Source organism: Panthera onca, chromosome C1 (assembly GCF_046562875.1).
Source record: "Panthera onca isolate mPanOnc1 chromosome C1, mPanOnc1 haplotype 2, whole genome shotgun sequence".
Lineage (NCBI taxonomy): Eukaryota > Metazoa > Chordata > Mammalia > Carnivora > Felidae > Panthera > Panthera onca.
This window is the reverse complement of record NC_138346.1, coordinates 119422932-119567110: the sequence shown is the minus strand read 5'-3', so window position 1 is coordinate 119567110 and position 144179 is coordinate 119422932. Positions and strand designations below refer to the sequence as shown.

General features: G+C 44.7%; 3 protein-coding genes across 4 annotated transcripts; 2 read left to right on the top strand and 1 right to left on the bottom strand.

The window, feature by feature from the left end:
* Window positions 1–15988: 15988 nt before the first annotated feature.
* HAO2 (hydroxyacid oxidase 2) lies at window positions 15989–43133 on the top strand. Its single transcript, XM_060621539.3, has 8 exons — window positions 15989–16084; window positions 25214–25352; window positions 27074–27225; window positions 29143–29426; window positions 31344–31553; window positions 35949–36107; window positions 36476–36545; window positions 41948–43133. Exons 2-8 carry the CDS (start codon window positions 25222–25224, stop codon window positions 42001–42003), a joined length of 1062 nt encoding a protein of 353 aa, XP_060477522.1. The 5' UTR covers window positions 15989–16084; window positions 25214–25221; the 3' UTR covers window positions 42004–43133.
* Window positions 43134–68538: 25405 nt separating this feature from the next.
* On the top strand, window positions 68539–76526 carry LOC132671126 (3 beta-hydroxysteroid dehydrogenase/Delta 5-->4-isomerase). The gene is made up of 4 exons (XM_060621578.2): window positions 68539–68794; window positions 68921–69140; window positions 72991–73155; window positions 75345–76526. Exons 2-4 carry the CDS (start codon window positions 68996–68998, stop codon window positions 76154–76156), a joined length of 1122 nt encoding a protein of 373 aa, XP_060477561.1. The 5' UTR covers window positions 68539–68794; window positions 68921–68995; the 3' UTR covers window positions 76157–76526.
* Window positions 76527–89460: 12934 nt separating this feature from the next.
* On the bottom strand, window positions 89461–119651 carry ZNF697 (zinc finger protein 697). Of its 2 annotated transcripts, none has more exons than XM_060621593.3 (3): window positions 118871–119651; window positions 95582–95862; window positions 89461–94200 (listed from the first exon to the last, which is right to left on the bottom strand). In XM_060621593.3, the coding sequence occupies exons 2-3, from the start codon at window positions 95823–95825 to the stop codon at window positions 92780–92782; spliced, it is 1665 nt and encodes a 554-aa protein (XP_060477576.2). In that variant the 5' UTR covers window positions 95826–95862; window positions 118871–119651; the 3' UTR covers window positions 89461–92779. The 2 variants fall into 2 exon arrangements, with proteins under 2 accessions (XP_060477576.2, XP_060477574.3); XM_060621591.3 differs by lacking the exon at window positions 118871–119651 and adding an exon at window positions 118472–118817.
* Window positions 119652–144179: the final 24528 nt, after the last annotated feature.

Here is a 144179-nt window from a genome sequence, read left to right as displayed (position 1 = left end):
AGAGGTGGAGACACGGTTTTGCAAGAAACTCCACCCCAGGAATGGCAACCCTCAGTTGGGAGGGATCTCATAACACAGAGTTCATCTCTGAGGAGTGTTTTGTGTCCCACGTGAGGCACCCCAACCCATGGGAGCCACACCGGAGAGATAAGCCACAAAGTGTCTGGCCATGAAAACCAGTGGAGCTTACTTTCAGGAGTATAGGAAACAGGAAATCTGCTCTTAAAGGGCTCATTCACCCCAGAAGCCCAGTGCAAAAGAAAGAGTTTGAAAGGCAACTACACCATATGCAAAGGACACTCATTTGCTCATCTGAAAGCATCTGCAAGACAGACAGTAACCTACTGGGACTTTCTCCAAGGACTTAGGCACTGATGGGTGCCAAATTTGCATTCACCTCTGCCTTTTTGATGCTGGCGCTGGTAGGTACCATTTTCATTCTCCTCACATCCACCCAGCCTGCCAGCTCCAGTGGTAATGCCCAGCCCCCCATGTATCACAGCCACTGCTGGTCCCACCGCAGGGACCAGCTGAGATCCCCTCCCCCATGCTGCCACAACCAGCAAGCACACGCAGCCCACCATAAGTCTGGTGGCCAGGGGGATTGCATTTCTGTGCCGCAGGGGTCTGAAACAATCAGAGAGACAATTTTTGGCAGGCTACCGTGCCCTAAGCACTGCACAAACAGCAGACTGAAATACACCCTCATTCTTCATGTGAAAAAGGCCTATTCCTTGTCTTAGTGCTCAGCCTGAGGGGCAGTTTCAGGTTTGCCTTCAGACTACAGAGGTGCTCCCAGGGAATGTAGCTAGAAAGACACCATATTAGCACCCTCCCCTGGCCTCACAACAGCTCGCCGATACTTCCCAAAAGGAGCTTAGACATATGTGTAAAGCCATGATTTTTGCAACTGTCACCCAGGGGACACCTTCAGATATCCTGGTTTGGAGGTCAGCACAGTGTTTAATTGCCAGCCCACAGGGCATACTTTAAAAGCTTCTGCCTGAGGATCTGGTTTATGATTAACCTGAAACTAGGCACTGTCTGTGATCCTTCCCTTTGGAACACTGATGGATCTTGGCACATCTTCAATAACTGCGACCTTTCAAGGACAAACCAGGTGACTTAGATAATCACAAAAGTTCAAGAAACAAACAAAAGCTAGGAAATGGTTGAATGGTAAGTTTCATCTCCTACACAAGGCCACTCTTTCAAGACTAGAAGAGATAGTTGTTTTGCCTGATATGTGGAAACATAAAGTCAAGCAAAATGAGTAAACAGAAAAATATGTTCCAAGTTAAAACAAGACAAAACCTCAGAAAAAAGACAGAAAATAAGAAACAGAAATAAGTAATCTACCTGATAGAGATCAAAGTAATGGTCATAACGATGCTCACTGAACTCGGGGAAAGAAAGAATGAACATAGAACATCAACAAAGAAATAGAAAACATTAAACAAGTACCAAACAGAAATCACAGAACTGAAAACTGTGCTACAGCAGATTGTTGTTGGATGAAGTAGAAGAATGGATAAGTGACCTGGAAAACAGGGCAGTGGAAATCAGCCAAAACAGGACAGCAAAAATAAAAAAGAATTTTAAAAAGTAAAGATACTTAAGGGACCTGTGGGACAATGTCAAGCAGTATAACATCTGCATTATAAGGGTCCCAAAAGAGAAGAAAGAAAAGGGGTAAGAAACTTATTTGAAGAAATAATGGCTAAGAACTTCCCTAACTTGGGCAAGAAAACAGACATTTTACTCTAGGAAGCACATAAAGTTCCAAATAAGATGAATCCAAAAGATCTACACCAAGACACATTATAATTAAAATGTCAAAAGTTAAAGAGAGGATATTAAAAGCCCCCCCCCCCCACACACACAAGACTACCAGTTCATTTTTCAGCAGAAACGTTGCAGGCCAGAAGGTATTGGCTTGATATATTCAAAGGACTGAAAGGAAAAAACTTCCAACTAAGAATATTCTACCTGGTAAGGTCATTCAGAATGATCTCACAGTTTGTGGGATCGAGCCCCATGTTGGGCTCTGGGCTGACAACACAGAGCCTGTTTAGGATTCTTTCCTTCTCTTTCTGCCCCTCCCCCCACTCTCTCTCAAAATAAATAAATAAGCTTTTTAAAAAAACTATTGTATAAGAGTTTTCCAAACAAGAAAAACTAAAGTTATTCATCACTACTACTAAACCAGCTTTAGAAATGTTAAAAGGACTTGTTTAAGCTTAAAATAAAAGGTACTAACTAATAACAAGAAAACATATGAAAGTAAAAATCTCACTGGTAAAGGTGAATATATAATAAAGGTAGTGGATTAACCACTACAAAGTGACTAAGAAGATTAAAAACAAAAGTGATAAAATTAACTATATTTAAAAGATAAACAAAATAAAACAATGTAAAATATGACATCAAAAATAAAACAAGTGGTGAGGAGAGTAAAAAAAAAATTGGAATGCATTCAAACTTAAGGTGCTATCAACTTAAAATGGATACATATATAATATTATATAATGTTATATGTGAACCTCATGGTAACCACAAAACAAAAACCCATAGTAGATACACAAAAGACAATGAGAATGAAATATAAACATAACACTAAAGGAAATCACCAAACCACAAGGGAAGAGAGCAAAAGAAGGGAACAGAGAGGAACTACAATAACAACCAGAAAACAAACAAATGACAAGAAGTATATACCTATCAAAAATTACTTTAAAATGTAAATGAACTAAATTCTCCAACCAAAAGACATAAAAGTGGCTAAATGGATAAAAACAAACAAACAGGGGTGCCTGCGTGGCTCGGTTGGTCGGTTGGGCATCTAACTTCAGCTCAGGTCATGATCTTGCTCGTGGGTTTGAGCCCTGTGTCAGGTTCTATGCTGATGGCTTGGAGACTGGAGCCTGCTTCAGATTCTATGTCTCCCTCTCTCTCTGCTCCTCCCCTCCTCACGCTCTGTCTCTCTCTCTCAAAATAAATAAACATTAAAAAAACTTTTTAAAAAACAAACAAACAAAACAAAAAACAAGACTGATCTATATGTTGACTGCAAGAGACTCACTTCAGACCCAAGGACACACACAGACTGAAAGTAAAGGGATGAAAAAAGATACTCCATGCAAATGGAAGTGAAAAGAAAGCTACAATTATATCAAACAAAATAAACTTCAAAATAAAGACTGTAAGAATAAATTAAGGACATTATATAATGATAAAACTGTCAATCCAAAAAGTGTATATAACACTTGTAAATATTTATGTACCCAACGTAAAGCACCTAAATATATAAAGTGAATATTAACAGACCTAAAGGAAGAAACTGAGAGCAATACAGTAATAGTAGGGGACCTTAATACCCTCCTTTCATCAATAGATGGATCATACAGAGAGAAAATCAATAATGAAACATCAGCCATCTGACACATTATACCAGATGGACCTGATAGATATATACAGAAAATCTAATCCCAAAGCAGCAGACTACACATTCTTTTCAAGCTCACATAGAACATTCTCCAGGATAGATCACGTTGGTCATAAAACACAACTCAATAAATTCAAGAAGATTAAAATCATATCAAGCATCAATTACAGAAAGAAAAACTGGAAAAAATGACAAATATGTGAAGATTAAACAACATGCTATTGAACAACCATTAGGTCAACCAAAAAAATCAAAGGAGAATTTTTTAAAATATTTATTTTATTTTTGACTGAGAGACAGAGACAGAGTGCGAGCAGGGAGGGGCAGAGAGAGGGAGACACAGAATCTGAAACAGGCTCCAAGCTTTGAGCTATTAGCACAGAGACTCATGCGGGGCTCAAACCCATGAACCACAAGATCATGATCTGATCATGATCGTGATCATCTGATCACGCTCAACTGACTAAGCCACCCAGGTACCCCTCAAAGGAGATATTTTTAAAACACTCAGAGACAAATGAAAATGGAAATTTAGCAGTACAAAGTTTATCAGATACAGCAAAAGCAGTTTTAAGAGGGAAGTTTATAGCAACGTGAGTCCACCTCAAGAAACAGGAAAAATCTCAAATAAACAATCTAACTCTACACCTAAAGGAACTAAAAAGAGAAGAAAAAATGAAGCCCAAAATTAATAGGAGAAAGAAAATAATAAAGATCAGAGTAGAGATAAATGAAATAGAGACTAAAAGAAAGTCAACGAAACTAAGAGCTGGTTCTCTGAAAAGATAAAGCTTTTCTCTGGAAAGCAAAATTGACCAACTTTTAGCTACACTCACTAAGCAAAAAAGAGAGAGGATTCAAATAAAGAAAATCAGAAATGAAAGAGGATAAGTTACAATACCAAAGAAATACAAAGGCTACTACAAACAATTATATACCAACAAATTGGACAACTAGAAGAAATGGATACATTCCTAAAAACATACAATCGCCAAGACTGAATCAGAAAGAAATAGAACATTTGAATAGACTGATTACTAGTAAGGAGATTGAAACAGTAATCAAAAACATCCCAAAAAACCAAAGTCAAGGACCAGATGGCTTCACCGGTGAATTCTAACAAACATTCAAAGAAGATTTAATATCTATCTTTCTCAAGCTCTTCCAAAAATTTAAAGAGGAGGGAATGCTTCCAAAACTCAGTTTACAAGGCCAGCATTACCCTGATATCAAAACCAGACAAGGAGAGAAAAAAAAAAAAAATTACTGGCCAATATCCCTGATGAATATAGATTGAAAAATCCTCAACAACAACAAAATACCCCCCACAACATTAAAAAGATATGCCATTATCAAGTGACATTTATTCCAGAAAGGTAAGGATGGTTCAACGCCCACAAACTGAGCAACATGATACACCACATTAACAAAATGAAGGATAAAAATCAAATGGTCATCTCAATAGATGCAGAAAATGCATTTGACAAAACTCAACATCCATTCATGATAAAAACTCTCAACAAAGTGCATATAAAGGGAAATGTTCCTTAATATAATAAAGGCCATATATGAGAAACCCACAACTAACATCATACTCAATGGTGAAAAGCTGAAAGCTTTTCCTCTAAGATCAGGAACAGGACAAGAATGCCCACTCTCACCATTTTTTATTTAACATTTATATTTAAACATATTTAAATATTTAAACATAAATATTTATTTAGTATTGAAGTCCTATCCATAGCAATTAGGCAAGAAAAATAATAAAAGTCATCTGAATCAGAAAAGAAGAAGTAAAACTGTCACTATTTGCAGATGACATGATACTATACATAGAAAATCTTAAAGACTCCATCAAAAAATGATTAGAACTAATCAATGAATTCAGTAAAGTTGCAGGATACAAAATCAATATACAGAAATTCGTTGCATTTCTATACACTAATAATGAACTATCAGAAAGAGAAATTAAGAAAATAATCCAATTTACAATTCCATCAAAAAGAATAAAATACCTTGGAACAAATTTAACCAAAGAGGTAAAAGACCTGTCCGTTGAAAACTATAAAGCATTGATGAAATTGAAGAAGACATAAATAAGTGGAAAGAGCTCCCATGTTCATGGATTAAAAGAATTAACATTATTAAAATGTCTGTCCTACCCAAAGCAATCTACAGATTCAATGCAACTCCAATCAATATCCCAATGGCATTTTTCAAAAAATTAGAAGAAATAACTCTAAAATTTCTATGGAACAACAGAAGACCCCAAATAGCCAAATCAATATTAAGAAAGAACAAAGCTAGAAGTATTATGCTCCCAAATTTCCAACATACTATGAAGCTATAGTAAGCAAAGCACTGGCACTGGCATAGAAACAGACACATAGATCATGGGAACAGAATAGTGATCCCAGAAACAAACTCACACAAATACTGTAAATTAATTTACCGAGCCAAGTACTTGCAATGGGGAAAGAACAATCTCTTCAGTAAATGATGTTGAGAAAACTGGACAGCTACATGCAAAAGAATTAAACCAAACCACTACCTATACACCATGCACAAAAATTAACTCAAAATGGATTAAAGAGTTGAAGGTAAGACCTCAAACTATAAAAATTGTAGAAGAAAACATAAGTAGTAAGCTCCTTGTCATTGGTCTGAGCAATTTTTTTTTTTTTTTGGATTTGACCCCAAAGACAAAGGAAACAAAAGCAAAAAAATTTTAAATTAGACTATATAAAATTTAAAAGCTTCTGCACAGTGAAGGAAAATATCAACAAAACAAAAGGCAGCCTACTGAAAGAAGATATTTGCAAATTATATATCCAATTAGGGGATAATATCCAAAATATATAAATAACTCATATAGCTCAATAACAAAAACAAACAACCTGATTTTAAAATGGGCAGAGGATCTGAAGAGACATGTTTCCAAAGAAGACATACAGATGGCCCACAGGCACATGAAAAGATGTTCAACATCACTAATTATCAGGGAAATGTCAATTGAAACCACAATGAGATATTGCCTCAATTTGTTAAAAGGACTATCATCAAAAAGACAAGAAATAAGTGTTGGAGGGGATGTGGACAAAAGGGAACCCTTAGATACCTTTGGTGGGAATGTAAATTGGTACAGCCACCGTGGAAAACAGTACAGAGATTCCTCAAAAAATTAGGAATAGGAATACCATATGATCTAATTATCTCACCTCTGGGTATTTATCTGAAGAATATGAAAACATTAATTCAAAAAATATATGCACCCCCATGTTCATTGCTGAATTATTTACAATAGCCAAGATATGGAAACAACCTAAGTGTCCCTCAATGGATGAATGGATAAAGAAGTTATGATATATATACAATGGAATACTACTCAGCCATAAAAAAGAAAGAAATCTTGCCATTTGCAACACTATAGATGGACCTTGAGAATTTTATGCTAAGCAAAATAAGTCAGAAAGACAAATACTGTATGATTTCACTTACATGTGGAATCTAAAAAACAAAACAAATGAACAAACAAAACAAAACAAAGATAAACTCACAGAGAATAGATTGGTGGCTGCCAGAGGGGAAGGGGATTGAGGGGGAGTGAAATTGGTGAAGGGGCTCAATTATATAGTGACGGATGGTAACTACATTTACGGTGATCACTTGGTAGTGTATACATGTATCCAATCATATTTTTGAACACCTGAAACTTATGTTATATACCAACTTTATTTCAATAAAAGTAATTTAAATATAAAACAAAACCTAGGGGGAAAACTATTTGATATCTAAAAGTTACTCAATGGGGTTATAAAAAACGTCTATAAACATTGTATGTCAATTACACCTCGATAAACAAAAGAAAAAAAACCCAATGTCTATAAGATCTTAATTTCATATTCTTCTCCAATCATGTGACTATTTGTTTATTATTATAAGCAAGAATGTGCAAATGTTTAGAATGTGTTTAATTCCACTGAATGTGAACACTAGACACAAAATACTAAGATCTTGGTATAAAACTGAGGTCTGCTTCTTCCTAGTTGCATGCTCTTGAGTAAGCTTCTTATCTTTTCCGAGCCTCAGTTTCCTCAGCTGTGAAACCCATAACACCCACTACAGAATGTTGTTCTGGAGATCCAATGGCACAATCCATGTGACTTTTGAATGAGGTGCTTCTTCTCTGACCTCACTGATGGATTCCCTCCCACAGTACCCTGTATATTACTTGGAATCGGTATGGTCCGACTGCCTTGCTTACTCTCCTAATAAGAATTATTAAAATAACTGTAATTAAAAGGAACTTACATGGGATATGTATTAAACCAGTAGATTTCAATGGTCTTTGAAAATTCCTCTTGCTGCCCAGTTCTGCATGCCTTGAGTCTCACTCAGGTGCTGAAGGAGTGAACACGCATGCAGCAGCTTCCACTGATGTCTGTCCCAGCTGCCCCCACAGCACCCACCTTCCCACCAGAAGGAGGGCTTCCTTCTTTTTCCTTTCCTGGACTGCCTGCCCCCAGCTCTTTTTGCTGTATGTTTGCCCCTCCACTTATCCCTGAAATCCATCATCCTTACGGAGAGGAGGGGCCTTGATAACCTCAGTTGTCTTTCTTTGGTCACTTCCTTTTGTTCCTTCTCTGGCACTTACATCCTGACTTCTCTCTTTCTGGTGGGGAGGGACTCCTTTCAATCTCTGTGTCTTAGGAAACTCCTGGCCCCAACCAGTTGGCTCATCATATTCTTTACGGCAGATTCTCCTCCCCTCGTTGTCAGCCTATCCATTCCCAATGACATTGTGGCTTCTAGTTCCAGGTCCAACTTCAACCACCTCTCTGAGGGTTGGGTTCTCACTTACATATATTTAAATTACATGCAAATCACACATATGTGAGTTACGTATGTATTGTATAAAATACATACACATAGGCATCTACACATCCAGTATAGCATTTGACACTGTGGAGTCCTGTGATTTTTGCCTTTATCTCATATCTACATGCTCAATACAGTAGCCACCAGTCACAGATGGCTATTTAAATTTCAATTAGTTAATATTGAGTAAAACGTAAAATTCAGTTCTCAGTCACACGAGCTACCCTTCAGGTGCCCACTCGCCACCTGTGGCTGGTGGCTCCTATAGGAGCATCACTAAAGTTCTCTCAGACAGCACTCCTCCATATCATTTGTCCGTGTCCTTCTGGGTCTCCGGGTCATATTATCATCACATCCTTAGGAACCCAGAGGGAGGTATTCTTACTTCTAGAAAGTATTCATCCTTTTTTGATTCCATTCAGCAAAACCCAAGGCCAAGATGGGTCTCAGAACAGACAGAGAGCCTCACCCCAACTTCTGGTTGGGGTCAGGATGCAAAGGACTGCTTTCTAGCCATTAGAAGGAACTGCAGGATCACCGTTTCCCCTTGCCGAGCTCCAGCCCTGGCTTGTGCGTGGCGCTCTTGATACTCTGAGTGAATGGCAGTGACGACATGTTTAATGAAAGGTAAATATTTATGGTCAGTCTCCAGCAGATGTACTCTGTGGGTGGGTGAGGGAGCAGGTGGGTCAGCAAGGCCATCGGCATAGACGCTGGGATCCTGTTGGTGGTTACCCTCTGGATCCCACTTGATGTGTTGCTGTGTGCCTAAGCTTGACCCTGTTGTTCCGGAACCGGAGCAGGTAGGGAACGGGGCAATTGAGATGCTATGAGCAGCCAGCCAGCCAGAGCAACTTTCCTTGTGCTGTTTTGGAAACTCCCAGAGCCTTACGGCACAGCCATCCAGTCTCCTGGGGTGCTGCTGGCATCTAGTGGAAGACCAGGAAGTGGCCGGCATGCAGAAATACTTGGGGCTCACGCAGGGTCCCAACCAGACCTCACCCTGTGCTGTGGGGCTCACATCCGACACCCCTACTCTAACCAGAGCAGTTACCAGAAGCCATAGGCATGGAAAGATATCGCTCTATTTCACCCAGACAATACCCACAGCATTGGTTCTCAACACTGTCAGAACCAATGCCCCCTTTTTGTAATATAGATTTGGTTTTTGCCCCCTTTTCCCATCCCATAATTAACTCCACAGGTAATATACCTACCTGTGCACATTATTATAAAAATCAATATGATGTCCTGACTTTAACGTAATGATTAAAACACGGTAGCATGTGACCTGTAAAACTGTGTTTCGATATGTGTGTATCCATAGGCAAACAAACTAGAACACATCATTGGGTCACATGCGTGCACCTACGTTAAATGATTGTGAATTTAAGAGAAGTAAAAATATCAGAAGCCATTCTCTACGAGAAGGGCAGGAAAATACAAGAGCAAAAATACAGGTGCACACTGGAATAAAACCTTGTATTCAGATAAATAACAGCAGACCAACCTGGTTATTTGCGTGTAATAAGATAAGAGGAAATAACTTTCATGGAAGACAAAAGGAGACGGTAAAATCCCTGCTGGGATCAGTGAAGAATGAAAGTGGGACAGTGTCAGGAGGGGAGACACAAGTGAAGACTGAGAATTCAGCAGAAGCCACCGAAGAACCTAAGAACCGAAGAACTCGGGAAGAACCAGAAGGAAACGGAAAGGTGCTGAGAACCCACGGAAGCTGAGAGGGGAGGGATGAGAACTCCCCACTCACGGAGATGGGAGCCAAGAGCAAGTTTATCTGCTATTTGAGTTGGAAAGAGGGTGGTGGCATGTGACTCGGGTTACATCACACCCCAGGCACTGTGGCTGTCACCTTGCGAGCCTTCTCAGAAGGACATCGTGCCTAATTGGACAGTGAGTTGTCAGCTGAGTGGCTGTGCCGTTTGAGAAAGCTGCCTTTTGGTTGAGGGCGCCCGTAGGCGGCTGAATAGGTGCTTTCCATACATCACCTGATTCTTGTAACTACTTTGCCAGGTAGTCACTTGTTGTCTTCACTTTACAGAGATTAAAACCCAAATTTGGGAAGTTAAATAAGGAACACAGTCAAGGTTTGGTAGGACGTGGCCAAGTCAGGGTTTGAATGCAGCTGTATCTTATTTGAACCTCACACCTGTCCTAGCAGGAAGGTGGGTAGAAATAGGAATCACCGTTCCCACTTTGGTTTTGGGGGACCTGATGCCAGAAGTGACATGACGTGCTAAATTCCATGCAGCTGGCGTGCGATGCGTCCCTATCCTGACTGCAGAGTCTGTACCTTCCATTTACCTATTGCCTTGTGATCTTTACCCAACATCTTGTTTTAGGGATGTCAGAAATCAGCCGCAAATTAAAGCGACCCTCCTGGCAGGATATGAGCACGGTAAATTATCCACTGTTTCATAACAGACTAGAAATGTAAATGTCATTTAGGGCATTTCGTTAAGATCCGTGCTCAGTATGGGAACAATTAGCTAACGGACTGCAAATAAATTTCTCTGATTACCCAGGAATGGGATAGTGACTTGTTGCAAAGCCACTCTTGAATCTGAGGGTGATCTGGCTTGAACACCTGTCATCAAATTGCTTGTTGGGTTTGATCCTGCATGGTGGGCTAAGCTGTATTGTCTTCCTCCTTTATTGCCCCTTGGATACCCTTCCTAATTTTGCATGCTGCTTCTAAGGTCCAAGAGAGTGGCAAATCCTTTTCCCAACAAGTATGAAGCATCTCTTGGGGACAGAACACTCTGAAATCTGTTTGTAAGAACCAATGTTATGGTTCTTTGAACGGTTCCAAGTGGTAACTGTGCACTAGCAGAACAAAGCCTATATGAAGCCGAAGAACTAAAAATTTCATACTGTGGGGTTGGGAATGTGAAATGGTATAACCACTTGGAAGAAGTTTCTGTAACAAAGTTAAAAATACGCCTACTCTGTGACTCAGCAACTTTACTTTTGGGCATCTATGGAAGAGAAATAAAAACATGTCACAAAAAGAATTGTATGGGGGGGTGAGGGGGCACCTGGGTGGCTCAGTCGGTTGAGCGTCTGACTTTGGCTCAGGTCATGATCTCACAGCTCGTGAGTTCGAGCCCCGTGTCGGGCTCTGTGCTGACAGCTCAGAGCCTGGAGCCTGCTTTGGATTCTTGTCTCCCTTTCTCTCTGCCCGCCCCCCCCCCCCCTCAGTCTCTCTCTGTCTCAAAAATAAACATTAAAAAAATTTAAAAAAGAATGGTATAGATATGTCCATAGCACTTCCATTCATAATAAACCCCCAAACTGGTCACAAACCAAATGCCCACCTACAGGGTCATGGACAACACATGTGCGGTATGCTAATATAACAGAACAACACTAAGCAACAACACAAAAATAAACTACTCATACAAGCAACAACAGAGGCGAATCTCCAAAGCATTTTGTTGAGTGAAAGAAGCTAAACATACATAAATAATCGTTTCAGTGATTCCAATAAATTAAAGTTCTAGAACAGGCAAAACTCTCAACCAAAGTGATAGAAATCAGAGCACAGCTCACTGCTGTGGCTGGGAGGGCATTGACTGGGAAGAAATAGGACATCTTCTGTGGTGACAAAAATATCCAACATCTTGATTGTGTCAGTGGTTTCACCAGTTTTGTCAAAACGCACCCAACTGCACGCTTCAAATGAGTTTGTCTTATTATGTGCAAATTATATTAGAATGTTTAAAAACGAAACCTAAGACTCTTTCGGCAACTGGGAGACCATAGCTGTGTCTACCTCTGCTCCTGCTTTCTCTGGCACTTTTCTCATGCCTCAGGCTTTAAGGGACCAAGAATCACAGTCAATCCTTAGTGGAAATCGTTGGGGTGGGGAACTGGGGCATTGGGGTACAACTACAGCTTAATGTTTAAAACGATAACCAACCCATGATTCTACGAAGCAGATCCAGCTTGTGGACCAAAGAGGTTCAAAGCCCAACAAATGTTTGCTGTCACCCCCCCAGCAGAACAGCCAGGTGGCACATTCACGGAGCCTGAATTCCCCTACTTCACAGAAGGAGCCATGAGCACGCACAGAACACTTTCAGGGAAAGAGCACTTGCAAATTCAGTGTGGCAGGGTGGAAGGAGAAGGGCAGTCTCAGGCAGCCGCTTTCCAGAGGCACCAAAGACTCCTCTTAGCCACAGTGGCGTGGCAGGCCTAATGCGGCTCATTCAGCGTCACCGTGGTGGGCTCCAGTGGGAGTCAGTGGTGTGGTGGTATGTGAGCGAGGGGCTAGGGGGCCGATCAGAACCTTAGGACTTAATAAAGCGACCTCCCAGGAAACTGATTGCATCAACAAAACCTGGTGCTCTCACTTGGAATTTGGCCCCTGGATCTACTGAGGTTATTGCAAGTTCAGGAATGTGAACATCAGTCAGCAGTCCAGGAGCCAAAGATATCCTGACCTTTGCATTAAACTGGCCACACTCCTCCAGTTGGACCCGTGGTAGAGAGGAGGAAGAGGAGGGCGAAGCGGGTAGGAATGGGCACGAATGATGCTGACTGCATTCTTTGCCTGCATCTTTGAGAATTCAGGTTGTAATATCTGTTCCCCAATCCTACAACACATAATCATCATGTGCCTACCGTGTGCCAGGCTCTGTGCTGGGCATTGGGATTCAAGAATGAATACAACATGGTTTCTGGCCTCAAGGGACTCAAAATCCTGCAAATGCCACCACTATAGTGGGCCAACTGGAGTGCAGTGTGATGAATTTCACACACACGCACACACACACACGCACATGCACGCAGCCAGCTCTGCCTGGAAGCACTGGGGAATGCTTCATGGATAGGTAGGCACATCAATTCAGTCTTTGCTTTTTAATGTTCATTTACTTTTGAGAGAGAGAATGAGAGCGGGAGAGGGGCAGGGAGAGAGAGGGAGACAGAGGATCCAAAGCAGGCTCCAGGCTCTGCGCTGACAGCAGCGAGCCCGATGCAGGGCTGGAACTCACAAACCATGAGATCTTGACCTGAGCTGAAGTCGGAGGCTTAACTGACTGAGCCACCCAGGCGCCCCCACCGATTCAGTCTTAAGGACAAATGGGAGTAATGGGAATATTCCAGGAAGAAGGAATAGCAGAGGCGTGTAAACAATGTGTTTTCGTGCAAGTAGAGGCAAACGTTAGCCAGTGAGGCATGAACGTTTTCCTGGTACCGCGGCCAGTCTCTAAGAGTCCCTCACTAGTGGGGCCACTGGTCCCCAATCCCACCGGGCTCTGGTTCAGTAGGTCTGAGGCCTCAGCTGACTACCCCTGCCCCCATTTATGTAGGAACAAGACCCCTGGGCTCAACTTCAGGCCCAAGGACTGGGGTTGGGAGCAGAAAATAGATTTGAATGTATGTTAACAGGCCAGATGAGGGGTGCCCGGGTGGCTCAGTCAGTTAAGCATCTGGCTCTCGATTTCAGCTCAGGTCAGGATCTCACAGCCCCACATCGGGCTCTGGGCTGACAGCACGAAGCCTGCTTGGGATTCTCTCTCTCTCTGCTCCCCTCCCCCCCACTCTCTTTCTCTCTCTCAAAATAAGTAAAAAATGTAAAAAATAAAATAAAATAAAAAATAAAGGGCCAGCTGAAACTCCTGTTTATTCAGATCACTCACTTCCTTGGTCACCCCAGCCAGAACCTCTCTCTTTCTCCTCCGGTCTCTTCTCGGCTGCTGTCTTTGGATTAATTAATAGCCAAATATTTACCAGTGTGAACTCTGAGCCCAGATTGCCTAGCTTTGGATCCTGGTGCTGCTGCTTGTTAGCTATGTGATCTTGGACAACTTATTTTACCTCTATGTGCCTCAGTTTTCTCATCCATAAAATGGGGATAAAGTTGATCCCTACCTCGTGAGTTAATACCTTAGAACACTGTCAGGCATATAGCCAATACTCTGCAAATGTTTTATTACTATTATTGACAATAATACTAACTACCATTTATTGGGCACTTACTAGTACTAAGCACAGTGCCAGGCCCTTTGCACACCGTATCACAGGTCAGCTATGAGGCCCTCTGGTGGTCTCAGCAGGAGGATGTCACAGTACAAGGTGACCGTAGGGAGGATATTGTTGCTTTCTCAATAGAAGAAACTTCCCAGCTCCAACCATCCCTCCCCTGCCACTTAACTCATATGTAAGTTATGGTTGGTCCTTGATCAACATAAACCTTCCCAAGGATGCAAACCCTCTTCAAGATGCCAATGGCTCTCCCATCAGTGCTCTGCTGGTAGAATCCTGCATGATCTCACATGTGGCCCTCGAGCCCTCCACTGAGATTGATGCTCTTAGGCTAAAGCAGTGAAAGCTGGCATGACCGTGTGTCCCTTTGGAAAAGAGGAGGCTCCTTAGCTCAGTGATCAAATTCAAAATGTCCCCCAAACCCTGTTTTAGGTTCAAACTTGAAAATCTACTTTCAACTAGACTCAAACTACAAATCTAGTTATGAGACCTATATGTTGTATCTATTAACAGACCCTGAAAAGCATTAACCCACTTACTTCTTAGTAAAGTGTGGGAGATGTTACGAGGAAACTGACACACAGAGAAATGAAGGAAGGGATCACCGATTTGAGATTGGGTATTATTCTCTGGTGTCTGTGTTCTGACCACTACACTAGTGTCTCCTGGAAGTTAGGGACGTGATTCAAGATTGGAAAACCGCAATGGAAAGTCCGGCTCAGGAGACAATCAGCAGGCCAGGTGTTGGAAGAGCTGACTGTGGGCACAGCCTAGAGGCTGACTGTGGGGGAGTAAAAATTGCTATGGAATTTCCAGATCCCAGGGTATGGGCTCTTTGAAAAGCATTTCTGAGGTAACACTGCCATCTGGTGGTAAGACAATTGATAGCAATTCCTCTCCAAGCAAATCTAGTGTGGAAGAGCCTGTGGGCAAGGTATAGCAAATCAGCAGGGAAGTTATTTTTTTTGCTCTAAAAGAGGTCTAAAAAACCCTAGAAGACAGACAAATCCCACTGCCCTGGTCCTCAGAATTGCCTGCAATTTCCACATGTCACTGAACGGTGGCTGCAGGCTAGAGTCAAATCCCAACTCTGCTCACTATGGATAACAGGGCAAGTTAAATAGCCTCATTTTCTCTTCTGAAAAAATGGGGAAAATAACATCTTTCCGTATGACTGTGGTGAGGATCAAGTGAAATAATGCAGGCGACACGTCAAGCACATTGTAAGCACTGAAATGTTCATTGTTGTTACGGTACTAAGGAGATGTGACAAGGAGATGGGGACTGGCCCAAAGGGAAGGACCTGGGCAATTATTAATTGGACTTAATTACTGACCTTCAGTAAACCTCCCCAACCAAGCCTTTCCTTTACAACACAGAGGCTTTTGTAATTCTCCACCTGAAATCACCCGCTCCCTTTTCTGAACCATCTTTGATGAATTGGGAACATACATGGCTTGGGAGCAAATAGGCAACTATTTTATTTTGCAGTCTAATTTTGTAATGAAATCACTTAAATTGGAAGAGACCTTGCAAAGCCCCCAGAGTTCATTTCAAAATTAACCTTGGTCTGGCCTAGTTGCTCATTTACTTCCAAGCTGGAAGATTAACTTGTAGCCTTGAACCTCTTCTGAACTCATAGAGTTATAGGTAGTGACCTACTGCTCCCTACCACATCCAGCAGCAAGCCAGGCTCCCATCAGCTTCCTCTGGACACCACTTTTCCCAAGGACTGGAAGACGCTAATCTCAGGTTTGTTACTGGGTGTCTTCTGTGTGCTTGCAACAGGAGATGGAGACGAAGTCGCAGGAGATCTAGGAGAGAGGTCAGAGACTATGTGAGCATCACAGGTGCTGACTGTGAGTTTCCAAGGTGAATGATCCAGCAAAAAGGGGCTGTGTAGGGACAGGTAAGTAGGGGGACTCCAGGCAACTATCAAAGGAAGGCTTTGCTTCAAAGACACTACAGAGAAGGATATGTTTAGCAAAGTTAAATCTTAACTCAATGGAATATTTATGGGTGTCCTTAAGAGGGAAAAGTCTCAGCCTTTGGGCATGTCCTTTATAACTTGACCATTGCTTCCTGACCACCAGCAGAGGAAACCAGTGACATGGCTATCACTTCTAAAAGGCAAAGAAGTTAACTTCTCAAACAACTGGACCAGGGTAGTTTCTTTGAAAAATAAGCTTGCATGGAACTAGATACCAATTCCCTCCAATGCAGAGCCTTCTGGGAGTGTGATTGGGTCAGACGGAATCTATAGACCAATCTGGAGGGAACTGCCCAAGAACAGTGATTAAGTCAGCATGGTATTGGTAGAAAGATGGACCAATGGATCAGTGGAACAAATTAGAGAGTCTAGAAATAGAATCAGAGGAGAAATAGCTTTTTGTGATCTTCTACATCCAAACAGGAAGCAAAACTCCCAAAACTTGACTCTTAATCACTAGGTTACTCTGCATTTTATAAGATCCTTTTAGTCATACAAGGTCTCTATTAAGATAGTCATATCCTCATTTTATGGATAGCCAAGAATTGGAGCTTGTCTAAACTAAATGGTAGTAGAACATCATCTGTGAGACGTTGAGAAACATTATTGAGAAAAAAACAGGAATATTCCTAAATCCCCGGATAGTACCCTTCCCCCAGAAAAGGACTCCTGTTACCCTCTATGCCCTAGCAACTAACCGAGAATGAGCTATTGAAGTCTGTCTCCTTCAACTGTAAGCTTCTTGAGAGCAGAGATTGACATCATGTAAGTTTTTCAGTCTCTATTGTTCAGCACAACACCTGGATATATTAGTTAGGCTTGTTGTGCTGTCATAGAGAATAAACCCTGAAATCTTAGTGGGTTAGCACATAAATATTTATGTCTTGCTCATATAAAATCAACTGATCTACTCCTGTCCAAATGGTGCTTCAGAGACCCAAGCTGCCTTTATTTTATAGCTATGTCTTCTGGGGAACAGGGCCTCCACATTGTTGTAGCAGAAGAAGAGAAAGATGAAGGGGCACACATCGGTTCTTAAATTCCTGGCCCAAGATTTGACACATGTCACTTCCGCCCCAACCCACTGGCCAGAATTAGTCATATAGCCCTGTCTATTTTTTAGCAACTGGGAAGGAAATGTCAGAGAACATATGATGAGTAGTAAACATCTCTGCCTTCCTGGCTGACAGTGTGTACTCAGTGAATCTTGTTGGATGAACTGATAAGTAAACATGACACAGGGTTTCAATGATGCTGTCACAGAACTGAAGCAACTTTCACCTCCAGAGCCTCAGACGAGAATGCACATGTCGTCAACATGGAGAGTAATGCACTTGGATCTACCATTTATTGATGACTACTCTACATAAGGCACTTGTGACGGCACAAGAACTTGACACGGACTGTGGTGTTTAGTCCTCATGTGGGCCCTATGGGATAGGCCTTAATATTCTTCTTTCACAAACAACTTTGTCATGGAACCATGGTGAGCAAGTAGCAGAGCTGAGGCTTGAGCCCCCGTGGGCCAAGTTTCAAAGCTTATGAGAGTCTATCTTCTCGACTCCATGGACTCCTTCCGCTATGAATGCCTTTCGGAACATCATGAGCAACTGAAAGCAATGGCCTTCAGAAATCCAGTCCAGAGTCATTGCCCTAGTGAGAGTGCTAGGAGGAAGGCAAAGAGAGACAGGGCCATTCCATAGCTGGTTTTCCCCATTTCCAATGGCCTTGTCCTTTCTCATCTCTCTCCTGCTACCTCCTCCCAGGGACTACCACCATCAGACAGAAATGTGCCTCCAACACCTCAAGTCCATGGTGAAAAGAGTAGAGGTCAAAGCTCATTGTAATCATTTGTGTAGTTTCTGAGATCTGTCTGTTTTGCACCCTCCATCCTGTTTGAGCAAATGAAGAGGTGAGAGCAGTGATCTCCATCCGGGACACGTTTCCCGATAGCCTAGATTGTGTGGGAACTGTGGCCAAGCCCACTTTATGCAGCTCTCCCAACCCTGCAAGACAGAGACCTGAATGTCTCCTAAGGCACCACTAACACTCTACAGCAGCTCCACTATAGCCACGGCAAGTCAAAAGGATTCCTGGTCAGACTTTGTTCTTTTCATTGTGTGAGCATAGGTAATTCACCTGGATCCTCTGGGTTTTAATTTTTTCATCTATAAAATGGAATTGTTGTACATCTACTCTCTGATCATGATCTCACTGGGTTATTGTGAGCATCCAATGGAATAGTATATGTAAGAATAGTAAGTGCGTTTAGATTGCTAAGACTGCTTAACTGCTTAACTCGTTATTGTTTATGACCAGCTAAATAATGAAATTTTCTTTTCTTTTCTTTTCTTTTGCAATTTTCTTACTTGAATTGCATCTTGTTGAGGGGAGGGAGCAAAGCTACATATGCCCATGGCATTTAAATGCCAACTCTCTCACTCTATAAACCACACTTGGCTGTAAACATTTGCTTCTCTTCATGATGTTTAAGCTCCAGGCTATGGAAGTCAGAACATTACCACATGAGTGATGTTGGGTAAAGTATTAACTAAGTAATCTCTCTGAGCTTCTGGTCTCTCATCAGTGAAACGGGAATAACATTTGTGTTTGGGAATTATCGTAAGGGGTGAAATACTAACGCACATAAAACAATCTATATAGTGCATGACATCATGAAGCACGTGATAAACGGTTGCAATTTGATCGACATTTTATTATCAAGGAGCCATCATGCTGTCTCCAAGGGTCTTTGTGTAATCAAATGATCCCACTGCTTAACAGAATTAGAAAATCCCCAACCTTTCAAAACACCTTATGAGCACTTGGATCAATGTCTCCCCGTGTGCTCTCAACAGTCTCCAACACCCCATAGAAAGCACACAACTTACAACATGGCTGTGCTCCAAAACTCTACTTGGAAGTCATTTGTTTGGGACTCAACACATATTTTCCCACAGAAAGAATGCTATTAAAATAGTGGTTGGATTCCCAGGTCACTGGAAATACCCACTTGATTTGCAAAGTAGCAGAAAATGGGCATATTTGCAATGCAAATGAGTATAAAGCAATGCTGTTGCATTGCTAGTCATTGGCCAAAACCGAAAACTAACAATATTATGTAATAGATAGTTTCTTTTATTTTTCATAAATGATGGCAATAAGGAAAGCAGGCTTACTTAGAGAAAGAAGAGGGTGTTTTCAAAGGTTATGAAGGCTCTTTATTTGGTCTAATGTGACTTCAAAAATTTTAAACTTTTTAAAAAATTTTTTAAATCTTTATTTTTTGAAAGAGAAAGAGACAGAGATTGAGTGAGGGAGGGGCAGAGAGAGAGGGAGACACAGAATCCAAAGTAGGCTCCGGGCTCTAAGCTGTCAGCACAGAGCCTGACGTGGGGCTTGAACTCACGAACCACGAGATCATGACCTGAGCCAAAGTTCGATGCTTAACTGACTAAGCCATCCAGGTGCCCCAAACTGTTTTGTTCGTGATCCAAGGGACTATGTAGCACTAATCTTATCAACCATGATGGAGTTATTTTTGGTTTGCAAACAGAAAAGGCAAGGAAATGGGAAAGATCAGGGAAAGGGAAGAAGTGAGAAAGATTCCCTGGGGAAAAAAAAAATCAGCCAGTGGTCTGGATACACTGAGCAAGGAGGAAGAGGTATACATATGGAGTAAGATAGATATTACTAAGTAGCTATGATAGCTATTTAGAAGAACAGCTTCTAAAAAGAGAGGTGTCAAGGCTGAGAGGCAAGAGGGAAGGAAGGCTGTGAGTACCCAGCTACTTGGTGTTAGGAAACAGCCTAATGATGGGCTCATTCCATCCTGTACTTCACTGCTATGAAGTACATGGTGAACTAGAATGTTAACAGCCACATCTAAACCAGGTCTTTGCATGTAAGGGCCAGGGAAGCACAGGATGTGAAAACCCCAAGGACCTCAGCCCAACCTTTAATTTCTGGTGCCTTCAAAGCTGGTAGAGATTAAACGGGAACATATGAAAACCTACAGCTTTCAAATGAGGAACTGAGGCCCAGGGAGAGGAAGTAACTTGCTGGCAATCATATCACTAGTAAGTGTCAGTAACCTCCCCAAAGCAGGCCGCCTCTCAGTCTGCTGCAGCCACTAGTTCCCTGACCTGGCCACTAGTCTGATTTGTGCTACACCTCGAACTTCAGCTCTTTCGGGCCGCTGTGGGCTAACCAAGCCGGGGCAGAAGGAGTACAGGAGGAACTGGAACGATCCAGGGTAGATCAATCTCTGGAAGGCTTAGGTCTAGGCTGAGAAGCTAGTTCTCAAATAAGAAGTGAATTCCAGGTACCACTACCAGACTATCCGGAAGGGACTGCAAGGGCACTGAGCGCGGATAGGAGACCTAGGTTGTTTTTCAATTCTGCTCTGGTATGAGCTTGCTCACATTTCTTCCTCCCTCTGAAGTCCCTCTCCACTCTGATTGTCTTCTAATCCTCACCAGGCAGGATCTGTGGTCCTTGTGGCCTGGGGAGGTGGGCCAGTGAGTCGCTAATGTCACAATAGCTCAGACCCCTTCCAGGTCATGGTGGCCATTTTTTGTTTTGCTCTGTTCCGTTTTTTGCAATAATCATCTCTCCTCTTCAGCCCACCACCCCGCAACCACTCCTATTAGCTTGTTTTCCTTTTCAGTGATTAAACTTCTCCTGGCCTGTAGTCGTGCTCCACCATGGGGAGTAGGATGTTTGGGCCACCGTGGCCTGGAAGGGGTCCTGCGTCCTCACTCATACTGTGTGAGGGCTCAGGAGAAAGGCCAGAACTGATCCCAGGCTGACAGAAACAACTAGGCTGGCCCCGTGTCCCCTCACTCCTACGCAGATGTAAGTCTTGGTTCCTTAGGCCACTCCAGGGTTAGGGACACTCTGATATCTGACCAGATATTTCTAGAATTCCAACTCCTATACCCTGACCTTTCTGCCCCATTTGGAGGACTCCCTGGGGACTCATGTGCCTCAGTTACTGGCATTGTCCTCACTGTGGCCCCAGCCCTGCGCTCCCCTCCCAGGGCTGCCGTTGCTATGGTGATGGCTGTAGGCTTTGCAGCCACTCTCCTTGAGGCTGTCACTTCATATACAGTGATTAAAGCACTTTCAGCCAACCTTGACTGGTATAATCTCTCAGGCAAGGTGCCCAAAGTGTAGCCTTGATGCTATCTCTACCATTCCAATGAAAAACTTGGCTTAAGTTCTGGCTTGGGGACCAAGCCAGAGGGTCTTGAAGGACACCACCTTTCAGCATCAAGCACTTGCACCTGGAGCTGGGCCCTCAGAGGCAGACTTGGCTTCCCTTATATCTCAATGACCTGCCCTGTGAGTTCCGCCCTGAGATCTCTTAAAGAACACCTAGGGGTTTCTCACACAAATAGAAGCTCCGATATCCCAGATTCCTCAAGTGACATCAACATGTATTATGAATCATTTAAAATCTTCAAAGAAAGACAACTTGTTTATCTAGCCTAATTGCATTAGATCAAATGGCAAATTATCTGCCTTGAAACGCCTACTGGTTATAGTCTATGTCATTCTTTCTTCCCCCATCAGGGAAAGCTGTTTGAACTTCGAGTCATTAGCAACGGGTACCACTGAATGTCCTTGCTTTTATATTTGCGCTTTCTTATCACTCATATGCTAGTTGTACTTCGCCATTTTCTACCAAGAGACAAAAAGCCTGAAGAAATTACATGAACTACAAGGAGCTAAGGTTCTTGGTCAGTGCACCAAAGACTTTTACCCTCTTTATGCTTCCTCTGCTTTCTCTTCCTCTTGGGCAGTTGGGATAGGGGAGAAAAGAAGAAAAGATAATGCAGCAGAGATCAAATAAAATGGGAATACAAGAAAACCATTAGATAACCTGGATCCTCGCTTGAATTCCTGGTGGCTTTAAGTCTGGTATTGATCAAACGGAGATACATAAAAACATGGAGTGCTAAGTCTTTCTTCCAAATTTGGGGAAAGTTTTGAACAATGAAGTTGTCCTTCTGTTCAACTACAGGCCTTATATTGGACCTCTAATAAAAATAATGGGCTCAGTACTTTACTAAGCTGTAAAAAATTTCACCCTACAAAATTATTGTAAATTCAATAAAACAAGTAATTTATGTGAACCAACTATTTTGCCCGGCACCATGAAAGCAAAAAAGGAGAATGTCTATCCTTAGGGGCTACCGGAAGGCACGACTCCGACCCTTCCCTTGTCATAATTTACTGCCTAATCTTTCAGAACTTATTCCATATCCAAGGCCTCATTCTCTTCAAATGCAAAATGAAGACACTAATACCTTCTCTGTCTACTTCACAAGGAAGTAGAAAGAAAATAGTAGAAAAAGAAACAGCAAACAGAAATGTGATAACAAAGTGTTTGGTATCTATAAAGATGCTGCCTTATTTCTTTCTTTCCAAGCAGCTTCCAGATGCTTTCATCCCCACTATTCCAGGCAAGTAATTCTGAGTGAGTCTAAGCCACTTCTCTTGGATTAGACTCAAGTGTTGTTGGGGTTTTATGCTAGAAAGCTGCAGAAGAGCATTTCTGTGAGTGTGTAATATATAGAATATGGAGAATTTGTTGAGACATCAGGAGTAGAAACCTGGTGGAGAATTCTCATCCAACAAGGCAGAGAAAGGACAGACAGGGGAATGTTAAATTCAAGTAATGAACATTCATGAACAGCAACTCACTGTCACATACTATCCTAATGCCTGGGGATTCAAAGCATGTTGGTGGGGGGAGGGGGTCCCAATCCAGTGATTCGCTAGGAAGACTCATAGGACATAACATGTAGCTGAAGCTATGATTAATTACAGAGAAGGAATGAGAAGCAAAACTAGCAAAGGGAAAAGGCTCATGGGGCAAAATCTAGAGGGAAACAGGTGTAAGCTTGCAAGAGTCTGCTCTCAGTGGCATTACACAGGATGCACTTAATTCCTCCAGCCGTGAGTTGTGACAACATGCGTGAAGCATTGACCACCAGGGAGGCTCATTTTAGAGACTCATTGCCCAAGGCTTTTTGTTGGGGGCTGGTCATATTGACATTCTCTGCCAAACTCATGCCAAAACTCTAAACTCTCAGAGAGAAAGCAGATGTTCAGCATAAACCATGTTGTTTGTACAGTTTAGACACAGTGAGCCATGCCATTCTTATCAGGGAGTACTGGGAACCTTCTTGAAATCCAAGTTCCCAGACTCTAACCAAGGTCTAACTTTGCAAGCAGGCTTTTCGAGGGATAGCATTCTGGAGCCTGTTATGTTAACTCTTTTGTGCACAGAGAGGTTTAAATCAGTGATCACAATACAGATGGATAAATACAATGATTAATTCATTTGGCCAAAGTCACTGAGACTTTGAAGGGTCAGACAGGGATGAGATAAATTAGATGTGGTTCCTGTGCTTTGTCAAACTCAACTCAGCACCTCAACAACACCCTGCCCACCCACTGACAAAGTGTATTGCTTATAAAAAGCTCTATGGCTGTGCTCCAAATTCCTGCTGCTATCCTCCCCATCCGGAACCCACTGCACATCCCAGGGGCTTTGTTTCTGCCTGCCATAACTTCTTTCTGCTTAGCCCCTTGGGTAGATGTTTGGGGCTACTTCTCTGTTTGACTTGACTAGATTCTGGTGTGGCCCTGGATGCCTTCCAGCCAGTTCTGTCCCATCCCTGCCCCCACCAAGATCTCCAACACTCCATATTTCATCTGGCCTCCTTGGCCCCTTGTCCACTAGAGGAACCACTCCATTCATGTTTGAAGCCCTAGCTCCTGGGGGCAATCCCTATCCCTCAGTCAATGATTTAAAAGTCATTCCATTTCTACTCACAGACTTTTTTGGTTAATTTTTACCCCACTGCCAGCTGCCAAGGAGATGCCCAGGACTATGAAGTACAGATTTCTCAGCCTTTCCTACTGGAATCCTCTTATGAAGGAGCCCCACATGCTGTCTCTGACCGCAACCAGGGCCTTTAGCATCTCTGCAGCTAGACTTACCCCTGTCCTTGCCCCTACTAGAGGGATTTATCCTCAAACTCTACCTTCTTTCCTCTTTTAGGGGAGTGAGGGGTTTATCAGAAGCACCGGGTTCCAGGTCTGCTGCAGATTGGGGGTCACATAGGTTGAGTGCAGGTCACATAGTTGTTTTCTTGGTCTCAAAGCGAACATGTTCGGTGACCCAGCCAAGGAGTCAAAAACAGTCAGCTTTCTCCCTGATGTCAAGCAGAGCCCCAAGCAATTAGTTCACCCAGAGATGCCTGGGAACTCCCAGGTGATAGTTATCAGTTCAGCCCCAATTTCCCCAGCCTGATGGATCTCCTCCCCCAAAGGCACAGAGGTAGGAAAGAGCCCTTGGGCAAGTTCAGGAAATGTTCATAGTGACTCAACTGACAAGGAAAAGCCACATAGAGATGAAGTTGGTGAGAGTTAGGAGCTGGTCCAAGAAAGCTGTGAACGGCATCATAGGGGCACTTGATCAGACTCGTGTTTCAGAAAGATCCCAGAAGCTGGAGGGAGACAAGATAGACAGTGAATCTGGAGGCTAGGAGACAAAGATAAGAAGCTTTTGTAATAATCTTACAAGAAATGGCAAGGCCTCAACTGGACCTGAGGTGGCGGATGTAGAGACGAGGGGACAGACGTGAGGGATATTTAGAAAGCCAGACAATCAGCAGCTGGGAATGGGGGTGGTAGAATGGAAGCAGTGGGGTCGGCAACTTTGGCAGTTACCCTCATTGAAAGAAGGAATCCAAGGGAGTTAATGTTGAATCCAAATAGCACCAGGCCATACAGAGCCCCCCACATTCACCCTGTCCTCTATTTCTGACATATTCTGACTGGGTCTTTGTTTGGTTTTGGATTTTCTTCTGAAGGTCCAGAAATGCCTTTGGCATGTTTGACAGACTTTCAGGCTTTTGCCCGGGAGCGTCTGCCCAAGTCAACTTGGGATTTTATTGAAGGCGGAGCAGATGACAGCTTCACGCGGGATGACAACATCGCAGCCTTTAAAAGGTCTGGTCTTCTGTATCCTTTCTATTTTTAAGTTCATGTGCACCAGTTGAGAGGTCCTTGGAACATAGTAGCCCTGCTTTTTGCCTGCAGAGGACACAAAGTACTCAAGATATATTCATTTTGGGCTTTGCCAGAGGCTAATTTTTTTTTTTTTTTTTTTTTTTTTTTTTTTTTGGTGGGGAGTGGGCAGGTGGTTGGGAAGAGAATGGATGGAGAAAAAACTTATCTTAGTGGCTCTGCAGAACTAGCGTGAGTCACCCTCCCTCTATCCCAGCAACTCTGCCACCTGACAAGATAGGACAAGAGTCCAGGGTCCCCAGTTACCTGGGCCCGGAGGAGAAGCTGGCTGGGTAAGCCTAAATCTCCTGAGTTCCTAAACTTCTGGCTGGAAGGAGAGACTGTACATCGAGAAATATGTCCATGGGACATATGGACACCCAGAGAGTCTTAGGGGTGGAAGGAGGTTGATTTCAAGGGAAAAGAACTGGGCTGGAACAGCAGCAGGCAGAACACGGGGCAGCAACGAGCCCACAGGCCACATTGGGCCCACCACCTAATTTTGGATGGTCCACAAGCTAAGAATTTTTGTTTCCCATCTTTAAATGGTTGAAAAAAATTGAAAGAAGAATGATAATTTGTGACATGTAAAAATTATATGAAATTCAAATTTCGGGGTTTATAAAGTTTTATTAGCACCAACCATTTAAATTACATTTGTCATCGACGTATTGGCTACAGCTGCTTTTGCATCACAACAGCAGAGCTGAATAACTGTGACAGATGCATGGTCCACAAAACCCAAAATACTTACTATCTGGCCCTTTACAGAAAAAGTTTGCTGACCCCTGTAGTAGAGAGGTAAGGAGGAAACTGAAAAATGGGATACAAGGTGAACGCAATGTTCTGTATTTTCATACTTGTTTAGTACTACCTTTAGGCCCCTTCCTTGCTTTATCTCATTTTGCTTCTGTGAGACAATGATGAAATTTGGATTACTACTTCATTTCACGAAGTAACACAAGTTTGTACAACCAGTATTTCTAGCAAACCTTTCTACATTTGTGTATGATATTTTGTGAAAAACAAGCATTTTTGGACCCTGAGGCTAAGTATCTACTGGACTTAAAAGTGTGTTTTATATATTTATGATTTATGAATTTCCCCGCCTTCTTCTAAAGAAGTAGTCAAGTCAAATCTTCAAATGAATTAGCCTCTAGCAAAAAACAAAAACAAACAAAACAAAACAAAACCTCCGCCATGATCATGCTCTGGGATTTGTCCTCCTTCGGTGACCTTTTCTTACTTTATAGAGGCTTGTTTGTAACCCATGAGGGAAGATCCTCGAACTCCTTCCTGCTTATTCTTTTCCTTTCTAATTCTTGCTAGGTATGGTAAATCAACCAAAGCATCCAAGTGTGAGAGTCTGCTCAGACAGACAAAACTCAAAGGCACAGACCTGTGCCAGAGCAAGGTCAGAGGCAATATGAACCATAGGTGCACTGGGGGTTTAGAGAAAGTGGGGTTAAGGTGGGCCAGGGTGTTGGGAAAGGCTTTCTGAAGGAAAGTTGGTCTATGTGGCCTAATGAGCCCACTGACCCCCCACCCCCAGAGGTTTCTTGGGTCCCAGTCTGGTGTATTCCTGCATGGGAATCTGGAGGCCCGGCACCAGGCAGCACCTGCACATAACACCACCAACAGAAAACTCTTTGTGCTAAGCACAGAATCCGCCTCCGTCCCCGGTACCTGAAAAATGTGGTAAACGTGGACACCCGGACCACAATCCAAGGGGAGGAAATCACTGCCCCCATTTGCATCTCACCCACGGGTTTCCACTGCCTCGTCTGGCCGGATGGAGAAATGAGCACAGCCAGAGGTATGAACCAACCACACCTTGAGGCTCCCTTCCCTGGGGGCCCCAAAGCACGCAAGTGTCCTTCAGGGCAGTAGCAGGATTTCTCTTAGAAGGAGTTCAGGGACAGCAATCTGGCCACAATTAAGGAGTGTGTGGGAAAAAGGATGCTTAACGCTATGTTTGTATAACATTTCACCTAAGAGTGAGAAAACATCCATTTCCATAATAATGGGTGGTTAGAGAGGGGGCTAAGGATAAATGGATGTGGAAATCGAGCAAGCCATCCTTCAAAGGAGGGGTCCAGGCCACCGTAGTCTGTGGGGAAAGGGGTTCTCAGTGTGACTTCAAAGACAGGGCTCTCTCTGGCCTCTCGTGGGTCAGGGCTGGAGCTGAATGGTCTCTGGATTTAGGATGAGGAGGGATTCATGGCATGATGTCCTAACAAAGGCCCTGACAGGTGTTCCTGCCCCAATGTTGTGCTTCCCTTCTCATTGACTGATTTCATCATCTTATATGACAAAAAGGCTTTTATTGGGTGTGTCTTCTTCTTAGGAGCCCCTTATTCTCTTCTCTCATCCCTCTCTGCCAAAGAGAGAGAGAAAGAGAGAGAAGAGAAGGAAGAAGGGAGGTGAGAGGCTAAAAATAGTCTTATGACTCCCTTTATAATCTTTACTATAGGCCAAATCTAGGAAATAATTTATTTGCAGGTTGCCCAGGGCCTCTCTGGGATCTTTTCCTTTGACTCTGTGATAGAGGAAGTAATGAATCCAAGGATTCTAGAGTCGCAAATGACATCTGTCTGGTTAGGAACCCAGTCTGGCCAGGCTGAAATACGAATGTCCCACAGGACAATGACTACTTTCCCAAATGTTCATGCTTGAACGTGTGGTGTTGTTTTTAGAGTGGGGCAAAAGAATGGGATATCTCCTGTTGACATTAAGGATTGAAAATATCAAACCTTTTTTATAAAGTTATTTATTTATTTATTTACTCACTCATCTATTTTGAAGGGAAGAGAGGGACAGAGTGAAGGAAAGAGAATCCCAAGCAGGCTTCGAGTCGTTAGCACAAAGTCCAATGTGGGGCTCGAACTCACCAACCGTGAGATCGTGACCTGAGCTGAAATCAAGAGTTGGCCGCTGAACCGACTTGAGCCACCCAGGTGCCCCAAAATATTAAATCTTGATTAGGCCAGATTCTCTGCCCATGGGCTGCTGAATGGTAGTGACATTAACCTGCTGGAGAATCCTACTGAAAACAATGATTAAAGTAGGAAATGAGAAATATGTCGCAGTGTCAACATCACTGTCACCACCACCCTCGCCAACCTCGTTATCACTAACATATGTACAGCACATCACTTAGTAATTTTAAGAATGCTTCCATATCTAGTATCTTGTTTAATATCCCAACAACTCTGTAGGAGAGGTAGTAGTAGCCCCCCCTCCCCCATTTTACAGACAAAGAAAATGAGACCCAAGGCCACACAACTAAGAAGGGGAGGAGTCGGCATTTTTCTAACTCAGATAGCATGCTTTTCCCAGGACAAAGCTCAGCCTTCTCCACTGGAATTACATTTCCTCACCCTTGGTTCCCTTCTGTTTCCTTAACAAGTTCACAAGCAGCCCATTCTCCCATCTGAAAGCTGTAGCAGGTCCAACATGGTTCTGGGGACTAAGTGACACCTCCAGCTGGAAATAACAACCATGGACAACAGGGTTTGGAAGACGGGTTATACAGCAGGGGACCCAGACAGGATTGGGCCTCCTAGCTTGATCTAAGGCCCCCTCTCCCTCCTGCCCTAGCGGGAAGCAGAATGAAGTCAAGCTTTACCTTCACTGTCAGGACAAGCTGGTCAGAGCGGCACAGACTCGGAGGGCTTCTGAGCCCCTTCCAGAATCCTGCCCTCCCACCTGAGCTGTACTGTTTGCTTTGCAGCGGCCCAAGCAGCCGGGGTCTGCTACATCACCAGCACATTTGCCACCTGTGCCCTGGAGGACATTGCTGCTACTGCCCCCAGGGGCCTCCGGTGGTTCCAACTCTACGTGCATCCAGACCGGCAGCTCAGCAAACAGCTGGTCCAGAGGGTGGAATCCCTGGGTTTCAGAGCTCTGGTCATCACTGTGGATGTGCCCAAACTGGGCAACAGGCGACATGACATCCGAAACCAACTGGACTTAAAGCTGAACTTACTGCTCAAAGACCTTCACTCACCTAAGGAGGTAGGAAAGATACCAGATCCGACGGGCAGGCATTACAGGAGGCAGATTTCCTCTTCTCCTTCCTCCCTTCTCTCTTTCCACGAAAGTTCATGGAATGCCTGCTCTTGCCAGACGCTGCAGATGCCACGTTTCCTGCTGTCCAAGGCTTCCAGGCGAACAGAACGTAACACACAATGTCCTCACTGCTGGCGCTATCCACTTGTCACCAGAAAGAAGTGTTCAGGCCAGGGCTGGGCGCTAAGAAATAGGAAAGCATTGGAAAGGATTTCTTCATGGCATAGGAGAGTAAATTAAATAAGTTCTTCCTACATTTTCTACTTTATGGGACACTTAGAAAATGACAACTTGGGGGACGCCTGGGTGGCTCAGTTAGTTGAGTGTCTGATTTTGGCTCAGGTCATGATCTCAGGGTCCATGAGTTGGAGCCCCGCATAGGACTCTGTGCCGACAGCTCAGAGCCTGGAGCCTGGGGCCTGCTTCGGATTCTGTCTCTCTCTCTCTCTCTCTCTCTCTCTCTCTCTGTCCCTCTCCCTCTCACACTCCGTCTCTCTCTCTCAAAAATAAATAAACATTAACAATTAAAAAAAAGAAAATGATAATTTTGGATGACACATTTAAGTTAACTAACCCCCTGAAGAGGCTGCTCATAGACAGGGTGACTGGCCCATGGAGTGTAGTCAGCCCAGGCCCCACCCTGCTGCCTTAAGAACTGAGGGTCAGAATCTCTCTACACCTGGAACTCATTCCTGGAGCTGCAAAAGCACACTTGTTTGGAATCTCTGAAATAGGTGACTACAAAGGCCACTTCCCCATTAAAACCCTACAGTCAGGGGGACCTGGGTGGCTCAGTCAATTAAGCATCCGATTTTTGGTTTCAACTCAGATTGTGACCTCATGGTTCATGGGTTCAAGCCCCACATTTGGCTGTGTACTGATAGTGTGGAGCCTGCTTGGGATTCTCTCTCTCTCTCTCTCTCTCTCTCTCTCTCTCTCTCTCTTTCTCAAGAATAAATAAATAAACATTTTTTAAAAAATCCTAGTCAGATGCAACGGAGTGCCCCAGAAACAGAAAATCATGGGAACATTGGAATGCCTTGGCTGCATCAGCAATAATGATACCGGCCTTTTCAGCTAGTGAATGGCTGTGATACACAGCCAAGTGAGTTAACAGTTCTACTCATTCACCACAAATTAGCCTTGGATTTTCTGGAATCCTTATATCAGATCCCAGAGACACATTGGGATTGATGGGTATGTTATTCACATGGTAAGCCAAGGTTAAATATGAGGTAGTATCTGACTTAGGATTATTGAAGTATTTCTTAGCGCTTATAACCTTGTGCCTATCTCAAACATAACATGCTACACAGGCCTAGACGTGCCTTTGGTTATCCACCTCATGACTATATTCTAAGTTCCTTTAAAGTAGGGATTATGTCTTATTTGCCTTTGTATCTGCAGATCCCGGCATAGTTATTGAGCAGGGACACAATTAAGGGTTAATGAATAAGCAGTTGAAATAGCAGTTCTTTTGCACAAAGTTTGTTAGGAAAAGGAGCCGGAAGTGTTGTTGATTCTGTGGCTCCTCTTTTAAGGCTCATGAAAGGTGGCTATCCAACTGTCTCATTTTGGAATGGATCAAATAGTCTTAAAGGAGCTCAGGTCTAAGTTCTCTTTTCTTGGGGCGCTTGGGTGGCTCAGTCGGTTGAGCGTCCGACTTCGGCTCAGGTCATGATCTCACGGTCTGTGAGTTCGAGCCCCGCGTCAGGCTCTGTGCTGACAGCTCAGAGCCTGGAGCCTGCTTAGGATTCTGTGTCTCCCTCTTTCTGCCCCTCCCCCATGCTCGCTCGCTCTCTCTCCCTCTCTCTCTCAAAAAAAAAATTAAAAAAACCCAAAGCTCTCATTTCTTCCCCACAGAGAACGTCAATGCCTTATTTCCAGATGTCCCCCATTGACTCATCCATCTGCTGGAATGACCTCTCCTGGCTTCAGAGCATAACTCGATTGCCCATTATCCTTAAAGGGATCTTGACAAAAGAGGACGCAGAGTTAGCCGTGAAGCACAACATCCATGGCATCATTGTTTCCAACCATGGTGGAAGGCAGCTAGATGACGTTCTTGCTTCTGTAAGTAGGGTAACTTCAGAGGCGTGTGTGTGTGTGTGTGTGTGTGTGTGTGCATGCGTGCCCACAGGAAGGTACCCTGTGGAGTTTGGCCTACGCTCTCGTCTCCCTTACTAGGTATCCGCATATACCTGTGAATTGCAAGGACTTTTCATCATTAACAGCCTACTGTGTACCAGGTTCTTTTTCCAAACTTCACATACGACATCTCTAAATCTCACAATGGTCCTACAAGAATAGGATCATTATCACTCTTTTACAGATGGGGATCCTGCAGCTTAGGGATGTTGAGTAACTTATCCAAGATCACACAGTTAATTAGTGGTTAACTGTCAATAGGAGAGACGTTCCAAAGGCGCTGAGGTTTCCTACCTTCTGGAAGAAGTGTTCAGTCAAAGACCGCCTGTGTGCATGGAGTATAAGGACATATTTTCTCATGTCACACATCCTGGGAAGGAACACTGCCTCACTTAAACTAATAAATAACCATCTTTCACAGTAAAACTAAAAAGTGCCATACGAACCCTCTTCTAAAAATCTGTGACAGTCTGTAATTCCCCCCCTTTCTTTTGAATGTACGCCCATTACGGAGGAAAAGGAGGCAGGCAGAGAAAGAATCTTTAAATGGGAATGAATTGTTGATTTACTTTCATGGACATATATCACTTATATTTTTCAAGAGATTCTTCTATTCCTACTTGATTTATTTTAAGAAAGGGAAGTGGGTTTTTTTTCTCTCTTTCAGGCCTTTTTATTATGTAAATAAAACATGTTCACTGCAGCTAAATTATAAAATATACATATGCAAAAAGAAAAAGATAAAAATCACCCCTAATTTCATCACTCTCATTAGCAACAATATTTTGGTAATGGTTTTCATCTACTTCTTAAGGCAAAGATGACATCTTGGGTTTAAAAAGCTACATACGGTTTTGTAATTTTTCTCTTTTCACTTACCGATGTGTTAAGAGCATCACTTCAGTTCAATATATATGTTTCTCTCAGTTTTAATGGTATAGAGTAGGAATGGGCAATTTATACAACCAACAGCCTATGGTCGAACATCCGACGACTTCCAAGCTTTCACTATTTTAAACAACAGCATCAAACACTGTCCTTAAATCTTTAGCACTCTCTCAGTCTTGAAGATGAATTCCGGGAGATGTAGAAGGTTCATTAGCCAATCCGTACGTTTCAAGGCTTGTGAAGCTTGGAGGTTTCAGGTGCCAATCACTTGCCCCTTCTTCCTTTCCAAGGGAGAACCCTCCAGGTTCTCATTGAGAGAGAACAGACACAGAATGGCAAGCCCACATGGAGAGCAAGGGGCACCGTGTGCCGTGCCTCTCCGTAAGAGCTGATTGAAGGGAATAGTCGGGCCTCCTACTTCTCATCCCAAATCTTGACCTATGACCCTTGGAGAAAGTAGATCTGCAGAGCACATGCTAGCTCTCTCACCCAATTCCTGTAAGAATGCCCACAGGTTTCCTGCCACACATCCAGGAACCGGCAGAACAGGCTGCAAAAGATTATAGCAGGTCCTGGGCAGTCACAATCGTGTCTATAGATAGGAACAGAAAGCAAGAAAGAGCCCATCACCAGCAAGCAGCAAATAGAGTCGAACGTTCACCCTTGAAATAACTCTAATAAAACACGATGCAGTAGGCTCTCTCTCATGAATCATTTAAGCCACTCTTGCTTCCTTGGGGAGGACTGAGTAATACGTGGTGCAAGAGGCTACACTTCTCACTGCACCTTTCACTGCACTTCCTCAAGAGAGAATGCCTGTTCGTAAAGGCAGGAGCCAGAGAGAGAATTTCTCCTTCCCCATCATGCTGATCCACATGTCCTTCTCCCAAGACATCTGACTGAACAACCAAAACCAAGGTCATCGGGGGCCAGTGCCGAGATTAGTGTGAAGCTAGTGAAGTACCCACTTCTGGCTCAAAATTTGAGAGGGTGCCAGAAAAGCTTAGTAAGATAAATAATAGTTTAATGCACTATTTAAAAAATTTAAATTAATGCCCAATAATCCATGGTGAATAAAATATCAACATTTTTGTTAATGTTTATTTTTGACAGAGAGAGATAGAGACAGAGACAGAGAGTGAGCAGGGGAGGGGCAAGAGAGAGAGGGAGACACAGAATCTGAAGCAGGCTCCAGGCTCCGAGCTGTCAGCACAGAGCCCGACATGGGGCTCGAATCCATGCACCATGAGACCATGACCTGAGCCCAAGTCGGACGCTCAACCGACTGAGCCACCCAGGTGTCCCTAAAATATCAACATTTTAAATAAAGATAGGATCTGTCTTTGTATTTGCATAACCTACCTCCACTCATCTCACCGCTGGCCTGGCCCCAGATCCAGTAAATTTTATTTATAAAAACAAGCACACACGCGCACACACACACACACACCCGCTGCCCTTCAGCTCACAGGTCAAAGTTTGCCATTTGATTTTTTAAATATTGCATTCAAATGTTATTTATCTGAGTGTTTGGGCACACTTAAGTTTTGTGCCTGAGGCCAGTGCCTCACTGTGAGGGGTATGACTCTTTGAAGTTCCCATTTCTAGAAGGTTCCATATCTAACACTCCTTGTATTTCTTCCTGAGACCTGGGAAAAGGGTAAGCTAGCTGTAGCCAGAAGGCTGTAATGAATGTCCTATCATGACCTATTGAAAGTAACTCTAAAGCAATACTGTATCCGAGGCTCAAATTCACTCCTTTGTTCTCAAATTCTTTCAGCTCCATTGTCCAATACGGCTCATTGGAAGAGTTTGCACAGATACATTTATCTCTTTTTCACAACATCATAGGAATATTCCAAACAATACCACACTGGGGCTATAAAAATACCCCTTATTTGGACATGCATTCTTGCCAGTTAGCACATGTAAGTCTAAAATGTATTCAGTTCAGGGCATCTGGGTGGCTCAGTCGGTTAAGCGTCCAACTTTGGCTCAGGTCATGATCTCACAGTCCGTGAGTTCGAGCCCCACGTCGGGCTCTGTGCTGACAGCTCGGAGCCTGGAACCTGCTTCGGATTCTGTGTCTCCCTCTCTCTCTCTGCCCCTCCCCTGCTCATGCTCTGTCTCTCTCTGTCTCAAAAATAAATAAAAACATTAAATAAATTTTTTTAAAAATAAAATGTATTCAGTTCTTCTCCACTTGTAAACTAGAGTACAAAGTCCTTTCCTCCCTGATTTCATATTCTGTTCAGTCTAGGCCAAAGGATCGCATAGAGGTAGAATTCCCACTGATTCCTTTGGCAGCAGAAGTCCCCCGGGCGTCCACTTTCTCCTCCTCTCCAGTTGTCCCTTCAAGAGGCACAGAACAGGAGCCCAGAGGCAGTTCCAGAACGCTGTCCTCAAGGACCCTCCTCCCAGACTCTCCCATCACCCCTCCTCTTAGACGTAGAGGCGCTGAGGGGTGCAGCCCGGTCTGGGGCACCATGGGTCGGTGAGGCCGGGGACTGAGGAGGCAAGGTGGGAGACAAAGTCTGGGGAGAAGCCAGGCCAAGTGATAAGCTGCTTTAGTTTTGCCTTTCCGTACTTCTACAGTACTGCTACTTTTCCATCCCCACCCCCCATGTCTCCGATAACCCACACGGGAGCCAGGAACAAGTTGTTCATGTGTGGTGTGCAGGGAACAAGGCATAGCCCAGTTACACAAGACAGCCTGGGGTCCAGACACTTGGGCCAAGGCTGGTCACATTCTCTTTGCCCACGACACCCACTGGCTTAGTGATGGAGAACACTCCTGCCTGTGCCACCCTAGAAACAGAGAAGGTAGAAGAAAATCAAAAGTCAAAACGTCCTTTAGAAACAAGAACAGGAAAGGGACGCCTGGGTGGCTCAGGCGTTTAAACGTCTGACTTCAACTCAGGTCATGATCTCACGGTTCATGGGTTTGAGCTCTGCGATGGGCTCGCTGCTGTTGGTACAGAGCCTGCTTTGGATCTTCTGTCCCTCTCTCTCTCTGCCCCTCCTCTGCCTCACACATACTCTCTCTCTCAAAATAAATAAACATTAAAAAAAAAAAAAGAATATTAAACTGAACGCCATAAATGGAAATGTCTCCTTTAGGATGTGAAGAGGAACCAAGAGTTTCTTCCAAGCTACAGACAGCTGAACGAGTCAGAGAGGAGCTGTGCTCTGTCAGGGCAGAAAATGGCAAGAAGGAGAGCCTGTAGGAAGTCCCCGGGGCTTGGGGACACAGCTGCACTGCTCTGGGAGGGGAGGGGAAGCACAGCTGGGGCATGGGAAGGGAAGACACTGGTAGACCTCACCCACACTTGGACTTCCTGTTCCTAAGCCACGGTGAGGGGCCATCTCTGTCCCATGACCCCCAAGAGTGAAAATGGAACTCCCTCCAGCCCTGCATGTCTCTTTTTTCAGATTGATGCCTTGGCAGAAGTGGTGGCTGCTGTGAAAGGGAAAATGGAAGTGTACCTGGATGGTGGGATCCGAACTGGCAACGATGTGCTCAAGGCTCTGGCCCTTGGGGCTAAGTGTGTGTTTCTGGGGAGACCAATCCTGTGGGGTCTTGCCTACAAGGTGAGAGTGGCAAAGTGAGACCCAGCCAGAAGATACTGGGCTTCTTGTTTGTTTCCACACTTTCCTGTGGTTTGCCCTCCAAGCTTAGCCGTTTCTCAAGGTGCCACAGATTTCTGAGGGCCCGTCCCCCCTTGCCTGGATCCCCATGCCTCCTCTGCCACAGGGTACACATTCTCAGGCGCTCTCACCCCATCTTTTCCTCTTTGCTGCCCCGTATTCCCAGCATAGTTCCAATTCCGCAGACATCCCTGTTCTGCAACCCCCCCAGCTGTGAGCACACCCAGACCTGATACTCAGCCCATGGTCAGAATGTTCCTTCACGCTTCTTTTTGTGTCCCCCCCCCCCCCGCCCTCATTCTTGGGAGCAGGGTGAAGATGGTGTTAAGGAAGTTTTGAACATTATAAAAAACGAGTTCCACACTTCCATGGCCCTCACAGGTAAGTTTTTACAATTATTTTTGTTGTTGTTATTGTTGTTTACTTATTTATTTTCAATTTATGCCCAAATTAGTTAGCATATAGTGCTACCATAATGATGTCAGGAGTAGATTCCAGTGATTCATCCCCTGTGTAAAACACCCAGTGCTCACCCCCACAAGTGTCCTCCCTAATGCCCCTTACCCATTTACCCCATCCTCCCACCCACATCCCCTCCAACAACCCTCAGTTTGTTCTCTGTATTTAAGAGTCTCTTCTGCTTTGTCCCCCTCCCTGTTTTTATATTATTTTTGCTTCTCTTCTTTATGTTCATCTGTTTTGTATCTTAAATTTCACATATGAGTGAAGTCATATGATATTTGTCTTTCTCTGACTGACTTATTTCACTTAGCATAATACCCTCTAGCTTCATCCACGTTGTTGCAAACAGCAATCATTCTTTTTGATTGCCGAGTAATGCTCCATTGTGTGTGTGTGTGTGTGTATATATATATATATATATATATATACCACATCTTCTTTATCCGTTCATCCGTCAATGGACATTTGGGTTCTTTCCATACTTTGGCTATTGCTGATAGTGCTGCTATAAACATTGGGGTGCATGTGTCCCTTTGAAACAGCATACCCATATCCTTTGGGTAAATACCTTGTAGTGCAATTTCTGGGTCGTAGGGTAGTTCTATTTTTAGCTTTTTGAGGAACCTCCATACTGTTTTCCAGAGTGGCTGCACCAGTTTGCATTCCCACCAGCAGTGCAAAAGAGATCCTCTTTCTCTGCATCCTCGCCAACATCTGCTGTTGCCTGAGTTGTTCATGTTAGCCATTCTGACAGGTGTGAGGTGGTATCTCATTATGGTTTTGATTTGTATTTCTCTGATGGTGAGTGATGTTGACTCTGTTTTTATGTGTCTGTTAGCCATCTGGATGTCTTCTTTGAAGAAGTGTCTATTTGTGTCTTTTGCCCATTTCTTCACTGGATTATTCGTTTTTTGGGTGTTGAGTTGATAAGTTCTTTATAGATTTTGGATACCAACCCTTTATCTGATATGCCTTTTGCAAATATCTTCTCCCATTCCGTTGGTTGCCTTTTAGTTTTGCTGATGGTTTCCTTCGCTGTGCAGAAGCTTTTTATTTTGATGAGGTCCCAATAGTTCATTTTTGCTTTTGTTTTTCTTGCCTCTGGAGACATGTTGAGTAAGAAGTTGCTGCGGCCAAGGTCAAAGAGGTTTTTGCTTTCTTTCTCCTCTAGGAGTTTGATGGCTTCCTGTCTTACGTTTTGGTCCTTCATTCATTGTGAGTTTATTTTTGTGTATGGTGTAAGAAAGTGGTCCAAGTTCATTTTTCCACATGTCGCTGTCCGGTTTTCCCAGGACCACTTGCTGAAGAGACTGTCTTTATTCCATCAGATATTCTTTCCTACTTTGTCAAAGATCAGTTGGCCATAGGTTTGTGGGTCTATTTCTGTGTTCTCTAGTCTGTTCCATGATCTAAGTGTCTGTTTTTGTGCCCAAACTTTTACAATTCTTTTCCTGATTTGGAGCGGAAGGCATGAGGGCTACGGAACAGGCACCTTCTGGCTTAGCTTTCCCTGGCCCGGTGGCCACCCAAAAGAGAGAGAAAGGAAGAGATGTTCCAAAGATGGAGCACAAATGCAGAACGTGATACCTTTGCTACAAAAGCAGATGCAATTTCGGGTTATGGGAAAGAGGGTCCCATTATACTCTGGCCTGTTCAGGTCACATCAGGCTTGTTGGATGTGTTTCTGTGAATCATCTTTTAAGTAATATTCATGGACTGTGAGGAGTTGAGAAATTATGTCCAGGAGGAGGCATGGAGGAACTGGGGAGATAGATACAACAGGAGGAGAGGAGGGAGGAGAGGGAGAAGTGTCATCCTGTGTGACCACAGCTGGACAAACGTGAACGTCTCGAAGTTACATGCGGGTGGATTTCACTCAAAAACGAAGTTATTGTAAAGCAGCGCTCATAGAAATGTACAAGTTTTTAGCAGAGCCTGGGATCCCAGTGACCTATAAAATAGTAGTTTTTAAACTAAGATGATGACTGCTGTCTTGAGAAAGATTTGGTTTGGAGTTTTTAGTTTATTTCTTTCTAGTTGGCACAAGATGGCAAGGTGGGTATTGCAGGTAGTTAGTGCTGGGGCACTAGAGGTGCTAAATGTCCTAAAATGCCTGGAACAGTCTCACAGAAGAGAACCACCTACCCAGTGCCAACGGCCAATGGCTCTGTCTTTGATTACCTGTGTCTGCTAAGGAAACAATCAATCAAGAGCTCTGATATGAAATCAAGACCATTTTCTTTCATTAACTTGTTACCATAAGTGTTACGGAGCATCTGTTGTGTGCCAGGCACAAGGCAAGGCATCCAGGCTCTTCTCAAGTCTGGTTTTGGTCTGATATTTAGACAAGTGTCTTGCCCTCGAGCAAGACAAGTTGTATTAGTAGTGCCCATTGGGGCTGCAGACTCAACCTTTTGGGCTTGAATGATACAAATTAGAAAACTTAGATCAGCATTAACGCCAGCACCAGCCTCCTTTCCGCTGAGCAGATTAATTCAAGAAAAAAAATTCAGCTTTGAACCAGAACCATACTATTCAAAGCCTATGAAGATAAGTCAGTATATGACACGGGGTCCCCAAGATCCCTCCTCATGGGCATGAGCCCATGAGGCACGAGTGTGAATAGATATCATATTGGTGTGTTTTGCCCCTGGGACGGAAGGGGGTGAAAGATGGGAAGACCCATGAGCTTCTACAGATTCTGGGAGGTTGAAATGACTTCCACTGCTCCCCCCAATTTTTTTTCCATCCTTGCCAATGATGCCTGATCTTCTTTTAACAGAAAGAAGCCTGTTGGGGGGGATTCACAATAACAAACCTCTTCTATTCTGCCCAAAGTTTACACTTCACAATCACTGGGCTAGAAATGGTGGCTGGAAAATCTTCTGAAATGGAGTGGAGAGCACCCTTTTTTAAAGGGGGCAAAGAAAGACACCAAACTGTGAGCACGTTTATGGCAGACAGTTTATACTCCCCTCCTTCTAACTGTTCCGCAATGAGAATGTATGGTTTTAAGTGTAGATACAGAAAAATTAGTAATCGCAACCAAATGTGGCACAGGGAAGAAGGAAGAAGAGAAAGAATAAGAAACTGAGGCAGAAGGGCTTCCATTGGCATCCTCTGCATAAGAGTCCCTCCCCCAGAGAAGACCCCCAGACTAGTCCCCGGGGTGAAGGGATCTTGGGCAGGGATTTTGGTAGAACTCACTAAAATGCAAAATCACAGCGTAAACCCCCTTAGATTCTGTCACCCCCTAGCCCTTCCACACACAATGTGCGTTAAGACACCTGACACAAAACCAGCACTCAGGAGGGATCAGTTAATATGATTTCTCTCTCCCAATTCCCCTGGAGATGTGCGATATTTTCCCTTATGACCCTGTAACATACAGTCTTGGAAGGAGAACCCTATTTACTGATAGCAAAATAAGTTTAAGAGTCATGCTTTTTTGGGGTACCTGGGTGGCTCAGTCAGCTAGGCGTCCAACTTCGGCTCAGGCCATGATCTCGCATTTCGTGAGTTTGAGTCCCGCCTGGGGCTCTGTGCTGACAGCTCAGAGCCTGGAGGCTTTTTCAGATTCTGTGTCTCCCTCTCTCTCTCTGCCACTCTCCCCCTTGCTCTCACTCTCTCTCTCTCTCAAAAATAAATAACTATAAAAAAATTTTTTTAGGTCATGTTTTTCTCACCGTGAGACCAATTGCTGAAATTATCTTACAGAAAGGTTAGAACCAGGACCGGTCTTGGAAAATGTCCACATATAAATCACACCAACACGAGGCTGCACAGACCTCACTAAGGCCTCGTCCTTCACAAGGGGACGAGGCTGAATTAAAAAGTCTATGAACCTTCTTGAGGTTTATTGTTTGTCATTACCCACTCCAGGTTAAAGTAGCCAGAAACATTTTAGTGTAAATAGCCTCCTAATTTGCAGTAATGAAAAAGCAGGAAAAAGTTATAAATATGCATTCTCTCCCCACCTTTCATGGAGTCTCTGCCAAGTGCAGGGCGGTGCCCTTGGTACTGCATGAGACCCAGAACCCAATCTGAGGAGAGTTGAATAAGTACAGAAGCATTACCAAAGCTTGTGTGTCCAACTGTCTCAAAATGCAATCACAGCATAACTCTGAGGCAACTATTGAGACATTTTTACATCGTTTGCATATGATTTTTATTACAATACGTACCGGCGATTCTGTTTTGGCATCTCTGTGCTCCTTGAGTAGGTCTGCCTGCTGTGGACACCCACTATCCTCTGCTCTGGGGAAACCCAAAGCTCTTAAGACCACTGTCCATCCTCAGGAGAGCCGCCTCTGGCACCGAGGTCCTGCTTCTGCCGTATGAGTTCAGTTTGTGGCTTATTTATGTATCCCATGCCTGACACTTCTGTCCACTACAATCAACCCAGGCGTGAAACCCAACTTTTTCCTATGTTTCCTTTTTTAGGGGGGAAAAAGGCCTTTCATGGGTGATATTTTGGTGAGTGATACATTATGCTAAAGCTGTGTTTTGAGAGGTGAGGGTACACACATCGCCCATGTGGAAACAACTTAAATTAATCACTGCACATCCCGGCCTTCAAGTCCTTCCGCCTCATCATCACCAGAGATTTCCCTTCTACTCAAGGCCACGACTCCCCGGTCTGTACCAACACGTTACCCTCTCTTCCTCCCCGCTCCTCGTGCTTCTTGTCTGATGTCACTGTCTTCACTCACTTCCTGTGTCTAATCTCATCTACAGTTCTAATTTTGCATTTTAATGAAGCTCCTCCACTAAAGAAGTACGTTTCATCTTGCAGAGCTTTCCCTTGGAAGGCAACTGCTGTATGAAATAGTCATCCCATCTCTTATTTCTGACTCATACTTTTCCCTGACAGATACTTCCTATATCCATGAGCCTTATCGGCACTCAGATAAAGGTCAAGTGTATCTACGGCCCATATGAATTGATTTTTTAAATACTAAAATGGTGTTTACATATTTTTACTGTGGCATTTTGACATGGCTGTGTTGAAAGAGGACACGGGCACAGGCTCACAAAATAATTCTCAAGGCAATCAGAATAACATTACTCATCCAGTATCTTCATCTACCTTTTTTTTTAAATTTTTTCTTTTTATTTTACAGAGGGAGAGAGAGCATGAGCAGGGGAGAGAGCAAGAATCTTAAGCAGATTCCATGCTCAGTGTGGAGCCCCACACGGGGCTCAATCCCACAACCCTGGGATCACTACCTGAGTCGAAACCAAGAGTTGGATGCTCACCCGACTGAGCCACCCAGGTGCCCCATAGAGAAATAAGCTTTTTAACTGCTTTGTTCTTTTAGGTTGCCAGTCAGTTGCAGAGATCAATCAGGACATGATCCAGTTCTCCAGGCTGTAAAGGAAGAAGGCCAATGAGCAGACTGCTGAGGTTGCCCACAGAGAGAAGACAAACTCACAGCATGGTGTGCAATGCCTTCCTGCCTTGCCCCTATCCTACCCAGAGGCTCATCCCCTGCACCTTCAACCACTCCACCCCTTGTACTTCAGGCCCCAGACCCCTCCTCTTCCTCAAAGGTGACACGCTCTCCTTTACCTCACTGTTTGTTATATGCTCTTGCCTGAACTCCTCCTCTGAAAGAAAAAAACCTTAAAAACATGGGCCAATAATGACTGAAATGGCTAGCAGATTTCTTTTTTTTTTGAGTATCCTATATAACTCCATGAACCAACTATGTAAATTGACACTCTGTACAGAAGAGCTATATGTATAAAATGTTCTCCCACAAAAATCCTACTCCTGTGTGTAGATAATAGGGAAATCATACAGGTAAAAACCTAGGCTTTGGAGCCACACAGGCCTGGATTTAACAGTCAGGACTGGTACTGACCAGCTCTGCAATGGGAAAGTTTTTTCAATCTCTCTACCTAGCCGGCGAGGTCAAGTGAAAGAAATGAGATAACGTATGTCAACCTTACAGTGCAATGCTTAGCACCCAGTAGAAGTTTAGGAAATGGTAGCTTTTATTGTTTGGCAAATTTCTATTCATCTTTCAAAACCTTGCACAAATGTCACCTATCCTTACTATGGGCTACTTTCTAGGTATTTCTTCCTATTGTACTTCGCACATTCTGCTATTACAACACCTATTATAATACGATATGTTTGTTTAGTTAGTTAGTTAGTTGCATGTCTTTTTCCACAAGTAGATTGTACATGGCTCCAGGCAAGAAGCTGTACACTTGATACTGGGTTTGGCATTTGGCAGAATCTTGATGAATACCTGTAAGATAGATGGATGGATGGATGGATATGTGGGTAGACAGATGGATGGGTGGACAGACTAAAGATAAATGGATGAAAGGAGAGATGAAAAAAATGAATAGATACCCTCTCAGTGTAACCCCTACACCAGTAGTCAGCTAAAATAGCCTCCTAAAGCAGGGGCACCTCACTAAGATCTGACATTGTAGACTTCAAGAAAGTTAGGGATGGAAATCAACGTTGTAAATAAATAGCCCCCAGACTCATTTCTCTGTGGTCTCGCTCCTTTTTTACATTCTGTTCTCTATCCAACAACCAAAGAGATTGTTTTTCAAGTACAAGCAAATCCTCTGTCTCACTTGTTCAAAGCTTTTCTGTGGCTTCCCATTTCATTTAGTGGAAATGCAAACTGATCCCCAGCTCTTCCTTGGGCACTGCATGTCTGGTTCTTGCAGACCCTTCCAGCACTCTACCCTTTGCTCACCATGCCCCAGCCATACTGTCTCCCTCTTATTCCTTAAACAAGCAAAACTCTTCCCTGCCTCTGGACTTTCACACTTACTCTTCCCTCTGCATAAAATATCCTTCCCCATCCTCTTCCCATGGCTGTATCTTTCTTGACATTTAGATCTCAGCTTAAATATCACCCCTCCCCCATGAGGTGAGACTTCCATGACTATCCTATCTAGAGCAAGCTCCATTTGACCCATGCCACCCTGGCTTCCCCTTCTCAGCACTCACTGCAATCTGCCATTAACTTATTCTTTGTTTGTGTGTTTACTGTTCATCTGTAGCAGCACAGGGACTTGGATCCATCTTGCTCACCACGACATTCCCAGAGCCCCAACCACACCCAAGGCCATAGCAGGCTTTGAGTATATATTTTTTTAAAATAATTCATTCAGAAAGGAGAAGCTGGATCAAACTGCATTGTCACATCTGGAGAACGATGGCACTCCCCAAGGAATACAGTGTGTTAGGACAGAACCAAGCTGAATGGGTCACTACCTAATCCGGAAGACATGGAAAGTTTCCCTTCATTTCTGGGCTGGACACATTTCTGCAGGAACTCATGCCATAGTACAGTCCCACTTTTGCCCAACTTCTCCCACATACCCAAGGGCCCAGTCAAGGGAGCATTAGATGGCAGGAAACACACTGAAAGAGAGAGTGGTCCCATAGCAACCTCCCTGATCATAACTCCTAATGCTATAGCTGTTGCTTAACCCAGATATATGAGACATGTGCCACCTACATATTTAGAAAGGAAATAAACTATGTGTTAATAGACAGTCCTGCACTGGGCTGTATTCAGAATCCAGAGTCAAGGGACATGAACACCCAGACTCCCATATCACCAACCCCTTTGATTCTTCTCAGAATAAAAGATCTTGAAGGCAGATCAATATAATATGCTAAGTATTCAAAATAATCTGCTAGTTATTTCAGTTATTGAAATTACTAGCAGATGTTTTGCACACCATCTATATCTCTATGAAGTAACTATGAAATTTTGCACTCTCGACAGAAGAGCTATCCCTAGAAAAGATTCCCTCAACAAAAACTGTACTGTCTGTCAAACAGGGCAAGACAGGCCAACCAGATGAAAGAAGGAAAGTAAAGCAAGTGTGGGGTGCCTGAGTGGCTCAGTCAATTAAGCTTCTGACTTCGGCTCAGGTCATGATCTGGTGGTTCGTGGGTTCGAGCCCCACATCGGGACCACTGCTGCCAGCGCAGAAACCGCTTTGGATCCTCTGTCTCCCTCTCTCTCTGTCCCTCTCCCACATGCACTATCTCTCTCTCTCAAAAATAAATAAAAACTTAAAAAAAAAAAAGAAACTAAAGCAAATGTAGTTAGAATACTTAGAAGAATACTAGGTACGCTACAGAATTGTGGTCTTTGAAAAGAGGCTTGAGCGGCTGATTTGAATGTCATTAATGGAAAGAAAAAGGGTAATTGACCATGATCCTTGTGTTAGACCCTAACTTTTTATTCAGTTAAAATTTTGAACTGGCCCCTGCGCTGGCGTGCTGATGGTCAGTTTGAGGCCAAAGAGCAGTCTTAATTTGCAGCAAGGATGGGGTGCTTGTGCTGAAAGTTTAGGGACACTCTAAGGAAGTGGCACATCTGGGGGCAACTGCCTGGCAGTCAGTTTCACTATGGGACAGGAAGCCAAGATTACCCTCAACGCACGGATCAGAGTAGCACCGTGTGCCTTGAAAAAGATGGAAGTTTCACAATATCAAACAGGGATATAGGTCAGGGGTGATCCTGGTGTAGCCCAACTCATTTACTGCTACCAGCAGTCTCGGGAAACTCTTTTACTTTAGTTCACAGAGCCAAGGCCAGAGACATGAGAGAACAGAGGAGCAAAAAAAGCCTAAAATATTTGTGTTCATGACCTACGATACTACAGGATCTTCCAACCCATAAAATAATGTCTTTCTGGGCAGTGCACTGACCTCCAGGAGAAGTAGCATAAAGAGAGTTTTGACACAAGAGATTTGAGGACTCTGGAAACAAATTTTAAAAGACCATAGAAGTCCTTTGCCAGTAAATGAGAGAGATCTTTACTTCAGTCATATTATATAATCCTACTGGACAGATGTAGGCTTTTTCAATAAAGTACCAAAGGGCTAAACCACCTGAAGAGATTAAAGTCTGAGAAAGATTCTATTACTCAAGGGTTCCCAAGAACATGGACTCTATGGTGGGCAGGCTGTAGGCAGACTCATGAGAGAAGTATATAACCCATGTTATACATGGTTATAACCCACTTCATGTAGCATGTGATCTCACCCAGATAGATTTTGCTCCTTTCTGGCCTATTCCTCAGCCCTCACACCCCTGTCACCCATTAGGACTCAGCATCAGATACAGTGGCACTTGGTGCTGATGACCAGATCATCTCTTTAACCCTGTAATCACCTGCTGGGGGCTTGGCTGTGTCATTCCAGATTGGTTTGGGAGAAGAGCGAAACAAATCACAATGGCATATGGCACTCAGGCAATTTGGTCTGCAGAAAAGGGAGGTAGCTTCCTTTTCAAGAGAATCTAGTACAAGTTCTCCCTGTATATCCATCTTGGTGATAACTGCACAGACACGTGTGTGCTATTTTTTAGGTTGCTTTTCCTTCTGGATTCAGAGAGCTAGATCCAAGATTCCAAGGGCAATGAGCAAGATAGTAGAAAGACAGTACCAAAAGGCTGTTCTCATTGCCTCAGAAGCGTGGACAGAGGAATGTCTATAGTCATCTGAAGAGATGCATATTCAGTCTCACAAGGGGCTCCTTGACCCCCAAAAATGTCTTACATCAAAACGGATGGGTAAGGAAGGCAAATAAACCTTCTCCAATGGAAAGCTTTGAACAATTGAACAGAATACTGGGTATCTAAGAGATAAGCACTGTGTCCTGATAAAGAGAATCAGCTTCAGGGTCATCCCAGGGCCAGGTTGCTTAGACTCAGACTCTGGCTCCACTGTCCGCAAGATGTTTGGTAAGACTCAAAATGCCTTTGTCTTTACCTATTAAATAATACTAATCTTCTTGGATTCTCACTGTGAAAATAAATGATATGGGGGACTTCTGATTCTCAGTCCAGGGTGTAAGGAGCTTGGAAGTCACCACTCCATTTTAGCCAAGTAAAAAGCTGAATGAACTGAAAAATCAACAATTCCCCTAGATAACTTAGAAGAGTGAGGTCATAGGGAAAACCACTGTCCCCAAAGTGGAGACACAGGCAAATACAGAGAAGCACAACTTATTTGAGCAGAAACCTCCATGAAAACCAGTACTGGGGGCGGAAAACCTGAACTGTAATTGATGAAATGCTGGAGGCTCTGTGGGCAATTCCAAGAGTTAAAAAAGGTCCCTTCCCTCATACTTTTGTTCTACCTGTAGGAACGCTACCAGATTCTCACAGTAACAACCGAGAAAAATCCCCTAGAGCTTCTAGCAGGTGGAGGGAAAAAGCAACCATTTTGCAATATGCCAGAACATTATGTTCTCAACAAGCCTACCCTCACGAGAAACCATTTTCCCACATCCTAACCTACCAGGGTTTATCAGAACTTAACTAACCTGGAAGGTGAGAAATACCCAACTCTATCCTCCTCTAGCCACCCTGCCCCACATTAAGGGGAAGGTAGGAGACTGAACAACACTAGTAAAAGTCACAGTCCAGGGGCACAAGCCCACCAAAAGATTGAGACCAGTCACAGAACTATAGAACACTCCCCCACGCATACACATGCCTTACCACCACATCACTATAGGCCTATTTACCAGAGCTCCTTTTACCTATTACATCCATCATTACATCATATCTGGCTTTAATCAAAAAAAATTTCTGAGGCCCCAGGGTGGCTCAGTTGGTTAAGTGTCCAACTTCAGCTCAGGTCATGATCTCACAGTTTGTGAGTTTGAGCCCTGCATCGGGCTCTGTGCTGATAGCTCAGAGTCTATAGCCTGCTTTGGATTATGTATCTCCCTCTCTCTCTACCCCTCCCCCAGCTCACGCTCTGTCTGTCTCTGTCTCTCAAAAATTAAAAAAATTTTTGAACAAAAAAATTTCAAGGTATACTGAAGGCAAAAGATACTATCTGAAGAGACAGAACCAGACTCAGATATGGCAGGGATGTTGGAACTATCAGACCAGGAATTTAAAATAACTATGGTTAATATGCTAGGGACTCTAATGGCAAAGTGGACAATATGCAAGAACAGATGGGTTATATAAGCAGAGAAATGAAAATTCTAAGAAAGAACCAAAAAGAAATGCTAGAGCTCAGAGACACTAACCAATGTGGAGAGTATCTTTGATGGGCTCATTAATAGACTAGACATGGCTGAGGACAAAATCTCTGTGCTTGAAGATATGTCAACAGTAACTTCCAAAACCAAGAAAACAAAGAGAAATAAATGTTGAAAAAAGAACCCAGAGCAGAATATCCAAAAACTGTGAGACAGCTGTAAAGGGTGTACTGTATGAGTAATGGGACTACCAGAAAAAAGAAGAAAGAGAAAAAGGAAGAAAGAAATATTTGAAGCCATGCTAAGGATTTCTTCCCAATTAATGTCAGACACCAAACCACAGATCCAAGAAGCTCAGAGAACAACAAGCAGGCACACTATCTTCCGGTTTCTGAAAATCAAAGATTAAAAGGAAAAATCTTGAAAGAAGCCAGGGTGGGGGCACATAATAGTAGCTCTAGAGGAACAAAGATAAGAATTCCATCCAACTTGTCCTCAAAAACCATACAAACAAACAAACAAAAAACCATACAAACAAAAAGAGGGTGGAGTAAAATATTTAAAATGTTGAGAGAAAAAATAAAGCACTGACATAGAATTCTATGCCCTGCGAAATTATCTTTTCTAAGTAAAAAAGAAATAAAGGCTTTCTCAGACAAACAAAAATTGAGGAATTTGTTACCAGGAACCTCACCCTGGAAAAAATGTTTTAAAAGGAGCGCTTGGGTAGCTCAGTCAGTTAAGCATTTGGATCTTGGTTTCCGCTCAGGTCACGATCTCACAATTCGTGAGTTTGAGCTCCATGTCAGGCTCTGCGCTGATAGCACTGAGCCTGCTTGAGATTCTGTCTCTCCTTCTTTCTCTGCCCCTTCCCCGCTTGTGCTCTCTCTCTCTCTCAAAATAAATAAATGAACTTTAAAAAATGTTTTTAAAAACGTTCCTCAGGGGTGCCTGCCTGGCTCAGTTGGTAGACTTCATCTCAAGGCCATGAGTTCGAGCCCCATGTTGAGTATAGAGATTACTTTTTTAAAAAGTTCTTCAGAGAGAAGGAAAATAATATAGGTCAGAAGCTCAGACCTACACAAAGGAAGAAAGAGCATTAGAGAAGGAATAAGTGAATGTAAAATAAAAACTTTCATTTTTCTTATTCTTTTTTTTTTATTTTTTTTTAACGTTTATTTATTTTTGAGACAGAGAGAGACAGAGCATGAACGGGGGAGGGGCAGAAAGAGAGGGAGACACAGAATGGGAAGCAGGCTCCAGGCTCTGAGCCATCAGCCCAGAGCCCAACACGGGGCTCGAACTCACAGACCGCGAGATCCTGATCCGAGCTGAAGTTGGACGCTTAACCGACTGAGCCACCCAGGCGCCCCTCATTTTTCTTATTCTTAATAAATCTAATAGATAGGAGTTTACTCAAAATAACAATAGTAACAATGTGTCCCATTGTTTTAATATATATGCTTGTGTACAAGTGAAATGAATGACAGAAATGGCAAAAAAAGACAGGAGGGAGGAATTGGAAATATTTTGTTATCGTGAAGTACTCACACTACCCATGAAATGGTATAGGGTTATTTGAAAGTAGAGTTGGATTAGTTGTAAGTTAATGTATATTACAAACATTAGAGCAACCACTAAAACAAGAAATATAATTGATATGCTGAGGAAATGGAATAATATGGATGCTCAGTTAAAACCACAAAAGGCAGGAGAAGAGTGGAAGACAAAAATAAGAACAAAGAACAGAGGCAATAAATACGGTATGTGTGTACATGTAAACATGCACCCACACACATACACACATAGCTATTTTTATACTGGACTGTTGAGTAGGAATGGAATGGCAATTTGCCTAGGGCAACAGGATGATTACAACTAAGTTTTTTGTGTTAAACAGATATTACATAGTCACTTGAAATGACACAGACCACCATGGGCTCCTTACTATTTAGCAGATTTTCTGTTAGAGGACTGTACATTTGCGGGGAACTAAAGGCAATTGGACGGAGCTTGAAATTTTGAGAAATTTGTTTATCAAGTGTCGGGGTAAAGAAGCCTTTTCTGAGTTTCAAAAAACAATTTTCTCCCTGGCTCATTATTATTTCAAAGAGCGCTTAATTTAAAAATCTGTTTTTTAAAGTAAAAGCCTTGGCTATTCAAACACACAAAAATAAGTACTCTGAGAGCAACATTTGGCCTACTTTTTGGACTTCAAGAAGAAGCCACAATCCCATCTCCACCTGTTATTAGTACTAAATGGACTTTGTATTCAAAGGTTGCCATATGAGTAGTAACCATATGCATGGACATCACGAACTGGGCATAAAAGTTGCCTAACGAAAGACTACTACTCTCTTCAACAAGTTCTGTTTACAGATAGACCAAGGTCAGCACACTTCTCTCCAGAGGACCAGATGGTAAATATTTTAGGCTTTGTGGGCCATACAGTCTTGTATCTACTTAACCCTGCTGCTGTAGCCTGGAAGCAACCATAGACATAGCTCGTGAACAAATGGGCGTGGCTGTGTTCCAATAAAACGTTACTCAAAAGACAGATGATGGGCTGGACTTAGCTTGCAGGTTACAGTCTGCAACCCAATTTAGACCAGTAACGAATGGTATAAAATATTAAGCATACTCGGCAATCAAAAAGAATGAAATCTTGCCATTTGCACCTACACAGATGGAACGAGAGGGTATTATGCTAAGTGAAATTAGCCAGTCAGAGAAAGACAAATATCATGTGACTTCACTCACATGAGGAAATTAAGATACAAAACAGATGAACACAAAGGAAGGGAAGCAAAAATAATATAAAAACAGGGAGGGGGACAAAACAGAAGAGACTCTTAAATACAGAGAACAGAGGGTTGCTGGAAGGGTTGTGGGAGGGGGAATGGGGTAAATGGGTAAGGGTCATTAGGGAGAACACTTGTGGGGATGAGCACTGGGTGTTATACACAGGGGATGAATCGCTGGAATCTACTCCTGACTTCATTATAGTAGCACTATATGCTAACTAATTTGGGTGTAAATTGAAAAGTAATTAATTAATTAATTAATTAATTAAAATATTAAGCATAATCCACAAAACGTCTGTTTTCATGCTCTTTCTCCTCTTTCCTGTCTGGTGTCCCGCTAATACGAGATAATCCCTGCCACTCTGTCTTTATTATCATTATTTGGAGGACTATCACCCTGGACTTTGTGTTGGGCTGTGGGTGCTGCATTTTAAAAGGTTAATGCGTTCTTTCAAGGACACGGGGCATTTCATGGAACTGTTCGCGGGAAGTTCTGACCGACTGGTCGTCTGTAATAGTCCTGACAAGTGGGAGAGAGTGCTGCAGATCGGGCAGGTGTCTGCCCTTTCCCTCAAACATGTGGCCTGCTGGCCATCAGGGATCATCACACCACCCACCATGTGCCAGCTCCAGGGGGAAAAGTGTGCGTATTATGACATGTCACAAGCTGTTTTTCTCCTGCCTCTTATGAAATCAGTTGAGCGCAGCATGGAATATGGGGTGTGAGTTTGAACCAGAAGGTTCAATGGGCTTTCAGGGGTATCATGACCCAGACAGTGGTGTTAGGACCATGATCTGTGTGCCTGGGATGTGGTCTGGAAAGAGGACGATGTGATCTTTCCTTTTATCTCTCCTGAGCCCATGATCTTCTCTCCACCTCCATACCGTGACTTTAATGCAGGTTACCATCCTATCTTTTAGACTTTCAAAATTCTTTCTCTGGATTTTCCAATCAAATCACATCTAATCTGATCTGTTCTCTGTATAGCATCCAGAGTGACCTTTTAAAAATGCAATTCTCCTCATGCCACTGCATGACTTAAATTCCCTTTGGGGCTTCACTCTGCTCTTAGGGAAAAGCCAAAATCATTATGACGAAATTCTCTCAAGTTTGTGCATGCTCTGGCCCCAGCTCACTTCTGCGATCTCATCTAACTCCACTGTCTCCATGCTCTGGCATTTCAGCCACACTTGCATGGTTTAGCTCCTTAGACGAATTCTCCATACTGGCTCCCACCTAGGACCCCGTCATTTCTTTCACCTGCTATTGTACTATTGATCTTCTGTCTATAGTTTTGCTTCCTTAATTCTTTTTTTTTTTAACCTGTGGACCCCCTTCACCCATTTCTCCCACGCCTCCCCCCACCTCTGGTACTCACTAATCTGTTCTCTGTATCTATGAGCTTGGCTGTTTTGTTTTTGTTATTTAGATTCCACGTATTAGAGGATTTGAAGTAGTTGTCTCCCTCAATCTGACTTATTTCATTTAGATAATGCCTTTGAGGTCCATCCACGGTATTACAAATGGCAAGATTCCCTTCTTTTTTTTTTTTTTTAATGTTTATTTATTTTTTGAGAGAGACAGAGTGTGAGTAGGGGAGGGGCAGAGAGAGAGGGAGACACAGAATTGGAAGCAGGCTCCAGGCTCTGAGCTGTCAGCACAAAGCCTGATGTGGGGCTTGAACCCACAAGTTGTGAGATCATGACCTGAGCTGAAGTCAGATGCTTAACTGACTGAGCCACCCAGGCACCCCAGATTCCCTTCTTTTTTGTGGCTGAACAATGTGTGTGTGTGTGTATGTGTGTGTATCACGATGTCTTCATCCATTCATCCACCAGTGGATTCTTAAGATTGTTTCCATATATTGGCTCTGTGAACATGGGACACACATATCTTTTTAAAGTTAGCGTTTTCATTTTCTTTGGATAAATACTCAGAAGTGGAATTGCTGGATCATGTGGTAGTTCTACTTTTAATTTTTTGAGGGGGGTCTCATACTGTTTTCCATAATGGTTGCACCAACATTACGGTCTTACCAACTGCACCGTTTTCTCCACATTCTTGCCAACACATGTTATTTCTTGTAATATGGTAGACATTAATCCAACTATTATCAACACTCCCCTTAAGCAAAAGTGGTCTAAACAAACCAATTAAAAAAGAGAGATTCTGAGTGAATCAAAAAAGGAGACCCAACGAAATGTTATCTGCTAGAAATCTACAATATTAAAAGGAGGATCCTGAACTCACTTCCTCCCACGGACACACCAAAGCAACAACTACACGTATTGCAACTCACTCTGAAAACGATCTGAAGACTGGCAGAACAGATCTCCCATAACTGAAGTCATAAAGAGAAGGCCACATTGAGAAGGGTGAAAGAGGCACAGTCAGAAACCGAAGCCCTGGTGCGGTGACCCACGGTGGGAGGGGCATCACAAGCAGCAGGAACAAGGGTATCAAGTCCCACAGTGGGCACCCCAGCTCTGGGGGCCTGCACTGGGAAGATGAGTCCCCATAGAGCCTGGCTTTGAAAATCAGTAAGGCTTGAACTCCCGGAGAGCAGTTGGGCTTTAGGAAACTGAGTCTTCACCCTTAAAAAGCCAGTACACTTTATCACTCAGCCCAAGACCCAGCACAGAAGCTGCGGTTTGAAAGGTGCTAGCTTGTACACAAAGGGCTATACATACTGACCCATTTTAGGGCATGTGCCAGAGGGTCAAGGACCCGCAGGAGATCTCTCTAGGAACCAAAGTGCTGGGAGGTGCCATTTTCCTTGCCCTCCCTCGCCCAGATACCTAGATACCTAGATATGTGTGGGAGGCAGTTTTGACACTCCCCATCTACTTGCCAGTGCTGCTTGCCCCACCCCAGTGCTCCTTTGTGGACTCACCTCACCCAGACCATCAACCGTTGCAGGTGCCCCTCCAGAGCAGCTCCCATTCTGTCACACCAGGTCAGGTTTAGTCGGGACCAGCATCCCCAGCCCTGAAGTGACTACTGCCCCACCACACCCAGTAGTCAGCTCTGGCCAGGACAGGCACCCCTCCAAAGCAACTCCTGCTCCAAAGGGGGATTGGCTAACTCCACACCTGCATACCAGGGGCAGTCATTACAGACAGCTAGGCTGAGGGCCAGCCCACCCACCAGTGTACCTACAAGGGTCACAGCTCAGCCATAACAGGTGGGCACATGCAGCCCACACAGAGGACAGCTGGTTCTGGTGATGAGGAGTATGGCACTATGGCACTACAGGGCACCTTCTACATACAACTGTGACTTTCAAGATCAGAAGACATAGCTGATCTACCAAAGACATACACACAAACACAGAGAATCAGACAAAAATGAGAAGACAGATATGTTCCAAGTAATACATTCCAAAAGAACAGAACAAAACCACAGAAAAAGATAAATGAAACAGAGGTAAGCAATCTGCCTGAGAAGGAGTCCGAAGTAATGGTCATAAAGATGTTCACTGAACTTGAGAGAAGAATGGATACAGTCTGTGAGAACATCAACAAAAAGATAGAGAATATGAGAAAGCAGCAGTCAGAGCTGAAGAATACAATAATTGAAATTAAAAATACACTAGAGGGAATCGACAACAAATTAGAGGATGCAGAAGAATAGATCAGTGGTCTGGAAGACAGGGTAATAGAAAGCAACCAAGCTGAACAGCAAAATAAAAAAAATTAAAAAAAAGAGGACAGGCTAAAGGATTTCTGTGACAACATCAAGCATTATAAAGTTTCCAGAGAAGAAGACAGAGATAAACAGGCAGAAAATTTATTTGAAGAAATAATAGCGGAAAACTTCCCTAACCTGGAGAAAGAAACAAACTAGGAAGGACAAGGAAGCACAGAAGCAAGATGAGCCCAAAGAGGTCCACACCAAAACACATAATAATTAAAATGTCAAACCTAGAAATAAAGAGAGAATCTTAAAAGCAGCAAGAAAAAGGAAACAGTTATGTACAAGAGAAACCTCATGTGACTATCAGCTGATTTGTTAGCAGCAGCTTTGCAAGCCAGAAGACAGGGGCATTATATATTTGAAATGCTGCAAGGAAAAAAAGCCTACAACCAAGAATACCCTACCTGGCAAGGTTATCATTCAGAATTAAGAGAGATAAAGAGTTTCGAAGACAAAAGTTAAAGAAGCTTATCACCACTAAAGCAGCCTTACAAGAAGTATGAAAGGAACTTCTTGCGGTGCCTGAGTGGCTCAGTCGGTTAAGCATCTGACTCTTGACTTCTTCAGCTCAGGTCATGATCTCACAGTTTGTGAGTTCGAGCCCCACATCAGGCTCTGCACTGACAGGGTGGAGCCTGCCTGGGATACTCTCCCTCTCCCTCTCTCTCTGCCCCTTTCCCACTACCCCTCCACTCAAAATAAACACATAAACTTTAAAAAAAATAAAAAATAAAGGGACTTCTTTAAGTGGAAAATGATGAAGTTTTAGGGTGATGGGGGGGGGCAGTTCATGGGGTCTGGAGCTGACACCCAAGAAATAATTCTTAAAGACATCCTTGGTGCAAAAAAAGGTGATTTTATTAAAGCACAGGGACAGGATCCGTGGGCAGGAAGAGCCAGGGAGTCTGGGGAGATAAAGCCAAGAGGGAGTTTCCAAAGAGACTTTCAAGTGCCAAAGACTTACTGGAGGCCTAGCTATTGTCAAGCTAATGTCTTTCCCTCTAGCAAAGCATTAACATTAAAACAGTAGGGAGTTCCTGGACTTTAAGCTATTGATGGGATTGCCTTTTTCTTGTAAACTGGTAGAGATTTTTCTTTTTGTCCTTTCTTGTTTTGGGGCTGTCAGGAGTGTCCAAGGAATATCATATACGTCCCAGCTGGGGGCAGGGCATGGTGTGAATACTAGCTTGTGCTTTGCCCCTCAGCCTGCCTCCAGCTCCTTCATCAGAAAAGAAAAGGCCATAACTAGAAGTAAGAAAATTATGAAAGGGAACAATTTAACTAATAAAAGCAAACATATAGAAAAGGTAATAGATCAATCACTGATATAGCGAGTATGAAGGTTAAAACATGAAAGTAGTAAAAATTATATCTATAAAAATTAGGTAAGAAACACACAAAATAATAATCTGTAAAATATGGCATCATATATATAAAAGAGAGAGTGGGGGGTAAAAATGTAATGCTTTTAGAATGTATTTGAGAACTTAAACAAACATCAATGTAAAATAAATTGCTATATTCATAGATGTCATATGTTAACCTCATGGTAACCACAAACCAAAAACCTATAATAGATATACAAAAAATAAAGAGAAAGGAATGCCAGCATAACACTAAAGAAAGCTATCAAACCACAAAGGAAGAGAGCAAGAGAAAAATAAACAGAAGAACCACAAAAACAATCATAAAACAATGAACAAAAAGGCAGTACATACCTATCAATGATTACTTTAAATGTAAATGCCCCAGTCCAAAGACATAGGGTGACCAAATGAATAAAAAAACAAGACCCATCTATATGCTACCTACAGGAGATTCACTTCAGATATAAAGACACATACAGACTAAAAGTGAAGAGATGGAAAAAGATATTCCACGCAAATGGAAGCAAAACAAAACAAAACCCTAGGGTAGCAATACTTAGACAAAATAATGGTGTGTGTGTGTGTTGTTGTTTTTGTTTGCTTGTTTTTGAGTGAGATAGTGAGAATTCATGTGACAGCACGTGCAGAAGAGGGGCAGAGGAAGAGGGAGGGAGAATTTTAAGCAGGCTCCACATCCAGCACAGAGTGCATTGCAGGGCCCAAGGTAGGGTCCAATGTGGGGCCCAGCATGGGGCCCAGAGTGGGCCCTGATCTCATGACCATGAGATCATGACCATGAGATCATGACCTGGGCTGAAATCAGGGGTCAGATGCTTAACCAGTAGAGCCACCCAGGCGCCCCAAACAAAATTGAGTTTAAAACAGATGCTAACAAGAGGAAAGAGGGCAGCACATAACAATAAAGCGATCAATCTACCAAGAGGATATAACAATCAGAAATATTTATGCATCCAACGTAGGAGCGTCTAAATATATAAAGTATATTAACAGATATTCTACAAAATGAGAAATTGACAGTAATATAATAATAACAGGGGACTCTAACACCCCATTTACATCAATGGATAGATGATTCAGACAAAAAATCAAAAAGGAAACAGTTTTCCAATCAGAAAGTCAATAAGGAGGGGCGCCTGGGTGGCTCAATCTGTTAACTGCCCCACCTCGGCCTAGGCCATGATCTCCTGGTTTGTGAGTTCACAGCCCGCATTGGGCTCTGTGCTGACAGCTCAGAGCCTGGAGCATACTTTGGATTCTGTCTCCCTCTCTCTCTGACCCTCCCCTACTCACACTCTATCTCTCTCTCTCTTTCTCTTTCTCTCTCTCTCTCAAAAATAAAAATAAATATTTTTGGGGCGCCTGGGTGGCTCCGTCGGTTAAGTGGCCGACTTCGGCTCAGGTCATGATCTCGCGGTCTGTGAGTTCGAGCCCCGCGTCGGGCTCTGTGCTAACAGCTCAGAGCCCAGAGCCTGTTTCAGATTCTGTGTCTCCCTCTCTCTGACCCTCCCCCGTTTATGCTCTGTCTCTCTCTGTCTCAAAAATAAATAAACGTTAAAAAAAAATTTAAAAATATATATATTTTTTTAAAAATTAAAAAAAAAAAGAAAGTCAATAAGGAAATAGTGGCTTTGAACAATGCATTAGACCAGATGGACTTAACAGATATATATAGAAAACTCCATCCAAAAATAGCAGAATATTCATTCTTTTCAACTGCACATAGAACATTGTCCAGGATAAATAGATCACATGACAGGCCACAAAACAAATCTCAATAAATTTTAAAAGACTGAAATCATGTCAAGCATCTTTTCCAATCACAATGGTATAAAACTAGATATCAACTATAAGAAAAAACTGACAGAAATTCAACGAGGCCAAACATGTTACTAAACAACCAATGAGTCAATAAAAAAATCAAAAAGCAAACTTCAAAATACCTTCAGACAAATGAAAATAGAAACACAACGTTCCAAAATCTTTGGGGCACAGTGGTCCTAAAGAGGGAAGTTTACAATGACACAGGACTAACTCATGAAACAAGAAAAATCTCAAATAATCTAACTTACAGGAAATAGAAAAAGAAGAGCAAAAAAGTCCAAAGTTAGTAGAAAGAAGGAAATAATACATATAAGAACAGAAATAAATCAAATAGAAACTAAAAAAAAAAAGAGAGAGATAGAAAAGATCAATGAAACTAGCAGCTAGTTTTTTGAAAATGTAAGCAAAACTGATAAAACTTCACCTTGACTCATCGAGAAAAAAAGAGAGAACCCAGATAAATAAAATCAGGAATGAAAGAGAAGTCACAACCAACACCACAATAACACAAAGAATTATAAGAAAGTACTATGAAAAATTATATGCCAACAAATTGGACTACTTAGAAAAAATACAAATTCCTAAAAACATACAATCTTCCAAAACTGAATCATGAAATAATAGAAAATCTAAAAAAACCTTATCACTAACAACAAAATTGAATCGGTAAACAAAAAATTCAACAAACCAAAGTCCAGAACCAGATGGCTTCAGACGTTTGGTAAACTCTACCAAACATTTAAAGACCAGTTAATACCTGACCTTCTCAAACTTTTCCAAAAAATGGATGATGAAGAAATGCTTCCAAATTCATGCTATAAGGTCAGCATTACCCCGATGCCAAAACCAAAAACACTACAAAAACGAAAATTAGAGACCAATATCCCTGATGAGACTAGAGCAAAAAAATCTTCAACAAAATGTTAGCAAACTGAATTCGAAAATACATTAAGGGGCGCCTGGGTGGCTCAGCTGGTTAAGCCACCCGACTTCAGCTCCGGTCATGATCTCATGGTTCATGGGTTCGTGCCCCATGTCGGGCTCTGTGCTGACAGCTCAGAGCCTGGAGCCTGCTTCGGATTCTGTGTCTCCCTCTCTCTCTGCTCCTCCCCCACTCATGCTCTGTCTCTCCCTCAAAAATAAATAAACATTAAAAAAAATTAAAAAAATACATTAAAAGAATCATCCACCATGATCAGAGGGGATTTATTATAGGGGTGGAAGTGTGGCTCAATATACACAAATCAATCAATGTGATACATCACATTAATAAAATAAAAGATAAAATTATATGAATATCTCAATAGATGCAGAAAAAGCATTTAAAATTATTCAACATCCATTTATGATAAAAACAACAAAGTGGGTATAGAAGGAACATACTTTAACATAATAAAGGCCATATAGATCAACCCACAGCTAACATCACACTCAATGTTGAAAAGCTTTCAGTTTTTTCTCTAAGATAAGGAATAAGACAAGGATGCCCATTCTCAACCACTCTCATCCAACGTAGTACTGGAAGTCCCAGTCACAGAAATCAGACAAGAAAAGAAAAAAGGTCAACCAAAGCACTAAGGAAGAATATATATATATATGTGTGTGTATATATATATATGTATATATATATATATGTGTGTGTGTATATATATATGTATATATATATATGTGTGTGTGTGTATATATATGTATATATATATATGTGTGTGTGTATATATATGTATATATATATATGTGTGTGTATATATATATATATATATATATATATATATATATATATATATATTTAAGCCCTGGGGCACCTGGATGGCTCAGTTGGTTGAGTGTCGAAATTTGGCTCATGTCATGATCTTGGGGTTTGTGAGTTCAAGCCCCACATCAGGCTCACTGTTGTCAGCCTGTCAGCACAGAGCCCACTTCAGATCTTCTGTCCCCCTCTCTTGCCCCTCCCCTGCTTGCAATCTCTCCAAAATAAATATTCAAAAAACCCTAAAGACTCTACTGAGAAAACCTGTTATAACTAATAAATGAATTCAGTAAAGTTGCAGGATACAAAATCAATACACAGAAATCTTTTGCATTTCTATACACTAATAACAAAATAGCAGAAAGGGAAATTAAGAAAACAATCTTATTTACAATATCGTCAAATAGAATAAAATACCTAAGAATAAATTTAACCAAAGCAATGAAAGACTTGTACTCTGAAAACTATAAGATAATGGTGAAAGAAACTGAAGATGCACAAGTAAATGGCAAGATTTACCATACTAATGGATTGGAAGAATTAATGTTGTCTAAATGTCCATACTACCCAAAGCAATCTATAAATTCAATGCAATCCCTATCAAAATACCAATAATATGTTTCACAGAACTAAGACAAAAAAATCCTAAAATTTGTATGGAACCACAAAAGACCCCAAAGAACCAAAGTAATCTTGAGAAAGAAAAACAAAGCTGGGTGTTTCACAGGCCAGAGTTCAAACCATACTACAAAGCTATAGTAATCAAAACATTATGGTACTGGCATAAAAATAGACACAGACCAATGGAACTCTTGAGAACCCAGAAATAAACTCATGTTTCTATGGCCAATTAATCTATGACAAAGAAGACAAGAATATACAATGGGACAGAGACAGTCTATTCAATAAATGGTCCTGAGAAAACTGTACAGCTACATGCAAAAGAATGGAACTGGACCATTTTCTCACACCACACACAAAAATAAACTCAAAACAAAGTGAAGACTTAAATATAAGACCTGAACCCATAAAACTCCTAAGAGAAAACATAGATAGTAAACTCATGGACATCAGCCTTAGCAATATTTTTCTGAATATGTCCCCCAGGCAAGGGAAACAAAAGCAAAATAAACAAATGGGACTACATCAAGCTAAAAAAATCTTTTGCACAGTGAAGGAAACCATCGACAAAACAAAAAAGCAACCTACAGAATGGGAGAAAATATTTGCAAATGATATATCTAATATTGGGTTAATATCCAAAATGTATAAAGAACTCATATAGCCCAATACCAAAAAAGCCAATGTTCTGATTTTAAAAATGGACAGGAGACTTGAATAGACAGTTTTCCAAAGAAGATATACAGATCGTCAACAGACAAGTGAAAAAATGTTCAACATCACTAATGATCAGGGCAATGCAAATTAAAACTACAATGAGATATCATCTCACACCAGTCAGAATGGCTAGTAACAAAAATACAAGAAATAGTAAGTGTTGGCAAGGATGTGGAGAAAAAGGGACAGTCGTACACTATTTGTGGGAATATAATTTGGTGCATCCACTAGGGAAAACAGTATGGAGTTTCCTCAAAAAATTAAAAATTAAAGTATGTTACACAATAATTTCACTAGTGAGTATTTACCCAAAGAAAATAAAAACACTACTTTGAAAAAATATATGTACCCCTATGTTTACTGAAGCATTTACAATGGTCTAGATATGGAAGCAACCTGAGTGTCCATTGATAGGTGAATGCATAAAGAAGATGTGGTATATATACACAATGGAATGTTACTCAGCCATAAAAAAGAATGAATCTTGCCAGTCACAACATGGAAACCTAGAGGTTATTATGCTAAGTGAAATAAGTCAGACTGAGAAAGACAAATATTGTATGATTTCACTTATATGTGTAATCTAAAAAACAAAAGAAACAGACAAACAAAATCAGAAATGACTTATAAATACAGAGAACAAACTGGTGGTTGCCAGAGGGAAAGGGGTGGGGGGAAGGGCAAAATAGGTGAAGGAGATTAAATGGTACAAACTTCCAGTTATAAAATAAATAAGTCACAGGATGAAAAGTACAGCATAAGGAATATAGTCAATAATATAATAATAATTGTATATGGTAGCAGATGGTAATTACACTTACTGTGGTGTGGTGTGGTGATCATTGCATGTATAGAATTGTCAAATCACTATGTTGTACACTTAAAACTAATATAACACTGTATGTCAACTATACTTCAATTAAAAAAACACAATCTGTCAAAGTCACACAAGACAAAATAGACAATCTGAATAGGCCTATGTCTATTGAAGAAATTGAATCAGTAATTAATAACCTTCCAAAACAGAAAGCACCGGGTCCAGATGGGTTCACTGGTGAATTCTACCAAACATTTAAGGAAGAAATTATATGAATTCTCTACAATCTCTTCCAGAAGATAGACATGAAAGGAATATGTCCTAAGTCATTCTGAGACCTGCATTACTCTAATACCAGAACCAGACAAAGACATCACAAGAAAAGGAAACTACAGCTCAATATCTCTCAAAACATAGATGCAAAAATCCTCAATAAAATATTAGCAAACCAACAATCATATTCAAATTCAAAAATACTCAATAAAATATTAGCAAATCAAATTCAACATTCAAATTCAAATCAAATTCAACAATGTATAAAAATAATTATACACCACAACCAAATGGGATTTATCTCAAGTGTGCAAAGCTGGTTCAATATTCAAAAATCATTTAATGTAATCTGTCACATTTACAGGCTAAAGAAGAAAAATCCAATGATAATGTAAATACATGCAGAAAAAGCATGTGACAAAGTCTAATACCCATTCATAATAAAAACTCTCAGCAAATGAGAAATAGAGGGGAACTTCCTCAACTTGATAAAGAACATCTACAAAGAACCTACAGCTACCATCATACTTAATGGTGAGCAATTCAAAGCTGTCTCGCTAAGATCAGGAACAAGGCAAGAATGCCCCCTTTCACCATCCCTTTTCAACATGATACTGAAAGTCCTAAGTAAAAAGACATGAAAAAGAAATAAAATGTGTACAGAGTAGGAGGGAATAAATAAAATTGTCTTTGTTTCCAAATGACATTTGTCTAAGTAGAAAATCCAAAAAAAGACACACACAAAAAAGTCTCCTTAGAACTAATAAGCAATTATAACAGGACTACTGGATATAAGGTTAACAACAAGTCAATCACCTTCCTCTATATCAGTAATGAGCAAGTGGAATTTGGAAGTAAAAACACGATACCATTCACATTACCACCCAAGAAAAGTAAATAGTTAGGTATAAATCTAACAAAATGGGTACCAGATATAAGGAAAACTACAAAATTCTCAGTAAAGAAATCAGAGAAACTAAATAAATGGAAAGATGTTTCATGTTATACATAAGAAGACCCAATATGTTAAGACGTCAATTCTTTCCAACTTGATTTATAGATTCAATACAATTCCAATAAAAATCCCAGTAAGTTATTTTGTGGATATTGATAAACTGATTCTAAAGTTTATATGGATAGTCAAAAGACCCAGAATAGCCAACACAACACTAAAGGAGAAGAAAAAAGTTGTAGTATTGTCACTATCCAACTCCAAGACTTACTATAAGTCTACAGTAATCAAGACAGTGTATATAGGTGAAAGAATAAATAAATAGATTATCATGGAACAGAATAAAGAGCCCAGAAATAAATCCACATAAATATAGTCAACTGATCTTTGACAAAAGAGCAAAGATTGTCTCTTAAACAAATAGTGACAGAACAACTTGACAACCACATGAAAAAAAAAAAAAGAATCTAGACACTGACTTTATACCTTTCACAGAAATGTTAACTCAAAACGGATCATAGACCTAAATGTAAACTACAAAAAACTAAAAAACTCTTGGAACATAACACAGGAGACAACCCAGGTGACTTTGGGTATGGCAATGGCTTTTTAGATACAACACCAAAGGCACAATCCATGAAAGAAATAATTGATAATGTGGACTTCATTAAAATTAAAAACTTCTTCTCTGAGAAAGAAATTGTCGAGAGAATAAGAAGACAAAATCCATATCTGATAAGGAATGTTATCCAAAATTTATAAAGAACTCTTTTCTATACATATCATGTTTATTTATTTTAGTTTTGAGAGAGAGAGAGAGTATGAGCAGGGAAGGGGCAGAGAAAGACGGAGAAAGAATAAGTAGGCTCCATGCTGTCAGCACAGAGCCCAGTGTGGAGTTCAAACTCACGTACCCTCACGTACCATGAGATCATGACCCGAGATGAAATCAAGAGTCAGATGTTTAACCAACTGAGTCACTCAAGCATCCCACAAAGAACCGTTAAAAGTCAATAAGAACATGAATAACCTGGGTGCACCTGGGTGGCTCAGCTGGTTAGGAAACTGACTTTGGCTCAGGTCATGATCTCATAGTTTGTGAGTTCGAGCCCCACGTCAGGCTCTGTGCTGACAGCTCAGAGCCTGGACCCTGCTTCAGATTCTGTGTCTCCCCCTCTCTCTGTCCCCTCCTCTGCTCACACTCTGTGCCTCTCTGTCTCTCAATAATAAATAAACGTTAAAAAATTTTTAAAACTTAAAAAAAAAGAACATGAATAACCTGATTTTAAAATGAGCAAAAGACCTGAACAGACACTTCACCAAAGAAGACATAGAGATAGCAAATAAGCATATGAAATGATATTCCACATCATATGTCATTAGGGAGCTACAAATTAGAACAACAGGACACTACTTCATACTAATTACATTGGCAGAAAATCCCAACCACTGACAACCCCAAATGTTGATGAGGATGTAGAGCAACAGGAATGCTCACCGTTAGTGGTAGGAATGCAAAATGACACAACCGATTTGGAAGGGAGTTTGGCAGTTTCTTATAAAACCAAACATCCTCATACCATGAAACCCAGCAGTTGTGCTCCTTGGTTTGTACCCAAATAAGTAGAAAACTTACACACACACACACACACACACACACACACACAACCGCATGTGAATATCTGTAGGAGCTTTATTCATAATCAACAAAATTTGGGAGCAACCAAGATGTTCTTTAGTAGGTGAATGGATAAAATGAGGTACATCCACACAACGGAATGTTGTTCAGAGCTAAAGAGAAATGGCTCACCAAGCCATGAATAGACATGGAGAAATCTTAAATGCATGTTACTAAGTGAAAAGCCAATCCAAAAGTGTGCCCATATAATTCCAACATGGCATTCTGAGAAAGGCAAAACTATAAACACAGTAGTAAAAAGGTCAGCGGTTGCCAAGCATTAGGGGAGAGGCAGGGATGGCTTAGGTGCAGCATAGAGAACTTTCAGTGAAACTGTTTCACTGAACTTTCAGAGAACTTTCAGAGAACTTTCAGTGAAACTGTTCTGAGAACTTTCAGTGAAACTGTTTCACTTTCAGTGAAACTGTTCTATATGATATTGGAATAGTAGAAGCATGTCACTATGCATTTGTCATAAGCCATGGAATGGACACGACCAAGAGTGAACTCTAATGTGAGTTATGGGCTTTAAGTGTTAACACAAGATGCAGCTTCACTGATTGTAACAAAGTTGCCACGCTGGTGCAGGATGTTGATAACGGACCAGGTATGCGTGCACGTGTACATGGGAATTCTTTGTGCTTTCTGCTCCCTTTTGCCATGATCTCAAACATGTCCTAAAAACAAAGTTTATTTTGGAAATTAAATGAGATAATACAGGTAGGTTCCACGTCTAGGGAGTTTGGAGGTCACAACTCCATGCTGACAACAGATGAAAAAGCTGAGCAGACTGAAAAATCAAGAACTCTTCTTGGATCTGCAAGAGAGGGGAGCATACAAGGCAAATCGTTACCTCTGACACTGGAGAAACAGACCGGTAAATCCAGGGAGTCACATTAATATGGGAAGCTTTCTAGTACATTTATTTCTGTGGTCACTGCTCTCTTCTATTTCCTTTCACCTGTTAGTCCATAAGGTTTTCAAAAGCATTGAGACATTTCAGAGTCCCTGATTGTTCATGTATGCTTTCATTCATTCATTCATTCATTCATTCATTCAGCAAACATTAATTAAGCTCCTATTGTGTGTTGGATATTGTGCTATTTCTTATGGGAACATAAAGATATATAAGGCATAGATACTTCATTCAGTTCAAACACTCAACAATTTTTGAACATCTACTATGTGCCATATACTGTGCTAGGTGTTAAGGATTCAGCAATGAAGGGAACAGGCCATTTTCAAAACAGTGTAACCACCACCACAATATGTTTTGTAGTCATTCTCTTAACTACTTTTGGACTCAATGCACTCCAATTGGATTTTCAGTACAACACACTCCAGGAGGACTTTCAACACAACTTAATAGAAATTGCTGTTACCAAGTTAATTATGAACTCTATGTTGCCAAAACCAAAGGTCAATTCTTTTTGTCATTGCATTTGATACCTTTGAAATATCCAGCATAACCGACCGCACTTCCCCTCTTGAAATACTTTCTACACTTGACTTTCATAGTGGCATACTCTTCGAATTTGCTTCCTGCTTCACACCCCTCCTGTTCAGTCTCCTTAGCTGGCCCCTCCTCTTCTGTTCAACCTCTAAGTGTTGTTACGTCTGTCCCAGGAGTCAGTTCTGTGGCTTTTCCTTTTATCCATGAATATACTCTTCTCTATATTTCATCTAATCCTGTGACTTCAAATACTATTGTATGCTTCCATTTCCCAAATTTACCTCTGTAGATGGCATAAGGAGTATAACTGTCCTAAAGTGATCCAGGAGTGGTGTATAATAGCCCAAAAAAGTGGGAGAACTCCAATTATCCATCAACTGGTTTATCAATAAACAAAATGTGGTATATGCATACAATGGAATAGTATTCAGCACCTAAAAAGAATGAAATACTGATACATGCTACGACAGAGATGAATCTCAAAAGTATATTATGCTAAGTAAAATAAGCCAGATGCAAAAGACCATATATTGCATGACTCCATTCATAGGATGTCCTGAAAAGGCAAATTTATAGAATCAGAAAGTCAATTCGAGGTTCCTAGAGCTGAAGAGTAGGAATGAGGAGTGGTTGCTAAAGGACACAATAGGTATTCTGGGGGTGATAGAATGGTTCCAAAACAGGACTGGGGTGATGGTTACACAAGCCCATAATTTTATTTAAAATAGTTGAATTATACACTTAAAACAAGTGGATTTTATGGCTTGTAAATTATATTTCAATAAAGCTGTTTGGAAATAAAAGAAATGTGATATTGTGGGCCCCATCTGCCTTCCCCTTTATTTATTTCTTATTTTCTATAGAATTTATATTGGTTCCACTCAGAGACTCTAAAGTCTCATCCTATTGGCTCTTTGGCTGAAAGCAATTTCCAGAAGATACTAGCTGACTCTGCCAGCCTCCAACCCTCCCAACAGCTGGGGGAATGAATTCCCCGGGTCCTGAAGGAGATGGGGATGTGTATGGTTCACTTAGAACATCACTCTGCTAGGCAAAGAGGTATGATGCACCTTGGTGGCCTCAAGTAGGGCTCCACAGGTCTCGGCAACACCAAGGGCGTTTAGCTAGTGCCGACAGCTTCAGAGACCAAGCTGCTACAACTCGGTGACTACAGTCAACCTTCCCTAGGCAAATGTGTTTGCAGCACGAGGATTCAGGTCTCAAGTAAGAAGAGGAGAATGTCCACAACACAAGGAAAAAGAGAGACTCAGAGGAGGGTGTCAAACCCAATCATTGTAGGGCATTTCTCCCAATATCTTTTTTTTAAATGTTTTTTTATTTATTTTTGAGACAGAGAGACACAGAGCACATGCGGCGGAGGGACAGAGAGAGAGGGAGACATAGAATCGGAAGTGGGCTCCAGGCTCTGAGCTGTCAGCACAGAGCCCAGTTTGGGGCTCGAACCCACGAACTGTGAGATCGTGACCTGAGCCGAAGTTGTTGCTGAGGTTGGACGCTTAACCGACTGAGCCACCCAGGCACCCCACATTTCTCCCAACAACTTAAGAAAACATTCTCTTCAAGTGCATGTGCTGTTTTTACCAGGACCATATGCTGGACTTCAAAACAAGTTTCCATAAATATCTAAGAGTGAAAATCATACCACAATAGTATTAAATTAGATGTCGATAAAAACAAGATATTTAGAAAATACCCAATTTTAGAAATTAAACAACATACTTCAGAACAACTCATGTGTTAAAGAGGAAATCATAGATAAATTAGAAAATATTTTTACCTGAATGATGATAGAAATCCAATACATCAAAATTGTTGTATGTGGCTGGCACAGTAAGTACTTACAGAGAAATTTATTCTTTAAGTGACAACAGTCACACACAAAAAAGGGATAAAGTCAATAATCTAGCTTTGACCTTAAGAACCTTGAAAATCAAGAGTAAATTGAACCCAAGGCAAACAAAAGGGAGCAAATAAATAAAAGAAACAGATGAAATAGAAAAGAGACAAGCAATAGAGAAATACAACAGTAAATTTTTATGAAATCCACACAGAAAATTTAATTTCACATGGATTCTATATTTAAGCATATATCCAGAACCATAAAGACTTTAGGAGAAAAAATAGGAGAGCATCTATCGTAACTAAAAATCAGAAAGTCATTGCTTCTGGGGTAGATTGCAGGCAGGGTGGAAGGTGGGAATTGACTAGAAAGGGGCAAGAAAGAACTTTTCGAGGGTGAAGGAAATGTTCTGGAGGTTGTCTTGGGTAATGGTGACAGTGGTGTGTACATAATTGTCAAGCTTCATTGAACTAACCCTTAAGATCTGGACATTTTCATTCATGTAAATTACACCTCAATTTTTTAAAGTAGAGAAGAGGCAATGTCTTGAGGAGCTTTTGGTGGTGGTACTGGGGCATCTCTGGGGCGCAGGCTTCAAAAGTATCCATAGTATCTTGAGTTCAGGACCCTGCTAAGAGTGGTTTTGCAACCAAAATGTAGGCTGACCGCAAACGACCATAAGATCCACAGCGACCAGAGCTACGGATCCCTATTCTCATTACCCGGATCATAGAACTAGACAGCTATCACTAGATAGCTTCCCTTCAATGGTGATCTTCCCCCATAAACCCAGAGCTCTCCAAGGGGAAATTGAAATTGAGGTTCTGGATATGTGGGGTTGGAAATTCCCATACAACTCAGTGTCTGGAGCTGCCACCAAATGCAAATGTCTACACTTTACAAGACAGTAACATTTCAAATGGCACTCTGAGAGAGGAGATAATGGACTATAGTAGATTTTCTCCCCAGATGTATTTGCTGCACAAGGCAAAAATTGCCATTGTGCTGGCAGATTTCTTCTCTTCATTTAAATCCACAGATTGTGCATCCCAGACAGCTGGCATGGACCACCAGATGTCTTGTTACAGGGAGGACCCAGCCTTTATCACACCGTGGCCCTGAAGCCTGCTTCCTGTGCCTTGGAAGTATGAGAGCTATGTTAAAGGTCAGCACTTTTTAAGGAGGAGGGACCCTGCAGGAGGCATGAGCAATGGGTATGTGGTAAGAGTTCAAGGTGAACAGGCTGAGCCAGAAACAAGAGTGCATAAAACTCCAATCCTGCCTTTGGGACATAAGGGGACCAGAACCCAGGCTCTTTCAACTGGCTTCCAACCATCTAACAGGTTAGAGCTTTCTCATTTTCTTTCAACTATTCCCGGGCATGGGCGTTTTGCAGAAATAAAGTGGAGGAAACAAATTTTTTTTTGTAAACCTGTAACTACTTGATCTCTCTTTCTGGCCTTCTCCAGGATCACGCTGTAATCCAATCTGCTCCCCAGTGTTTCTGATTCCTGGAGAGTGCTTCTTGATACCCCGGTTTGACCATGGCTGGGTGGATCTGCCTTGTGACAGGGGCAGGAGGGTTTCTGGGTCAGAGAATCGTGCGTTTGCTGGTGGAGGAGAAGGACCTACAGGAGATCCGGGCACTGGACAAAGTCTTCAGCCCAGAATTGCGGGAGGAATTTTCTAGTAAGTGAACTTGGGTTCATGGGTGGGTAGCTCCATCTTAACCCCTGGGTACGTGTGGGGAGAGGGTGGTTGTCTAGCAAATCAAGGAAAGTGGTAGCTAAATCAAGGCTAATCCCAGGTCCAAAGTCATCGGAAAGGAAAACAGAAGTGGTGTAGTGTAAGAGATACAAGGCTATCAGGAGACTGGGTCTGACTCTGATCCAGAACTAGAGAGGAATGACCATAGGTCAGCCACTTTGGCCTCGAGGTCTCTTTTCTTCTCATTTATAAAATCATGTATCAGTTCTCTCCCTTGTCAACAACTCTTTAATGTTCTGAAGATTTCAGACTTTGCAGCATCTGCAAAGGGCAAACGAGCACCATTAACCCAGAGACTCCAGCAGTGGGTCCCCGTGCCTCTTGATTGTCCTGGTCCTTCTGTGGCTTCATTTAGCATTGCCAGTGAAGGTGAAATAAAAGGAAGTGAAGGTGAAGCTGAGTGTGTGTGTGTGTGTGTGTGAGAGAGAGAGAGAGAGAGAGACAGACAGACAGACAGACAGAGACACAGAGAGACAGGGAGGAAGAGAGGTAGGGAGGACACACAGCGTGCAATGAGGGAGCCAGAGACAGAGTGCGGATTCCTCTTGTGGATTCCCTGAACATCTCTTTTTACCTTTTGTCTCCACTCATCACCACGAGAAAAGTGGCTGCAGCATTTGCTGGACAACCTCACTGCTCTGCTCTTTTCCCAGATTGCTGACCCTGGAGCAAATGCAAAAGCTAGATTTATAAGACCTATTTCACCCCTCCAGATCCTCAAAACAACCCTGAGAGGAAAGTAGGAAAGGGGTCTCACCCCACAGGACAATGAGGAAATCGAGGTAAAGGTAAAGCGACTTACCGAGGCCCTCTGATTAATGGAAGGCAGGGCTCAGAGTAGAGCCTCATTGCAGAGGCCCCTGTTCCCCCTCCCTGCCCTCCCAGACAGTGCCCGTCACTCTCCTTGTCTTTCCTGTGCTCTGAATGTCTCAGATGTCCTATTTCCTCTACCCTCTGCCGCAACGGTGTCTCTGGTGAACACACAGGAACATACATGATCAACATCGACTGGGTGTAACCCTTATGTCTCAGCAATACTTACGGTCCGACAGCTGATGCCCCAAACAGGCGACGTTTAACCTAGAGAAGCAGTCTCCCAGGGTGACAAGTCACGTGGTGTCAGAGACGGGCCGGGGCCTCTGTCAAGATCACAGGGGAGAAACCTTACAGTGGTTTTCCCGTGCCAGGCCCTGTGCTCGGTGTGCTACATGCGCCAACTAGTTTGCTCCTCGTGACATCCCTGTGGGATAGGTAATATCGTCCTCCTCTTTTTAGAGATGAGAAGGCAGGGCTGCCTGGGTGGCTCTGTCAGTTGAGCTTCCGACTCTGGTTTTAACTCAGGTCATGATCCCACAGTTTCATGGGTTTGAGCCTCCGCCTTGGACTCTGTGCTGCCAGCACAGAGCCTGCTTGGGACCGTCTCTCTCTCCCTCTCTCTCTGCTTCTCCCCCACTTGCGCTGTCTCTGTCTCTCTCAGAAGAAATAAATAAGCTTAAAAAAAAAAAAAAAAAAAAAGATGGGAAAGCAGGCACAGAAAGGCATCTTTGTCCTGTCAAGGCTGCTATAACAATACACCATAGGCCGGGTGGCTTAAACCCAATTTATTTCTCACAGTTCCGGGGACTAGAAGTCCAAGAGCAAAGCAGGGTCATGTTCTGGTGGGAGCTCTCTTCCTGGCTCATAGCCTGTGCCATCTTGCCGTGTTATCACATCGTACTAAGGGGGAGGGATCTCTCTCTGGGATCTTTTATCAGAATACTGATCCCATTCATAAGGGTTAAACCCCCATGACCTGATCGCCTTCCGAAGGCCCTATCTCCTAACACCATCGCGGTGGCATTAGGATCTCAACACTTGAATGTGGGGGGACACAAACATTCAGCCCATACACAGCCAAGGCTAAGGTGTTCAGGGTCCCACAGCTGAAAAATGGCAAAGCTGAAACTGAACCCAGAAGGTCTAGCTTCAGCGGCTGTGCTTTTAACCACTAGTTTGTCTAGTAGCTTCTCTTAGGTCTCCCTACAGCGCAGCCCGCACCGCATAAGCAACTGTCTATTCAGTCTAGCAAAATACTTCTCAAGTTCACAGAGCCTCGGAGAGGGCGCGAGCTGTGCCGCTCCCACCAACACAGTCGCAGCGCCCTCTGCTGGTGTCTCTGCGCCCCTCCAAGCTAATAGGGTAAGAGCCCTTTCTTCTGGCTTTGGGCTTCTCCCCCCTCAACTTTTCAATTCCTCGGAGCCAGCCTGTGGAAGTCAGCAGCAAAGAAGAGGCAGAGGAAAGGAGGGGGAAAGGCAGAAGTGGAGACACAAAATTCCCACTGATCGCCAGCAGCTTTTCCTCTGCTTTCTTCCTCTTCGGGGAGTCTTGGAGTTGCCTGAAAAGGGAAGGGGCGGGAGGGGGTGTCGCAGAGCAAATTTGGCAGAGGCTTAAGCAGAGCAGATGGTTCCTCCAAGTTGTAACCCAGGAAGGAAATTTCTCAGCCCTGAGTTTTTCACTCTGAATTTCTCTCTCTCACTGTTTTCTGGTCTCCATTGCCAATTTCAGTTAAGTTGCCTTATCCTTTAAATACACACATACACACATATGTATATACGTAGACTTATCCTTAATCTGCCTCAGGAAAAAAAAAAGTGCTAATCTTGCATTTGGGTGACAGGGGGAAGAGAGCAAAGCTTGAAGGCAGCGGGCAGGCTTGAGTCTTCACTAGAAGTGTGACTTAGACCTGCCCCTTAACCTGCCTCAGCCTCAGTTTCCTTGCCTGTATAGTGGAAATCAGAGTATCTTTGTCATGAGATAGCTGTGAAGGAAAAAACCAGACAACTGTACAAGTTGTGTACAAAGGAGAAAGCACAAAGTAAATGTGGGCAATTTACCCAAACTGTATGCAGTGCCATGTTTATGCCATGGGTTTATCCATTGCCCTTGGCTAGATGGTCAGAATGCCAGTTCCTCGGCAGCTGAGTCATTTGCAGCAACGATACCTGCTTTAGATGATATCTGACAAAGCGTTCCCTGTCAATGGCTCCACTATCCTTCTGGTCACCCAAGCAGGAAATACTCAGGCTAACATTGACTCTAACAAAACCTCTTCCTCTTAGCCTACCTCCAGTAAGAACCAGGACCTGTCTGGGTAAGGTCTGGAAAGTCAACCCTGACTATCTCTCCCTGACCCTGCTCCCTCTGTGGGAGCCCTGGTTCCAGTCCATCTCATCTGAAGTTTGGTGCAGACACTCTGATTCATCTCTCGAATGCCCTGCTCTCTTTTAGATGTACCACACCAATCCATATTATATACCGCAGCCGGGGTTACCTTCCTACACCACCACTCTGTTGGCTTCTTTCTCTTCTTGTTCCAAACCCGTACATGATTCCTTATTCCCTACAGAATTAAATTCCAATTCTTTCCTCATAAGAGGAGGAGTGGATATAAATCCATTCTTCATAATCACCCTACTCTCCTTAATGAATTTTATGAATTTCCCATGAATCACTTTAATAATTTTTGTCCCAGGTGCAGTTGATCCCTCACTGCTCAAATTCCTTTTTTTTTTTTTGAAATAAAATGGGGTGGAAACAGATGTTTGCTCTATCCCAATAAATGTTACACATCCTGATTTCTGTGCCTTTGTTTACTTGTTCCTTCTGTGGATTTTCCCCCTATCCCCACCCTCCCCTCAATGTACTTGTCCTTGGGACTTGGGTAAATGCCACCTGTATCAGGAAACTTCCAGATCCCAAAAGACTTCCAATGACCTGACTCATGTTCACCCAGAGCTCCAGAGCAAGATCAAGCTGACCATTCTGGAAGGAGACATTCTGGATGAACAGTGCTTGAAGAAGGCCTGCCAGGACACCTCAGTCATCATCCACACCGCCTCTATCATTGACGTCATGGATGTTGTTCACCGAGAAACCATCATGAATGTCAATCTGAAGGGTACAGTACCCCAGGGAGGATATGGGATGATGTGGGCAAGTGAGGCTCAGGAAACAGAACAGGAGGGGAGGGGAAGCCCCCATCCCTGAGCACCTGCTGAGCCCGTGCCAACTGCTTTTTCTTATCACCACTGAGAGATGCAATGCTGTTATCCCCAGTTTTTAGATGAGGAAACCAGGGCTGAGAAGGGCTAAGTAACTTGTCAAGTCCCCCTGAGTAGGAGAGCTAGAATTTACACCCACACCTGTGTGTCTCCAAAGGCCACACAAGCTCTTCTTACTGTAGCTCTACTCAAACATCGACTCCATTCCGACCTTAAACTCTTGCTATCCAACCACCTCCTACCTCCCCTGGGCTAGAATCAGACCTTACAAGTGCCTCCCTGGTCATCATTTCAGCCCTTCTGTGTGCCTCTAAGTTGGCGGTCACCCAGTGAGGCCGAGACCAAAGAGCTCTGTGATATAAAGGGCCCCCATGTCCATCATGAGTGATGGGCCGTAGCTCTGGGCCAGTTTCCTTCAGGCAGGACTCCTGTGCAGGATCGCCAAGCATAATGAGAATACCTAGCACCTTCCTGCTTACCTCAGAGAAGGATTCCTCTCAAGAGACCTAGCAAAGCAAGTTCACAGCAGTCTGACAGGACAGAATTACCCAGCACTGGCCTTCCCGTGATATTTCTTAATGGTACCAGCCTTCCCTTATCCATAATAGTACTTCTTCAGCTCACTGCTGGGTCTCCTATTAAAGGGTAGTTTCTAGCCAGGTGCGCTAAGTACACCCTTCTTAGATCCTCATCCCTTAAATGCCTGGCTGGTGGCTCTTTCTGATTTATGGCTTTCCAATCTACTTTAGATCCAGACACATTTGTTTAAGGGATTAGTGTAAATCCCTTATTAGCCTGGCACGTGATATTATCCTTCCGATCCCTCGATGCAGTTTCTCTAGGACCAGAGCACTCCAATCCCCAATCCTATCTGGCTTCTATGCCCTGCTCTACAAAGTTAGTCATTAGTCTACTCAGAGGCTCCTTTTCTAAAGTAACTCATGGCTTTAGGATCTCCAGCCTAAAGAAGCACAATCTCAAAAAAGACCCTTTCTCATTTCTACTTAGCCACACCCTCACCAACTCCCACGCTGCAAGGAGGGTGGTATATTACCCGACTTTTCCTTTTTTAGCCCCTCTCTCCTAACTCCTGCTCTCCAGGGCTCACAACAAGAGGGGATTTGGAATCACTGACAAGTGTTAGCAGTATCAGTGAATTAAAACCAATGTCACTCCCAGGTTTAGAAAATACTTCATAGGAATGGTCATTTCCCCCTTTGCAGATAAATTAGCCTGTAATTCTCTCAGCCTCTAGATTTGATTTTTTTTTTTAAATAAGGCTGTCTCTCTAGAAAATTAAATTGCACAAAGACCTTAAAGGGTATTTTTTAATAGAAAGAAAGAAAGAAAGAAAGAAAGAAAGAAAGAAAGAAAGAAAAAGAAAAACAATGCTTTGCCGGGGAAATTCCTTCCTTATGGGAATGATGCCTGTGTCACCTCCCCCAGCCAGAGGGATTCTGCAAGATCCTCCTGGTATAGGTATTAACCAGCAGAGGGCACACTCCTCTTTCCCGTTCTCCACCAGGCTGCCCAGAGAGAGCCGGTGCGGCTCAGGAATGCTAAGGAAAAGGAAGGTTTATCACGTCTGCTTTTCAGACCTGGGTCAAAGCAGTCACAGCCAGAATTGGGAGTGGTCTTTGTAAGGATCACTCAGTCAGGATTGGGTAAAATTCTAGTCCATATTCTGAGACTATGGCCTCCTAATAACGTTATACTTAAAATAACCTGTTTTTAATGAAGTGGGAGGGATAAGTGATCATTTTTGTAATGTCTTTACTCAACAAAACATAAAATGGCAACCCTCTGTCCTTTTCCAAAATTAAAAGTACACACACAGGTCCAGGAAATCCAAAAGCCTAGAAATTCTTGCTCTCCAGAACCCAAATGTCGGTTTGTTTTCATTTTTGCAGTTTTGCATTGTATCTATGGCTATAGCATAGTCAGATCTTAGCCAGAGACACAGAGGAGTACACTCCTGATCTACAGTAACTACCTCACTTGTGGGTTAGGGGGTGGACATGGTCCGTGGGCATGGCTGGCCCTGTGGGTTATTTGTTGACACTGACTGCATGTTCCCCATGGGCAGGTACCCAGCTCCTTTTGGAAGCCTGTGTCCAGGCTAGTGTGCCAATCTTCATCTATACCAGCACCATAGAGGTGGCTGGGCCCAACTCCTACAGGGAGATCATCCAGAACGGCCACGAAGACGAACATCTCGAATCCACATGGACCGCTTCGTATCCATACAGCAAAAAACTTGCGGAGAAAGCTGTGCTGGCTGCTAATGGGCGAGCTCTTAAAAATGGTGGCACCTTGCACACTTGTGCCTTAAGGCCCATGTATATCTATGGGGAAGGAAGCATATTCCTTTATAACCAAATATACCAGGCCCTGAGGAACAATGGGATCATCAAACAGAGCAGCAAATTCTCCATAGTCAACCCTGTCTATGTAGGCAACGTGGCCTGGGCTCACATTCTGGCCTCGAGGACCCTACAGGACCCCAAGAAGGCCCCCAGAGTTGGAGGACAGTTCTATTATATCTCAGATGACACACCTCACCAAAGCTATGATAACCTCAATTACAGTTTGAGCAAAGAATGGGGCTTCTCCCTTGACTCCAGAATGAGCCTTCCTCTATTTCTGGAGTACTGGCTTGCCTTCCTGCTGGAAATAGTGAGCTTCCTACTCAGTCCAATTTACAAATACCACCCCCCCTTTACCCGCCACACGGTGACATTGTTAAATAGCGTGTTCACCTTCTCCTATAAGAAAGCTCAGCGGGACCTGGGGTATGAGCCACTCTTCAGCTGGGAGGAAGCAAAGCAAAAGACCATGGAGTGGATTGGTTCCATAGTGAAAGAGCACAAGAAGTCCCTAAAAACAAAGACTCACTGATCTGGGGGTGCCAAGGACGTAGAGGGAGGTCTTTCAGGCTCTCCCACTCTGGCTTCCCACAGAAAGAAACAAGGGCACAAGCCTGGGTCCTACTGCCTCCCATTTCCAAGATGGCCACCTTCCTTTACAAGATGGTAACCCTTCCCCATCCCTGGCTGAACCAGCAGCTCTCTGTCCTACCCACACTACAGAGGACAGACGAAAGCCTCCGATGCCGATTCTGAGCTATTCGGGCCTGTTTCACTAAATAGTTTTGCCTATCGGTTCCGTTTCCTTTTGTTATGTGTGAAACATTTCTTAACTTTTAAAAATTCCGATTCCTACACACAGCTCAATGAAAAGAGTAATAAATGCTTTAATGCCTAATCTGGAGGACGCTGTGGTTGACATGGACACACACCTTCCTCCTTTCCCTTCCATGTCCAGGTATCACTACGTCCTTTTTAGGAAGGTAGCATGGAACGGAGGTGGGCAGAAGTGTTTGGAAGCGGGGGGGAATCAAGATCGACTGAGTACCAGTATATATCACTGCATTAATCCCTCTCCAGAAAACTAGGAGGTAGGGATTAGTACTTCTTTTTATTGACAAGGAAACCCGATCATCATGACCACCAACTGCTAAGTGACCAGGCCATTTAACCCAGACAGACTGACTTGACAGCCCCTGTCCACCGACTCATGAAGCCTGAACTGCCTAAAATTTGCAGCCGAACGGGGATGGCGCAGAGGGGTTTGTCAGCGGGTGCAACAGAGCCCTGGAGTGTGCTTCTTGGGAGAGCCTGGCTCCTCTGGGCCACCTCCTTCTCACCCAGCTCTGTGCAGGAGACTCCTTAGGACCCAGAAGAACCCTTGAGGGGCATCTGGCAGAGTTCGAATACCCTTGCCAGGTGGCCTGGGCTGGGAAAGGAGGAGCTGAGATGTGGCCAGTCTCTACTGCCAATGCCAGTTTCCTTAGCCCCCAGGACGTACGTGGGCCACCCTGGCAATTCAAAGCCGCTATCTAACCTTTCAGATCATGCAATGAAACCATACCATGGGTTCTCGGGAAAGTAAAGGGAACAGATATGAACACCCCTAAAACTTCATCTCCTACCTAGCCCAAGAGGTAGAGGTCGACCGCCCCACACCTCCAGAATGAACTCCTTTCTCCCTCTCCCTGGCTTTTCCTTACACTGCCTGCTGTGACGGAAGCTTATCCCTCTACGTCCATAAGTCTCTCTCCTTTCCCTCCACCTGCCCCAGCCTGTGCATCCCTTATCCTCAGGAGAGGAGGCCAATCAAGGCAGGTTTGGGGACTTGAATGACAACACAGTCATGAACTAAACAGAGGACCAATAGTCAAAAGAAACACCGTCAGGACTGGCGAGGACCACATGACCTGGGGCAGCTGAGGAGGTGGCCGTGGGGCTTGGAGTGTGGGTGGTGACAGCTGCCTCTCTCCAGACCAGGCTGTTGCCTGTCTTTATGAACCAGAGCCACGGCAAGAGTCGCACCCAACATCCAGTGGCTCTTTTCTTACCTAGAGAATGTACAGATTATGATTTCAGTTGAATTTGATTACCACAAGGGAGATAGCTTATGCTTTCATTCTAAGGAGAAAGGGGAAAAAAACATTCTGGCTGGGGTACAGGTTTCTATCACCTTCAAAGTCCCAAGGGCCAGAAGATCAACACAGGGCTGAGGCACGCGGAGATGCAGTGGGTTTAGGTGAGAAATGGAACACTCCATCCTGCCTTCCTGCACTGCCCAGAACACAAGGGACAGCACCTGTCCAAGCTCTTATAAGGTGCACACACCTTTATATGAGTGTCCCCAAGCGAAGGAAAGAAAGAAGGTTGGTGGGATCTGGGACAAGTGTTCCCCAGGTGAGTTTTTAGCCTAGTGAAATCCCACATCTATGAACCCACCAGGGCAATTCTCACAAGGAAGGGAAGGGGCATTGTGGCTAAAGGGCAAGGGGGGGGGGGCGCAAGGTAAGCAGAGGCAGAGGAGAGGGGCTCTGACCCATTGGTGGTCCCAGCTGAGTACACATAAACGCCTCAAATGTTTGGACCCGTGAAGTTGGCCATTCTTATACTGGGCACAGAACTGAGGGCTCCCGGCCTTTAAACCTAATGCACAAACTTTAGGTCTCTCCCCTTCCCCACCCCTCCTCTCCCTTCCCTCTCCACTCCCTCCTCCCCTCTTCCCTTTCCTGCCACCCCTGCCCCCCACCTGGGTGCAGCACAGAGTAGGGTGAACAGTGAAGGAAGGTGCAGGTGCATGCACAACCACCAGGTTAAGCGCTGAGTGTATGTGAGTCCAGGGACCAGAGCTCATCTCAAGTTATTGGGAAAGCCCCCCTCCCCACAGCAGGGGGGGGCCTCAGCTAGGCCTCGAAGGCTAGATGGGACTTGGGTAGGAGAGTGAGGTGGTCCAGGCAGGGCAGGAGCCTGAGCAGTGGTGCTAAGGAAGGACAGTGAAGTGTGGAGGTGGGGTGGGGAGGAGGGTGAAGGGGAGTGAGGAGGCTGGCCTGCCAGGTGGAGAAGGGTTTTTCCCAGGGAGATTAGATGGCTTAGGGCGTCAGATGTGACAGTGAACTTGATAAGGCTGGCCTCAGGGTAGAGGTGGAGTGAGCAGGTGGGTGAATGGCCTGGTGGAAGGCCAGCAGACATGTGGCAGGGGGACTGAAGAGGTGAGAGGGGGTGAGCTGGACAGGAAGGCCACCTCAACCAGCTGCTTTAGAAACGTAGACATTCTCGGGGCACCTGGGTGGCTCAGTCAGTTGAGCATCCAACTTCGGCTCAGGTGACGATCTTGCGTTGCGTGGGTTCGAGCCCCACGTCGGCACAGAGCCTGGAGCCTGCTTCGGATTCTGTGTCTCCCTCTCTCTCTGCCCCTCCCCTGCTCATGCTCTCCCTGTCTCTCTCTCAAAAATAAAAAAGCATTAAAAAAAATTTTAGAAACGTAGACATTCTGTGTTTCACCCCAAGTACAAAGTTCTCAATTACTTTATTAACAAGCAGACTAAGAACAATAACAAAAACTGACCTCACAGTTTCTCCTCTCATTAGTATAAGTCAAATATCCAAGGAAGATCTGGAGACTGGGGCGAGGGCAGGGCAGCTCTGGATTAGGACAGGGCTCCACATCCCTCACATGCTAACTGCTCCAGGCAGGCCGGCCCACCCAGAAATGGACAAAGCTATTAGAGGGGGTCTTCGAAAAGACATGCCTGCCGGGGCGCCTGGGGGGCTCAGTCGGTTAAGTGTCTGACTCTTGATTTCAGCTCTGGTCATGATCTCACGGTTCGTGGGGTAGAGCCCCACGTCGGGCTCCGTGCTGACAGCGTGGAGCCTGCTTGAGATTCTCTCTCTCCCTCTGTCTCTGCCCCTCCCTCTACGCTCTCACTCTTGCTCTCTCTCAAAATAAATTTTGAGGTCCCCTGGATGGCTCAGTCGGTTGAGCCTCCAGCTCTTGGTTTCCGGTTCAGGTCGTGATCTCACAGTTCATGGGATCTGGTCCCGCGTCGGGCTCTGCTCTGATAGCACAGAGCCTGCCCGAGATTTTGTCTCTCCCTCTCTCTCTGCCCCTCCCCTGCCCTTGGAATGTGGGCTCTTCTCGCCTTCCCTGCTTCCAGAGGCTGCTCCAAGGACACGGCCTTGAGATAATGATGTGGTGTTGAGAACACCTGCACAGTATACATGACTGAACCCAGCGAAGGCCTCTTTATCTGTTCCTCTGAGGGTAGGAACCAGATCCAGATTACACCCGGGAAGCTCCTGTGAGGATTGTGAGGCAAGTCTGTATCACATGTCATGTGAATATCTGTGCTTTTTTCCCCCAAAGATATTTCAGCGCGTTCAGTTACAAGGTGCTGGCCCAGAACCTCTTGGGGGTCTATGTAATTATGATATTGCTTTATTACCTTATTAAAATCTAAAAGAAATCTGAATTTCAACACACATCCAGCCCCTAGGATTTTGGACAAAAGATTGTGGACTGCTAGACAGAAGAATCAGGTGCCAGGAATTGCTTTACACATTTTATATAATAACCCTCAAACAACACTCAAAAGCAGGCGCTCTTGCTACCCTAATTTGACACAGGAGGAAATGGAAGCAGAGAGGTACGCAATTTGCTCGAGGTCATCCAGCTCGCTAGTGGTTCAGCTCCAGTAATAATAATAATAATAATAAAAAAAGCATTGTGACTTCCAGGAGTCCACGTGAAGGCATCAGATTCACATGTCTGCAGGAGCCAGCACCCGAATTATAAGTGAAGCAGGTTGGAGCCCAGAGACCCCAGGGCATGGGGGGGGTGGGGTGGGAGTGTGGTGTGCAGGAGGCCACGCTCTGCTTCCGGGAGGCAGCCGCTGATTCAGGCCTGGGATGTACTCCAAGTTCCCAGATCTTCTGACTCTTCGAGGAAAGCAAACCTTCCCAATCTTTATATGAAATCTCTTGATTTCTAAATATTGGCACCTAATTCTAAATTTTGAAAACAGTGTGCAGACCAGCTCCGGGAATGTGTGGGCTAGTGCCGAAACCGTAAACGTAATATTTTAGTTCTTAAAAAGCGGGCAGCGAGGCGTTAGAGGCGATCTGTTCCTTCTTGGTGATGGGTCCTGGGTAGGCATTACAGCATATTCTGTACTTTTCTGTATGTTTGATATTTGGTTGTGATTCTTCAACTAAATGAATTGTGATTTTTTTTTTAATTTTTTTAACGTTTATTTTGTTTTTGAGACAGAGAGAGACAGAGCATGAATGGGAGGGGCAGAGACAGAGGGAGACACAGAATCGGAAGCAGGCTCCAGGCTCTGAGCCAGCAGCCCAGAGCCTGACGCGGGGCTCGAACTCACGGACCGTGAGATCGTGACCTGAGCTGAAGTCGGACGCTTAACCGACTGAGCCACCCAGGCGCCCGTGATTTTTAAAAAAGAATGAGAACTAGTGAAATGCATCTGCGGGCTAGACCCACAACTAAGGCTCCCAGTGTCCCATCTCTGTTCCCAGGCTGGTGGGGGCAATAAAGCATGAGACATGGTAGGTACTGTATGCGGTGAAATGTACAAAGGCCATCAGAAGGGTAATGTGCCTCGGGAGGATCCCATCTGGGCAGGGGACTCAATAAAGCACTTGCACTGGGCTGAATACTGAAAGATGGTAGGATTCTAACGGGCAGAAATGGAGGGCCTGTATGCCAGGCAGAGGGAGTCTGCCGAGACACAGAGGTGGGAAAGGGGAGTCATTTTCAGGTAACGATGAGACCAGTGTGGACAGACCAGAGAGGACAGGTGCCGGGGAGAATGGAAGATGCACCTGGAACGACATAATGGGAAAAGACCAGGGTGACCTTGATTTACCTCTAGGGGAAACTCTGCCTCCTTCCTTCTTTCCCCTCAGAGCACGAATTCTGTTCCCCTTCTAAAGACCATTTGACATTTAGCTACTTTACGTGTAATATGCCTCACCTTCTGTGGAAAATTACACTTTTTCAGGGCAAAGACCATGTCTTCATGTCCCCACTAGCAATGAATATTGACAGTCAGGCGAAAGAACTTGGAGATTTTTCAATGTGCAGCCAGTGAGGTTTCTTGTTCAGCTGTCCCTGGAAGAGGACTTGGGCACCAGTGTGCAGGATGAGCTGGAAGAAATTAAGAGGATACCTCAAGGGGCGCCTGGGTGGCTCAGTCAGTTAAGCGTCCGACTTCAGCTCAGGTCATGATCTCACGGTTTGTGGGTTCAAGCCCTGCATTGGGATCTGTGCTGACAGCTTGGAGCCTTGAGCCTGCTTCGGATTCTGAGTCTCCCTCTCAACTCTGCTCCTCCCCCACTCACCCTCTGTCTCTGTCTCTCTCAAAAATAAACATTAAATTTTTTTTTTTTTAAAAAGAGGATACCTCAAGAACCTAGGCAAGAAATAAAGGTCTGATTTCTGCAGGATTAACAAAAATGGAATGCAGGGGGCAACTGAGGCCAGCCTGAGGCAGAGCAGACACTACTTTAAGAAATACCTGAGTAGGGTCACAGCACTCCTATGCACCCACTCTCTCCAGCCAGAAACCTGGATGTCCTTCCCCCACTCTCCCTCCAGCCTATCAATCAGTCCTACCAATGTCACCTCCAGAGTGCCTCCTGACAGTGTCCTCTCCCTGTCCAGTAACACAGCCTAGTTTGGGCCCTCGTTGTCTCTTGCTTGGCCACCCTGCCTCGGAGAGTCACCGATGAAATCTACTCTCTTAGTCATTGTCCATCCAACATAGACTCTGACCATGTGGCTCCTTTCCTGAAAACCATTCAGTGGAACCCCTTAGGATAACCCTGAGTGTCTTAGAGTAACAGTTAAGGCCCTTCAAGATTTAGCCCCTGCCCACCTCTCCAGATGCAACGGTCACCAGTTCCTGCCCTCTCTCTAGATTGTCCAGCTTTATGTGCCAACGACAGGCCAAGACTTCCCGCATATGTTGTGCTTTTACATACTCCTGTGCTAAAGCTGTGTCCCTTCTGCTTACACCTTGCCCATCACTCCTGCCAGCACATCTTTCTCAAGTCCTTGTTCACTTATCCAAAGCTTCCATTGTATCATCTCTGCATCCTGTGCATATGTAATCACATGGTAATTATTTCTATGTTCTGCCTCGCTCACTACACTGTCATGTCCTTGAGGGCAGCCACTCACCATTTCATCTCTGTGTCCCTAGAGCCAAGACCTGTGCCTGACACAAAGCAGGCACATAGATGGACCGTGGACTGACGGATGGATGGATGGGTGGTTAGATGGATAGAGGGACGGGTAGATAGACAGACAGACAAAACACAAACAAACTGAATTGCTGAGATGGGGAGGGAAGGGAGTCAGGGAAGGGGAAAGATTTCAAACCTCAAGAAATCAACAAACCTGAAGAAGCTGGGTCATCGTGAGAACCAGGAAGAGGGCAAGCAACATTGGGAGTGTGGGGGAGAGAGAGGAATCCATTTGTGTGGTACGAGGAGTGAGTGGTTGAAAGAAACATTGAGAGGGAATGTCACCTACGAAGGCAGAACGTAACTGGGAAGATTTTTATGGGGACTGGAAGTTAGATGTACAATCTGAAACAGCGTGATGCCCAGGGAGTTTTTAGACTACAAAAATAAGGGGACGCCTGGGGTGGCTTAGTCAGTTGAGTGTCCGACTCTTGATTTCAGCTCAGGTCATGATCTCACAGTTCGTGAGAATGAGCCCCGAGTCAGGCTCTGCGCTGAGCTTGGAGCCTACTTAAAATTCTCTCTCTCTCCCTCTCTCTCTCTCTATCCCTCTCTCTGCCCCTCCCCCAAGTGCACACTCTCTCTCTCTCTCTCAAATAAAAATAAATAAATAAATAAATAAAATCTAAAAATACAAAAACAAAAACTAGGATATTCTATTTTTAAAAACTAAATTCAGAATAAAATCTCATCAGAAAACAAGGAAGAGGGAGGAGGAGGGGGAGGAGGGGGAGGGAGAGGAGAGGGAGGAGGAGGGGGAAGAGGAGGGAGAGGAAGGGATAGGAAAAGGAGGAAGGAAAAGGGGGGAGGAGGAGAAGGGGGGAAGAGGAGGAGGGGAAGGAGGGGGAGGAGGAGGAGGGGAAAATCTCCCATTCCTTAAATGATTACTTTAAGTGGTCACTTACAGTGCTCCTGAAAGCACCCAGGGACTCTGAAGAAGTTTGGAGGGAATCCCCCTCCATTCACCTGGGACGGATCCCACACAAAGGTAAAGAGCAGGGAACAGAGTTGGTGTTTCAAGGCAAGAGAGAGGCTCATTATGATGCAGCGGAGGGGGAGGGGAGGACTAACAAAAAGTGGATTGGCCACTGTCCCGGAGGGCAGGGGACCCTGGGGTCAGTTGCAAACTCTGGAACAGTCACCAGTCTGTTCTAGAAACCTGAAGCTCCCCACTAATTAAAACTGCAGTCTTTCCTCAAGAAACAGAACCTGAGCAGGCAGAGTCAGCCCATCTTCCAAAATAGGGGCTGGTGACAGGGGGCGGGCACAGTGGGCACAGGATCTAAACTCCTGGCACCAGCTGGAGCCTGTAAAGCCACTGGCTCAATTGTGAGCAGTGCGCTTCATGAGCACGCGGCTTGTAAGGTCACAAGGGCCCTGTGCTTGGCTTACTGCTCTGCCCTGGGGGCCCCCCCGCATCTGATTTTGCACCTAGCCTTGGGATTTAAGCAGCCAATCCTGATAATGAGAATTTCTTTCATCAGTAGGCAAAACAACCCCCTCCTAATCACAGGTAAACCTGGAAGGCTCCCTGACCCCTCCTGGAGAGATCAAAGTGTTGGTGGGGTTCAAACTATAGAGCTCAACTAGGCCCTAGAGACTCCGGCATTCAGCTATGGTTGCCTTCTCTTCCTCACTTCACAAATGAGAACACGGAGGCCTGAGAAGTAAAGTCATTTTCCCGGAGTCGCCGACAAATCAGTAGCAGAGCTGGGCTAGAGTGTAGGTCTCCATTCTGCCCCTCAAGAACACACGAGAATCCCCATGGTGAAGAAAAGAGGAAGGTTTATAGCAGGGGCACCTGGGGCCAGGCACATACAGAGTTTGAGAAGCACAGCACATGGGCTGGGGCGGGGGGGGGGGGGGGGGGGGGCGGTGGTTACTTTGTAGCCTCTGACACGTCTGAAACACCCACCTGAACATACTCTCGCCACACCACGCTGCTGCCATGGCCGCTCGTGCCTGCAACACATTCCTGTTCCCTGGCACCCTTCCCTGACCCAACGAACTGGTCCTCATGCTTCGGGCTGCACCTTCCCTAGAAAGTCTCCAGCCTTCCAGGGAGGGGTAAAATGTGTCCCTCCGCTAAGGCACTTGTCACAGTCCAGGTGGTTGCTTATTAACTTGCCCATCTCCCTAACTAGACTGTGGACTCCGGAAGGCTCCGTGAGGACCCTGCTTGGACAATCCATGCCTGGCCCAGAGCAAGCATTCGGTCAACATTTACGGAGTGGAGGAAGGAAGAAAGCCAGTGTTCTTAAAGAAAGAGACTCTGGACCAGAAGAAATGGGATTTTAGGGAGTGGAGGGAAGGTTGTCCAAGTAGGCGTTCCTCTAAGCAAGACAAAGCTGGACTCCATACCCACCTGTCCTGGTGACCTGCTATCGACTGCCAAGGTTGGCCTGTGAGCACCGTGCTCAGAATGGGTAGGAGAGACACTGCCTCCTGGAGGCCAAGAAAGCACAGAGCCAGGAGGCCACCCTACCAACATATTTGCTAAAGAAAAAGAAACAGGGATAAGAGAGAACATTTGGAAAGGGGGCAGAGGGCAGGCTTACCCAGCACACCGAGCCTTCTGCCCGGAGCCTTCTGCAGAGCTGATACAGCCCAGCACGGCTAGTGGAATGCTGGTCTTACACAGAGACAGCAGGTGCTTCATAGGACAGGAACAAAAGTTGCTGGGGCAAAGTGGGGGTGGGGAGGGGGGCGATACTGGGGGAGGAGGAAGAGGAGGGAAAAAAGAGAAGACAGTATTTTCTCTCTTCAGAAGCTTCTATCTCCAGGGGCGCCTTGGTGGCTCAGTCGGTTGAGCTTCTGATCTCAGTTCAGGTCACGATCTCACAGTTTGTGAGTTCGAGGCCTGCATCAGGCTCTGCGCTGACAACTCAGAGCCTGGAGCCTGCTTCGGATTCTGTGTCTCCTTCTCTTTCTGCCCCTCCCCTGCTCTCTCTCTCTCTCAAAAATAAACATTAAAAAAAAAAAAAAAGAAGAAGAAGCTTCCATTTCTGCAAACAAGGGTGAACACCTGGGCTCTCTTTCATTTTGGCCCTTTTCAGAATTAGGCAACTCTCTTTACTTCTCTCGGTCTGTTTCTTTAGCTGCAAAATGAAGGTCGTGGCCCATTTCTCAGGTCCATCCCAGTGACATTGGGCAATCGTAAGTGGCTTCTAGCACCACCATACTTCTGCAGCCAACCTTCAGCAGAACACGGTCGTCCAGCTGTACATTTATTTGGGCAAAGCCAAAGGCTCCCTGGCCCTGCCCCAGCCCTATTGGCATCTGGTTCCTCATCTGCACAGGGCACACTCTCCTTCCGGATGTGGACGACCAAGGCCCGACCAAGCAGGAGCCCCCCGGAGAGTCCCCTCCCTCCTGAGCCACAGAAGCTAACATGCACTGAGACAAGCTCCCACGCCATTCCTTTGCCCGTCCCTCAAAGGGATGGTAGACCGGTTCCTCCTTTCTTCCTCTGTCCTCAGGAAAGGAGTGAAGGCCATGGCCTCCCATCCCCTCATCCCTCTGCCTCTGGAGCTGGAAATCTGAGAGGAGACAGGCCAGTGGTCAACTCCATGACCCCTCCTACGCCCACTGACATTAATCGAGAGCAGTAGAGCTACTTCAGAGGAAGCCTGGAGGTGGTCCTTGCGTATCAAAATTCTGGCTTTCCTCACCACTTTCTAACACCAGACTTGACAAAAGAAGTGTCTAGCCAGGTCCCTTGGCAGCCCCTTGCTTCGTTAGCCTCTCCAAGGTCACACTGCCTCTTTCGCCCACCCACCAAAGCCAGATAAAGTGGATCACTACCTGCTCTGCACCGGCAGTGACCCTGGCACAAGTCCTTGGCAGCGTCCGTTTCCCCCTGAGCCTTTGCTGGAGGTACCACCTTACCCAGGCATCATACCTGAAGCCATACTCCATATTATGGAGTTCTTCCTTCCCCCACAAGGGGCCAAATCCCAAGTCACACTTACAGTTTGCAAAATAATTCTCCACCAGGAAGCTGGTTTGATGTTAGGCAGCGAACAAAACCAGCCTTCTCCTTCACCGTTCTGGAGCGTTACAACACATGAGCTTCTCTCTTTCATACCTATACCCCCAGCATCAAGCGCTACCCCAGCACAAGGGCACTCAGCAGGCTTATGGACTGAGCTTCTCAGGGTCTCTGCTCTTAATGAGCCACAGCCTTGGGGCACCAGGGAGGCCACCCGTCCATAGGAAATGTGTATAGGACATTATGGGAACGTCTCTGCGGAAGAACCACTCCAGCCCTCGTGGGTCAGGGAAGGCATCTCAGGGGAGCATCTTCTGTGAACAAATGACCACCCTAGTTTCCAGCAACTGGTGAAGTCTGGAACCGTTCAGCCCTTTCGCTGGGCATGACACCCCTTCAAATATCTGCACAGGAAGGCCAGCTGGAGCCCTGCCAATAAACGGATACACTTCTTAAATCTTTCCTAAGCACAGGGAAGCTTGGTACATGAAACACCTTGCGACCCAGCTCTTTGGTTTCCAGAGCTGAGCATCTGCAGCTGCTGCAATGCAGGTGGATACAGACAAGTCTGTGAACAGTCCCCTGGACCCCAGTGGGGCGGTTGGAAATTGAAAACCGCTGGAGTGTGCTTCAGATGAGCAGAGCTGACCTTGAAAGCACAGGCGGCCAGCAGGGGACTATAATCTGCAGACACTTGAGGCTCCAACCAGGAAAAATAAGAGCCCAGCACTAGTCTGTTCAAGCTGGAGACCCGATGGGTGAGCTCCTCCCCTTTCTCTCCAGGAGCAAAATTCAGAAAACCGCTGGATTGCCAAGGGCAGCTCAGAAAAGGAGTAATGAATGGAATTTTGCTTTGTTAAGTGAGCTGAGGCGGAATGAAGGTCGGAAAGAAGGGAAGGCAGGCAGTCTATGACAGGCAAAGACAAAGGAAGGCCAGCAGCTGCCTGTGATGCCTATCTGGCACTACCTGATGAAGGGTGAATGTGGGCACTCCCCTGGCCCTTACTTATTATCTATTTGGGGAAGGTGCATGTGAAAGGCAGGCCTAGCAGGAATGACAGGCAGCAAAGCCAGCAGCATCTGACAATGCCCTATGCCTCTATACCCCCTTGGCAGAGGAGAGATGGGAGGCTTACCAGTTTTACTTACTGTAACCGCCAAGAAAGAAAGGAGATGCCTAAATGGTCCTGCAGATTGCTCAATCCTGGTTGCACATTAAAGTTGCCTAGGGAGCCTTTATAAAATTACAGGTCCTTGGACTTCACTCCAGACCAATCAATCAATCAATCAATCAATCTCCGGACCAGTTTTTTTGGTTGTTTTGTTGTTGTTGTTGGGGGGGGGGGGGAAGGGGGAGGAGGTTGTTTGTTTTTAAAGCTCTCCAGGTAATTCTACTGTGTAGTTAAGGTTAAATTCAGAAAATCCTGATCTTAAACTAATTAAGCCTAAAGAATTCCAAATTGACCAGATAACATTTTCTCCACCTGGACCTCGGACTGAACCCTGCTCTAACAGCAAGTTCAGGCTGAGCATCCTTTCGTGGCATAGCCCAGAAGGCCAGGTTCACTGCTCTGTCCCCACAGAGCATCAGACAAATACTTCAAATACTCGTTCCTAGGAACCAGGAGCTAGACTGGTTGCTTCAAGCCAGAACAGTCAGGCCTAGGGAGGAATGTTGCAATCTCAGAAGGGAGAGCCTCCTCCACAACTAGGACCCAGCGTTCACTGGACCTGCCAGGCAAAGAAGGACCGGCAGACACACAAGGAGGTAGTTGTGATCATTACAAGAAAATAAGGTATTTTTCACGCTTCCTCTTTTCTAGTTCTTGTGAATCCCTTTCTTACAAACAGCTGTCTCATTGTTTCCATGAGGTTGGACAGAAACCAGCTAAAAAAGATTTTAAGTAGGAGTCCAGTCTAGCTGATAAGTTCCATTCTGAATTATCAGTAGCCAGTAAGTTACATGTCTGAGAGCTGAGGGAAAGAAAATACTTTCTTAGGTGATTCAGGAATATATTCTTTTAATAGATTAGAGGTGAGACCTAAGGCTGCCTCCCCTCCCCACCCCGACTTTCCCCTGCCCGCTGCCTAAATGCCCCAGATTGGTTCATACAAGGAATGAACACACAAATCTTCGGATATCGATACCAGTGGCATTGCATTAACATCCTCCCAACACCCCAAAGTCCCATTAGTACAGAAGTGCCCCGCTGAATTATTGGTTAAAATGGGCAGAGTATTTGGACATCAGCCAGTTCCAGGATGATCTAGGATCCACCTGAACATTCTAATAACACAGGAGTCAGCAAAGTTTGTCTGTAAAGATCCAGAGAGTAAATATTTTAGGATTGTGGGCCACGCAGCCTCTGTGACAAAGACTCAACCTTGCTGTTGTAGAGCAAAAGCAGCCACAGACAATCTGTAATCAAGGTTGTATGGATATGACTGTCACCCAAAAATTTTTACTTGCAAAAAGAGGCAGCCTAGGTTTGGTAGTTTGCTGACCCCTGTTCTACCAACATAGCTTCCATATACTGATCTGAGTGACATTCAATGGATGACAAAGAAGAAAAGAATGACATGGGGAAAGACTGATATGGATTTAATGACAAATATTCCATATTGGTGGCTGAACACCAGAATGCTGTCCAAGGAACCATCATTAAATAAAACAACCTGAAAATAAGGCAGTTCTCACATATACAAGCACACACACAAAAACTGTTATTTTCAGGATCATTAAATTATTCACTATTTTAACAAACAGCTATAAAATAACATTACAGTGAAGGAAAATGTGCACAAACTTCAGAAACACAGTTCAGATTGTCTATGAACACAGGTTCTTAATCTGTACTTTTCACATATGTACAAGGCTCTTGATCCTGAAGAGACCACACGGCTCAAGGGGTTAACTTTTCATCTTCTCTTTCCAACTCAGAACTCAAGATTTCGTCAAGCCATTTAACCTATTTAAACTGCTCCTGGCTTCGCCAAGTAAAGAGCAGCCTGTACTTGACCAAACTCCCCAGGAAACAAATGATACACTTGCCTCCGCCATCATTAATAAGTTGATGGAAGGAATCTTCAAAGTAACACTTTTAAGGGTGAACCACAGTTAACAAGCGCTGGCTGAAGAAAAACAATTCTCAAACTAAATACGAGAAACAATCTCCTGACCGCATTTCGAGTCACCTAATGCAGCTCTGTTCCCTGAAGAATTATAAGAGTGGAATCACGTTTAAATGCACCATGAGAGTGGGGGTGTTGGTGGCTGGACTGTTTTCTTCTGCTAAGGGATTTGCTCACAAAAGGGATACAGAAGGAGTAGCTGACTCTCTTATCCATGGCACCCAAGAGAGGTCAATGAAATCCAAAGATTTCCACTGCCACTAAGTTATTTTATATTAGCTTCAATCTCTTTTCCCTGTTGACCTCTTTCTTGAAAGCCATCCATACATAACCTAGCTAATATAGATGACTGTGCAGTGGCAGCAAAACACCAAATAACCCATAAAGTGGAGGATCAATCCCCGAATAATCAAAAGTTAGATGAGATTTCATAGGCACGAACTTGAGAGAACTTAAAACGGCTGGAAGAGGTAGATGTACATGGAAAAAAAAACAAAAAACAAAAACCACACACACAAAGGAATACGATTACCTACAAATCGGCTATATTCTTTTCAGAGGAGTCCTACACACTTAGTATTCAGAGTAAAGAGTCAGAATAAATAATGCACATTTACTTTGCTCATAGTGCTGTCGAGTACTAAAAGAAAATAAAGAATTAGTGTCTTCCAAAATTATCTATCTTTTGAAAATCTGTATTATTTGCATTTGTAAGCGACAATAAACTGATTAAGAGGGCAAGATCGACAGGCATTACATTAAGCCCAGAAGTCTCAAGACTTTTTTAAGAAAGTGTTTTCATAAGGACAGAAACATGCTTTCCTACAGTCCCCAAAGAGGTTCTTGGCTAAAACACAACTGATCAAGTATAAAATACCAGCATCCACAGAAACTTTGCTAAAACCATAAAAACAATCTTGCAATTTTTCTTCTTCTCCTTCAAGTGCGTCCAACAGCTTGTGAAGATGCTTCCATGAAAGGTACAGGACAACTCACGATCACTGGTGAGGAAAACAACACTGCTTTCCACAACTCTAACTTCTAGAGGCTAAACCAGGGGCGGGATTTTCAGCACAGGTAACCGAAATCTGTTTAACAGTCATCTAACTACAGCCCTACTAGAAATACAACAAACCTAAGACACCCTAATTGCGTGACAAAGACCAGCTTTGTCAACAAGGACATCTTTGGCCCTTCTAGACTAGCCTTAAGTTTTCCATAAAGCAGAAGAATTTTCAGTGTCTTTATTACATAAATCATGACAGGTTGTCTTCTAGCAGCTGAGCTGGAGAGCACAAAAGGTCAGGCCGTACCTATCCCTATGGTCATCAGCCTCTCTTCAGAACAGCCTGCTGTACTCTTGTCCCCAGGCCTTCCCTACGATCATAATACTGATCTACCTCACAAAGATGTGAGAAACAACTAACAATCATTAAAAAGCATAAAGCACTTTACAAATATAAAAGTGCTGTTTTGGCATTCATATAACAACCAGAAAACATTCATTGCTTGTGCTATTTGGCAATGTTGCATTTACACCTCTCCCTGCTTGTGCCCTCCAGGTGTAAAGCCTTAAGCTTTCTACCGTGCCTCCCTGTGTAACAAAAAGAAATTTCTACTCAGACCAAAAGCCCGTATCAAAATGGATAGAGGTGGCTGTTCTATTCCCTCCTCCATTACTACCAAGGTGGGAGGGGTGCACTGGATACAGAGTGAAGGCAAATGAGACAAAGAAGCCTTGTACCCCAACATGTGACCATTTGCTTTCCCGGATTTCTGATGTAAGGCTAGCAAAACTCTGAGCTGGTTGACTTCTGTAGCAGGTCACTGGTCTGAAACAAGCATGATGTTGACCTGGGAAAGGGAAAGTCACACACAGCCAGGACTGTTTCATTTTCCTGCACTTAGAATCTCACAAGTGAGACCTCAAATACCCGGCTTGGCACACACCGGACTTCCACATGGACCACCTTGACCTAGCATGGAGCTAGACTATTTTAAAGGAAGTAATAAAGAGCCAGGGGCAGGACCAACCTTACCCAGGTCATCTTAAAACCAGTTACGAACGCATTTCTAAACTTCAGTGTTGCGTTTGAAAACAGAGTGTGTAGCTTTCCTGCCCAGTTTCTCCTGGATGCCTCAAAATAGCAGCTAACTGTGGCTCAGAGAAAAGAAGGGAAGAATATATAAAATATCCTCCCCCATAGGATCGACAAGGTTTCGTCTACTTTTCATGGGACTACAGCTGTTGGGGGGGGGGGGGGGGCAGGGTTCCAACACTGACTTAACGCCTGGTGAGACCAGGATAGAATTATTCATACCGTCCTTTTATCCCATAATCCTCACTCTAACCACGCCCTCTCCCGATTTTCACAGGCCATCATCACCCTACCTACCCTATTGCCTGCCATCCTGTTCACTCCCCCACCCCGCCCCCCCTTCTTCAAGGTCCTCAAAGCGCCTGCTCCCCCCCACCCCGCCCCTGTGCTCTTCACCCCCTACTGCGTGCACCTGAAGAAGTCTTCGCGCTCAAGCACATCTCCCCCAAGCGTGCCCTCCTGGGGGAGGAGGCAGGCAAAATATAACACCCCCAAACAACGCTTAGTCAACCCTCCCCTTCAAGACCCCCTAACACCAAAAGACTCCCCCGTCACTCTCCGATTGCCCCTCCCGCCCCTTCCCATTTCTTTCTACATGGCCTATCCCCAGAACATCTATTCCCCGCATGCTCCCCCCACCCCACCCCCAGGGCAGCCTCCCTGCGGCCCAGCCCTAACACAGGTGCAGCTTCTGGTGTTGCGCGAGGTGCGTTTTGTAGCGGAAGCCCTTGCCGCAGCCCGCACACTTGTGCGGCTTGTTGCCGGTGTGGATGCGGCGGTGGCGGATCAGGTGCGAGCTCTGGATGAAGCTCTTGCCGCACTCGATGCACGTGTAGGGCTTCTCGCCCGTGTGCGTGCGCTGGTGCTGCGTGAGCGTCGAGAAGTCGCTGAATCGCTTCTCGCACTGGCCGCAGCGGAAGGGCTTCTCGCCCGTGTGCACGCGCAGGTGGTTCACCAGGTGCGAGTTGCGCCCGAAGCCCTTGCCGCACTCGCGGCACACGTAGGGCCGCTCGCCAGAGTGCGTGCGCTTGTGCGTGAAGAGGTGCGAGCTGACGCTGAAGGTCTCGCCGCATTCGGAGCACATGTAGGGCTTCTCGCCCGTGTGCACGCGCTGGTGCTTCACCAGGTCCGAGCGCCAGCTGAAGCGCTTGCCGCACTCGCCGCAGCCGTGCGGCTTCTCGCCCGTGTGGATGCGCTGGTGGTTGGCCAGGTGCGAGCGGCGCACGAAGCCCTTGCCGCACTCGCCGCAGGCGAAGGGCCGCAGCGCTGCCGCCCCCGCGCCGCTGGCCGCCGCGTGCGCGCGCCGGTGGCTCAGCAGGTGCGAGCTGAGGCTGAAGGCCTCGCCGCACTCGGGACAGGGGTAGGGCTTCTCGCCCGTGTGCAGGCGCCGGTGCTTGAGCAGGTCAGCGCGCCAGCTGAAGCTCTTGCCGCAGTCGGCGCACAGGTTGGGCCGCTCGCCCGTGTGCAGGCGCAGGTGATTGGTCAGGTAGGTGTTGCGGCTGAAGCCCTTGCCGCACTCCCCGCAGCGGAAGGGCTTCTCGCGCGGGGGCCGGGCCAGCGCGGGCCCCGCCCCAAAGCCCCCCGCCACACCCACGCCCACGCCCACCATCCCCACTACCGCGCCGCACTCGCCCGCGAAGCCAAAGGGCTCCAGGCTGGCTGCGGCGGCGGCCTCGGCCAGGCGGTGGATGCGCTGGTGCTGCAGGAAGGCGGCGCCGGGGCTGAAGCTCTCCCCGCAGTCGGGGCAGATGGTGGGCGCGTCCATGATGCTGGCCATCAGGCTGTCGAGCTCCCCGAGGTCCATGGCCATGGGATGGTGGAGCCGGCGGAAGCGGCGGTGGGCAGGCTTGTCGCTCCGGTGCCGACTCCCCAGGGAGAGGTGCCGCCGCCAGGGAAGCATGGGAGGGGGCGGCTGCTCCTCTTCGTCTAGCGGGTTCTCCCCAGGGCTCTCCTCCTCCTCCTCCTCTTCCCGGGGGCTGCGGGAAATGCTGTCCGACTCAGACAGTCCCGGGAACATCGCCATCTCAGCTACACCAGATGGGTAATCTTCTTCCTCGCGGAGAGCAGCCCCTTCTTCCTCACTCAGCAGCCCCTCTGCAACAGAAAAGGTGGCAGTGGGGGGTGACCATACTTGGCGCTCAAAGGTAAACCTAGAGGAGGCCAGCCTCTTAGAGTGTGGGCCACGGAGTGATTCCCTTCCCCAGGTACTCTCAAGCCTATCTCTCCAGGGCCCCCACGATTCCAGCCTCTTTCCCACCTGGTACCTCCTGGGGAAGGCCTACCTGAGAGTGGGCTCTGAAACCTGGGAAAGGCTCACTCACCTGTTCCCTTGGGGGGCCAGTTCTTCCAGCAGCTGTCTCTGGGCCCAGGCCCCACCCATGGTACACATCTGAAGGCCTGACAGTCGGCTTGAAATGGTCAAGTCTGAGCAGGTGGGGCTCTGTGGGATCTAGGGACAGATTGGCTCACTCTAGCAGCTCCCAATGCGTTTCCAGGCCCTGGCCTCCAAAGACAAGACCAGTCCAGCCAACCACAAGAAAAGACCACCTGTCCTAACCAGGTAATGGGCTGATTTTTATAATTTGTTGGGGTGGAACAACAACCAACCCCAACTTAAGGGCTTTACTATTTAGGCCAGGCAGGGGGAGTGAGCGCAGGGCCTAGAGCTTAGAGACTGACTCAAAACGCACACCTGTCCGTCTCTGGTGGCCATCTCTAAGCAGAGGGCACTCCGGAAGCTTACTAGGATATGAAAAGACCACGTTCTTGTGCACACTGCAGGGGAGGGCAGCAGGAAGTCCAGGATGTGTCACAGGGGAAGGAATGTAACTCCACAGTCTTGGCCATAAGGTATTTGAGTTCACTTCTATCCCCCAGGCACGCACAGGGCGGTATGAAGCAATGAATGCCCAAAGGTGGAGCCAAGGAGGTGGATGGAGGGCCAGCACTTACTCTTTCCAGGTCAGGAGTAGCAAGGGACTTAGCAGAGGCCTTGAGCTCTCTGGGCATTATCCACATGCACCTGGGTAGTCACTTACCACTGAGTTTACTTATCTACAAACAAAGATGATGACTGTAACTGTAAACACCTGGATGCTTTGTTTGCTCAGAGCTGTGCCAAGTTTTTATGCACAACTCATCTGAACTCTCCCAACACCCTGATGAGGTAGGTTCTGATCCTAGCTGTGTTCCCTCTCGTGTGGTTCCAGGTGTTCATTTATAGCAGTGTTCTGCATACTGTAAAGTGCCGCGCCAGTGAGTTACCCTCTTCACCCGTGTTAACCAGTTACAGCCCACCTCAAGCTGGACTCAAGAAAAGGCTGTTCCTCAGGCTTTCAGTGGCACCGAATCTGTTTAATGGTGTCCACTAAAGGACAACTCCCGCAACGAATGCCACCCCTGGTTCTAACTCTAGAGGAGCTAGAAATGATGGTGAGTGGGACAACTTCCAAGGAAATGCCAGCTTCGTCCTCACCTGGGCAGATGTCAGACACCAGTTCCCTCGCCTCTGGGTCCCTTCCTAGAGCTGCATCCTGTGGGTTGGAGCCCATCTTTGGCTCTGGGTGGTCTTGTCTCTTGAGTGCATCCTGTGAATTAGAGCCCATTCCCGTTTCTTCTGGGTCCCGTTCCCTGTCTTCAGAGTTCTCAAAATCAGAGCCCATCCCCTCGTCTTCTGAGTCCTGGGCTTCACACACACCCTGTTTATCTTCTTGTTCCATCCGGGAAGAACAGGACAAGGGACGGGACCAGGGACCCCTGTTCCAGACAAAACACAGATAAAGGTCACGTCAGTCTGGCCTCCTGCCCTCACCATATCTGGCTTGGATTTCCATGAAAATCAGTGGCACAGTCCAAGAAAACGTGTAGAGTTCCATGCCCCAGATGGCAAATCTCTGCTCCACCTCTCATTTTAAGATGCACAGAACTGAGTGCAAAGGAGGCTGGTCTGGGTTGTGTAGGAACAGTGGCACTCTGAGGCTAACATGCCGACTCCCGCTGGATACAGGTTAATCTGCTTCCGTATCTGAAGTGGATTATTCTATCAACATGGCTTTTTAGCCTTCATGGTGGCTGCACCCAGTTTTCAGCTGAGAAAACATAAAGCTCAAAAAGAAGACCCTGTTAGCCTTAGACTAACTTCTAAGCAGGAAAACCTCATTAAACCAATGAGGACCTACCGCTCTCCTACGAGCAGTGAGTCAAGATAATTCAAGCTGTAGCAGGTCAGCTAGGGGTGGAGGCAGATGCAGGGACCCTCTATATTAGAAGCCATCTCTATAACCTCATTACATCTTTTGCCTTATATGATATACTTTAATTGTAGAAAGCCCTTAACAGGAACATGACCCTCACACAGTTGGTAACCCCTCTACAGAACAGGCCAACATGTGAACTGCAGGAAGAAAATGACATTGGATTCCTAAACCTTTTGTTAGACATCAGGTTTAAAGGCCCCTTGCCAAGACTGAGCAGTTGAGCCAAAACTAATGGGCTCCTGCCATCCATCACTCCTACAGCTCAGCTCAAGGCAGCAAAGATCTTGAACTGAGACTCTGAAGTGTCCAGCTCTTTCCATGCCTCAGCAGCATCTGAACTAGCAAGATGCTCTTTCCTTGGCTGGGAGCTTTTCCTGCCTCTATTGAGAGGACTTCCCCAAGGCAACCCTGGTTCTGTAGGCTCTTGCCAGCCTTACTCCAAGGCCCAAGGCAAGTCAGTTCACCTGTCTTAGTGTCTTAGTGTCCTCATCAGTGCAAGGAGGACAACGCTACTTAGCCTTTCTTCCAGGTAGGATGTCCAAAGGAAACATTAACAAAAGTGCTTTGGAAAACACTGTAGAGAGGAATTGATAACTCTTGAGTTTTTTACAAATTGATCCTCACGAGAATATACCTGTCATTTCTATTTTTAATATGAAATACACAGATTATTTCTCTTGAAGTCCTGATGCCGTTTCCAGCATACCTCAGACACAGGGGCACCACCATAATTTTGGCAGATTCGCTGCCCTAAGTAGCAAATTCTATCCTTTCTCAAAGGTGAGGATATATTCCCTAGATTAGAGTGAAAACTCATGCCTGTCCCTTAAACATCATAAGAAAACGGCTTTGTCTGAGGATGTTCAGTCAGCAGTGTCCAGGAATGTTGCTGAGCTCCTTTAGAATATATACAGTTCAAAATGCAGGTTCTGGGATGCCTGGGTGGCTCAGTTGAGCGTCTGACTCTTGATTTCAGCCCCCAGGGTTATGGGATTGAGCCCCACATCAGGCTCCCTGCTGAGCTGAAGCTTAGCATTTCACCTCTAAACCCTTTTAAAAAGGACACAAGACCTTCTGAGTAACCTCAGAGCAAACACAGAATGAGAGTACTTTCTGATTTGCGATTTCTCAGGAACCAAGAGATAATTCCTACCAGAGATACTAAGCAAAGAAACATAGTTTGTATAGATTTAAGCGGGAGAAAGGAAGAGAGGCAGAGGCTGAGTTCCCCAGATGGGGCTGGAATATAGAAGTTCACAGCTGCCACACTCAGAATGAAGAAAGTTCTGAGCTCCCGAAGGGAACATGCCTAGATCCTCATTTGCACCAGGACAGGGAAGATTAGGTGTGCTCTAAAAAGGGTGGGAAGCTCCTGGCACCTAGAGCGACACCACTCATGGTGCAATATCTACTCAGATTTATTTGCAAGTGCATGAATGTTAGAGCAGACCTGGAAATCTGCATGGATTCAGTTCCATTCATGCCCTCACATCATGGGGTCCCAGGCAGCCATCAAATAACAGAGAAGGCTATTTAGAAGTAAGGAAAAGCAGTCATGATATATTGTTAGGTGAAAACTAGCTGCTCTTTAAAAAAAAAAAACTCATTTATTAGTATATGCATACTAGTATATGTATATCTACACACACATATACAGGTTCAGAGAGGAAAACCAGAACATTATTTATTGAGCTGCTAATCAGCCATCTCTTGGCCACTTGTAAGGGTTGTGCATCATTTAATCTTAACCCAATGATGAAGGGTATGATCTTCAACTCCGGAGACAAAGATACAGGCACAGAAACTGTGACTAGCTCAAGGTCATATAAGTCATCGGGGGCACCACAGAGATTTGAGCCCCTCAGTAGAGAATTCCAGGGCCCATCTTCTTAGCCAGAAGCCTAGTGTGTCACTTGGGGTCACTCTTCCTTTTTGTGAACATCTGTATTTTCTACACTAAAGATACATTTTTTTTTATCAGCAAAAAAGCCAACTTTGTCTCTAATGTGACAAAACACATTAAAGGAAAGACTACAATTATTTTAAAAACCACAAAAAGACAAGGACAGAAGTTGTGTCTGTCTCCATCTAGAGAGGACTTCATCTTTAGACCCGTTATCTAAACACTGCGGTATAACTGAAGTGTCCATCAATAGTGCTGTAAGCACTTTTTGTTCCAACTCCTTTCCCATTCATTCTCAAAATAAAAGCTAGCAACGTGTTTTCTTGGGCAAGGCCAAGGGGTGGATAATGAATGGGTAGCAGGGCCCCGTGACAGATGTGCGGCTAGACTGCCCGAGGCTCAAATCCTCTCCTCTCCGTCCACTACTCTGCTAGTGCAAGTTACTTAACCTTGCTCATCCTCAGATTCTGCACCCGTAAGAACAAGCACGGTACCGCCTGGCCTGTTAGATTTGTTCCTTATATCCTATAAGATTTGTAAAAGCCGTAGGCATAGAGACATAATAAATGGTATAGTCTTATAAGCAGAGCTTCCTTTGGCCTGGCAACTAAAGGCTCTATTAATGAACAGCCCACCCTATGGACACGACCACCAGGGAGGGGCTAGCTGCTTGGGGGAGCAGGGGTGAGGGAAGAAGATTCAGTTCCATATTGGTTTGGGGATGTTAAGAAGGGATCCTGTATTCAGAATGTATAAGCAAGCTGAATGAGGTGCATGGCTCAGTAAACCCTGACTTCCACTGTGTGTAAGGGACAGCTTCCTCCCAGGCAGAAGAGTTAGAAGTTTAAGGGTAGGGTGGGGTGGGGGGAACCAAACAGGTAATGGTGGGAGCAGTCAGGCAGACAAGATTAATTCTGCATCTATTTCTGATCATTGCACTAGCAGCAATGGGGAAGAGCCCAGGTTTTTGGCCAGCACAGCCACTGTGCTGTGTGACTTTAAGTATCTGCCCCCTCTGGAGCCAGGCTGGGTCTGAATGTACCTGAGTCCTCTTCTAGCTTGCCATACGGTACACGGGAGAATTAATCCAACGAGGCACCCCTGTCAGCTTCGTTAGACATTTTCAGCTGCAGCCTGTTTCCTCAACTAGCACAGCAAGCGGTTAACTCCCCAAATGCCCACCCCCTCCCCCCACACCTTTCTCTTGGGTGCAGATCACTTCAGGATGGGATCAGTCAACTTGGCCAAGGCTGCTCAAATCCTAGCTTTTAGAACCTGCAATATTTTCATGTCCTCTACTCCTATCCCAAACCTCCCCACTCAAAAAAGGGTAATGTTCGTTACCCTATAAAGTCACTATGAAAATGCTCACGTGCCTTCCACACAAACTCGACCCCATTTCAAAGACTGATCACATCAATTTGAGGATAATGCTACAGAGTAGAAGTAAATGGGATAAAGGATGTTGGGAAGGAAGGAAAGGAGGGAAAGGAGGGAATGGGCTGGGGGAAGAGGAAGTGAGGCCAGTAGCACAGACAGAAATTAGAATTTACCCGGAGTTTACTGGCACATTTTCCCAGAGGCCCCCTCTGGGGCTCTATGCAAACCTAGCCCTCTCCAAAAGCAAGAGGCCCACCACTTCACAGAGTTGAGGGAACTTCCCGGGAGTGGGGAGGTGGGGGGCAGACAAGCGCACCCCTCTCCCTCACCTTCCTGAAAGATCAAGCACTGGCTGTCTTTCTCCAGGGCATCTGGCACGGATGGCACAGGGTCATGCCACTGCTGGCCAGGGCAGGTGGGGTGGAGCGGAGCGAGGTGCTCCCAGGCACCTGCGGTGAGACGTCTCCTGCTGGGCGATGCAGCTCATTTGACTCCAATAATCCCATGATCCCGCGAGGCAGACATGGAGGGTCACCCACCCTGTTCTATGTGTCAAGAATGCCGAGGCTCAGCAGATGAGCTCCAGGTGATGCAGCTCCTAGGTGGAGTAAGGACTCGGAATGGCCCCCTGCCTTGGGGGCACCCCAACGGGGGGGGGGGGGGGGGAGGAGGAGTGCTGGCAGGTGCTGAGCCCTGAGCCCCAGGAACCTGGGGGAGTGCGCGCGGCCCCCCAGGGGCCCTGGGCAGGCGGAGGGGGCTGGCCTGCGCACAGACCTCCCCCTCCCAGGTCCAGCGGGCGGGGGAGTCATGTGCCATGGCCATTGCCAGGTGGCCAGGGGCCAGGGCAGCGGGGCTGTCATGTCAGGGGAAGGAAGCGGCTGGGCGGAGGGCCAGGAGCGGCTCCCACTCTGCCTCCTCCAGGCTGCAGCGCCTTTCCCGTCCCCCAGTCCTCTGGAGGGTGCCTTCCTTACCTCCCCGTGGGCTGGCCGGCCTCCCCGCCTCCCCCACGGCGGTCCGGTCCGAGGCCTCCAGCCTTCACTTCCCACGCCCCCTGCACACCACTCGCTCCCTGGGGAGGGTTTCCATAGCAGAGGCAGGGCCAAGACACCCAGACGGGGGGAGAATGCTGGAAAAACAATCTGAAGTCTGCGGTCCAAAAGGCTGAACTCATGACCATAACTGGGGTCTAACCAGGGATTCCAGGGGGTTAATCATTTGTCAGTCCTCAGCACCAACTGAGTAAACAGTCAACTAGCACTAGCCTCTCAGGGGATATGGCCAGCAGGGTCCTGCCGCCTTGCGGGAGAGCCTGCGGTCAGCAAGAAGGCAAGGGCAAAGAAATCCACCCCACCACATTTGCACAGATGCCTCCGGTGATCTGGGACAAGGTGTCCGTATCCAAAGGGTGCAGCTGACTTCCCCAGTCACACACCCAGACTGCCCAACCCAAAACGCCAACCCTCCTGAGTGGCAGGCTGCCACATGAGGTGAACATTCATTTCCCACAGAAAGCCAGAAGATGACTGCAGCTAAGTACCAAGTACTGTCCAGACAGGAGAAGCTAAAATAACACGGTTTCCTCCTTGTGGTTACTGCTTTTTTTTTTTTTTTTTTTCTTTTAACCTGGAGGGGGAAGCCCGGGTTGAAAAAAAGAGAAAGGCTTAAACCAAGGCCACAGAGAAATCAATTCACAACCCCAGTGGTCAGAGCTAGTCTGAGACGCCTTCCAATCTCTTTAGTCAAGAATAGCATGAATGTCCTTGGGGTCAGGCATTTCCTGTCTGTTGGTTGTGCTGGGGCCCCTCAGTTTGGCCAGAGGGGCCTCAGCTTGTCACAGCTGTCAAGCCTTCACCAACACCCTACTCCTGCTGCAAAAAATAAGGATGACTGCAATTCAGAGACAGATTCTAAGTGCCCTCAAAATTAGACCATCCGCCATCAGACGAGAAGTCGCAAAAGGTAGATTCTCAGGCAGGCATTTACTCGTCCATGGTTTATGTTTAACCGATTCGAATGTCCTACCTGATGCACAGAGTATCCCCTCTGTTCATATTTTTCCTCCACTCTGCTTGGCATTGTACCACGACCACTACCTGGTACACAGCCTCAGCCTCTTTTCTTATCTTGCACTTGGTAAGTCCTCAGAACTGTCTTCAGATACCTTGTCAACAGCTGGCTCAAATGCTCCACACCTGTATTTCATGGAATCCTAGAGCTGGAAACCCCTTAGCTCAAACTCCTTTACAGACAGGAAAGTGAGGCTCAGAAAGGGAAACAGACGAGGTCAAAAATTGAAAGTTTGCTAGAAGGGTTATGGCCAGGAGAATCTCAATTTTTTCTGATGGCCTCTCCAATGACCTTCCCATCTCTTTAATAGAAAACACCACTTCAAATACAGCCAGCCAGATAAACCCAGGGCATATACTTACTTGTCCTCCCCCCACTCCGCCACCCCCACAACACCATTTGTCAGCATTCTCCAGAGAAACAAAACCAACAGGATGTGTATATAGAAAGAGAGTTACTATAAGGGATTGACCCATTTTGGAGACTAGTAAGTCCAAAATCTACAGGGTGGGTCAGCACACTGGAGATCCAGAAAAGATGATGCTACAGTTCCAGTCCAAAGGCACATCTGCTGGAGAAGTCCTCCTTACTCAGGGAAATCTGTTCAGGCCTTCAGCTGATTGGATGAGGCCCATCCATATTATGGAGGGCAATCTGCTTTACTCAAAATCTACCCATTTAAAGGTATAAGCCTTCAGGTTTGTTTGTTTGTTTGTTTGTTTTTTAATGTTTATTTTATTTTTGAGAGAGAGGTAGAGAGAGTGAGCAGGGGAGGGGCATAGAGAGAATGAGGCACAGAATCTGCAGCAGGTTCCAGGCTCTGAGCTGTCAGCACAGAGCCCGACATGGGGCTTGAACTCACAAACTGTGAGATCATGACCTGAGCCAAAATCAGATGCCTAACTAACTGAGCCACCCAGGCACTTGAAATCTACCAATTTAAATGTTAATCTCATCCCAAAATTCTGTCACAGAAACACTCAGAATGTTAGATCAAGTATCTGTGTACCTATTGGTTCAGCCAAGTTGATGCATAAAATTAATCGTAACACACGACAGCTTTAAAAAAAAGTCCACAATAATCCCATTGTAAGTCAAAATTCACCCATTAAAAACATGTTCTTTTTTATAAAAAATCATTCCTATATACAGATAGTTGAACAGGGTCTCTGGGTGTAGGCACCATACAGGACAGCAGGGAAGAATCAAAATTAATCTTAACCGAAGAGCTACACAGACACACACATATGTTTACAGGCACACACTCCCACTGCAGAGAGAGACGCAATTTAATAATCTGTTTCGCTGAAGGACGAGGGAGAAAGCAGACTTAGAAGGCACGGTGGGCGAATGTGGGCTGCGGAAATTGTTAACAAACAGCTTTGTTCTGGAGAGCTGATGCTGGAATCCTGGTTAAGGTTACCTGATGGGGCCAGGTGACTCCAGGAATTCTTTCCCCCCCCCCCCCCCCCGCAGATGATTCTGTGATCCTATTTCCACTGGAATGAACAGTCCTCAAGAGAATGCAGACAGCGAGAGAGGAGCACTGGGACCAAGGGGTTTGATGTATACATTCAATCACCCCAGTTTCCCACTTACAGATTCAACAGGAAAAACTGCTCTCCCCATTCTCTGCCCAAAATAACTGTTTGGCATTGCCGATGAAGATGGGCTGGCGTGTTCCAGCCCCATTCGTTTCAGCAGTGGGCAAGTGACACCACTGCATACAATTTGCCAAGGCGTCTTCCAACAGAGAAAGCAAGAAGAAAAATGTAGAGACGTCTCCTGATGCTTCAATTTTCCTGCCTAATTAAACTGCAAACTCTAGAGCTGCACGGTCTTCAGCACAGAGTGAGATGTTACATAGGCTGAAAAACATGTTTTTAAAAATCACATACTTGCATGACTCCTATTTCCTTAAAAATAACATTATCAGGGGCGCCTGGGTGGCTCAGTCAGTTGGGCATCCGACTTCGGCTCAGGTCATGATCTCGCGGTTCGTGGGTTCCAGCCCCGCATCAGACTCTGTGCCGACAGCTTGAAGCCTGAAGCCTGGAGCCTGCTTGGGATTCTGTGTCTCCCTCTCTCTCTGCCCCTCCCCCACTTGCGCTCTGTTCTCTTTCTCTCAAAAACAAATAAACATTAAAAAAATAAGAATAACATTGTCAGCAAAGCCCAGATCATAGGAACTATGGGAGACATATGATCCAGTTTCTTTACCAACAATGACAAAAATAGCAAGAATGATACGCAAGAAGGAAACCGCCAAGTCAAAAGACTTGAGATGTCTCAACCAACACCAGCGTTCAGACCTTACTTGAATCCCAAGTCAACTAAGGTACAGAAACAAATTATAACACAACTGGGAACTCATGAATGCTGATTACATATTTGATAGTAAGAAACTTACTTGTGTTTTTTTTTTTTTTAAGGTGTTGGTATTGGGAATAAATTTACAAAGAGCTCTTACAGCTTTAATATATTCATAATGGAGTATTTACAGGTGAAATGGTATGTCTGGAATTTGCTTCACTTGAAATGAAATGTCCAGGATACAGGGGAGTGGGCAGAGATGCAGAAAAAATAAGACGCCCTTTCAGTGATCACAGCTGACTGCTGAAGCAGAGAGGTATATGCGGTGTTATCACACTGCTCTACTTACTTTGTGTTTGCCAGGAAAGCTACTAATAAAAAGTTGTAAAATGGAAAACATACGTTTTGTTTCTGAAACGTAAGGCTGATTATATTCATTCAAACGCTGAACCGACTGTAATAAAAAAATCAGTGACTTCCACAAACGGATTAGCCTGCTTTTACGAAGTACACCAAATCGGGACTGATTACGATGCTCAATATTGAATAGAGCCCCTGAGAACTGGGGAGAGAGGCAGTAGGGGAGACACAAAAGGAACTTAACTTCGATGTTTTGAGCTTTTTATTTCTTCTTCTTATGATAGAATGGCTGTTCTACACAAAATAGCATCAGAAAACTGTTTCCACTTTCATCACCTATTATATTTCCAAGGAACTCAAAAAACAATCTTGCCATAGCTGGTGCTTATTGTTAGTTCAGCCACTTTACACCCAAGACCAAGGGGAGACAAACCTGACAGGGGACACGGTCCTGACAACTCGGCCAGAGGAATGCTTTATCCCCGGAAAAGCCAAAATGACAAAATGACACGAGCATCCAACAGACTGAGTATATTTATTGGTAACTGGTCGTCCCCAGAACGATCTTCTGAGGGGATGAAAAAGGTCAGGGTGCGTGTCGGTGAAAAGGAAGCTAATACACTCGTGACGTATGAAAATGTGATCTCCAGGAGATGAACCCTGGCAGGGACAGAATTACTTTACTAGCCCAAGCTGAGAACTGTTACATTTAGAGAGTGTCCTTCTCGGAGAAATGCCATGCAAATTTACTCACACCGTATCACAGAGAGAGCAGCTAGACGGTATTACGTTCCCACTTCAGGCTGGAAACCAAAAGCTCACAGACATTGTCCGCTTTAGCGAAGGGAACACAGAACTGGTCACAGGACACAGCTGTCATCCAGGAAGTGGTGCATTTGTCTCAACAAGGAGACTGTGGCATCCAAGCTCATTCACTGCTTCAATACCACAGTCCCCAAGCCAGTCGTGAGGCTCAGGGTTTCCTAATGTCCCCTTTACCTTCGGCCCCTAGCATTTCCTGGAGAGAACAGCATCCTCTACAAGCTTGGAAGCAGAATAATGGTATTTTTCTTGGGCGTGGGTTCTTAGCCTGAGAGCCTTCAGAGTCCATGAACTCCCTGCAGTCTTATGTGAATGTGTCTGTAGAAACTTTCTTCTGCTGAGAAGGCCCATGGCTTTCCCTTGGACTCTGAAAGAATTTATGGCAAACAAAACCAAACCCTGTTATAAACCACTACTACGGAGGACCCATAATACATTGCCTATCACAGTGTTTCAGAAGTCCACAGTAGTCTGGGGGAAGAGGTGTAAGAGCCCACTGCACCCCCACACGCCACGGGATGTTTTGGTGGGTTGGTGGAGAAGAGAAGGTGCTGACAGTAGATCCCAAATCAGGCGGCAGCACAGACACAAACGTCAGCTGATGACAGAGCAGAACGAGGCAGCCGGCAAGAGGAGAATCTGCTGGTCTCGTCCAGCACCATTTTACAGAAGCATAAGCCTTGGGACTCAGAAAGTTTAAGTGAATTACCCATGAGTGTACCAGTTAAGGGCAGACACGAGCTTCAATCACTGACATCGCAACTTTTGTTCCAATCCCCCTTCTATTCTACCCCACGCAGCCGACAGTGCTTGGCTGAAACACTCACACTGATGATCTGGGCCTCCCTGGATCTCACTTAGCTCACCTGCTTCTCGCTTCCTAATCACTTGTGTTACACGGCAGGTGCACTAAGAGGGACTTAAGTTGCTCTTCAAGACTCCAACACACTGCCTCTCTGGGATGTAGCTAATTTATACAAGTTTGACCCTGGGTTTATAGCTCCCATCAGCTGCTTACTTGGGCAGTGAGTCAAAGCACATTAATCAAGCCATTACCTACCCAGGACGCAAAATGCTTTGTTAGCTAATCCTCCTTTTCTCCAAGGAAAAAGAACTAAAAATCTGGCCAAAGTCGCCAACTCATTCCTAACAAATCTTCAAAGTGCTCACAGAGTCATCCTGCCTGGAAATAATAACTTGGAAATACCCAGGTGAAAAAAAAGGATTCTAGGAGGAACACAAAACTCTGCAGTATAAGGAATCCCGGCTCACACTTCATGGCGAGTAAAAAAGCGTTCCAGGCACGCTCATCCGACATGACCCATCACCACCAATACGGTTTCTTAGATTCACCCTCCTTCCTCTTACATCTTCTTGCTCCTGCTGTAATAGCTTGGCATGCTCTGTGTGGGAGACGATGCAGAAACAGACCAACCACAAGCTAAATTTTGCCGAAGAGACAATATCCACAGATGACGAGCCAGTAGCACGATTTTTTTTGGCTGAAAATGTCTTTAAAGGATCCCTCCTTTTACTGATGAGGAAAATGAGGACTAGGGAAAATAAGTGGCTTGTTTGAATTCACAAAGGTGGGGAGCTGGTGGTAGAAATGGGACCGCCCTCCAGGTTATGGGATTCCTTTCAAGCTCCATGTGCCCTGCAGTGCACTCCCCAGCCGGCTCAGTCGTATTTGCAGGGTGTGCTCTGGCTTTACCACACATCACGGATGCTACCTTCCTCCTATTTTTCCTGTTCTCTTCCAGACTCCTGCTAATTGCTTCTTTTCTATTTTGATTTTAATTATTTTTCCCTCAGACAGTGTTCTTCAAACTTATCTTCGTGCGATGCTTAAAAAGGGTCTCTGATTTAACTGTTTTTCTTAGAGAAAACAGACATCTTGTTGGCTAGGAAAGAAAGCAATCATTTGAGTTAGCTTTGGGTTAATGGAGTGTTATGGTAAACAGTTAATAATTCCAAGTCCTTGGTACAGCATCTGAAAGAAAAGTCATCATGAGAGAGAGAGAGAGAGAGAGAGAGAGAGAGAGAGAGAGCAGGAGAGGGGCAGAGAGAGGGAGATGCAGAATCCAAAGCAGGCTCCAGGCTCTGAGCTGTCAGCACAGAGCCCGACTCGGGGCTCAAACTCACGGACTGCGAGATCATGACCTGAGCTGAAGTCGGACGCTCAACTGACTGAGCCACCCAGGCGCCCCTCACTCCATTCTAACAAGAATTTTAAAAGATATTTTTCTACCAAATTATGAAACTCTATGAAGGGGCACTTTTTCTTCACATTACTGTTTTTTAAATGCCCCAAACCAACGATCAAACTATATTACATCCCCTTCTGCAGTGCCTCCTGGGAAAAGGAGGGGTCCGTGCCAGTGAGACCTGATAAAGTGCTTCATCACCACACACATCAGTTCCCCAGGGAACCACAGGCTTCCCAGGTGTGAGCCATCCCAGCAGATAGTATTAATAGCTAACATTTAGAGAGTTAGGCTTACATCAGTACCAGCTATAATTTCTGAGCTTCCAAATCCAGTGGTCTCTTCTCCTATGATCTTGCCATTGTGCAAATTAATAAAAGGAAACCTCACCTAAAGTGGAGTCTGGATGGTAGAAGGAGAGGCTAAGAGAAACGGCCTTTACTACTCAAGTCAATTAAAGCAAGAACCTCCAATCACAGACCCCAATAGGAAAAGATGTACATTACATCTCCTGCAAGAAATCAACTACCCTGCAACTCAGCCAATGGGAAGGTCAGCAGCCCAGACTTGGGCTTGTCTCCACTGGACTTGCATTAAAAACAACCTCTTTCCACTTCCTCCTTCTTCTCCATAAAATAATGTTCCTCTCCTTTGCTTGCTGGGCACGCCTATGCTTTTGCCAAAGCTTGCATGTCTCAAGTTACAGTTCTGTTTTTCCCAAATAAACCCATTTTACTGGTAAAGTAACTGACCTTTATGTTTAAGGTTAACACCATCAACACCGCAAAGTGCTTGTATATGTAACAGGGATTCAGTAAATGACTGCAGAAATCCTGCTGAGACACGTCCCATGGAAATTCTCTCCTTCCTGAGTTTCATATTACACTGTCCCAGTCCTCCTGAGCACTTACCACCTTGGCTTCTCTTTATTTTTTAAATTTTTTTAAGTTTATTTATTTTGAGAGAGAGAGCAGGGGAGGGGCAGAGAAAGGGAGAGAAGGATCGCAAGCAGGCTCTGGCTGTCAGTGCAGAGCCCAACCCTGGACTCTATCTCACCAACCATAAGATCAAGCAGGACCTGAGCTGAGGTCAAGAGTCGGGCGCTTAACCGACTGAGCCACCCAGGTGCCCCACCTTGTCTCCTCTTCTGAACCCCTCAAACAAGTCAGCCTTCAAGGTTCTTGTCTACACTTTCTTCTCTCTCACCTCTCAATCATCTAGCCCCTTTCCCTAATTTTAGAGAAACACCTCTGCCCAGAGACCTCAGTATTTGAACCTCTTACCCCAACCCCTGATGTGCACTCCAGATCCACGTTTCTAATGATGCACCAAGCATCACACTGAGGAGCATTAATACCACTGCCCTGAACATCACACGGGACACAGGACAGGAGGCATCAACAGACCTGGTTTCAAACGGCGGTTTGCCTCTTACATAGTGTATCCCCCAGGACAGTTACTTACCTCCTTGAGACAGAGTTTCCTTGTCTTTGCAATGAGAAAAACAAGTGACCTTGAAAGGCTGTTGTGAAGACTAAATGAATTTCCACCAAAAAACAGTAGCTCTTCTCCCAAATCTTTGTTACAAATCAGTTCCTCACAGTACCGATTTCTGTCCATGCCTCTCTGTTCTTACTCATCAGGCTCAAAACCCTGTTGTCTGACCCTTCCTCACCCCTTTCAGTCAAATCAGTTTCGGAGCCCTTCCTTTTATTTCTTTCCTCTTTTTTTTCTGTGGCCGAGATCACTGCAATAGACACTCTTACCAGTTACACGCACCTACATACCACCTGCTGGATTGATCTTAAAACATAGTTACCACTCCATTTGGAGCTCAGAACCCTGACAGACTCTGCCATAGTCTTCAGAGAAGCATAAACTCCGTCTTCAACAATGTAGCCTAAGATTCTCTTACCCCTCCCTGACCTCTAATCGGCTAACCCCAGGCAAAACCCTGATGCTTTAAGCCTCCCAGAAGGCACCCTGTGTTTTTCCTCTCTTGCCATGCTATTCCTCAAGAAACAGCATGATGCATTTCCTGGTAGGAAGTAATAAAAGCTCAGATGCTGGAGCCACGCCACCTGTATGAATCCAGCCTCTAGCTCTAGAACCTTAAACAAGTTGCTCTATCTCTTGGAGCCTTGGCTTCATCATCTACAAAATGGGTACAATAAGTATATGTACCCTATAGGATTATTGTTAAATGCTCAGAGAGAATTACTATTGTTTCGCTTTGTATGACTCTTTAAGGTACTTTTCCTTATCTTCTTCTGTCTCTTGTTAGTTTTTAAAATACTGTCGGTTTTAAAATTACAATAATTTGTATCGTATTCGTTTTCTCTCCCTCCCTACCAGCTCCCGACTGCCAGCTCCTACAGGGAACACGTTGATTTACTCACTTTGGTTATCCATGCCCCCCCCCCCCCCCAATAATGAGCCCTCAAATTATTTCTTAAAATGCATAAAATTAGGTGTCCTTATTTCTCTCCCTCAGTCCCAAAACGAAGGACTAACAAGACCAGGAAATCTAGTGATGTGGCCAAGATCACATCAGGTAAGGCAGAGCCATGGAAACTACCTAGCTCTCCGAACAGGATCCAATAACCTGTCAGCACCAAGAGCCAAGCCTGCTTAATTATCCTGCTAAATAAGTAGACATGATAGAAAGTGGCAATTAGCTTCAGAAGTTAGAATGTTCTAGAAAAAGAACCCTCATCCCTTGGCCAAATGCCAGCACCCTTGTTTGCATCCGATTGTCCTGTCGGGAGTCCTCCCCTCCACTCTAAGCTTTAAACACTCAGTTCAGCTCTGCAAAGGACAGAGGTGGCACACAGCTGTGTCTGTGTTCGTGGTGGGAAATGCTACTAGACTCTTGTCAATGTGACGGGACAGCTGCTTCTCTGCTCACCCCTGGAGGAAAAGCAGGACCAGAATGAACAGAAGTTAAATGATGAATGAAAAAGACTAACAATCATCCGTTAGAAGTTGCTTGGTTGGGGAGGGGGTCAGCGGGGAGGCACATCAGGAAACACAATCAAATACGGGGGAAAACGTCTATTTAACATTGTAAGTGTCTGTTCAGACCAAAGCTTCTTCTGTGGCCGTTTGCAGGGGGTTTGTGTTTTTTCATTTTCTACTATAGTCTTGTTATCTCTCACCTGCATACAATCATCAGCCTAGAAACCCCTTTTCCTCAAGAGTCCAGAATTAAGCTATGGACAAACAGAGGCTCTTCAAGAAGTGTGTAAAAAGGTCCATGCTCTACAGGAAGTAGGTGACCAGAAATATTTACCAAACTACCAGTTTGATCAATACATACAAGTACCTAGTTGGGAGCAGGGAAGAAATAAAGGGAGTTCTTATAGCAACTGCTTCTGAGCTAGTCCAGGCTGAGGTCACAGTCTAGTAAAATTCCATTGACATTCACCTTATTTAAAAAAAAAAAAAAAGAAGTGAGGGAACATTTCTGCAGGTTTATTTTACATGAGATTTCTCACTTCTGGGGTAAGCTGGGTTTGCATTAAAATAGATATGGCACACGTACACTCACCAAAAGGAGAAAAACAAGAAAAGTTCATGTATATAAAAATATATCAAGAGAATGAGAAGGCAAGCCACAGACTGGGAGCAAATATTTGCAAAAGACACATCACATATAGGCCTGTTATCCAAAACACACAAAGAACCCTTAAAACTTAACAACAAGAAAATGAACTACTTGATTTAAAAATGGGCAACAGGGGCACCTGGGTGGCTCAGTCCATTAAATGTCCAACTTCAGCTCAGGTCATGATCTTGCGATTCCTGAGTTCGAGCCTCGCATTGGGGTTGGCGCTGACAATACAGAGCCTGCTTGGGATTCTTTCTCTCTCTCTCTCTCTCTCTCTCTCTCTGTTCCTCCCCCATTTGAGCTTTCTCTCTCAAAATAAATAAATAAAAACTTTTTAAAAATTCTTTTAAAAAATTTAAAGTAAATAAAATAAAAATGGGCAACAGTTCTAAACAGACACCTCACCAAAGATCTACAGATGGCAAATAAGCCTATGAAAAGGTGTTCAACATGATACGTCACCAGGGATCTACAGTTTAAAACAACACACTACTACACATTTATTAGAATGGCAAAAAATTCAGAACACTGACAACATCAAATGCTGGTGATGATGCAGAGGAACAAGAACTCTCTCTTAGTGCTGATAAGAACGCAAAATGGTACAGCCACTTGGGAAGAGAGATGGGCAGCTTTTTATAAAACTGAGCCTTTCATACCACACAATCCGACATTCTCACTCCTTGGTGTTTATGCAAATGAGTTGAAAACTTAACATCCACACATAAAACCCTGCATATGGAGGTTTACAGCAGCTTTAATCATAATCACCAAAACTTGGAAACAACCAAGGTGTCCTTCAACAGATGGATAAACTGTGGCACGTCCAGAAAACAGAATATTATTCAGCGGTAATAAGAAATGAGCTATCAAGTCATGAAAAGCCATGGGGGGAACTAAGTGCCCATTACTAAGTGAAAGAAGTCAATCTGAAAAGGCTACATACTGTATGACTCCAACTATATGACATTCTTGAAAAGGCGAACTATGGAGATGGTAAAAAGATCAGTGTTTGCCAGGAGTTAGAGGGGAGAAAGGGATGAACAGGCAGATACAGAGGACGTTCTAGGGCAGTGAAACTATTCAGCATGATGTTAAAACGGTGGATACATGTCATTACACATTTGCCAAAACTCCTGGAATGTACAACACCAAGAGCAAATGCTAACGTGTACTGTGGACTTTGGGTGATAATGATGTGTCAATACAGGTTCATGGATTTTTAACAAACATACTGCTCTGGTATGCGATGCTGATAATGGGGAGGCTGTGCATATGTAGGGGCAGGAGGCCACTCTGGAACTCTCTACCTTGTGCCCAACCTTGCTGTGAACATAAAACCACTCTAAAAAATAAAGGCCATCTTGTAAAAAAACATCTATATTTCCTCTGCTTATATAACATTTAAGCATGGACGCTTTGCCACATCACACGGTAGGAAATTGGCAATGCCATCATATTAGGAAAGAATCAAAATGAAATACTTTAAAAGATAACACATCCATTCACTCAACAAATTGTTACTGAACACTTACCATGTGCTACCCATTATACTGGGTTCTGCTTTGTGGAGGTTACGTTCTAATGAAAAATCACTGCTTTCAAAACCACCTACTACTACCAGAAATTATTGTCAATACCTGCCTGAGAGATTATTTTAAAAAGAGAAAAAAGGGGCGCCTGGGTAGCTCAGTCAGTTAAACGCCCAACTGTTGACTTGAGCTGAGGTCATGATCTCATGGTACGTGAGTTTGAGCCCCGCATCAGGCTCTGCACTGACAGTGTGGAGCCTGCTTGGGATTCTCTGGCTCCCTCTTTCTCTGCTTGCTCTCTCTCTCTCTCAAAATAAATTTAAAAAAATAAAAAAGACTAGAAAAAAGAGTGATTCTTTGAAATACACAAAGGTTCCTAGGTGTTGGGTGGGGTGGGGGCAGGCGGGAGGGTGGGGGGGGGGGTCAACAACTGGAAATGGGTTCTTCCAATAGTGCTTTGCCTTAGTGTTGTCAAGCACCAAAGATATGCTAACCACATGAATGTGCACAGCACTGAGATAAAAGTGACACATTTCTGATTAATAAAAACCAGAAAGAATGGTTCCTGTTTTCTAACTCATGGTAAGATTCTAATAAAGTTCTCAGGAGACAATATATACTAAAATGCCTCTCTGAAACAGGTAGGATCTTTCCCCCTAACTACACTTAGTTTAGCAAATTACAGCACGTACAGGATGCATACTTGACCCTTTGCAGGAAGGGAAACTTGAAGACTCACATGTGGTCCAGCCGCACACCAAGCTGGAAAACTTGCTGGCCTACAGATGCGCAGTGAGTGACTGCCGAACGAAGGCAGGCATCCCAAGAACTATACTAGTTGCCTTAAAATGATTCATGTGCTTAAAACCACCCCACAGCACACTGTGTTTATACCCAGGCTTCCAAAGTGCTGCGCAGCCTTGAGGTCAGGGAAAAAGGAGGCACAGTGGGTCTCAGGGATGAATGCGATATTGTGGTGAGTAAAAGCCTTTTCCACCCGAAGAGGAGAGGCCGCTGATCTTTTTTACCATCCCCATCAATACAGGACACAATAAAATCCAAATCCATACCCCACACAAGTGATGCTGCTCTCAGAGGTAAAAATAAACAAACGCTCTTCCTTCCTCACCCCCGCCTTACCTTCCCCGGCCCAAACATATCTGTAGGAGCAGGGAAACTTGTGATTTTCTCAGATGTGCAATAAAAAGGCCCTTCCTATAAGATTACGGGAGAAGGCGGGCATGACATCAAGGGGGGAGGTAGTGAAGCAATGGCCCCGCCCATGCTACCCCATTATCCATAAAACACCATAATCATTTATCAGTGATGTCAGTCAAGCTCATGAAACTCAGCAGTACAGGGGTCGGCTCTGGCATATTTCCAGAAGGTGTTTATTTCTTGCGGCAGTCACGTGAAAGGGATGAAAATTAACCAAGAACATGATCCCAGTGACCTCTCTTCCAAACTGTCAACATGCAAATAATGTTTCATGCCTACATTTTTGCATTTTCAGTCATTACCAATTTACGGTCGACTCAGCTCAGTTCCTGAAGGGCCACCCCACGCTGGGTTGTGTTCTGGACACATGGTTCCACCATGCGCAGGGAATACGCAAATATTCCCTCCACTGTGGGGCTTATTCAGGTTTGCTTTCATTAGGAAGACGCTGACCTTCAGGTATTTCAGACAATGCAGAAAATTAGAGGAGAGGCTGAGTGTAACCTGGAGTGTCAAGAAAGGCTGCTTGGAAGGGGTAAGACTTGGCCCGGAGGGAGGAATAGAAAGAATTCAGATAGGCTGGGAGAGAGGGGAAAAGGATTCGAGGCACAGTTCTGTGCTACAGGGTCTTATTAGGGATTCTGAACCTGAGCTTTCCAGCTGATGGCCCTGGGAGTTTAAGGGCATAAGAATAATGAATTTATGAAAAACCAGTACCTCTCAGAATGAGATCCACTAGCACGAACTTAAAACCCAGTGTTGCTGGCAGGAAATTTGGGAAGTGAAGGAAGAAGGAAGAGAGATCTGGCAGTTTTCTCCGAGAGTGAGGAAAGATCCACCCTTTCTGACCAGGGTTGGGAGTCAGAGAGCCAAATTCCAGTCTACCTCCAGATCGGAATCTGGGACTTGAAGCAAGTTACTTTAACTTCCCTCTGAGCTCCCATTTCCTCCGTTTTTGAATGGAGATCATAATAGGTAAGTCATCAGATGGAGGCAATGCACGGAAATTATCTAGTGCGATAGTTGCTACACAGGTGTTCAATAACTGTAACTGTTGCTGTGATCAAGGGAAAAGCAAGCATGAAAAGCTGTCCAGTTAGAGCTAAGTGAGGGGCGACAAAATTGCAGTGTCTTGGAGGAAAATCTGAGAGTCTGATCTGCCTTGTACTTGTATATACTACGTTTTAATCCTGGCAGACGGCTTGGGCTGTAAAAATCAAAGCAACATGCGGCGCCTGGGTGGCTCAGTGGGTTAAGCGTCCGACTTCGGTTCAGGTCATGATCTCGCGGTTTGTGGGTTCAAACCCTGTGTCAGGTTCTGTGCTGACAGCTCAGAGCCTGGAGCCTGCTTCAGTTTCTGTGTCTCCCTCTTTCTCTGCTCCTCCCCCACTCACACTCTGTCTCTCTCTCTCTCTCTCTCAAAAATAAATAAACATTAAAAAGTTAGAAAAAAAAATCAAAGCAACATGACAGACGTCAGTGGCTTCACTCCAAACAGCAGGAGAGCCTCTGCGGTGCTGCTTTCTAGAAAGCACATCTCACCCTCACAAAATTGAGGGGGAACAGTTACCTCCTTCCGTCCAGGAGCCAGCCAGAAAGTCACTGATTATTCACCTGGGATTAATCCATTCTGCACCCTGTCTATAAGAGTCTGAAAACGTAGGCTGGCAAAGAACCTACTCAACAAACTTCTAATGAATGTCTTTGTACTAGACTTGGTGATAGATCCTTCTAGGGCCTCTTAATCCAGGAGCAAAAGGAAAAGTTCCAGACTATTATGCACCAGATGCTTTAGGTTCACAATTGCAATGAATCCTCACAGGTCTATGGGAAAGGCTTCATCCCCTTTTTTGTAGAAAAGAGACAAATTAAGACATATGCATTCTTGGGACCCCTAGGTGGCTCAGCCGGTTAAGCGACTGGCTCTTGATTTCAGCTCAGGTCATGATCTCCTGGTTCTGAGTTCGAGTCCCAAAGTGGACTCTGCAGAGCCTGCTTCAGATGCTCTGTCTCCCCCTTTCTGTTTCTCCCCCTCCCCCACTTTCTCCCTCTTTCTCTCAAATACATAGATGTTTAAAACAAAGACATATGCATTCTTTCACTCACTCCTCATTTACTCATGCTTTTCAAATAAACACCTGTTTTGCACTGCTAGGTAAAGCACAGGGTAGAGTGACCACTGCCCTCAAGGGGGTTACAGTTTGATGGGGAGAAATATGAACATCCAGCTATCTCAAGACAGACCAGAGGTGTGAGTCATCCAAAAGATACAAAGTACCACGGGGATGAGATGAATTCTGACTGGGAAGTCTGGGAAGACTTCCAGAAGGGTGCTCCATCAGTTGGGCTAGGATTTGCAGAAAATAATCAGAGGCAGTGCCGGGATGCCTAACAAGCATGGAGTTTAACCCGGTGGAGACACACTGGTGGAAGGATATCTGTGGCATCTGGGAACGGGCACTGTTTGCTGCAAGAATGGGTAGGTAATTTGGGATGCTCTGGATCCAATGGAGGATCAAGGTGAGTGTGAAGGGTTTTGAATGCCAAACTAAGGACATACCTTTATTGATCACATTACCACTACATAGTATGCGGTGCTAAGAAACCTGATAAGGGGGGTTTAAAAAAAAAAAGGCAAAAAAGAAGGAAAAGAAGCAGCATCTTAGATACAAAGAAAAGCCCACAAAGGCGCCAGGGTGGCTCAGTCGGTTAAGCCTCGGACTCTTAGCTCAGGTCTTGATCTCAGGGTTGTGAGTTCAAGCCCGGCACTGGGCTCCACACTGGGTGTGAAGCCTATGTTTGGAAAAAAAAAAAAAAAAAAAGCCCACATAACACTGGCATAGCTTCAGGCTCCAGACCTCTTAAATGGCACTGCAGTTTTGTGAGGGGTTTTTTCCCCACTCTACATGAGCTGGGAGTATCTGTGTCTTAATTTATCATCTTTATACTCAACTTTTACCCTTCCTCTTTCCCTTAAATGGATGCTAGAAATTAGGCAAACATGTAGATTTTGAGGAAATCCAAAGCTTTCTGGGGGGAGGGAGAGGAAATGTGGTGTAACTTTATCAGCCTTAGTCACACAGCCTCCAGTGAGGTCAGCCTTCCCGCCCCACTGCAGCTGCATCAGCCGCTTTGCCTCAGTCTGATTTGTCTCCATTCCCCTCCTCAATCCCAGTGGTTTTTGAAGGCCATCAACGTTTTACTTTGTGCGTAAGGCAAAGGGTGGCCTGGCTTCCCATTTATGACTTTGGTTCACTCTTGGCGCCACCTTATTCTGCTGGGGGCCAGGCTGAACTTCTGACATCAATTCTCCGCCAACAACACCTCTACCGCCAACACACACATACATGTGCACATGCACACATACACACACACACACTGCCAAAATGTTCCCACTCGAGATCGTCTTCCAAACGAACATACCTTTCCGCTTTATCGGAAACATACCTTTCCGCTTTATCCGCCATCCCCATGCCCTCAGCCTGGACAACTGGGTTTTTCCCAGCTCCATTCTTCCCTTCAGATGCTTCACCTCTCCTACAGACACCAGCGTGAAGAGTCTGTTCCCCCTACAAACCCTCTATAAACAGGGCTGCGCTCTGTGCCTCCACACATCTTTCTCACCAGGAGACTTGGCTGCTCCTGTCTCACCACCAAGTGGCATTTTTACAGGTTCATTTGGCTCTTAAAATACATTCCACGTTAACTAATATCCATATGTTGGTTTGTTAAGAGAGGAGGGAACCATTTGGATACAGAATTTACAAAAAAAAAAAAAAAAAAAAAAAAAAAAAAAAAGACGGGAAGGGGGAAAAGGAGAAACCGAGGTCCCTTAGGCAAGTGAGCTCCGATACAGCAGTAGCACTTGGGCCGCGTTCAAAGTTGCCCACCTCATCCATCACTATGGATGGATGACTATTAACTTGCTCCCCGAAGACTATTAACTTGCTAGCCACCATTCAACCGCCTTCACCACACCCGCAGTCCCCCAGGGACGAGGATAACGCCAGAGGGGATGCAGCGTACCCGCGTCACCCCACAGGTAAAGGACGCATAGGCCCGCTATAAAAGCAGGGAGGCACACACGACCAAATTGAATCCAGCCCGGCGCTCTTGTAGTAAGGGGTGGGTGATTCATTACTGGGGGGGAGGGGGGCAGTTAGGAAAAAGGACAATCGTGGAAAGTCCCAGAGGAAGTGGTAACCCGATTCTGGAAGCCTGGCCGTAATGTGCACTGGCCGTTAGGTACACCCAGCGCCCCCTCCACCTCCTACTCGCCCGGTCCTCGCAACACGCGCCTCACCCCATGCCTCCACTCACACCATTATCCTCGGGTGAGCGCGTCAGCTTCGCCCGGCTACCCGCCCACGGGCACACATGGACATCGGGGGTTGGGAAGCCCACCGGAGCTAAACGGCGACCCTCCGGGACGGCGAGCTGCTGCCCATCTCCCCACCCACTCATCCTTATTGTGCCATCTGCCCAGTCTGATGGCAGCCCAAGCCGCTGATGGGAGTCGGCTGATGGGAGAGGGAAGAGGAGGAACGCGTTTCGCAAGGACCCAAGATGACCCGCTGCCCCTCCTTGGAGTGCCCCACCCCCACTCCTCCGGCCTCGAGTGGGGCTGGGGGCGTAGACAGACAAGGGGAGGGAAGCACACTCGGTCCCTGTCCGCAGCTGCACACAAAGCCCTTCACCTTCTCCTTGCCTTCCAAGCTCCTCCCCGGGCTTCGTTTTTCCGAGGGTCTCGGATGCCCCCTTCGGTGGTCGGCGGGACGGTCCCACCAGCTCTCGCAGCGCTGCCTCCTCCCTCGCGTCTCGGCCGCCTCCTCCCCGCCCCTCGCCACAGATCCCGGAGCGAGCTCAGCTTGGGCTCGGGGGGGGGCGGGGGGCAGAGCCTCCCCCCACCCCGCCACGCGCGCGGGGCCTCTGCGCCCCGGGGGAGCGGACAGCGGTCCGGTGCGCGCGGCACAACTTCGCCCAGCCGCTCCGCCACCCGCTCACCGGCGCACAGCCCATCCCCGCGGCGACCGGCTCGGGTCCCGGTCAGCCCCATCCCCAGGCGGCCGTGAGCCCAGCCGCGGCCACGCTCCTACCTGCGCGGCGAGGAGCGAGGGCAGCGCGCGCCCCGGCCGGAGCCCCGCGCGCGGCGCGTCTGCCCTTGTGCTGCGGCGGCGGCGGCCGCGGGCTCGGCTGGCAGACTGGCCGCCAGCCCGGCTGACTCCTCACTGGGGCTTCCTGTAGGGCTGGACAAAGGACATTTCCTGGGAGGAGCAGGGGAATGTTCCCAGCATGCCTCGATTTGTAGTTCCCGGGGACTTCCTGCCACCACGGCGGCGGGCGCCCGGGAGGCTGCCCCGGCCGGAGGGGGACCCGGCACGCGAGCGCCGGCGCTCGCTCCTTCCCGCGGCGCTCCGGGACAGGGAGCGGCGGGGCCGTCGCTCCCTGAGCCCCGCCCCGCCCTGCGCCCCGCGCCCCGCCCCGTCCGACCCCGCGGGGCGCCCGTCCGCGCGCCCGGGTCCGCGCTCGCCGCCAAGGCTGCGGTCCCCTAAGCCGTGGTCCGCCGCCTAGCCGTCGCGGTACACGCGGGAGCGCTCTGCGGCTGGAGCGGCCTTTTCTTCGGAGAGGAGGAAGTTTCGGGTGGGTTCGCTGCGGATTGACTTGTGTTTGCAACAGATTTTCTTTTTCCTTTTCCTTGTGTCTTTTAAACCGCTGGAATCCTGCTGGGAGCGGATTAAAAGAATTTGACTGCTCACCAGGAATGCAGGTTCCTTAAGATCTTGGCGCTTCATCCCTCGGACCGTGAGAGCTGATTGTTTCCAGATCCTGACCCGGTGACTTTGCTCCCTCCGACGTTGGCGTTGTCCCGGGCATCTTTTCAAGAAAAGTAATTAAGTTAAGCGATTGAAAACAAATTATGTGAATTAGCCCCAAGACAAGTAAAAACCCCGTGTGCTGCTGGAATTTCTACTCGTTCACCTTTAGGAGTCAGTATCCTGGGTCCTACAAACAGACGCAGTGCCCACTATGGCCGTCTGTGGAGGGGGCTTCGGGACGGAGAACTCCACTTGCAGCCTATCCAGAGTCTACAACATCCTCCACAAAGTCCTGTCTAGTTCTGGAACTGTATATCCGGGACCTCGTGGGAAAAATCAAGGAAGGGCCACTTGGAGACTGAATGATGAAAAGTTGTGTTCTCTCTTCAGGGGAGTGAGAAGCATGGGATGAACCGAGCTAGGAAAGGAAGAGTTCTAGCATGCTCTGAAGTGTGTTTGAAAGGTAATCAGAAGGTCATAATCACCCTGTGTATCCACTTGGCCTTTCACATTTCAAATGCACACGAATTACAACAACTGCACCGGGGTCTCCGTGTACTTTAAGAAAAGTGCATTCACGGGGCGCCTGGGTGGCTCGGTCGGTTAAGCGTCCGACTTTGGCTCAGGTCATGATCTCCCGGTCCGTGAGTTCGAGCCCCGCGTCGGGCTCTGTGCTGACAGCTCAGAGCCTGGAGCCTGTTTCAGATTCTGTGTCTCCCTCTCTCTGACCCTCCCCCGTTCATGCTCTGTCTCTTTCTATCTCAAAAATAAATAAACGTTAAAAAAAATTTTTTTTAAATAAAAATAAAAAAAGAAAAGTGCATTCACTTTTCTGCTGTCGTTCTCTTTCTCTCGGAACAATTGACCACAGGGATAACATGGGCTGAATCCATTTCAGGTGTAGAAATTGTGACAAGTGTGCAGATAGGATCACGTACCTCCCCAAGCTTCCTGCTGCATTCACTGCAATCCTCGCATTTGCCAGACCCTATAAATTACAGCTTCCTAAAGGTTTGCAATCTGGTAACATCCCCCTGAAATTGCCCCCTCCACTACCACCAAGGGGAAAAACAGATAATTGATCATCATTTGGCAAATCCAGCGACCCCTCGTAGTGTTCAACTTGAAAAGATGAAACTTCCCTGTGGCATTTAACGTTGCCTGCTACGCCCTCGGTGAAGCTATTTTCTGCCTTCCTTCTAATATAGCACACTCTCCTCATTCTCCTCCTACATTTCTAAGTTAGCTCAAGATCCCTAAAATTTCGCTCCTCTCCATCCCATATCAAACCTGCCCTTCTCTTTTGTTGCCAACCCAGGTTAATTAGTTGCTTCAAAAGAGATCTGTGTAATGCTCCCTACATGCTAGTCACCATACCTACAATAGACGTATGTTAACATTCAGCCATAAGATATTGACTAACTGCAAACTCTGTCTTAACTCTCGGGAAGTTCATACTCAAGTTGACATCACACAGACAATTACCATCTAGTATTCTAGTGCTATGACAAAGCCATAACACCGAGGTTTTGTTCTTAGAGAGTGGTGCTCTTTCCATAAACTCTTTTGTTCCAGCAAGATCAGGAGTGGGACAGCAGTGGCCAGAGGAGGGAACAAGAAAGGCCAGGAAATGCAAATAGTACCTAGGGACTCTCAGTGTGTGAAATCTGGTTATAAAGAAGTGGTAGCTGGGAAGGGAGAAGGGTCTAAGGGGAAGGCAGTTTCTGTTTGTGGGCTTTGTATTTGTTTAGTTTTTAAGATGACAGCTCCTTGGGGATGTTTAAATGCTGATGGGAAAGGACTAGGAGAGAGGCAGAGGGTGAAGACAGGAGGGAGAAAGGATAAGAGATCAGGCATTCAACAAATACTTGCTGAATTAACTAATTCCTGTTACATATCATTGCTGAAGATGTTGAGATGGAAATTAATAAATTGCACATTCCCAGCTAAGATCAGCAAAGTCTGAGACCAGGCAGAAATGACATTCCTTTCTCCCTCGTCATGCATCCTCCCCCGCCCTTCTAGTCCTCTGGGGAGGTAATAGGGAGTGAGGGGAGGGAAACCAGGGCTCCCCACTGCTACAGGCTGGATGTCAAGTTTTCCGACTCCACAACGGGTTCCAAAGGCATGCAGCAACTTCAGAAAAGTCTCAACTTTTAAGTGTGTGGATTTAATTTTTTAATTAAGCAAATATTTTACCCTTGCCTTCCCCCCACCCTTCACTTTAAGATAGAATAGTTAACTATTCTCAGCCTCACCTTTCAAAGGGGGAATTGAACCAGGAGACATTTGCCTACACGTTTTAAGCTTTCAAGTATAAGGTGGACATCTGTTGTTTTCTTACCCTCACAAGCATCCATTCCCTACCACCCCCCCCGCCTTCTTTTTTTTTTTTTTTTTTTTTTTTTTTTTGGTAACAGCACCTTTGGGGAAATAATCCCCTTTTCACCTTAATCCTTATGGTTTAGAGAAGGGCAGAGCCCATGTCCTCCTGCACTCCAGTGATGGGTATGTAATCAACACCAACCAGCTAGTCTGCTCCATTGCTGTATAGAGGATAAGCTACTAGAGGATGCAGAGTTGAGAAAGAGGGAGGGGTGGTGTGCGAGAGAGACAGAGACAGAGACAGAGAGAGACAGAGAGAACGCATGCACAAGCAAATCCTTGTGATACTGTTTGATCATGCCTGAAGCCAAGATAACCCTAGATTTTCTTTTTGTTAGATGAGCCAAAACATTCCCTTTTGGGCTTAAGCTATTTTGAGTGAAGTTCTATCTCTTGCAGCCAAGAGAGGTCTATACATTGAGTGTGGAGTGTTGCAGTGCAGATTGTTAAATGTGCACCTGGCTAAATTGAGGAAGGGTGACACATGAAAGGACCCTCGGTACCAGGCTGGGGAATTGGAAATCCTTGTGATACGGTAGCCAAAACGCTGAATGCAAAGGTCTCCATCTCCAGCCCTCGGCATTTCAAGGGTGGGCTTGTAGAGGTCTTGATTGACAAATGACAGCATTTTAGAAGGTTTGGACTGTTTGCAGTGTTTATAAATATTCTGAAGAACCAGATATGCTAGTGTTGAAACTGGCCTCAGTGGAAGCAGGGAGGAAGAAATTAGAGCCTGGGTAAAGACGTTCTTTCTGACTCTAGCCAGCAAACCCAAATGGTCAAGAGTCAGATATATCGAGCCATGCCAGGTTGGAAACATGAAATTCTCTGCCCTTTCCAGAGTAACAGCAAAGGCAGGAGGGCAAAAAACTCAGATCATGGTAAAAAGACTGTACAGGGTCCGCATCAAACTCTTCCTGCTGTTCCCTCCCTGCCTGAGGAAGAAAAGGCTTAACCTCATTTTAAGTAGGGTGACTGTATAATTTATCATCCAAAATGGGACAGTTTGGAATGTGGTGAGGGGTGCTATTAATAATTACAGCTGAATGACAGCTCTAAAGCAGGTCACCCCCATTAAAAGAGCTCACCGCTAGGATACGGCCTGGCCTTGTATCGAGAGGCCAACCTGTCAGTCGTCTTCAATCCCAGTTAATTGTTTCCAATCGCTCCTAGGCAGAGGTCAAGTTGGCCCGTTAAACTGAAGTCTGGAAAGTGAATCAACCCTAAGGTGTTTCCTTAAAAGACAGACAGCTCCAGGCCAGGGTTCAGAGTGTAGATGAGCTCCACACTGCTGAGGGACACCAGCAAGTCGGTGGCCAAAGCAGTTCAGTCCTGAGAAGGGAAACCGTCCTCAGTTGCCATCACAGTTGTGGTCATGGATGAAAATCATGAGAATGTTTCTGGGAGAGTTAAAGTGGTGATAGCTACATTGTTTCAAGAACTCCATTCCTTTCCTGGCAGGTAATCCTTGCTACTTCTAATTAGCAGAATTGAATGCATCCTGTAGGACAATCTCCCTGCTTATTATTTTCCCCTTGCCTTTGTTTTCCAGTAAAAGTTAGCCTGTTTTTCCTTCTGCCACTTTACAGCGACTGTGTGGGGAATCATCAAATTTGTAGTTTCACCATGAGCTATGAGAAAGAATAGAAATCACTTAAAGGTCAGGGACCAGGAGCCAGACCTAAAGTCAAGTTCTCTCCCTCTGGAGTGTGGGCGAGTACATTTTCATGCGTGTGCATAACAATTACATGCTATTAAGTGGGGACATTTTAAAAATCATGTGTATGGAAGAAGAGAAGCCAAGGCATGGCTATTATTTTTTGATGGCTCAGCTTGCATTTCCACTTATAACAATGCCCTCATTTGACTTCTGAGAAGCTGTCCCTCCCTCAACTTTAGTCTTGCCTGGAAGAGCCTTTCACCTTCCCCACCTCTACCTCTTTGTCTTGTGGCTCCCGGTGGGGGAGGGGGTGGGGGGTGGGGGTGGGTAGGTCTGTAACCCAGCGGGCCCAGCAGTGCTCCCACATCTCATAGACCAGTGATGGGTTCAGGATGGGCAACTGAGCCTGAAGCTAATGTAGAAGAAGCCCTCTTTCTCCATTGGAGCCGCTAATTGAAAAGACCACATAAATCTGAAGCTGTTGGAAGCTGGAAGCTGTAGCCTGGATGTGGCATCAAAACAGAGAAAAGAGCGGAGTGAAGGGAAAGACAGAGAAAGTAAAAGAAGTTTATCTGAATTCTTAAATCCAGCCATTCCTAACCTATCCCACTTGTCAGTCATATGAACGATTAAATAGCCCCAACCATCCCTGTGTTTGTTTATTTATCTAATTGAATTGGACGTCTACCTCTTCAACAGATACAGTTGTAACTAAACGTGGAGATTTTGAATGCTTTACAGTGTGGCTCCTGGTGTTTTTCAAGAAAGAGGGAGGTGAGCAGCAGACAAGAATGTACTCACCTGGACAGCACGTCAGTGACGTGTGTTCTTTTTCTCAGGAGGTGCCTGTAGTTGCCCCTGCCGGCTCTCTAATTCCATCATCCAGGCTGGTTAGGACTGTGTGTGGGAAACTAACCACCTTCCAGGGTTGAAATGACCCGGAACATTAAGGATCCGTCAATGCCTCACTTGGGCGAGATCAGCCATGTTCTCATCTTTGTATTGGTACTTTTGCTGAAAAATCAATTAACTGAAAAAAAAAAAAAGATTTTCAACTCTTACACTTCTTGTGGAATCTGGTTTATTTACTAATAGGTCACATGCAGCTTAGTTTTTTGTCCTTAGATTTTTGTTTCGTTTGCGGGTGGCCTTTCGCTGCTTCTTGTCAAGCTTAAAAACTTGTATTCCCTCATCAGGGCCGATCTCCCTTCTCTTCTCAGAACCAGCTTTCCACCTTCAGTCCCAATCTCTTTGTGGATGGATACTTCCCACACTAAACCTAACTGCCACCTCCTTGTGGAGACCTTCTCAGAGCCTTCCATCTACAGTGGACTCCGCTTCTTTCTCTCAGTCCTTTTTCCTTCATGTTTGAACCACTTTAATAGACATTGTTCTCCTGTGTTTTGTTTCTCTCCTACAGCTAGAGTGGAAACTCTGTGAGTACAGAGTCTGTGTCTGTCTGATTCACAGTTCTGTCCCAAGAGACTAGCACAGCACTCAGCTTTTACAGCAAGAGCTCAAAAGGTGCTTGGTGAATGCATCCAATAAAGAAATATGTTTTAAGCATCTGTGAGGAGCATTTAATGTTCACTTGTGGGCAACTTCTCTTAGATACTTTTTTTTTTTTAGTAAGCTTTCTATTAAAGCATAATGTGTAAAAATGAATATCTCATTAAAGAGTAAAGTATTCAAATGTTGAAGACTGTCTTATTTCCTGGAGGAGAATTTGGGGATGGGAAAAGTGAGAGTGTTTAAAGGATTAAAGGAAGTAGAGGGAGGAGAAGGGGGATGCTTTCGTGGGGATTAACTTGGCTGAGGGCTAGCTCTAAAATGGTCTGCCTCTTACAAGCGTTTCCCCTAGCATGAGCACAAGACTTTGGTTCCTTGCTGGGCTCCAAATAGCCTGGAAGCTCTTACCCCTCAAGGGTGGGGAGAGGAGGAAAATAAGTTGTGAGTCACAGGAAAAATTAGGTTAATATAGACCAAGGTATAGATTTCGGTCACTTCTGTACTCCAGAAAAATTAGGGAGGGAGAGAGGGGGGGAGAGGGGGGAGGGGGGTGGGGGGGGCGGGGTCCAGGATGTTCCCGCAGAGTGCCACAGGCCAGAAAATTAATTAGTTGTGGGCCCAGGTCCTGAATGACAGTATGAGCTACATGAAAGAGTGTGGACAGGACACAGCACTGGGGGGATGAGACAGACTGGATAAAAGAGAACATCTGAAAGGGTAGACATTGAAAAGAAAATGGCTCAGTCCTTATAGGTTGAATGAAGATGTGGGGGGGACGGGGGTGGGGGGGCGCCTGGGTGGCTCAGTCGGTTAAGCGTCTCACTTCGGCTCAGGTCATGATCTCGCGGTTCGTGAGTTCGAGCCCCGCGACAGCTCAGAGCCTGGAGCCTGCTTCAGATTCTGTGTCTCCCTCTCTCTCTGCCCCTCCCCTGTTCATGCTGTGTCTCTCTCTGTCTCAAAAATAAAGAAAGCATTAAAAAAAATAATAGTAATTAAAAAAAAAACCAAAGATGTGGGGTTAAACCGCTTTATTTTTTCATGTCTACACTCAACATCAGTGATCACTTCCGTCGCCATCTCATTTTCCTGTAATTTACCACCAGTTACAGCTTTTACAAAAGTGTTAGTAAAACTTTTCCCTATTCTGAATATGATCGCATTAAACCTTCAGTCCACTTGACAAGTACCCCCCACCCACACATCACCTTTTCTCTTTGATCCTTGTGGCTTCATTACTAGGTCTAACATCTGTGATCAAGCAAGAGGGTCCCCCAATACGGCTTTAATGAAACAGAAAAGAAAAATCCATTCATTCAACAAATATTGACAGAGCATTACTAGTGCTAGGATACCACAGTAAATAAAATATGGTTCCTACTCTGAAGTTTATGGGCTTGAGCTGACCAAACAGATAATAATATTTAACACTAGAATCAGCAAGCATTATATGACACTGTGTGACAAGCCTTGTTCTTCCATATAGGAATCCGTCAATCATTTAATTATCTGGACAACCCCCATCTCACCCTGCTACTGGGCTTGGAGCCCCAGCAGCACAGCTCCTGTGTCTGTGACTTATCCCATTCACTTTAACAGCCTAATGACAATCTAGTGTGATAAATGACATGATACAGACACACTGCATTAGAGAAATGTTTACCTAATCCAGTTGTAGGGGTCAGGAACCATTTTCTGGAAAAGCTTCAAGCCGAGCTTGACGGGGGCAGTAGGAGTTAGCCAGGTGACAGAGGAAAGGAGGGATGTGATTCTGGGTCAAAGATATCCTAAGCACAAAGAAGCAGAGCCCAGAAAGAACTTGGCACCCATTGCAGAATATCCTGGAAGGCCGAAAGAGGCCAGGATGAGGGAATGAAGGTGGGGGTGGGGAGGAATAAAAGTTAAGTCAGCCATTTTAGATTTCAGCATTTAGTGGTAGAAGAAAGCACGTAGATAAGGCAATGGTTCCAGAAACTCCTGAGTTTAAATATTGTATCCCTTTCAAGACATGATGACTTTTTTTCCAAGCCAAAATTGGAATCATTTTTGGGATTTGTGGATTCATTTAATGTCTTAGAAAAGTATTTCTTTTTTTTTTTTTTTAATGTTTATTTATTTTTTGGGAGAGACAGAGACAGAGCACGGCAGGGGAGGGGCAGAGAGAGAGGGAGACAGAGAATCGGAAGCAGGCTCTAGGTTCAGAGCTGTCAGCCCAGAGCCTGACACGGGGATCTCACTAGCCATGAGATCATGACCTCAGCCAACGTCAGATGCTTAACTGACTGAGCCAGCCAGGCGCCCCAGGAAAGTATTTCTTATTAACTACATGAAGTTACATATTTAACCATTTATCTTTGTTGAAAGAAATAGAATTGCATTAAAATAACTATAAAACAGGGGCGCCTGGGTGGCTCAGTCGGTTAAGCGTCCGACTTCGGCTTAGGTCATGATCTCACGGTCTGTGAGTTCGAGCCCTGAGTCGGGCTCTGTGCTGACAGCTCAGAGCCTGGAGCCCATTTCAGATTCTGTGTCTCCCTCTCTCTCTGCCCCTCCCCTGTTCATGCTCTGTCTCTCTCTGTCTCAAAAATAAACATTAAAAAAAAATTAAAAAAAAATAACTATAAAACAATCCCTACAAATCAGTTACTACTACAATTGAACGGTCATTCTTAAATTCAACATGTATTTATTGAGCACCTACTATTATGTCAGGCCTAGTATATGACACCAGAGGACACCTCAGTGAAGAAAACGTGTCCATGAGCTTGCACTATGTACATTTCAGCAAATCTTGAGTATCTTAGAAGCCTGAAACCACGGTTTTCCATATTTGTAGAATATACGAAGTCTTTTTGGTCCAAACATCTCATCTTACAGATGAAGAAACTAAAGAGGGTAAGCGATTTGCCCACATTCATACAACTCCCTGCAGTGCGGTACTGGGGATGTGACCTAGACTCACACCCTTCCAGGACATTGCTCTTTCCAATAGTATTCCAGTCACTTATGTATTCTGAACCATGGGTTCAAGAGGAGTGTTAGACAAGCCAAGAAGTACTGTGGGTCCGGATTCTCCTGGAGTATTTCTTGAGCAATCTAGCATTCTCCCCCTCTCACGAGATAACAGCCTAGAAAAAGCCAACATTGTCCAACATACAAAAATGTTTTCACATTCATTACCTCGTCCAAGCTTCGAGTGACCCTATGAGGTAGACGCTATAGATACTATCTCCATGCAGGTGAGGGAACTGAGCTTTGGAGTTTCCATGACATCAGCGTGGTGACAAAATAAGGACCAGGAGAGGAGGGTCAGCTGCCCCAGGCTGCAATCCATGGAGCCACTGAAACACCCCAGGAATTCATCAGAGATTCAGTGCCATTTACATCAGATTTCCACCAACACTCTCAACACAAGTGAGGAAATGTAAATTGTTTCTATTCTCACTCAAGAAGTAAGTGTCCTTGGATAAAAATAAAAAAAAACACAGACTCCTAGGTCTGTGGATTTAGCTTAGTTGAGATTTTTCTGTGATACATACATACATGCACGTTTCTTGGTGTAATTGGAGTCTGGTCCCAATCCCAAGAAGACCTGAAGCTGACAGCCGAATTCTGAAACCAGTGTAAGACAAAGCACAGAGAATAAGAGATCTTTTTAAATATAATTTTTAATCCCTTCATGTTCCCATGGACGCATGTAGTGGGAAATGAAAACTGAAGAGAGAACAGATTGTAGCAATGTGCTGTTTTATGGGTATCGAGGCCAATAAGTAAACAACAGAAAGGACACGTAAAAAATATACTCATTATACAAGAGAAGTGTGAGTACATTGCTATTAAGGAATTAGAACAATAAGGTATTTAGATTAAATATTAAAAGCCACTTTTCACATACCGTGAGTGGTCTTGCTACTCTCCCAGTGATTTAAGAAAAATATTTTCTTAGGAAACATATCTTGAACAAGATTTGCTGCTATCTCCAAGTAAGTTTTCTCTGCCTTTGTGAGTGTGAATGACTAATGCTTTCCAGTTACGGGTGCTGGAAAAACTGTCGAACAAAAGATAATTCCAAATAAGTAGAATATTCTGCGATAGTTAGCACATAAAATAAATCCCTTTCTTTGATCATAAAGAGAGATTTGATTTTTTCTTTTTTTTTCTTTTTTTTAAAGTTTATTTATTTTGAGAGAGAGCGAACAAGCAGGGAGGGGCAGAGAGAGACGGAGAGAAAGAGAATCCCAAGTAGGCTCTGAACTGCCGGTGCAGAGCCTAACGTGGTGCTCGAACTCACGAACCATGAGATAATGACCTGATGATCATGAAATCAAGAGTCGGATGCTTAACCGACTGAGCCACCCAGGAGCCCTGGGATTTGATTTTTCTTAATGGAACTGATCATCACCAGCCGTCCTTATTAAAGAATATGAGTTTGAAGGGAAGTCAAATGATCCCGGGGCCACATCTATCTGCCTTGCAGGCCTCAATTTGTTGACTGAGGCTCAGTTCTTTTACCCTACAGTCTGTTTTTCACTCCAAATTTTTTGCTCCTTCCACTCTCCTATTTCCCACCCCGAACACCTAGAGTCCTGGTAGATTGCGCCACAGAACATTCGAACTCTATTTTATTCCGATTTTTTAAGACCGAAGTATAACCAACATAAAATGTTGTATAGTTTCAGGTGCACAACATGTTGATGCAACAGTTCTGTACATTACTTGATGCTCACCGTGACAAATGTAGTCGCCACCTGTCACCATACGTTATCACAAATTATTGACTATATTCCTTGTGCTGGACTTTTTATCCCCCGCTACCTGTTTATTTTAGAACTCAAAGTTCATACTTCTTAATTCTCTTCACCTTTTTCACCCATCCCCCCACCCACTTCCCCTGTGGCAACAACCAGTTTGTTCTCTGTATTTTAGAGTTTGTTTGTTTTTTTGTTTGTTTCGTGTTTTTTCTTTCTTTTAATGTTTATTTATTTTTGAGAGAGAGACAGAGCGTGAGCAGGGGAGGGGCAGAGAGAGAGGGAGACACAGAATCGGAAGCAGGCTCCAGGCTCTTAGCTGTCAGCACAGGCCTGATGCGGGGCTCGAACTCACGAACTGTGAGATCATGACCTGAGCCAACTCAGATGCTTAACCGACTGAGCCACCCAGATGCCCCCGATTTGCTTCGTTTTTTAGATTCCACATAAAAATGAAATCATATGGTATTTTTCTTTCTCTTACTGACCTCTTTTGCTTAGCATAATCCCCTCTAGCTCCATCCGTGTTGCACGTTGTTGTAAATGGCAAGACCTCATTCTTGTTATGGCCGAGTAACATTCCATCCGTATGCATACACCACATCTTCTTATCCATTCATCTATTGATGGACTGCATTCTATTTTATACTGTTTACCCTGGTTCATGAGATGTTTTGTGCAAATTGTTGGTTCTGTCTCCCCAATTAGACTCAGAGCTTGGGGGCAGGAATCTTGCCTCACGTTTATCTTCATCCACCTCTCCCACTGAGTGCCCTTGCTTCACTGTGCACAGAGTAGGTTCAGAAGCACCTGTAGGGGTGCAGCCCCCCCCCCCCCCCCCCCCCGTCTCTTCTATCGAACTCAGAGGAAGTACTCAGCAGCCACACTGTCATGGCCTGGAGCAGGTGCAGAGTTCAGATTTTCTCAGAGTGGAGCTAAGGCTGAGCCTGCCCCTGGCCTTGTGAGCTCTCCTCCAAACTCCACTAAGCCTCTTCCTGGTCTTGCTTCCCAAAGTAGATGTTCCCTGGTCCTATAGTTAGTAGTCCGGCTGCACTTAGTTCCTGGGTTCGCTTCCTGATTACTCTCAGCCAGTCTTGTCTGGTCCAGGACTTAATCTACACTCTCTCTCTTACTTTGCTAACTTTGTTTCCCTCTACTACTCCAGGATTCTCGTACAGACTTCTGTTTTTTCTGGCTGCTCCCAGAGGCACTTAATCCATTACCAATGGACTCTTTAATCGTTGCTTTAATCATCAACACTTACAATCATTTATAGAGATTACCCACACCAGCCCATGAAATGGGAATTCTGTCCCAGTATGGCTGTATCTTAGGTGCTTTGATTGTACCCACATGCTCTCCTGCCTGGAACATGATCTGTAACTCTAAAGATAAAATACTGCACATTTTTTTTTCCCCTGTGAGGTTTTACTCGTGGTCATTTGCTTTGGCTGCTGAATATAAACAAACCAGTTTAACAGCTTTAAAAGGTCAGCTGAAAAAGGAACCAGTCAACCTGCGTACCCATTAAAAATAAACAGAGGAGTTATGGAGAGTTATTACATCTTATGTCAAGACTTTTTTTTTTTTTTTTTTAGAGGGTGAGTGGAATCCAGCACCAGGCAGGAGGTGGACGGTTAATTGGGACTGCGTCCTTAGATATATCTATTGGGATATTTGGGTTGACTCCATGTAAAGATGCTGGAAGATCAGAACAAGGGTTTGTTCCAGGCTGGAGGCTCCAGTTCAAGATCATGTGAAGGGTTTTTGAAGGCATGGAAACCAGGGGAATAACTATTCTAAGAATTCAGACAGCTACATATAGAATGCAGTTTTAACTAGAAGCCAGGGGTAAAATCTCACAGTCACCACAAAACACCAGATGTATCCAAGGACCATATTGAAAAATCGTCTGACTGGGGCACCTGGGTGGCTCAGTCGCTTGAGCATCCGACTTCGACTCAGGTCATGATCTCACCATTCATGAGTCCCATGTCGGGCTCTGCACTGAGTGTGTGGAGCCTGCTTGGGATTCTCTCCCTCTCTCTCTCTGCCCTTCCCCCACTTGCATGCTCTCTCTCAAAATGCATAAATAAACTTAAAAAAAAAAAAGAAAAGAAAAATTGACCAAGTAGAGAGGGAAAGACACAGGAGCTCTGAAGCCAGAGTTGGTGGATCGGGCTGGATTAAATGCCCATGGTTAATGCCAGTGGCTTCTCCATCTGTATATTGCTTACATCAACCACATTTTTGCAACCTACAGTAGAGTCAGTGTTTAAATCTGAAAACTCAGTATGTTCTGGACTGATAAACAGCACAGGAAGCGTAAGGAAGAAAGGAATAGGTGGGCGGGACTAACCTGCAGCCCCAAGGTACCAATGGAGCAAAAATGAGTGACCAATTCTCTTGGAGGGGGCAGAGGAAGAAACCGATTGTTACCAAAGACAGTCTCCCGCCCAGGAGACCCTGAGGCATTACACTAGCAGACAAGGACACATGACTATTTCTCAACTCTGTCTCCAGTTTGACCTCGCCTCTGCTGTAAATGGTGTTTGGAGAGAAGGGGTGAGGTGACATATATGTTTTTCTGCTTCCGGTGTCTCTGTCAAAAGACAGGTGCTGTGGGCAGAGTCTTCATCATCTGCTTTCTTGGTAACCCCTCCGATCATGGTGGCTACTTTGTGGTGGTGTTGGATGACCCGGTCAGGAAGGATGGTTAATGCATAGAAGTAGGCGGACAGGGGCCTGTCGGTCCTAAATGTTTACATCTGATACCCACCTAGGGACAGAGCTTTGGAGAAATGATGGGTGGTGATTATTAAGAGCTTCCTTGGGGCGCCCAGGTGGCTCAGTTGGTTAAGTGTCCAACTTCGGCTCAGGTCATGATCTCACGATTCGTGGGTTTGAGCCCCGTGTCCGGTTCTCTGCTGACAACTCAGAGCCTGGAGCCTGCTTCAGATTCTGTGTCTCCCTCTCTCTCTGCCTCTCCCCTGCTCATGCTCTCTCTCTGTCTCAAAAAAAAAAAAAAAAAAAAAAAAAAAGAATAAACATTAAAAAAAAAAAAAAGGAGCTTCCTGTGTGCCAGAGACTGTGCTAAGAGGTGTAAATGTATCTCCTCATTTACTCCCCCCAACAAACCAATTAGGCGTGACTACTTTTTCTATCGTAAATGTGAAGACACTGATGCTCAGAGAGGCTCAGTAATTTGCCCAAGGTCACAGAGCTGGTAAGTAAAAGAGTCAGATCTCAAACCCAGGTCTGACTCCAGATCTCAGGCTGCTAATGACTGTGCCGTCCTAGGAAAGGCACCTGAAGGGAAATCTAATAATGCAGTCCTAGATTTGAAAAATAAGGGAAAGATGCTTATTTCTTTGCACTCTTTCCCCCGGTTTTCTTCATTTTATCACATTTTACATCCCGTTTCCAGATGCCAGTATTGTGCTTTCAGTTGCGTGCTGAGTTGTGGAAGGGTGAGCAGTTTGTTTCCATGCAAGAATGCTCATCCGTCAAATGGACCTGCCATTACATGGTTTTCACATAGATGACAGTCTACCAGAGTGTGGAGGGGGGAAGGGGAGGGGAGGGGGTATGCACAGTCCTCATACTCAGGAAGTTTACAAACTCTTGTGAAGATAAGATGTTCATATCTAAAAGATCATCCAAGGCCGCCTATGATAAATGCTAGATCAACAGGAAGGAGAACCACTCTCCAGGATGGAGGAGGGAGAGATCACGTCTGGATGGGCGCTCAGGGCAGAATTCCTGGAGGCCGGATCTGAAGAGAGAGGGAGGGTATTTACCTGGAGGCAGTGGCATCAAAAAAATGGGGGCATGGAGTGAGGAAGCGAAAGGCGTGTTTGGGAGCAGTGAAAGCACCAGTTCCAGTCTGGCTCCGCTCAGCAGGGCAGGAACAGGAGTGAGGCGGGAGAGGCAAGCTGAAATTAGAGTGTACAGATTCTTGAAAACAATGCAAAGCAGTTTGATCTCATTGTAATACGTAAGATTCCCCATGATAAAACACCAAGCCTATGTGGGCACTTGATAAACTGGAGGCTGTTGTACACTTAGGGCAGAAAGAGCCAGGGATTTGGAAAGAAAGGTGCCTCTGAGTCAGAGTCTAGCTGTTTCATTCACTAGCAGTATGACTTTGGCTAGTTACTTAATTTTTCTGAGTTTCCATTTATTCATCAGCAAAATGCAAGTAATGCCCATGGCACGTGATTGTAGTGCAGCAGTCAGCAAACCCTTTCTGTTATGAGCCAGATTGTGAATAGTTTAGACAATCAACGCCATATGGTCACTGCTCTCATACAGTGAAGACACATAGCAATACGTAAACAAATGATTGTGGCCGTGATCCAATAAAATTTTACGTACAAAAACAGTCAGCCAACCAAATTTGACTTGTGGGTCATAGTTTGCTAGCCCCTTATGGAGGATTAAGTGACATAATATCTGTAAAACATCCAGAACAAGATAGACTTTAAAGAACCGTTCCCACATCTGTCAGTTACTTTTGCCGCCCGCCAAAGTGTCTTGTACCCCCATTGCCACACTCTGATGTAGTTGATACATATGCATAATATTCATCACTTGTTTTTCTGCAACGCTGACCATATTTTCCCATAAAAATGGACTTCAAAACTAATAAAGTACGTAGGGTATTATTTGCGAAGAGTGTAAAGAAAAGGGATCTTTCTGGTCATAATCACACATGATAGCCATGTCCCAACATCTAGGCTGAGAGGACAGGAAGCAGTACCCTCCCTTTTCTTGCCATGGAGCTGCATAGAGAATATGGAATGAACGGGTGCCCCCTGATGGAGATTTAGAGAACTCAGTGGATTCTGTTTGACTTTTCCAACTGGGATTAAACCAGCATGAAAATATCTTGTAAGCAGTCTACTCTTTACAAGTCCCCTCACATATGACCTCATTGATCAGCAATTGTGTTGTGGGATGATTTTGCTCCAGGAAATTGAAAAAGAGGTGGTTAGGGACTGGGCTAAGGTCACACTTCATGAGGTGAAACAGTAGAGAGAGAGGTTAGGTGCTCGGGGTAGACACAGAAGAGGCTTAGCAGGGTACATAGTGGCAGATTTGCGTCCCCCCCCCCCCCCACAACAGTCGTACCGATTGCTAACACCGTAACAAATTGAACTACATTAAGAAACCATCAGTTCACCTCACTGAAACCTATTTCACTGCAAAAGAGTTCTAACTGAGCTTGATATGCTATAGGCAGAGCAGTCTTCCAACTGATAAGCCAAACTACACAAAAGAACCTAATGGTTCTTTACCCAAGTTATCAGTTGGAGTCAAGAGACACTCATTTGCAGCTGGCTCATTATCCCCTTCCTTCCTTGACGATAAGTCACTTCCTTAGTTGCTGAGTGAGGTTTGTTCACTATGGGACAAAGTCCCTGCATTGCAGAGTATATATGGTCACTCTCAAGTCCCCAGGTAGTCACCCAGGAAAGAACTAGAAGCATGAGAGGCAAGAAGCAAACAGGACCATGTTAAAGGAAGAGAACTCAGATTTTGTTCCATACAGTAAAATCTCAATAAATTGCACATGTGATTCATCTTTGAACTTGGAATAATAGGATTTGCAGGGTAAATGAAGAGCAGACTCAAGATTGTGATGGGAAATGTTTAACTTAACAAAACAGGTCTGAAAAAAGAAAAGAAAAGAAAAGAAAAGATATCTGAAGCAAGCTGAAGTACAAATCCCAAGAGCCTTACTTGTTCCTTAGAGTAGTGGTTCTCAAATTCGGCTCCTACTTTTTCCCATAAACTGGGAGGTTTTTTCAACTGACTTTGAACCAAATGGTGTCATTTCCCCGGAAAAAAATTAAGTTAATGGGAAACTTCTCAATTCTATCCATAATTGTTTATCTTTCACTTACACCAAAAATCTAGTTATCAGCACGAAAGTACTCCAGTAGCAAACATTTAATAGAACAGTATTTTATGTTTTTTTGTGGGGAGGGATGGTGTTGTTTTTGTTTTTGGTGAAGAGTACCGTGACTTCAGACTGTTCCTCACCTGGATGTGTTTGATTCTTCAGCTTTGTCTAACGACAATGGGTCTCCTACTTGAATTCACTTTAGCCAATTCAACCTCTTGTTTACTTCACTCTGCAGCTGATGAAATGAGAATTTTCTCTGCTTGGTTGATACCCATTGTAAAGATTTGGGCTTTCCACTTGATCCCAGGATTTTTCCAGATGGATCTCCAGGAAGCTCAGGCTCTCCATAAACAACATCCAATTTCCTCTCTTTGGTGATGAGCTGTGGCTCAGTTTCTGATCATTTGGCTCACTTTCTCTATAAGTCTTGCCTTTATGCACGTGACCTGGTCTGGAAAGCCAGCAAACTCTCCAGCTCCAGATTCCTCAAGAATTGGCGAGACATGTTTCATGCGGGCCAGGAAGAATTGGGTCTGCCAGATTTAGGACAGACTCTTCAATTGACTGTGGCCCAAGGGTTTTTAATTCTCGGTTTCTCAATTTTCTTGTCAAGGTCTAGCCAGTAGGTTTGCATCTAGAGATAAACAACAGTGTCCTCTAAAGGACTTGTGTGTGCTCTGGGTAGATAAGCTATTTATTTATTTATTTATTTATTTTATTTTATTTTATTTTATTTTGAGAAATACAGAGACAGTGCGAGTAGGGGAGGGGCAGAGAGAGAAGAAGAAGAAAGAGAGAGAATCCCAAGCAAGTTCTGCACTGACAGCACGAAGCCCGATGCAGAGCTCGAACCCATGAAGTTGTGAGATCATGACCTGAGCCAAAACCGAGTCAGATGCTTAACTGACTAAGCCATCCAGGCACCAGAAGCTGGATCAGCTTCTTAACTGCTGTAGATAATCAGGGGCAAATTAAAACAGATGTCCAGCTGTGTCTAGTGGGGCCCATTCTGGGTCCCAGAAGCCAGGTTTATAGGGTCACCAATCATCCCGGTTTGCTTGGGACTGGGGAGGCTTTGGGGACTCGGGACTTCCAGTGTTAAAACTGGGAAAATCTTGGGCACGTTAGGATGAGTTGGTTACCCTCCTGGTTGGAAGGAAGTAGATCCTTGTCTGTAATTGGGGTTCAGAAACATACAAGCTATCTAGTGAACGAGAGAACCCTCAGGGAGGCAGAATGGTAGGGGCTCTGGCCCATAGAGAGCAAATGACCTCGAATAAAGAAGTGTTTCTAGAAATTTCTAACATGGGTTCTGAGCAATAGCATATGGGGCACCCATTCCAGGCATAATGTAGAACAGTTATTTCTACCCCTTGTCCCAGTCACCCATCATTGCCAGGGTACCTGTGAGTCCTGAGAGCTGTGGCAGAAATACTAGGGTTGTGTCTCCAAGGGCTCACAGAGGGCAGCTGTGGGGGGTCTTCCCCAAGGAACTGAATGTGTGGATGACCTGGCCAGAGAGAAGAGAGCACAGAAGACTGGAAGAGAGAGAACAAGATGTCCAGAGAAGGACAGCAGTGGCAAGACCAGGACCCAGAAGTAATCAAAGTGACAGTGGACAACAGAGGAGAGGGGCAGCAGGGACTCTGACTATATATGCGGTGATGCTCTCACTTCTGGAAATCTCAGAGGGATAAGCTGTCCATTGAAGTCCATTCCACAGCTCAGAGAATTTTCCCAAACAGAACACATCTGCACAGCCAGAATCCGGATTAGGAAACAAAACGTTATTACCGTCCCAGAAGCCCACCTTGTGCCCCCTCCTGTCTCTGCCCCCCTCCTGAGGGTAACCACTGCCCTCACTTCTAACACCATACATTAATTTTGTCTGTTCTTGAGTTTTATATAAATGGAAATGCCTATAACTCTTTTGTTTTGCCTTCTTTCTCACTCAACAGTGTGTTTATCGGGTTCATCCGTGTTGTTACATGGAGGTTGTGGCTTATTTATTGTCATTGCTGTATAGGATTTCGTTACAAATATACTACTGTTTATTTATCCATTCTACTTCTGCCAGGCATTTGTGTTATTTCCAGTTGAAGGCTCTCTTATGAATAGTGTTGCCACAGTCTTTCTACTACGTGCGTTTTGGTAAATATATGATGCGTTCCTGCAGAGTATTCACCTAAGAGTGGCTGCTAGGGCATGGAGGTATGCTCAGCCTTTGAAGATACCGCCCAAACAGTTTTCCAAGGTGGTCATGCATTTGACACGCTCCCAAATGATGTTTGAGAGTTCCAATTGCTTTATATCTTTCACAGCACGGTTTTTGTTTTTGTTTCATTTTGGCCATTCTGGTGGGTGTGAAGTATACATAAAACTGTTCGTTTCATATTCACATCTGGCAGATTCCCTGGGCTACACCTCCCAGTTATTAACATTTTTCCTGAGGGGCACCAGGGTGGCTCAGTCGGTTAAGCATCTGACTTTGGCTCGGGTCATGATCTCGAGGTCTGTGAGTTCGAGCCCCGCGTCGGGCTCCGTGCTGACAGCTCAGAGCCTGGAGCCTGCTTCGGATTCTGTATTTCCCCCCCTCTCTCTGCCCCTCCCGTGCTCATGCTCTGTGTCTCTTTGTCTCTAAATAATAAATAAATGTTAAAAAATTTTAAAAAAGAAGATTTTTCTTGAATTTGGCCAAATGGAGTCCTCACTATAAAGATCCAAATGATTCTCTCTTTCTGAGATTCTCTCTTTCTGAGGATGCTTGTAAAAGATTTGGCTTATAGAGAAAGCATTTCTTTGTTTTTGAGGCTTTAGGCTCTTTCACTTCCTGAATGCGATAGCAAAACCAAAAGCGAACAAAACCAAAGGCAGATGTAAGGGTGGCTTTGTTGTAAGATGTGAGGAAGAACTTTCCCTTTCCTTCCTGAACTGGGTTTTAATTTTTATTATTTGAAAAATTTTTAATGTTTATTTATTCTTGAGAGAGAGAGACAGAGACAGAGAGATAGAGCACAAGCAGGGGAAGGGCAGAGAGAGGGGGAGACACAGAATCCGAAGCAGCCTCCAGGCTCAGAGTGTCAGCACAGAGCCAGACGTGGGGCTCAAACTCATCAACCGCGAGATCATGACCTGAGTCGAAGTTGGACACTTAACTGACTGAGCCATCCAGGCGCCCCCTGAACTGGTTTTTTAAGAAGACATCTGCAGTAAGTCTCCATACTAACACTTTTACTAGAGCGCACATCATCTCTTCACATGTTTGGCTACTATGGCGTAACATATGGACCTTTCATTTAGCCGACACATCTCACGACAGAGAAGATTATTTCTGGAGACCTGCAACCGGTAGTAGATGGAGAACCGCAAGGCTTTCCTTGTAATTGATCTTGAAAGGGAAGGCTGTTTTCTCAAAGACCATTTCTCTGGGGACAGCTGTGTTAATTTAAGTGGAAAGCATCTTTTAGGACCAAATTACAGACAACAAAACAAATCTGGAGTGGCATGGGGATTTCATGAGTCTCTGCTCTAGAGATAAATATACAAAGTGTGCATGTTTGGCTTACTCTGTTTGTTACCACCTTTGGCCTAGGGAGTTTGAATTCTGCCAAACTGCTTTTGCCTTTACATTAATTATTGACTTAGTTGTCTCCAAAGTATTAGTGTACTTGGGCTGGTATATTAGAGCATTGACAAGATTGAGAGGAGATGCGGCCTAAAAATAATGTGGGTTTTTTTTTTTTTTAAATAATCCGAAACCATATTTCTGCATTTGTGCAGAATGGGCTTCACTCTTCCGGCTAGTAACAGGGACAGTTAAGAAACTGCAAGCAAAAACAAGTGTTAGTGAGGAGGTGGAGAAAAAGGAACCTTCTTGCACTGCTGGGGGTGCAAACTGGTGCAGCCACTCTGGAAAACAGTGTGGAGGGTCCTCAAAAAGTTAAAAAGAGAATAGCCTGCAATCCAGCAATCGCACTACTAGGTATTTACCGAAAAAACCAAAAAACAAAAAACAAAAACCCTAATTCAAAGGCATACATGGACCCTGCTGTTTGTAGCAGCATTATCTACAATAGCCAAATTATGGAAGCAGCCCAAGCATCCTTGGATAGATGAATGGATAAAGAGGGTGTGGTATGTATATGTATGCATGTGTGTGTGTGTGTGTGTGTGTGTGTGTGTGTGTATATACACATATATATACATATGTATATATATACATATGTATGCATATACATATATATACACACACACACGCATTCAAGTGAATATTATTCAGCCATAGAAAGAATGAAATCTTGCCATTTGCAACAACATGGATGGAACTAGAGAGTGTAATGCTAAGCTAAATAAGTCAGGCAGAGAAAAATAAATACCATACGATTTCACTCACATGTAGAATTTAAGAAACGAAATGGGGGCGCCTGGGTGGCTCAGTTGGTTAAGCGTCCAACTTCGGCTCAGGTCATGGTCTCACAGTTCATGAGTTCAAGCCCCGCATTGGGCTCTGTGCTGACAGCTCAGAGCCTGGAGCCTGCTTCGGATCTTGTCTCCCTCTCTCTCTGCCCTTCTCCTGCTCATGCTCTGTCTCTCTCTTTCTGTCACTCAAAAATAAATGAACCTTAAAAAAAAAAGAAAGAAACAAAGTAAAAGAGGAAAGGGGAAAAGAGAGAGAGAGAGAAACCAAGAAGCCACCTATTAACTATAGAGAAAAAACCATTGATTACCAGAGGGAAGGGGTGGGGGTGGGGGAAATAGGTGATGGGGATTAGATTAAGGAGGGCACTCACAGGGTGATATATGGAAGTGTTGAATCACTATATTATACACCTGAAACTAATATAATATTGTATGTTAGCTATCCTGGAATTAAAATCAGTGAAAAAGAAACTGTGAGCAAAACCCATGACCATGTTAGAGAGGAAGCACATGAAATTGAAATGAAACGAGATGAAATGAAATTGAAATGAAATGAAATGAAATGAAATGAAATGGAAAAGAGGTTACATGAAAAACATTTAAGAAGTATGTTGTTACTAGGATTTTCCTCAAAATCACTGAGGTATCACAAAGTCTGACGGGGAAGGGTGGGTTTGGCTGTGGGGGAGCCAACTAGGGACACGGTTACCCAGCGGTTATCTGAGAGACGGCCTCTTCCCAGCTGTTAATGTCATAGATGGTGTACGACAGACCCCAATCAGACTACAAGTCTCTGGAGGGCAGAAAAATTCATTAAGCACCTGTGTGATGCTGGGGGGGCGGGGGGGGGTTGGTGCAAGACGATGTTTCCCCTTGGCTGAGCTTCCTGGTATCGCCCGTGGGAATCCTTGGCTAGTCCCGCTCTCAAACTCCTGACAACTCTCCTCCTCCTCTGGAGACACTCTGTATGTTTTGCTGAGACCTCACGATGCCCATCATTTATTCGGACTAGCGCCTGTCACTTGACTGAGTGTGTTTTCCCTCACAGACCCTTCTCCCAGCACCTGGAGCAGGTCCCCCACCCCTGCTTCCAACTAGTGGTTCTACTGGTGTTCTAGGCCCTTCCAGACTTCCCCGTCCAACTTTCCCTGGGCTATGTCACTTCACTCACAAGTGTGTTCATTCCACAAATGTTTTAAGCTTCCACTTTGTGCCAGATGCTGAAGATGCCAACTGTTTACAGTCATTACATTGCGAAGGGAAACACAGACCTGTGGACAAATACGTATAAGAAAATCTTACAGGGGGTGCCTGGGTGACTCAGTCTGTGGAGCATCTGACTCTTGGTTTCGGCTTAGGTCATGAACCCAGGGTCGTGGGGTCGAGCCTCATGTTGGGCTCCGCACTGAGCTTGGAGCCTGCTTGAGATTCCCTCTCTTTCCCTCTGCCCCTGCCCCCCTTCCCCGCTCATGCTCTCACTCTCTCTCAAATTAAACAAAAAAACCAAATAAGTGAAAATGTTATAGATATCTTGGATGGATGGGTGTATGGCATTCAGTGGGGCACCAAGCGCTAGCTGATAAGTACTTCATGAGGTTAGGGGTAGGCAGGTAAGACTTCCAAGGGTAAATGTTAGATGAAGTAGTTTGAATCAGACCTCTGCTCCTCCAACAGCTCTCGACATTCTGTCCTGACCATGTTGCACTGCTGGTGCACTCTGGCAGTGGTGGACAGAAGAGAGGGCAAACACATACTACTAAGAGGTGCATCAGCCTAGCGTCTAAGGGAATACTTGGTCGTGGTGTATGATTATTTTTACACGTTGCTAGTATTTCATTGAGGGTGTTTGTGTCTAGATTCATAAAGGATGTTGGTCTGCAGTTTTTGATGTCTTTGATTTCATCAGGGTAACACCCCATAGAAGGATTTGGAAGCACTCCTACCTCTTCTCTTTCTTTGGAAGAATTGTAAATAATCGGTCTCAATTCTTTCATCAAATGTTTGCCAGAATGACGTGAAAAGCTCAGAACATATTCTTTGAACCTGAAAGGGACAAACTCATGGTTTGTCAGAAAAAAAAAAAAATGTTCTTTTTAATAGAAAGAAGACCAGCCCAAATTGAGAGGAAAAGTGCTCGAGTGTTTGGGAGAACTTTTCATGGTCTGACAACACAGAACACCATAAAAATTTACAGTCCAATCCATTTTATGAACTGTCATATGAAAATCCTCACCCGAAGTACCAATGAATCAAATGTGACACCACCACTAATGGAAAAATCATGATGACAAAGCAGTTTCATATCAAGGAGGCAAGGACAAAGTGCTATTAAAAAGTCTATTCATACAAATAATAGGTCAAGAAAAAAATCATACGAACTCAGTTCATGCTAAAACAGCATTTGATAAAATATCCATTCTTGATAAAGGCTGTACAAAAGTTGTCGTTCATAGATGGTATGATAACAAGAGGGATAATGGTAGCGGTGTCTCAATTTAGGTCCAAAGATTATAACAAATGTACCGCTTTGGTGTGGGATGTTGATGGGGGCCAGGCTGTGCATGTGTGGGAGCAGGGGCTATATGGGAACTCTTTGTGCTTTCTGCTCAATTTTGCTGTGAATCTAAAACTTCCCTAAAAAAAATAAAATGTTATTTCAAAAAGGAATGGCTCATAGAAAAATGCTTCTTTAAAAATGATTTAAAAAACATAACTTCAGACCAAAAGCCCACATTGTATTCAAGGTGAATTCCTGAAAGTCATTCCATTGTAATATCTACTATCCCTTGTATTATTACCATCATTTGAAAGATCCTGGCTAATACATGAAGACAGGACACAAAAATAAATTTCCTTTAGAAAGGAGAACACGGAGAATTACTATTTACAAAGGATAACATCCACTAAAGAACTCAAAGAAATAAACTAAAAAAAAAAAAAAAAAGAAAAAGAGTTAAAATGAGTAAGAACAGAAAGCACAATGGCCAAACGCAAGGCAAATATAATTCAATAGTTTCTTTCGATAACAATACCCATATCAGGTAAGTGCATGTTACTTATGTAGTAGACTGTGGAAGTGCTTTTCATGCACAATCTGATTTAATCTTTTAAAACCCTGCAGCCATTAATGAACGAAATTCCACAACAACTTTTATGAAGTAGGTACTATCATTACCTTCATTTTATAGAAGAGGGAGCCTGGACTTAGGAGGCAAATAAACTTGCCCAAGGTCACAAAGCTAGTATGAAGCACAGGTAGAATCAACTAAGTCCCACTCTATTATTATTGCTATTATTGTTATAGTTATTCTTATTATCAAAGAATATAGTAGATCCAGGTATTCTGAAATGGAAAGGTTGACTAAGATGTGTTCCTTAAGTTTTTTGTTTTTTGTTTTTTAATCAAGTTGCAGGAAATCAGTTATCGTGGGAAGCCATTTTGCAATGCGTGGATACATTTTTGGTTGTCAGAACTGGGTGGCGGTGGTGGGGTTACTACCGGCAGCCAGTGGTTAGAGACCAGGGATGCTGCTAAATGCACTACAAGGCACACAGCAGTCCTCCAAACAAAAAATAGTGTCAAGGGTAAGAAACCCTGTTCTAGAGGAATACGTGCCAAACTGTCAACAGTGAGTATCTCTTAAGACTTGAATTATATGTAGAGGTATTAGATCCTTTCTAAGTCATTAATTTCTCTTTGCATTTCTTTTAATGAGCTTATTATAATCAGAAAAAAAAAAAAACCCCAACGTTTTGAAAAGCTATAAGTGGTTGGAATAGACACATTAAAAAAAACCAACAACCAATATATTTAATCAAATTAAACAGCAGATGAGCAGATGGGGACCAAGACCAGAGCAGCTATGAGAGGAGAGACTGGGCTTGTTCCTAAAGGACACCGCGGAGCTGGTTAATGAACTCAGGTGACAATCAGCCTTCCTATCCAAAGGTGTTTCCTGC

Coding starts and splice junctions, on each gene's coding strand:
- ZNF697 (XM_060621593.3), bottom strand. CDS start 95,825: ATGGAACAAGAAGATAAACAGGGTGTGTGTGAAGCCCAGGACTCAGAA. Junction 94,201..95,581: donor GGTGTCTGACATCTGCCCAG/GTGAGGACGAAG, acceptor TTTCTGTTGCAG/AGGGGCTGCTGAGTGAGGAA.
- HAO2 (XM_060621539.3), top strand. CDS start 25,222: ATGCCTTTGGCATGTTTGACAGACTTTCAGGCTTTTGCCCGGGAGCGT. Junction 25,353..27,073: donor AACATCGCAGCCTTTAAAAG/GTCTGGTCTTCT, acceptor TGCTAAGCACAG/AATCCGCCTCCGTCCCCGGT. Junction 27,226..29,142: donor AGAAATGAGCACAGCCAGAG/GTATGAACCAAC, acceptor TTTGCTTTGCAG/CGGCCCAAGCAGCCGGGGTC.
- LOC132671126 (XM_060621578.2), top strand. CDS start 68,996: ATGGCTGGGTGGATCTGCCTTGTGACAGGGGCAGGAGGGTTTCTGGGT. Junction 69,141..72,990: donor ATTGCGGGAGGAATTTTCTA/GTAAGTGAACTT, acceptor ATGTTCACCCAG/AGCTCCAGAGCAAGATCAAG. Junction 73,156..75,344: donor CATGAATGTCAATCTGAAGG/GTACAGTACCCC, acceptor CCCCATGGGCAG/GTACCCAGCTCCTTTTGGAA.